This window comes from Carassius auratus, linkage group LG44F (assembly GCF_003368295.1).
Source record: "Carassius auratus strain Wakin linkage group LG44F, ASM336829v1, whole genome shotgun sequence".
In the NCBI taxonomy this organism is placed as follows: domain Eukaryota; kingdom Metazoa; phylum Chordata; class Actinopteri; order Cypriniformes; family Cyprinidae; genus Carassius; species Carassius auratus.
The window spans coordinates 6,104,262-6,248,440 of record NC_039298.1 but is presented as its reverse complement, the minus strand read 5'-3'; the positions used below and the strand labels follow the sequence as shown (position 1 = coordinate 6,248,440).

The window sequence follows — 144,179 nt, the reverse complement described above, 5'->3', positions numbered from 1 at the left end:
GTGTTTGTCCAGAGGTGCCACCGCACCTGGACCAGAGCCCGTGAGACTCTGCTCCGGGTGAGGGAGCGCACTAAGGCCAAGGCCGATCGACACCGGTCAAAGCCTCCCGTCTACGTCATGGGTCAAAAAGTGTGGCTTTCTACCAGTAACATTCCATTGCAATCCGTTTCTAATAAACTAGCTCCCAAATTTATCGGCCCGTTCACTATCACCAAGATCATTAGTCCGGTGACATAGGGAAAAACACAGTGAATGCGTTAGATAAACCTCTTTGTCTGGTCGTGGGAAAGGAGAAAGAGACTTGTGAGCGCTGCCGCTCTTGAACCTGGAATGCCGCTCTTTCCAGGTAAAAAAAAAAACAAATACTACTCACTTCCCACTTGGATGAAGACACATCCCGTGACAACAGGGCGCAAGTTGAATATCATTATACTAGAGTTCTGGATCAATCACAGCAATACCAAGGGGAGAAAACAATACACAGGGAGACAGCAGTAAACATATAACTGGTATGTTGGTAGCTTGTAACGGCAGCTATGCATAAACTTTTTTATGTGGCAGCGCTACAATTGCACCGTATCCCTTAAATGTTTTGTGACTATTTATTTAATTATTTTAAATAAGTGTCCATGTAATAAATGGGATCATTATCCCTTACTTAGGTGGTGCTGTTGTGCTCCTCATTATGCCCTGAGACAAGATCACAGACTTCTCTCAAAGATGCGCTCTGTCCTTGCATCCCTCAGAGTAAGGTAGCCTAGCAAGACTGGCCCTATACAAGAATACAAGTCTGTACTTTGCATTCTCATAACTGAGAAACTGCATTCTCATAACTGAGTGTTTTTGTGCACTGGATAAGGTGATCTGAATGTTTGCTAGGAGTTCAGAATGACATTGCTATATCTCAGCAACATAAAATGCTTGCATTTTCACTGCTGCATGCAGGGGCATGGGAAGATGTTTTAGGTGGAGGGTGCTGTGCGCGTGGGGGAGCGGGGACGGGTGTTGGGACGGTGTTCTTTTTTTTTACACTGCAAATAGCTCAATTTTATTTATACACATAGACGTAGCTTGAAGTTGGGTCAATCGATTTGGTCAGTCAAACTTTTAAATACATTTTAGCATTTCAAGTCAAAATCCATGTACCATTAAAAGGTTTTACCATGATCACAGCAGCGTGAGGTTGCCATGGCAACCAGATAATTTGCAAGCAAAGTACTTGTAAAGGTTGCACTGTCTATTTCTGCTGCACTAGCAATAAACATGATTGCCAACAGAATCGCAAAGTACATTTTAAGCAAATCAACGAGTGAATTGCCCACTGCTTAAAACACATACATTTAGTAATGTTAAATTTGACTGAAAATGGCAGATTAAGCATCTTATATTCTGAAACATATTTCTAGGTTGTGTTCTGTGTGCATTTAATTGCATTTGGATGTAAATGGTCCTTTTCCTGACATAAATGTAAAACATTAGCTGTTAGGGAGTGTCTAATGGATCATCTTTATGAGGCTGTCGGGGTTGTAGCTTCATCTGTCTTTATTTTAGTTAGGTACAGATTCCTCTGCAGTTGTTGTATGTTGTAAAAAAAATGGTACAATATCCACTAAATATCCATTAATGTCATGCAACAGGCAAGCATAGGCTATTATCTGCCAAAATGCTAATTTTGTCACAGTTCATGGGTTCATGGGATCACTGTTTGTGTTGTTGGTTCGTTAATTCTCGTTTGTCTCTCCTGTCTAGTTGTTGTTCCTGTTCTCGTTAGTATTTTTCACGGTTATTCCTCACAAGGAAGGCAGATATTACATTCACTAACTTTTGACTGTGAAGCTTTAGTGGATTCGGGAGCAGAGGGAAATTCTTTAGACATTAATGTTGCTAAAAGACATAAAATACCTTTGGTGGTGCTCTCTCAGCCCATCTCCATGGTTGCACTTAATGGTCAGCCTTTACCCTCCGTCACGCATACCACTGTCTCATTCAAACTCATCATCTCTGGACAACACTCTGAGAACATTGACTTTCTCTTGACTGACACTCCTGCTGCCCCTGTGGTTTTGGGGCAACCCTGGCTGGTGCTCCATAATCCCCACTTAAACTCGGGAAAGAATACTTTCTTGTCCTGGAGCGAATATTGTCATGCTTCATGTCTGTTATCTGCATTTTCTCCTGTGTCTTGTTCTGTGTTTCAGGATGATCAAACTGACCTGTCCAACATACCACGTGAGTACCTCGACCTGAAGAGAGTGTTCAGTGAGCATTGGGCTGCTTCTGTATCTCCGCATCGTCCCTATGATGTTGCTATAGACTTATTGTCAGGTATGTCTCCGCCTAAAGGCAAATTATATTCGCTTACCAATCTGGAGAGGGAGGTCATGGAGATATATATTTTTGATTCTCTTGCAGCCTAGATCATCCACCCCTCTTCCTTTCCAGCGGGTGCGGGGTTCTTTTTCTTGAAAAAGAAAGAAGGTTCCTTTGTCCCTGTATTGACTATCAAGGGTTGAATGACATAATGGATGAAGAAATGCTTTTGAGCGTCTGCATGGGGCGTAATTTTTCACAAAATTGGATCTCAGTAACGCTTATCATTTGTTTTGCATAAGTCAAGTCAAGTTAAGTCACCTTTATTTATATAGCGCTTTAAACAAAACACATTTTGTCAAAGCAACTGAACAACATTCATTAGGAAAACAGTGTGTCAATATGCAAAATGACAGTTAAAGGCAGTTAATCATTGAATTCAGTGATGTCATCTCTGTTCAGTTTAAATAGTGTCTGTACATTTATTTGCAATCAAGTCAACGATATCGCTGTAGATGAAGTGTCCCCAACTAAACAAGCCAGAGGCGACAGCGGCAAGGAACTGAAACTCCATCAGTGACAGAATGGAGAAAAAAACCTTGGGAGAAACCAGGCTCAGTTGGGGTCAGTTCTCCTCTGACCAGATGAAACCAGTAGTTCAATTCCAGACTGCAGCAAAGTCAGATTGTGCAGAAGAATCATCTGTTTCCTGTGGTCTTGTCCTGGTGGTCATCTGAGACAAGGCCTTTACAGGGGATCAGTATCTGGGGTTCTAGTTGTCCTGGTCTCCGCTGTCTTTCAGGGATGTAGCGGCCCATTCTAGATGCTGATCCACCATCTGGTCTGGATACATACTGGATCCGGGTGATTGCAGTGACCCTCTGATCTGGATTCAGACTGGATCTGGTGGCTACAGTGACCTCGGAATAAGAGAGAAACAGACTAATATTAGTATAGATGCCATTCTTCTAATGATGTAGCAAGTACATCTGGTGGTATGGGAAGTATTCCCGGTTCTGGTTTACCTAATTAATGCAGCCTAAAAAAACAATGTTATGTAGGTTATTCCAGAGTTTAGGCGGCAAATAGGAAAAGGATCTGCTGCCTGCAGTTGATTTTGATATTCTAGGTATTATGAGAGAGGGGGATGAATGGAAGACCGCTTTTAATACCCCAGGGGTTACTTTGAATATCTTGTTCTTCCTTTTGGCCTTTGTAACACCCCCAAGGTATTCCAAGCACTCGTCAACAATGTGTTGAGAGATATGGTAGATCAGTTCATTTATGTCTACCTGGATGACAGTAATATTTTCTCATTCTCTCCAGTAACATGTTCAACATGTCAGGAGAGTGCTTCAGAGGCTGTCAATGCGGAGAAATGTGTTTTCCATGCAAAGTCTGTTCCTTTTTTGGGATACATCATCTCAGCTGAGAGGGTGCGCATGGATTCTGACAAGATCCAGGCTGTGGTGAATTGGCCAACCCCAGAGTCTCATAAGGCTCTACAGAGGTTTCTGGGCGTTGCCAATTCCTACCGGCGGTTTATTCACAATTTCAGCCAGCTAGCCGCTCCTTTGACTTCCTTAACCTCCAAGACTGCTTTCAGGTGGTCTAGTGCAGCAGAAGTTGCATTTTCCAAACTAAAAAGCTGTTTCGTTTCAGCTCCCAACCTTATTGCTCCTGATCCTTCCCGGCAGTTCGTAGGGGAGGTTGAAACGTCAGAGGTGGGGGTTGGCGCGATGCTATCCCAGCGTTCCGTCACGGACGGTAGGGTGCATCCTTGCGTGTATTTTTCTCACCGTTTGTCCCCCACCGAGCATAATTATGACATTGGTAACAGAGCTGTTGGCAGTCAAGCTTGCTTTGGAAGAATGGCTTCATTGGTTGGAAGGTTTGGAGGGTCATTGGTTGGATTGATTGAAGGCTTACATGGCCTCCCGATGGATGTGGTCTCTGACAGGGGGCCTTAGTTTGTTTCCAAATTTTGGAGAGAATTTTGTAAATTGCTAGGGGCAACAGTTAGTCTTTCTTCTGGATTTCATCCTCAGAGTAATGGTCAGATGGGGAGGGCCAATCAAGATCTAGAATGAGTGTTGTGATGTTTGGATTCTAGGAACCCCTCCTCTTGGAGCCAGCAGCTCTTATAGGTTAAGTACCACATAACTCATTACCAGTCTCAGCAATGGGCCTATCGCCTTTTCAGTGTAGTTTAGGGTACCTGCCACCACTATTTCAGAGTATGGTATCCGATGTCGCGGTTCCCTCTGCCCATGCACTTGTCCAGAGGTGCCGACGCACCTGGACCAAGGCCAGATTGACCCTGCTCCAGGTGGGGGTGTGCACCAAGGTTCAGGCCAATCGCCACCGGTCGAAACCTCCCGTCTACGTAGTAGGTCAACGTAGGGTACTGTCATGGTTCATGGGTCTGTGCGTTCATCTTGCGTCTTTGTCTGATTGTGTGCATCTGTTAACTAGCACCGCAGCTGCGGTCTATGAGCGCCAGCTGCAACTCATTTGCGCTGCCTTTATGTTTTGCTGTCAATCCTGTTCATGTTGTTGCTTCATTAATTCTCATCTGTCTCTCCTGTCTAGTTGTTGTTCCTGTTCTCATCCAGTTGGTATTTTTCAAGGTTATTCCTTGCCCACCTGGGATTTGTTCGTTGGGTTAGAGTTACTACAGTTTGAGCGGTCTGGACTTTATTCCTCGGCCACCTGGGATTGCTGCACTGGTTTAGAGTTACTGCAGCTTGAGCAGTCTGGACGTTATTCATCTGGAGTTTATGCCATCGTCTTCCTACGTTTCTCATTGCTTGCTATAATATATATGCAAATAAACCATTTTCCCCCTCGCACTTGGATCTCGAGACTTGATTATTGTGACAGATTCATCATGCGCCAACTTCTTACGCAAGTAAGATTGGGAAAGCCTATTAGTAAGTTTACGTTTATTTATTAATTTACTTACAATAAATAACAGTAAAATATATTAAAATAACGGCGTTATGTGCATATTTACTTTTGAGTTGAAAACATTATTAATTATAGTAAAATCTTTCAATCGTTGGTGGTTGGGGGGGGGGTCAAGGCTGTAGTTTATACTATGTTAAAATAACAGGATATTTTGACAATTACTTATTGCAAATAGTGGGAATTATATGCACCTCAGCATTGTAATACATTATAAACCATTATGCAATAACTCATTGAGTGCCCTCCCTTAACTTACCCTAATTTTGCCCGACTTTTTTTTTTTCAACTTTTTGATGATTTTCTTCAATTTTATTATAAATAAATGCTTTTCTGAAGTGATTTGAAATTTGAAAAGGGAGAAAAAAATTATCCAAAAGGCATATTCAAACCCAGGTTGATCACTTCAAAGGAGTAGAATGACACACACTTTACCATCAACACCACTGGATTTGACACTTGGCAGTCGTCTTTTGTAAGTTTGACTAGCACAATCACAATCCACCCACAATACCATGTACCTGCACTTTTTTAGTGTAAAATAGATGCCAATTTTCTTTTTCTTTTTTTTTCCAAACAGTTAAACAGTTGCCCACAGAAAAAAATCTTCCCACGCCTATGAGTGTATGTTGTCCATTTGCTTTGATACATATTGGTTCATCCTGCTGGTCTGGTTGTTAAAAAAAGAAAATAAAAAAGTTATTTCTGGTAAAGTTAACCAAATCAAACCTGCGCAACCATCAGATGTAGTTTACTGCTGAAGTAAGGGGTTTTCACTGTTATGCCAGTGTTGTGTAGGTAAGCATCAGTGTAACGATGGGCTGGTTATGTATCACAAACAGCCAAATGTTACGCTCTCATCCTCTGATGGTCATTAATGTGGACTGCAGAACACATTATGGGTTAGGCCCTGGCTTGCTCTCAAATACTGATTTGTGAGCGTCTTTTTAACCCAAGCATTGATCTCTGCTGCACCAAAGGAATGGAAAACTGATCCCAGAACTGACGTACTTTCTAGGCAGATGAAAACCGAACCTGAGTGGTTTGTCCAGATCATGTCTGCTCCATCTCTCTCTTTGACGTCAACGTGAGCTTTAATTCTTCCACAACTCGGAGTCCCAGAAAGAGAGCTGATCTTTCTGTCAGGGATCTAGGAAGGAGGACCCAATTGCAGTGCGATATAACAAGGTTTTTTTGACAAGACAGACTGATACAAGAGAGTAGTGACGTGCACAATAGATACCACAACAGGAACACAGTAAACAGAAACAGTTAGGGAAGGCCACTGGGACAGCTTCAGACAGCTACGGGCAGAACGCCATGGCAACAGAGGGGGCGACAAAACCAGGCTGATGGAGAAGACCACACAAGGCACCATAGAGCAGAGCTCAGACACTTGTTGGCCGCAGACTCTGAAGCAGACCAAGTGCCAGGCAGGTAGAACCAGGGCAGGACACACAGGGACAGGTCAGGAACTAAAACACAAGACTAGACAGGACAAAGCCCCCACAAAAACACAAATTAAACCCAAGACAAAGAATATAAACCAATGAACTAATAAAAAGTAAAACAACCAAATAAGAAGAAGTTACCAATTTAACCTACTTAGAGAATCAAACAAAACCAAGAATCAGGACTAGAAAAACTAAATAAATATTACAAATGAAAAAACAAACATATTACTAAAACAAGGAGCAAGACAAAAACATTGAACTACAAAGACTAGACTAAACTCAAGACCAACCAGGCAGGGAGACATGGACACATATACAGCCTCATCCACAGACAGAGACCAAGTCCAAGACCAAGACCAAGACAGTGACAGGAGGGGTGAAAATGACCATGAACCAGCAAACACAAAAGGGTACGGTGCACTATAAATAGGGAGGAAAATACATGAGGGACAGGTGAGTACAATTAGACCAGCTAGGCTAACAAGAGGGTATGGTAACGAGGAAACAACGAGGAGGGGCTAATGAAGCACATGGACAAGGAAAACAAGGCCATGTCCTGAAACAAGACAAACACAAGACAAACAGTGTCAGTGCAAAACCCTGACACTTTCCTTACCTCTTATCACCAGCAGAGGTGAACTTCAGTCAGATGAACTGCTAACTGTTAACGGCACCTCACAACCTCAGCTTCATGTCTCAACCTGTGTCTTCTGAGACAGAGGTTGGGGACGTGCTTGTCCTGTTGTATACCATTAAAATAATGCAGCCCAGTCCCTGCACTGGCCAATTACTGTGCTCAGATGGCCTGAGTATCTTCTAAATCTCAACTGATAACCATTCGTACAAGCTGGTCCTTTAGCTAAATCCTTAGATATGGCCTTGACCAGCTGACCAGTCAAGGCAATCTCAGATCAATACAAACTGGCTTTCATATGGTCATTGCATTACTAGTTTTGTGCAAACTTCATATAGCCAAAATTATAAATTCTACTTCTTGTTACAAGTATGGAAGAATCATCACTTCTACCACAAAAGACTGCTTTTTAAGTTATCTTCCTGATGTATCCAAATTCCTTATCCAAAACCTCAGAACAACTTGATGATGTAACAGAAACTATGGACTCTCTCTTTTCTAGCACTTTAAATACAGTTGCTCCTTTACACTTAAGGAAGGTTAAGGAAAACAGTTTGATACCATGGTATAATGAGCATACTCGCACTCTAAAGAGAGCAGCCCCAAAAATAGAGCACAGCTGGAGGAAAGCAAAACTAGAGGTATTTCGTATTGCTTGACGGGAAAGTAACCTATCCTACAGAAAAGCATTAAAAACTGCTAGATCTGATTACTTTTCTTCTCTTTTAGAAGAAAACAAACATAAACCCAGGTATTTATTCAATACAGTGGCTAAATTAAAGGGGGGGTGAAATGCTATTTCATGCATACTGAGATTTTTACACTGTTAAAGAGTTGGATTCCCATGCTATGCATGGACAAAGTTTCAAAAATTAAGTTGTACGTTTGAAGGAGTATTTTTGTTCCAAAAAAAACTCTTCCGGTTTGTCACAAGTTTCGGAAAGTTTTTTCCGAGTATGGCTATGTGTGACGTTAGATGGAGCGGAATTTCCTTATATGGGTCCTGAGGCACTTCTGCCGGAAGAGCGCGCTCCCGTATAGCAGAGCACTGAGGGGCTGAGCACAGCCTGATCAGAGCGAGAGCGTCGAGAAAAGTCACAAAAGAAGTGTGTTTTTGGTTGCCAGGGCAAGACAACCCTGCACAGATTACCAAAAGAGAAACAGCATTAAGGGACCAGTGGATGGAGTTTATTTTTACAGAGCATCAACGGAGTTGTGCAAGTGTTTTTGTTTGTTCCCTGCATTTCGGATTGTACATCGTTTATTTCTTAAGGATAATGCAGTCCCAACGAAAAAGGGTCACGATCGTGTGTTGGAACCACATGCGGTGAGTAAAACTGCTTCAAATATCTCAGTGTTGTTAACTTAGCTATCAGCGCGTAAGCACATCAAGTAAACAACATGCGATGTTGTCATCAAACTGCACTTTCCACATGTACAGCTTAAAAAAAAAAAAGACGACATAAAGTGGAACTTACTCATTTTCCAAAACCGCTAAGCAAATATATACAGTTTCAGTACATACCACATAGAGATGCCTTTGCTGATGCTGCTCTTGTTAAATTTCATCCTCTGGATCTGTGTCACAGCTTCCAAACGCTCTCAACGCAAAAGCCTACTGGCGCTCGTGATTCTTTAGCTCCGCCCACACGTCACGCCTCTAGGCGCTCGTGTTGTTCCGGGGAAAATCGGTACAGACTATCTTTCTCTTATAAATATAATAAAAATAATGACTTTTTGGAGTTATGAAGGATGCAGTACTACTCTATAGGTACTCAAGATTAACAGGATATTGAGTGAAAACCAGCATTTCACCCCCCCTTTAATGAAAAATAAAGCCTCAACAAGTGTTGACATTTCCCAACATCACAGCAGTAATGACTTTATGAACTACTTTACTTCTAAAATCGATACTATTAGAGATTAAATAGCAACCATTCAACCCGCAGCTACAGTATCGCATCAGACAGTGCACTATAGACCCCTATAGAGGATATAGACCACTATAGAGGAACAGTTCCAATCATTCTCTACTATAGGAGAGGAAGAATTGTATAAACTTGTTAAATCATCTAAACAAACAAAACATTGATTGTTAGACCCTATACCATCTAAGCTCCTAAAAGAGGTGCTTCCAGAAGTCATAGATCCTCTTCTGACTATTATTAATTCCTCATTGTCATTAGGATATGTCCCCAAAACCTTCAAACTGGCAGTTATTAAGCCTCTCATCAAAAAACCAAAACTTGACCCCAAAGAACTAGTTAATTATAGACTGACCTCGAATCTCCCTTTTCTGTCCAAGATACTAGAAAAGGTGGTATCCTTACAATTATATTCCTTCGTAGAGAAAAATGGTATATATATATGAGGATTTTCAGTCAGTATTTGGACCGTATCCATCTCAAAAATATATCTAAATTACGGCCTATGCTCTCAATGTCAATTGCAGAAATGTTAATCCATGCATTTATGACCTCAAGATTAGATTATTGTAATACTTTATTGGGTGGTTTTCTGCACGCTTAGTAAACAAATAGCTAGTCCAAAATGCAGCAGCAAGAGTTCTTACTAGAACCAGGAAGTATGACCACATTGAGGTGTCAAGTAACAAAGTAGAAATTTTACTTGAGTGATTATTTTTCAGCCGACTTTTTACTTCTACTCCTTACATTTTCACGCAAGTATCTGTACTTTCTACTCCTTACATTTTAAAAATAGCTTCGTTACTGCTATTTCATTTCGGCTTGTTTTCATTCTGGCTTGTCATCAATCCAAAAAAAAAACCTATCAAGATAAATCGCGTCATCCGGATGCAGTGAATTTGATTGTAGTTGGATGAGAAGTATAAACATATACCATTCCCGACACCCTATTGGTTTATATGCGATCCATCGCACCTGCACATGACACAAATCCATCCACATGACATCACACTCCAGCAAGGACATAGCCAGTTTTGGGTTCGTTTATCAAAAAATATGTTTATTAAAAGTAGGGTTGGGTATGGAACCGGTATCTGATCACCTCAGAGTCAATCCCCTTAAATTTAATATGAAACCGGCGCCAGACCGGTCTCCTCTCCGTCTTTCAGCGCGCTCTTCAATCCGCAGACCGCGGCGGAGCAGCGAGAGCTCAAACAGAGACAGAGGACACAAGGTGTGTGTTTATCGATAGATTGTTAGAATATACGTATCTGTGCAGTTCTTTGACATAAATACAGTTTACAAAAGGTCACGAAGAAGCAGTCACTTTCTCATCTACTGTAAAGTTTTCGATTGTCACCGCTCATCACAGCCGTTTCCTCCAGCGAAAATCTAGCCCTTAACACATATGAACGAACACATACTTTAATTACACTTATTTAAATATACTTAATTTAATCATACGTACTTTATACATACACTAGCTACTGTGAAAAAGTCTTAGTATTTTCACTTAAAAGAATGGTGTTCGGCTATTTATATATTTTGCTGTAGTGTGTCAGTACAAAATGTCAGTTTACATTTCCAAACATTCATTTTGCCGTTGTCAGCCTGTTTGTGGATTCAAAATCGCACTAGATTATTATTAAAATTAATGGCAAACTGATATTTCCTACTGACACACTACAGCAAAAGATATAAATAACTGGCTTAAAACCCTTTTTTGGGGTGAAAATACTATTTTTTCTTTTCCATGAGACTTTTGCACAGCACTGTATTTAAAAACTACATTGTTGCTATTTTATAAAGGATGAGCATACAGTAATTCACGGGACTGATTAAAGACAGTGACAGACAGCACTCATCTTAACTAAATATCAGAGTGAGTGACAGAGATACAGTAGAAATATTATGTGTGCTTTTGTATTAAATAATGACCCAGATTGTGAAATACATTTATTAGCCTTAGATTAAGGGAAGCACAACTTGGGAAATGAGAGCATCCAAGGTGAAAGCTATGGATTTATTTCAAATATTTGTAATGTTCTTTTAAGTTATCCATAGTTTTTTTTTTTTGAGGTTCTTTTTTTTAAAGTATCGTTTCAGGCACCGTTTAGGCCCCGGTACCTTTTAAAAGTATCGAAAAGGCACTGGACCCTACATAAGTTATTATTTCTCACTGGCTCATTTACCAAACGGGTGCTTTCTCTTCCTCCTCCACAAATTAAGCTACTGTAGGTATTTCGGTAGCGAGACATTTTAATAAATTATCGTTTGCGATTGATGATGCGATTGACAATGTTGTGATAACTAGGCTTTACCAACTTTGTAACTCGTTCCCCCCCAAACACTGGACATAGCAGACGTATGTACCGAATACAATAAGCTATCAATCAAGAAGGATTATGAGTTATTTTTCATTTTTAGTTTTTGATTAATCACTTGGATTAATCATTAATTTTGACAGCACTATAATGTTTATTGTATATAGACAACCATACAAGTGTAATTTTTACTAAGCCTGCACCAATGTTCTTGTCCATTGCCCTCACAGAGTCCTGCAGCTAAGCTTGGATGTACATTTACATTCCATTAAAGGTTATTGATGACATGCCTCTGAAATTTGACTTTTTGCACCATAACAATACTTATTGGCAACTAGTCATCATATCTATAGCTATTTAATGTATTTGCATTGTACTAAAATGTGTTCATTTTCAATGGGATAAATGTGGCTGAAACAGGAAGCCTAGTGCATCCCAAATTTTTCAACATAAACATTTTAATATAACATTATAGTCATTATGGCCTTTAGAAAAATGTTTTTTTGAGGAGGTGGGGTAGTGCACACTAGGACCCTGTGGCGCGGCCCAAGCTTTTGTTCTTAATGGCATTTTTTTCCTTACATTACTTTTACTTTTATACTTTAAGTAGTTTTTTAAACCAGTACTTTTACACTTTTACTTGGTCCCTATCAAACATTGTATAGATCTTAAAATATTGCTTATTACTTATAAAGCCCTAAATGGTTTAGCACCTCAGTATTTGAATGAGCTCCTTTTACATTATACTCCTCTACGTCCGATACGTTCTCAAAACTCAGGCAATTTGATAATACCTAGAATATCAAAATCAACTGCGGGCGGCAGATCCTTTTCCTATTTGGCTCCTAAACTCTGGAATAACCTACCTAACATTGTTCGGGAGGCAGACACACTCTTGCAGTTTAAATCTAGATTAAAGACCCATCTCTTTAACCTGGCTTACACATAACATACTAATATGCTTTTAATATCCAAATCCGTTAAAGGATTTTTAGGCTGCATTAATTAGGTAAAGCGGAAACACTTCCCATAACACCCTATGTACCTTCTACATCAATAGAAGAATGGCATCTACGCTAATATTAGTCTGTTTCTCTCTTATTCCGAGGTCACCGTAGCCACCAGATCCAGTCTGTGTCCAGATCAGAGGGTCACTGCAATCACCCGGATCCAGTACGTATCCAGACCAGATGGTGGATCGGCACCTAGAAAGGACCTCTACATCCCTGAAAGACAGCGAAGACCAGGAAAACTAGAGTCCCAAAACTGGCCCCCCAACTGAGCCTGGTTTCTCCCAAGGTTTTTTTCTCCATTCTGTCACCGATGGAGTTTCGGTTCCTTGCCGCTGTCGCCTCTGGCTTGCTTAGTTGGGGTCACTTCATCTACAGCGATATTGTTGACTTGATTGCAAATAAATGCACAGACACTATTTAACTGAACAGGGATGACATCACTGAATTCAATGATGAACTGCCTTTAACTATCATTTTGCATTATTGACACACTGTTTTCCTAATGAATGTTGTTCAGTTGCTTTGACGCAATGTATTTTGTTTAAATTGCTATATAAATAAAGGTGACTTGACTTGACTTGACTACTACAAATAGTGAAGTCAAGGTCAAAGGGATAACAGGTAATAGAGGCCCTCTGAGAAATTCTAGTTCATCCTGTAGGTTGAAAAAGCAAACAGGAACATTTCCCACCCTCTCCTCTAAATAAACCAATACAGTGTGCAAGATGAGAATGTATGTTGCGATGGATCAGTTGATCTAGTGAACTCTTTGAGCAGTACTTACAGTAGTTAAGATTTCATTTATGACCATTTAATAAAACAGACATCTGCGCCTAAAACAGAACTGCATGCCTATTCACTCTAATACATGCAGACAGTGTCTAAAACAACATTTTGTCAAACCGGTGTGTGGCTGGTGACTTTATTTTTATTTATACAGTGCTATTTACAATACAGATTGTGTCAAAGCAACTTTATGTTAAACAGGGAAAACATAAGGAAAAATTTACCAGCCATGAGAATGGATTAATTCATTAAATTAAATAAAAGAATAAATAATACAAATATATAAAACAGGCAGAACAAGTCGGGGAAACACACATCTACTTGCAACATTTATTTTTATTATAACAACAACATCAAGTGTACAATAATCAAACGCAGCGTTAGTTCAGTCAGGCCATGGAGGCAATGCTGTGAACAGCTGATGCGGTCAGCTGTCAAATCGCTCCAATCACCACCTTTCTACTATTAGACACAGGACATATATATATACGTGGCACTACTGCTCGGTAAGTTTGTTCAACGACTCGCAAGGCTCGAACTGCTTACTAGAGCCATTGCTCGCTCAGGAACTATCAGACGGCAAATCTATCTCCATAGGAAGCGTTAAATCAGGTTTTGGCAGGATTCCCACAGAGTATCTCATCAGATTTCAGTCATGAATTTAAGCGAATTCGCCATGTTGTTGTCAAGTAACAGACTGAATTGATATGAGCAAGCTCCTGATATAGATACTTCGCACACGATTCATCGTCAGAGTGTACTAATACGACCGAATCACAACTTTACACGAGATCTGCTCCCTGCTGGAAGAAGCTATATTCAACAAATCAAAGCATCCACGAACAACTGGCAATTTCAACTCTAATTCTCTGGACGTCTTCACGAAGCTAAGAAAAGTTATAAGAAAAGTTATTTCATTTTTATTGCCTAGTGCTATTTGGCAAACATGCTTCAGACATTGCTTATTGTAAAAGCTATTGTTCAGTTACGTCTCGAGGCATGCTATCCTATTACCACACCGGTAACACATTTAAATACCCACGAGCCTCGTTACACTGTGGTCAAGGCTGTTGATATATGGCTGTGGAGTGCTCTATTAATGTGAGCCCACCTATAAGAAAAAAAATAAGAAATTCCCTGCTCAGTTAAATTACATTCTAAGACTGCAATGCATACAATCATATGCAGGGTTCCCCAGCATCAGGGTAGGTATTATTGGCATTTTATAATCACACATGGTGTTGAATTCTACAGTCCGTGTCAGATCATGTGTCACTGGACTTGACTCTCTCAAACATCATCATCACAAGAGCGGAACGATGTAAACAAGGATTCATTTGTGGCTAGTCCGCCAAATGCAGTGGAATAGTCAGACATCAATCAGGGATATGTTGCACATTCTGTAAATTAAATCCCAAATGGATTAACCATCTATTATGCAACAAAAGTCACATATCGAAGGATGTATGAACATGATGTGTCTGTCATTCCCCCAAAAACATTCATCATTATTGTGACAAATCTAAGGACATCATTATTGTAAGGACATTCATACAAACCGTTGTACCGGTCCAAATGCGCCGCCTGTTGGCAATTTGATGATTTGTCTAAAACAATGAATTGCTAATGCGCCTCAAAATCCAAACGTTTTACAAGTGTAAAAAAAAAAAAAGGTAATTTACCCAGTCTAAAGTGCTGGAAAATTAAATGTTTGGAAGTGCTTGGATTTACTCGAGTGTATAAGAATATTGTCCGAGTAAAACTGCGCCGACGCACATGACCGTCACGTGTGGCATCAAGTATCGCGAGAGTGTTTCGAGAGCAGCCGGCTGATTCAGCCTGCAGTTTCTCCAGAGTGACAGCTGGAGCGCTGATGACGACACAGCTGTTCACGATTGGCCATATTCACCACATGACTATAATCACATGTGTTTCAGGGTTTATTCAACATTTCAGTTCCAATAATGGCCACAAATCTGCGATTCGAACTGTAAAAGCTTAAATGTAGTCAGCTGTCGTATTGAGTCATGTCATCATCCTACACCGATCAAAGCGTACTGTATATACCCCTCTGTATTAGCATAATCAATTTTATCATGTGAACTTTATCCTTGAAATATATGGCACCGTATTAAGCAGTGTAGAGTATCTGTGTATTTGACAATTCTGCATTTTATTTACTTCATAGTGATATGTATGTGATATAGACATGTCGGTTTCTCCTCATGAACCGATTTTGGACAGGCTTCTGAAGCAGAGTAATGGTCTATAGCTGATCTACAGCTAAATATAGATGCGTTGGTTATAACCAGTTAATATTTTGTACTACGTACATTTAATAATAATTAAATACAACACTGACCGCAAGGGAAAGAGGAGAATGAGGAGAGGATGAGAAGAATGAGGAGGAGGATGAGAAGGAGGAAATGGAGAATGAGGAGGAGGATAATAAGAATGAGGAAGAGGCTGAGAAGGAGATGGAGAACGAGGAGGAGGAGAAGGAAGAGGAGGAGGATGAGAAGAATGAGTAGGGACAAACTCCCTCAGAAGAAAGGGACCTGCTGTTCTCTCCAGCGGGAGAGAACACCCTTTGTTGCTTTGGCTGCAGGGGACTGCTGTTCATTTCTTTTATTTTCAGTTATTCTGGGAGCAAGAACCCCCATAAGGAACCATACCGCCAAAGATAAATTGTGTTCAATATACTCAAGTAAATTTGGCAAAGTGGTTGCTGTCTGAACTCTACTTATATTCATGCTTGTTTTTATTTTGTTAAACGTTAAACCATAGAGCTTTTCTTCTGGTGGAATGCCACGGGGGACTTTGCTTTTAAAAATGATTCTCTTTGGTTGCCAATAAGTTTATAAACAATTCTCTTTACAAAATTTGAAACGTCTATGTATATATACAATTACCTACCTTTGCATGTCGGCAATGTGCTAATCATGAATTTGTGCCAAATATACTGCAACTAGAAGTCCTTATACTGTACATTTGTGTAATAAAGTTATTTAAGACACAAACGTGATCTGTATGCTGACATGCCTTATGAATGTGTAGTCTGCACACTTTTGGCAAAGTCAATAAGCAGCTTTCTTCACAGCATTCTGTCGTTGCTATCCGGTAATGAAGACCCTTCAATAATTTTATTACTTACTGTCGCCTCTTCAGTAAGCTGAATCAGCATGAATCATTAGCATTCATTTACCCTTGTACCGTTGTTTGGCAGCAGAGCTGAGGTAAAAGGTCACATAAAGTGTAAATGAAGGATGTGTGGGGCGGTTGATGCCACTGGACTGAGGAGCACACTCACCTGGAATCAGTTAACTTGACAGCGTTTCAGTGGGATGGGTCAGGGCTCTGTGTGTAGTCATGTGTCCCCTATAAAAGGGTTTCCCTCCTGGGCCAGATGTTGTGCAGTGATGGATTTTACAGCTGCTGTGAAATATGCATGTCTAATCTAAGACAGGCAGACACCCACATCAGAGAGAGGTTAAACACACAACACAGAGCAGAACACACTCAAAGAATCACTTTGCCATTCATTTATTGTCTGAAAGCTCTCAGAGTGGTATGGCATCCGTGCTGCAAGAGATGCTCAGTAGAAGAATCAGAGATTTTCTGAAAATTAAATGTGCCCTTTCTTTCTTTCTTTTTTTTTTTTTTGATTCTCTCTCAAAAAGTATTTTTTTTTTATTGCCCCATATATATATTTTCTGGATGTTGTGAACATAAAAAAAATCATTATTATTAAAAACTGATTCTGACATTTTCAGTTCTGAACTAGACCACATATTAAATTAGTGTGCATTGATGTGTGTGTGTGTGTGTGTGTGTGTGTACCATCAGAATTTTTTTTTTTCTGTTTTAATTTCAATTAACTATTTTTAATTTTTAAATTGGATTTACTCTTTTGACATGTGCACACTTCCTGAATATACAGAGCTATTCACTGTGTCACTGCGCATGCGCAGTATTTTCTAGTTTCGGTTTTCAATCCGATCAAATGTTTACATGTCCTCTCGCTCGAATTACAAAAGCAATAAACCACCCCTTACAATCTGATAACAATTTTGGTCTGATCTGGCCAATTCAATCTGATTGACATGTTTACATCTGAGTTTTTTATTCTTATTGTGCTTCTAGTCCTATTACGATCGGATTAGTAGTGTCCATGTACACGCAGCTAGTGTCATGTTGCTCAGAGATGCAAAACTGTGCTTTGGTGGCTGTGTTTGGAATTATTTTTTGTTGTAGAAATAGCGCAAAAACAGTGAATAATAATAATCTATATGTTATCATGCTGATTTTTGGATGAAAAAACTTTTTGCTGTGGTATTTTTTGTGTGATACTGCTTTACTGAAATGAAAGACTGAATGACACAGTGAAAGAACGCACTCTAAATGCGTGCACATCATTAAAACAACAATTATGATATTATCGCAGATGATATATATTGCCCACTCCGCACCACTGTCTTTTTGGCTAATTTGTGCAAAACCTCTTGCTAAAATGTAAAGCTTCATTTTAACCACCAATGCCACAATGCAATTATTCATCTTACCTCTACATGCTTGCGAAGGGTTGATGTCTTGTCGAGATTTTATACTGCTAGTTTGGTCTCCCTAGTCAAGCAAAGAGCATAAATATGGCCAGGGTTCACTTCATTTCCTTCGAGCTCAACTTCAGAATATGACGGGGTTTCGTTTTCAGCGGTGTCTGCACCACTAACGCCTGTTTTGTTTGTCTGCATCTTTCTTGTGATTTTAGCACCAGTTTGCCCTCCTGTCCATTATTTACTACAGTAGTTTCCAGCTACCGTTTTTTCTTTTTTTTTTTTTACTTAGTAATTAATGCATTTTAAAATGTTGCACAATACTTCACACTAAATATACTTAAGTAAAAGTAAAATCACAGATTAAAAAAAATATTTAAAAAGTAGAAGTACACAAAAAAGTTGCTCAATTACAGCTATGCAAGTAAATGTAATCTGTTACTTTCCACCTCTTGAAGAGAGTCCTGGTCATAGACTCCTCTGAGACTCGAACATGCACCCTTCAAGTTACAAGGGCGACCTTCCAACGGTTAGGCCACGACTGCCCCCATGTTCTACTACATGGGTAGTTTAATAAATAATGATTTAAAATAATGATGATAAACAGTGTTTGTTGTCCCTAAATGGTAAAATCATCACATTCAAATGGATGTTGTCCATGTATTTTTGGCAGTTGCTCATGTTTTAAGCCTGATAGCATACAGCCAGCTTCTGTGTTCCTGATCACCACTTTATTTTGAAATAAAATCACTTTTATCCATTTACATAATTAACTTCACTTCCATACAAATAGTTCAAATTATCATAAGCTTCACACTTTTCCCTCACTATGTCACTCTTTCTCTCACACAAGAGTTTCTGCCTCTGAGGTTTCTGTGTCTGTAGAGGTTCATTCTCTTACTCCCTCTGTCAGCGTTGCTGGGATTTTATTTTCCTGAATGGTCAGCTTTGACGCATTTCTCACACACAATGGTGGCCTTTTATGTTCTGAATATTTCTCTGTGTTAATATCTGACCGTACAGCCCAACAGAAGCATTTCCAGACAAACTGAAGAGAGAGACAAAGTGTATGAGTGCATACTGTATACTGTGTAATTTGGGACGCAGCTTTAGTATATAATTACACTTTACCAACGGGACATATGGTGACCCATATTCAGAATTTGTGCACTGCATTTAACCCATCCAAAGTGCACACACACAGCAGTGAACACACACACGTTTGTTTTTGTGTAAAGTGTGTTCATCCCATAGGCATAAACTCTCTAACTACTAGGTCACAACTTCCCCTATTGTTATCAAGACATTGAGTAAAATGAGAACATCCGCTCTCCTCTCTGTTCAGAGGTCATGCTTTTCTTTTCAATCCAGGCCCCTATGTTTCACTAGTTTCTTAAACGAGCACCACCATATGGTGCGCAAAAGAAACCCTAAAGAAGAAATCTTGTAAATTCATACTGTCTGCCTTTGTACACTTCATCTCTGTTAAGTCAAGTCAAGTCACCTTTATTTATATAGCGCTTTAAACAAAATACATTGCGTCAAAGCAACTGAACAACATTCATTAGGAAAACAGTGTGTCAATAATGCAGAATGATAGTTAAAGGCAGTTCATCATTGAATTCAGTGATGTCATCTCTGTTCAGTTAAATAGTGTCTGTTCTGTCTGTTCTCCCTCGCATGCTGTCTTTCTCTCTGTGTCCTTTCTGCTGATCTCTCTTTAGCTGTCTCTCTGTCTCCCTGAGGAGTGATAGCCAGCAGTCTAAATTGTTTCTTGATGTTCTTCCAGTCTGTGCTTTTGACTTCTGAAAATGGACAAAGCAGAATCTTCCCTACACACTTTCATTTAATGTAATGTGCTGCTTTATAGCAACCTGTGTTTGTTGGATAAAAAGAACAGGTTTTCCGAACTTCCGAAAAAATTGTTTTTAGTTGTGCAGGATTCAGAACTGAATTGAGAAAGCCTTTTATATTTCAATTAAGTATATTCTGAATTTTAACTGAATTTAAATCAAGGTAGCGAGCATGAAACAGAATTGTTGTGAAGAACTCAGTCTCAAGGTTGGTTTAGAATCCATTTTGAAGAAGACTTTAATCAACAAATCTAAACTTCTGGCACAATCATGGTCATTAAAATGGGCAGTAAGTCAAATTGCAGACAAACAGTTTAGTGGGAAATCAACATAGAAACATTGTGGCTTACGCTGGTTACGCTGCTCTACGTGGACCTTCCACATTGTCACTAAAATCGGGCTGCACGCAGATGTTTGTGTGGACGTCTGTGGACACTTCTGATGAAGAAAATGGCCAAAGTATACTTTGGGATTTAGGATACTAAATGGACCTACATACTTCAACCAGGGGTTGGTGGCCCAGAACACTTTGGAAGAGAGTGAGTCCAGTGGAGAAATGATTGTGGGAATTCAAGGCATATTCAGCCTGGTTTCAATACGATCTGAGGTATCGACTGATCTTATGAATGAACCTCTCCATCCGTCCACTAGTCTTTGGTTGACAGCCTGAGATGAGACTGACATTCATATTTAGCAGTTTGCAGAATGCCTACTATCATACTCATGAAGTAAAACCTGACACAATGTCCTCTGTTAACCCATAAACTGTGAAAACATGATGAAACAAGCCGTTAGCAGTTTTATTGGCTGGAGGGAGATCTTCAAGGGGAGCAAGTCAACATGACTTGATAAATCTGTCTGTAATAACCAGAATAGTTGTGAAACCATTAGTTAAATCAGTGAAACAAATCTACAGATCGATGGAACCAGGGCCTCTGAGGAATAGAGAGTGGTTCAAGAAGTTCAGTAGGGAGTTCTTGGTGGATTCTGACTGAGTGGTTGTCGTGCAAGACTTGACAAAGTTATTAAAAACGGACAATTTTTAATGTATTAAGAACATTATTTGTGGGGTTTCTGCGAATGTTACATGAACATTATATCCTACCATTCTGAAAACGTTATGAAAACTTAATTACTGAATGTTTTTTAAATGTTTAAAAAACGTTTTTTTTAATGGAATAACAAAGTTTTTTCTTGGTATATGTGAATGTTACAGGAACATTCCATTCTATCATCTTGCAAACATTAGGTAAATTTTATAAATTAATGTTTGATAAATGTAAAAAAAAAATATATATATATACCTCTCCTTGAACTGTCGCCTTATCGTGGTGGAGAGGTTTGAGGACCCGAATGATCCTGGGAGCTATGTTGTCTGGGGCTATATGCTCCTGGTAGGGTCTCCCAAGGCAAACAGGTCCTGGGTGACGGGCCAGACTAAGAACAGTTCACAAAACCCCTTATGGCAAAATTAAAATCAAGGACCGTGACGTCGCCCGGCATGGCGCAGCCGGGGCCCCACCCTGGAGCCAGGCCCGGGGTTGGGGCTCGTATGCGAGCGCCTGGTGGCCGGGCCTTCCCCCATGGGGTCCGGCCGGGCTTAGCCCGAAGGAGTGACGTGGGGCCGCCCTCCTGTGGGCTCACCACCTGCAGGAGGGAGCGTAAGGGGCCGGTGCATAGTGGATCGGGCGACAGTCGTAGGCGAGACCCCCGACTACCCGATCTCTGGACACGGAATCTAGCTTTAGGGACGTGGAATGTCACCTCGTTGGCGGGGAAGGAGCCTGAGCTTGTGCGGGAGGTCGAGAGGTACCGACTAGAGATAGTCGGGCTCACCTCAACGCACAGCTTGGGCTCTGGAACCACACTTCTTGAGAGAGGCTGGACTCTCTACCACTCTGGAGTTGCCCATGGTGAGAGGCGGAGGGCTGGAGTGGGTTTGCTAATAGCCCCCCAGCTCAGCCGCCATGTGTTGGAGTTTACCCCGGTGAACGAGAGGGTCGCTTCCCTGCGCCTTCGAGTCGGGGATAGGTCTCTCACTGTCGTTTGTGCCTACGGGCCGAACGGCAGTGCGGACTACCCGGCCTTCTTGGAGTCTCTGGGAGGGGTGCTGGAAAGTGCTCCGACTGGAGACTCCGTCGTTCTACTGGGGGACTTCAACGCTCACGTGGGCAGTGACACCTGGAGGGGCGTGATTGGGAGGAACGGCCCCCCTGACCTGAACCCGAGCGGTGTTCTGTTATTGGATTTCTGTGCTAACCACGGTTTGTCCATAACGAACACCATGTTCAAGCATAAGGGTGTCCATCAGTGCACGTGGCACCAGGACACCCTTGGCCGGAGGTCGATGATCGACTTTGTGGTCGTGTCATCAGACCTTCGGCCATATGTCTTGGACACTCGGGTGAAGAGAGGGGCGGAGCTGTCAACTGATCACCACCTGGTGGTGAGTTGGATCCGATGGCGGGGGAGGAAGCTGGACAGACTCGGCAGACCCAAACGTACTGTGAGGGTCTGTTGGGAATGTTTGGCCGAGCCCCCTGTCAGAGAGATCTTCAACTCCCACCTCCGGCAGAGCTTCGACCGGATCCCGAGGGAGTCTGGAGATATTGAGTCCGAGTGGACCATGTTCTCCACCTCCATTGTCGCTGCGGCTGCTCAGAGCTGTGGCCGTAAGGTCTCCGGTGCCTGTCGAGGCGGCAATCCCCGAACCCGGTGGTGGACACCGGAAATAAGGGATGCTGTCAAGCTGAAGAAGGAGTCCTATCGGGCCTGGATGGCTTGTGGGACTCCGGAGGCAGCTGACAGGTACTGGCAGGCCAAGCGGACTGCAGCCCGGGTAGTCGTGGAGGCAAAAACTCAGGCCTGGGAGGAGTTCGGTGAGGCCATGGAGAAAGACTATCGGTTGGCCTCGAAGAGATTCTGGCAAACTGTTCGACGCCTCAGGAGGGGGAAGCAGTGCCCTACCAACACTGTTTACAGTAGAGATGGGCACCTGTTGACCTCAACTGGGGATATCGTCGGGCGGTGGAAGGAATACTTCGAGGATCTTCTCAATCCCACCGACTTGTGTTCCGTTGAGGAAGCAGTGGCTGGGGACTCGGAGGGGCACTCGTCCATCACCCGGGCTGAAGTCATCGAGGTAGTTAAAAAGCTCCTCGGTGGCAAGGCACCGGGGGTGGACGAGATCCGCCCCAAGTACCTCAAGTCTCTGGATGTTGTGGGGCTGTCTTGGCTGACACGTCTCTGCAACATCGCATGGTGGTTGGGGACAGTACCTCTGGACTGGCAGACCGGGGTGGTGGTCCCTCTTTTCAAGAAGGGGGACCGGAGAGTGTGTTCCAACTATAGGGGGATCACACTTCTCAGCCTCCCTGGGAAAGTCTATGCCAGGGTACTGGAGAGGAGAATTCGGCCGATAGTGGAACCTCGGATCCAGGAGGAACAGTGTGGTTTTCGTCCCGGTCGTGGAACACTGGACCAGCTCTTTACCCTTTCCAGGGTGCTGGAGGGTTCATGGGAGTTTGCCCAACCAGTCCACATGTGTTTTGTGGACTTGGAGAAGGCATTCGACCGTGTTCCTCGCGACATCCTGTGGAGGGTGCTCCGGGAGTATGGGGTCGGCGGCTCCCTACTTAGGGCTGTTCGGTCCCTGTACGACCGGAGCAAGAGCTTGGTTCGCATTGCCGGCAGTAAGTCAGACCTGTTCCCGGTGCATGTTGGACTCCGGCAGGGCTGCCCTTTGTCACCGGTTCTGTTCATAATTTTTATGGACAGAATTTCTAGGCGCAGCCAAGGGCCGGAGAGTGTCCGGTTTGGGGACCATACGATTTCGTCGCTGCTTTTTGCGGATGATGTTGTCGTGTTGGCATCCTCAGACCAGGACCTTCAGCATGCACTGGGACGGTTTGCAGCCGAGTGTGAATCGGCTGGGATGAGAATCAGCACCTCCAAGTCCGAGGCCATGGTTCTCAGTCGGAAAAGGGTGGATTGCCCACTTCAGGTTGGTGGAGAGTTCCTGCCTCAAGTGGAGGAGTTCAGGTATCTTGGAGTCTTGTTCACGAGTGAGGGAAGGATGGAACGTGAGATTGACAGACGGATTAGTGCTGCTTCTGCAGTAATGCGGTCGCTGTACCGGTCTGTCGTGGTGAAGAAGGAGCTGAGCTGTAAGGCAAAGCTCTCGATTTACCGGTCAATCTACGTTCCTACTCTCACCTATGGTCATGAGCTGTGGGTCATGACCGAAAGGACAAGATCCCGGATACAGGCGGCCGAAATGAGCTTTCTCCGTCGGGTGGCTGGGCGCTCCCTTAGAGATAGGGTGAGAAGCTCGGTCACTCGGGAGGAGCTCAGAGTAGAGCCGTTGCTCCTCCACATCGAGAGGAGCCAGCTGAGGTGGCTCGGGCATCTATTTCGGATGCCTCCTGGACTCCTTCCCAGGGAGGTGTTCCAGGCACGTCTCACCGGGAGGAGGCCCCAGGGAAGACCTAGGACACGCTGGAGGGACTATGTCTCCCGGCTGGCCTGGGAACGCCTCGGGGTCCCCCCGGAAGAGCTGGAAGAAGTGGCTAGGGAGAGGGAAGTCTGGGCGTCTCTGCTTAGACTGTTGCCCCCGCGACCCGGCCCCGGATAAGCGGAAGATGATGGATGGATGGATGGATATATATATATATATATATATATATATATATAGTGCTTGCCAGGACCAGTCGCGTTTCCACTGTCACTTTCGGGGCTTGATCGTGCCTCACCGGGGCTTCCTCGGGGCCAACGGCCAGGGTTTTCTGGCCCGACGAAAACCTTGGGCCAAAGCAGGCCAGCTGGGGCTAGAGGAGGGGTTATGAACAAAGGCTGAGTTTCTCCGTGTCTAGAGAGCGTCAGCGCGGATCATTTCAGAAAGATAACAGCTTTAACACCAGCATTAAAGACGTTTTAAAATAAGTTGAGCTCAAAACTCACTCTTAGTCAGCAGCAAGTGTTTGAAATACATTGATCCGATGTGGATTATAATCACTAAACAAGGCAGAAATATTTATAAGCGATGTAAAAGACTATGCACGCTAACCGTACCATAGTAAACATGGTAAATATGACCGCTTGGATAAATCAGACGTCAGCTTCTTATTCTCTATCACAATCGTGTATTTATTAAGTAACATTTTATCTGTCGTCTCGTTTCGTGAGTTTAGCTCCACGTTGCATATCATCAAAATATAATAATGATTTTTGTTTGGGAGCTTTTATAAAAAGAGCGAGTCTGCACTGAGGATCATTTAAGAAAGATGACAGCTTTAACACCAGCATTAAACACTTTTTTAAATAAGTCGAGCTCAAAACTCTCTTTCAGTCAGCAGCGAGTGTTTGAAATAACTTGATCCAATGTGGATTAGAATCACCATACAAGGCAGAAATATTTATAAGCGATGAAAAAGATATGATAGAGAGCCCCGGCTGCGCGCACACTCACAGTCTTCAAACAACATGATCGCTTCTTGCTCTCTCTCTCCCTTGTGCATATTAATCAAAATCATTAAACACGATAGAAAAAGGGGGAAAAACACCAAAAGTTTCACACGCGCTCGCGCACTCACAGTCTTCAAACTACATGAGCGCTGTCTTGCTCTCTCTCTCTCTCTCCCCCCCTCGTGCATATTAACCAAAACCATTAGACACGATAGAAAAAGGGGCAGAATGCCAAAGTTTCACGTGGAGCATGACAGACGGCTCCCACTGTAAATTTTTTATTTTTTTTATTTTTTGGAAAAGCACTCTCTGTATTAGCTTAAAGCTCTCAAGTTTACACTGGTTACTGTATTCTTTCAATTGCTCTAAACAAGTATTTTGGGTGACCTTTTTTATTGAATGCTAGACATCAAGTTGTTATTTTCATCTGAAAGAAGAGCTAAATCAACATGTATAAATTGTTAGTAGTCAATTAATGGGGGGATAATCGAAATCAAATCAGTCTGAAAAAAAAAATCAATCGCTAGATTAATCGTTTAAAAAATAGTTTATCCCAGCCCTACTGGATAAACCATTCAAGTCAGATGGTATCCTCGCATGCAGTGAGGTTCCAATCCCTGACGGTATGTAGTCAGTAAGGCCTGTTCGTTCCATCCACTGGAGACAGCAAGAGTCCTAAGCTGAAGAGCATATTCATTGACATATATTTTTTCCTGTTTGAGGTTATACAGCTTCTCACCAATTGACGGGTCCCAAGCTGGTCTGCCAAAAACTTCTTGGAAATGCTTGATGAAGCTGGAATAAGACTGGATAACTGGGTTATTTTGAGTCCATATTGAATCTGCCCACAGAAGTGCTTTACATTGAAGTTCAGAAATTATGAATGCTACCTTGGATCTCTCAGTGGGGTATAAGTAGGGATGGGTACCGAAACCCGGTATTAAACTGGCCCCGGGGCTAAATTATGAAAGACCGTAGTATCAGTAAGATCTGACGGTATTGGTTCTGCTTTCGGTACTGGAGGAAAAAAAAAATGTACTATGTATTTTTGCTTAATAATGTTGTCGTGCACATTTAATCTCACCAAACATTTCTAATGTGTGATCATATTAAGACGTTTGTCCGTGAGATCTGCGTGAACTCTCATGCACGCCGCGGAGGCTGTCTGTCAGTCACACACACACACACACACACACCACAACGAGCGCACTGTACGAATACTCCCGCTTAATACAAAGAGTGACGATGGCGGAGAGAGCAAAACGTTCCAAAGTGTGGGGAAGTCGTGGCCTAATGGTTAGAGGGTTGGACTACCAATCGAAGGGTTGTGAGTTCTAGTCTCGGGCCGGCAGGAATTGTGGGTGGGGGTAGTGCATGAACAGCTCTCTCTCCACCTTCAATACCATGACTTAGGTGCCCTTGAGCAAGGCATCAAACCCCCAACTGCTCCCCGGGCGCCGCAGCATAAATGGCTGCCCACTGCTCTGTGTGTGTATTTCAGATGGGTTAAATGCAGAGCACGAATTCTGAGTATGGGTCACCATACTTGGCTGAATGTCACTTCACTTTCACTTTTTCACTTTCACTTTATACTTCGCTAGAGTTAATGCTGACAACCCTCGTTGTCATAAGTGCAAAACAATATTTGCATGTAAGGGCAGAAACACAAGCAATCTGTCAAAGCATCTTTCAAAAGTGCATTATGTGTATCGACTGCCTAGCTAGCTCGTCTCTGGTTGTTGCCTCATCTACGTCAGGTATGTATGCTAAAATCATGCTGAATCAACGTTGTTCACGTCATTTAAAATAAATGTAAAATCTCCCTGGTTTGCCAACCTTACGTAGAAATTCTGTTGATTTCTTTTGGGAAAAATGAGAATGAAATCAACAGTTTCTACTGGTTTTTAAAATTCCAAATAAGGAAAAATCAGTATGAAATGTAAACATTTATTTGGCTAACTTAAATGCACAGCATCTCAAGTTATTTTACAAAATAGCCAATTGCCACATTTTGGGATAATTTCAGAAGGTCCTTAGTCTTGAACAGACAGATGAAAGTACCGTTTGCTCACCAGAGCTTAACACTGTTGCAAATATCTGTATGACTTCTGTCAGTCTTTTAGTGTCCCTTCCCTTACAGGACTAAGACCCAGAACATTGTTGTTTCTGTCTCTCTGGACAGGATACTCAGAATGAAGAGTGTCTGTTGAAAGGGTACCTTTATTCCTGTCCAATGAGGAGGAGATTGCAGTTTGGCGCTTCCCCATTTTGGTGCTGTGTTTGCCCGGTGGCATCAGAGGGGGCACACACAGTATGGCCCACCCTTCTTTATTGTGTGGAGCTCATTTACATAAAGCACAGTTAGAAGTCTTTAAAGTTTACCAAAGCATTTCACAGTTTCCAAACCATAAACAGAATACCTTTGGCAATGTTATGTCTAAACATTAAGTCTAAACATGATGGAAAAAAATCATATCAAATCAAGTCAATCGTGCATTACTTGGTCCATTAACAGCTGAGTTTGTGTAAGATGTTGCACTACATATAGTTGTTACCGAGAATACTTCTTTTTCTGAATACTTATAAAATGAATGTGTTGCAGTCTGCATCATTTTAAGGTTTGAAAAAATAGTTATGAATGGATTTGAATGAATCTCTGTGATCTCGCTGTGTTTTACCCACTGCTGCTGCATCCTGGAGATCCTAGGATATTTCTATGGAGGTCACAGGCCAAACCTTAGGAATCAATCTCTAGGTGTGTGAAGAGCAGAAACTGCATTTTGACCAATGAGAATTTCTGTCCTTCCTGGGGTCGGTACCAGAGGTCGTCTTCTTGGCCTCTGAGAGGTGTCTTTATCTGATGGCACTGGACAGTTTACTTATTCAAGATTCAAGATATTCAAGATTTTTATTCATCACATACATGATTATATAGAGCATATAAAACCAGCAGTGAAATGTGAGTCAGGTCCACTCCATTAACAGTGCAATTATTAAAGAATACATCACAGAAGAAAATATAGATAAATATAAGTGCAATAATCAGGGTATCTTCCGTCCATTCCAAATCCGTTTTAAATTAAAAAACAGAAAACGAAAGACTCAAGAGGATTCAAGTCAGAGAACATGAATTAAATAACGATAAATGGAAAAATGGCTCGTTTATTCGTTATTCCATCTAGGTTAACAAACGGAAAATGAGTTTTTGACTTGATTTCTCATTTTGCCGTTTGGGGTTTAAAAAACGGCTTCAATATTTCATTCGCACTTGTGGGCGGAGCTGAAACGCTCCTTTCATCTGATTGGTCGGATCGCTCCGCCTTCAACTCTGTCTCCTCAGTCTTTCAGAATAAGAGTCTTACAAGAGCAATATCTGAAACCAGATGTAGACACATAATTCGCGTTGCTGTGGCTTGCAAGTCACCCCTTTACATTATTTCTAGGTTATAGTATTGTATGAATATTGTCCCACTGCAAATACAGTGCAAATTGTTCTGTCTCCTGGGATAAAAGTGAAGTGGAAATAAAAATCAATAATAGTCTGAACATTTCCATGATAATATGTCTGTAACATTTACCACTCTCATCTTTTAAGTCTAATGGCACTAGGTAGGTGTGTGTGACATTAATAATTAATTGGGAAAATTAATATAGTTAAATTTATTAAATAAATTAGAATTATTAGTTTTATTACAGACAAAATTGAATGATGTTTCTCGTTTAGTCTTCTTTGTTGGCCTTGAGAAACCCAGCATATATTTGAACATTATTATCATTTATTATGAGAGTAATTGACAACGACTAAAATGTTATTGTTTCACCAAATTCAGCTCAGATCTTCAGACTCACCTGACTCGTTGCTGTAACTGGTCAGACTTTGTCCTTCTCAAAAAATCCTAGTGACTTTCATTATCTGAGCAATGAAGGTCTTACACTTAATGTCCACTAGAGGGGGAGACAGGAATTCTATTTACGTAAGTTTAAATGATAAATAAAAACATTACCATGAATATGCCATATCTGTGTAACACAGGTTCTTCAATGATAGATGGTGTGGTAGGGGGGTATACCTTAGCCAAATGATAACTGTATAATAGAAAACAACATTAACTACTGCAGCTGGTGCCAAATAAAAATGATTATGTTTTGGAAAACTGCAAATCAAATGTACCTGCACAAATGACTTGCTGTTACATAATACCCCTTATGCGTTGTTGGGGACGTTTTCGTCCACTAGAAGTTGAGCCTTATTTTGGCCACAACTTTCTCTGTGTTTCAGCTAATGGAATGATTTTTGGTGACAAATCTAATTTGACATATAATTTTGGGAAAATGCTTGAAAAGTTTCAAAAATCAACAGTACACTGTGGGCAAATTCACTACCCTTTTGTTATGTTCGGGATGAGGCTTCATATACAAGTCAGAAACTAAGCTTTTTTTTTGCACAGGCCTATCTAAAGGGTTGATGGTCCCACCTAGTGATCAACTGTAAAAATAACAAATTTCACCTCTTCCCAAAAGGGAAAACCACAAACAATCAAGAATGCATGATTATGTGTCATGGCTTTGAAATCAAATGTGTCATTATAATGGCAGTCAATGGAGCAAAAAACTGCCACCAACAATAAATTAGGGTAAAAAAATAATAAATCTAATGCTGCACAAAAACTAAAAATGCATCAAAGCCAATCTTGTTACTAATCTTTGACATGCCCAAGACTGTGATAAAAAAAAATCCAGCCACAATTACTTTTATTTTGAAAATAAGTCATTTTGTTAGTTTTTTCCCCCTAAATCAGTGACATCATTTATGAACTTGGCAATTAAAGAGTTAAAATCTTGGATTAAAAAAAAAAAAACATTTGGTAGTTTTGATCAGGACTGAGGTTGATTAATAGATTTATGCAAAAAAAATATTGAAAAAAAAAATATTTATCTGATACATTTTTATAGCAGTTTAATTGAGTGGATGTTTTCATCCCGAACATAACGAAAGGGTAGTGAATTTGAACAATGCACAAGGGATACATAACAATTACTGAAGTACACCTCTGCATGACACCCAACTGTACAAATGCATTTATGTGGTTTTATTAACAAAGTTCGGGAGAAGCACGATCAGATAATCATCCAATTTGGCACAGGTGCATCTCGTTTAGCTAATCATCTTAAATAGCACGCAAGCGTATATATATCCAGTCTTCCTACCTCCTGTCCCACGACAGTTTTTCGGCAACCCTCCTCCACCCCAACTCCTCACTTCTAATCTATTTATCCCAAATTAGGGATAGGGGGAGTTATTTGGGTTCGGGCTATGCTCCGGGCCCGGACCCCTCCCCCAGGACAGCACGCCAAAATATGCCTACTATTTGCCTTCAGATTAGATGTAAGGGTGAACTCGTGAAATAGATTTAAAACTCAGTCCTGAACCGGGAGAACCATGTTCTGCAGAGTTCAGTTCCAACACACTTGCTTGGACATTGCTACTGATCCTGAAGACCTTGCTTAGCTTAGGTGTGTTTATTTGGGGTAGCTAAACTTTGCAGGACATTGGCCATCTAGGAGGAGGACTGAGAGTCCTGACATTAGCACTTTACATTCAGTGCATGTGATTTATCAACACCGAGTACATCTTAAAATGTACAGCTCATGAAAAATAAAAGTGCCAGATGGACAAACGTTAAATGCATAAACCAGTGTGAATAAAAAATATATTAAAATAAATTTGGAGGTAGGTTGAAAAAGCCAGAATGGAAAGTTTTAAAGTACAGCTTGAAGTGTGAAGTTTATTCTTGTACACAGATATGGCATATTCATGGTAGTACACATGAAATTAATGTATTTATTTGTCATTTAAACTTACGTAAATGTAATCTAGTGGACATTAAGTGTAAGACCTTCATTGCTCATATAATGAAAGTCACTAGGATTTTTTGAGAAGGAAAAAGTCTGACCAGTTACAGCAACGAGTCAGGCGAGTCTGAAGATCTGAGCTGAATTTGGTGAAACATTAAAATTTTAGTCGTTGTCAATTACTCTCATAATAAATGATAATAATGTTCAAATATATGTCGGCTTTCTCAAGGCCATCAAAGAAGACTAAAAGAGAAACATCATTCAATTTAGAATGTAATAAAACTAATATTACTAATTTATTTCATAAATTTAACTATATTAATTTTCCCAATTAATTATTAATGTCACACACACCTACCTAGTGCCTTTAGACTTAAAAGACAAGAGTGGTAAATGTTACAGACATATTATCATGGAACTGTTCAGTCTATTATTGATTTTTATTTCCACTTCACTTTTATCCATGGAGACAGAACTAATTGCACTGTATTTACAGTGGGACAATATTCATACAATACTATAACCTAGAAATAATTTAAAGGGGTGACTTGCAAGCCACAGCAGCACGAATTATGTGTCCAGCTACATCTGCCCCTTGGTTATCTGATGTTCTACATGAACACCGTTCTAAGCTTAGAGCTTCTGAAAGGGTGTGGCGCAAGTCCAAAAATACTACTGACCTTATTGTGTATCAGTCACTCCTATCTTCTTTCTCTGCTAATGTCTCCTCTGCTAAAATGACATACTACCATAACAAAATTAACAATTAATCTAACTCTCGCATGCTTTTTAAAACATTTTCCTCACTTCTTTGTCCTCCTCCTCCCCCCCCCCCTGCTTCATCTCTAATTACTGACGACTTTGCAACGTTTTTCATTAATAAAATTAAACACATTAGTGCACAATTTTCCACACCACAATCAGTCAAGCTCATATCACCAGCAAACCTACACTCATTTACATCCATCTCTTCACCCTCTGAGGCAGAAGTCTCAAAACTCATCCTTTCTAATCACTCTACTACTTGCCAGCTTGATCCTATTCCATCTCATCTCCTTCAAGCCATTTCTCCTGCAGTTGTACCTGCACTCACTCACATCATCAACACTTCCCTCCACACTGGTGTTTTTCCCTCATCATTTAGACAGGCACGTATAACTCCACTACTTAAGAAACCCAACCTCAACACATCTCTTTTAGAGAACTACAGACCAGTTTCCCTTCTTCCTTTTATTTCAAAAACACTTGAACGAGCTGTGTTCAAACAAGTCTCTACATTTCTCACACACAACAATCTCCTTGACAGCAACCAATCTGGCTTCAGAAGTGGACATTCAACTGAGACGGCCTTGCTCTCGGTTGTTGAAGCTCTAAGACTGGCAAGAGCAGAATCCAGATCTTCAGTACTTATCCTGCTTGATCTGTCCGCTGCTTTTGACACGTTTAACCACCAGATCCTCCTATCAACCCTACTGGCAAATGGCATCTCTGGAACCACAGTTCAATGGTTTGAGTCTTACCTATCAGATAGGTCCTTCATAGTATCTTGGAGAGGTGAGGTGTCCAAGTCTCAACATCTAACTACTGGGGTGCCTCAGGGCTCAGTTCTTGGACCACTTCTCTTCTCTGTCTACATAGCATCATTAGGTTCTGTCATCCAGAAACATGGCTTTTCATACCACTGCTATGCTGATGACACTCAACTCTACCTCTCCTTCCATCCTGATGATCCGACGGTAGCTATTCACATCTCAGCTTGTCTAACTGACATTTCTTCCTGGATGATGGACAATCACCTTCAACTCAACCTTGCCAAGACAGAACTGCTTGTGATTCCAGCAAACCCATCGTTCCATCACAATTTCACCATCAAGTTAGGCACATCAACCATAACTCCTTCAAAAACAGCTAGAAGCCTTGGAGTTATGATAGATGATCAGCTGACTTTCTCAGACCACATTGCTAAAACTGTCCGATCCTGCAGATTTGCTTTATTCAACATCAAGAAGATCAAGCCCTTTCTTTCGGAACATGCTGCACAACTCCTTGTTCAAGCTCTTGTTCTGTCCAGGCTGGACTATTGCAATGCCCTCTTGGCAGGTCTTCAAGCCAACTCTATCAAACCTTTACAATTATTTCAGAACGCGGCAGCAAGATTAATTTTTAATGAGCCAAAAAGAATACACGTCACACCTCTGTTTATCAATTTGCACTGGCACTGGCTTCTGGTGGAATGAACTCCCCAGCTCAATCCGAGCAGCTGAGTCCTTAGCCATCTTCAAGAATCGGGTTAAAACACATCTCTTCCATCTTTATTTGACCCTCTAACTTTAACACTCACTATTCTAATTCTATTCTTAAATAAATCTAACTACCTTTCTAATCTTTTTGTATTCTATTTTCTTTTCATTTATTATGCAATTGTATATGTATGTGTGTGTGTGTGTGTATGTGCAAAGACCTCTAACTAGCTTGCTCTATTCTTTTTTATTTTTATTTTTTATTCTATCTGTTTTCTTTTTATTTATTATATTATTTAAAATCCCATGCTACGTGTACTGTGTTACCCTAACTGAGACTTGTTATAGCACTTACATATCATGGCTCTTTTTGTTGTTTTTGATTGCTTCCACTGTCTTCATCTGTAAGTCACTTTGGATAAAAGCGTCTGCTAAATGAATAAATGTAATGTAATGTAATGTAATATAAGTATGATTTTTTTTTGTAAATAAAATTAACAATAAAAATATAAGAATAAAATATAGTCTGTAGTCTTAAACATTAAGATGCACAGGAATGTGCAAGAGAAGAATGTGCAAACAGGTTGTGACACTGTAAGTATGTGAATGTGAGGTAGGGAATGATGAATATCTCTTAGTGTTTAAGTGAATATTAAGTGGAGACAAGTGGACTTTAAGAGGCTGGTTTTGAGTTTAGGAGCCTGATGGCCTGGAGGAAGAAACTCCTCCTGAGTCTCTCAGTTTTGCCATCAGGCTACGGAAGCGCTTGCCACATGGCAGCAAATTGAAAAGATGGTTACTGGGGTGGATGGAGTCCTTGATGACTTTAACAGCTCTGCTTTCACAGTGTTTGAGGTAGATGTCCCACAGAGAAGGTAGAGAAGAACCTGAGATGTGCTCAGATTAGCACACAACTCTTTGCAGCCTTGACTGGAGCTGTTCCAATACCACACTGATATACATTGAGTCAAATACAATTTCTATGGTCCCTGAATAGAAAGGTTTCAGGATTGCAGGTGAGACCCTGAATTTCCTCAGCCATTGCAGATGGTAACTTTGCCTGGCTTTATTAACCCATGTTTGAATGTGGGTAGTCCAAGTCAGTTCCTCAGAAATGTTTACACCAAGGTACTTGAAGCTGTTCACCCTCTCCACAGGGGTCCCACTGATCATAAGAGGAGTATAGGGCTGCTGCTGTCTCTTCCTGAAGTCTACAATCAGCTCTTTAGTTTTGCTCCCATTCAGAGAGAGAAAATTGTCCTGGCACCATGATGTTAGTTTCTCTTCCTCATCCAAGTATGCGGTCTCATTGTTGTTGTGAATGAAGCCCAGAACCACAGTATCATTAGGAAATTTGATTATAGATGTGGAACTGTGGGAAGACACATAGTCATGTGTGTGCTTTATTGGGTGGTTTTTCTGTACGCTTAGTAAACAAACTACAGCTAGTCCAAAATGCAGCAGCAAGAGTTCTTACTAGAACCAGGAAGTATGACCATATTAGCCCGGTCCTGTCAACACTGCACTGGCTCCCTATCAAACATCGTATAGATTTTAAAATATTGCTTATTACTTATAAAGCCCTGAATGGTTTAGCACCTCAGTATTTGAATGAGCTCCTTTTACATTATAATCCTCCACGTCTGCTGCATTCTCAAAACTCATCCTTTTCCTATTTGGTGCCTAAACTCTGGAATAACCTACCTAACATTGTTCTGGAGGCAGACACGCTATTGCCATTTAAATCTAGATTAAAGACCCATCTCTTTAACCTGGCTTATACATAACACACTAATAGGCTTCTAATATCCAAATCTGTTAAAGGATTTTTAGGCTGCATTAATTAGGTAAACCGGAACGGGGAACACTTCCCATAACACCTGATGTACTTGCTACAGTACATCACATTAGAAGAATGGCATCTATGCTAATATTTGTCGGTTTCTCTCTTATTTTGAGGTCACCGTAGCCACCAGATCCAATCTGTATCCAGATCAGAGGGTCACTGCAGTCGCCCGGATCCAGTACGTATCCAGACCAGATGGTGGATCGGCACCTAGAAAGGACCTCTACAGCCCTGAAAGACAGGGGAGACCAGGACAACTAGAGCCCCAGATACAGATCCCCTGTAAAGACCTTGTCTCAGAGGACCACCAGGACAAGACCACAGGAAACAGATGATTCTTCTGCACAATCTGACTTTGCTGCAGCCTGGAGTTGAACTTCTGCTTTCGTCTGGTCAGAGGAGAACTGGCCCCCCAACTGAGCCTGGTTTATTTTTCTTAGGCACAGGGATAATGACAGATTTTTTAAAAGAGGTGGGAACCACCGAGGAAGCAAGGGACTAAATATGGATGTAAACAAACCAATGAGTTGATCAGCGCAGGAACATGGGCAGAAATCCCATCAGGTCCAGCTGCTTTCCTGACATTTACTCATTTTAGGGCCCTCCGAACCTCGTCCTCTGACACAGTGATTACATGATTATCTCTGCTCAGACTGCTGCTTCCTGTCACGCTGCTTAGATTGTTTTCAAAGCGGCCGTAGAAAGAGTTTAGCTCGTCAGCCATCGATGGATCTGCTTTTACCTCTGCAAAGGGCTAGCATGTTTACAAAGCTTAATGCTACATCTGTGAACTCGTTGACATCAGATGAACTTCCCCGAAACATGTCCCAGTCTACGCCTGTACCATAGCTTCTGAGTGGGTGGACCAGCCCATCACCACCCTCTGCACCAGTGTTTTTTGAGAGAAAGATAAAAGAGAAAACAAAAGTAAGTAAAAAAGTAAATAAAAACACAATCTAAGCGGAGCGACCTGGACGGCGTCCAAACTTGCCGGTGCCATCTTGGAATCTTTTATGTAAGTACATCGAGATTTAATCTAAATGTAACAAATTTTTGTCTACTTTTATGGTGGAGATTAGCTATAAAACTGGCCCCTGAAATGTGCTGTTCACCACACATTGTGCCTGGTGTGCTATGCCTCTGTGATTTAACCGCTCCTATTCCACAGCCAAAAGTGCCCAGGAACCTTTGTAATTATTTGTTAAAAAAGTGAAAGTCTTGACATTTGCCAAGTACAGTAACCCATACTCGGAATTGGTGTTCTGCATTTAACCCATCAAAGTGCACACACACAGCAGTGAGAAGTGAACACACACCTGGAGCAGTGGGCAGCTATAAATCCAGCAAGCAGGGAGCAATTGGGGGTTCAGTGCCTTGCTCAAGGGCTCTACAGGCATGGGTATTGAGGGTGGAAGAGAGCGCTGTTCATTCACTCCCTCCCACCTACAACTCCTGCCAGCAATGAGACTCGAAACGGCAACCATCGGGTAACTAGTCCAAGTATCTAACCATTAGGCCACAGCTGCCCCTATTAGTTGTGGGATGTGGCCATTTTGTTACTGCCTTATTTTTTGACAGATCCATCTATACCACTTGGTAACTGATTTTGTGTCATAGGAAAGTTGTCATGGTGGTATGGTTCTTGAAGACTTTATATACTGTACTGGTATAGACTTGTTGATGTTGAGGTGTGGCACACAATATTCACTGAATACACCTGGCTCATTGAAATAGCAGGCTGTGTGGTCCCTCAATCTTTTTATGTAGCATCAAAAAGTTGTCACATTCAATATAGTGTCTGAATAAGGACCATCAGAAAGAGAAGGAAAATTTAACTGAATTTTGATAAGAGACACAAATTCCACTTTTCATGATTCATGCAGTTTTGTTGATTGTGTTTTTGTAGTGACATATTTTGGACTCATAGCATTATGTCATAGCATTATGATCAACTTGACCATACTTTAGACTTTAAAGCTAAAGTTCATTCAAAGGGTTCCATAGTTGCAAAATGGCCACCTTGCAGAGACGGGGGTGAGGATTCTTTGATCCCAGGCTACTCTTCATAACCTTTCACTACTCTTTGTGAGCCAATCCAAGACCTTATTAATTCTCTAAGAAGCTTGTATCTAGAAAATGTACCTGAAAATGCAGAACAAGAATGTTTATTTTGATGGCTCTTTGCTACCTCATCCTCCTTCTCCAAATGAGGAAGATGAAAGCTTATTTATGATGATTATGGCTTGAAGAATGCATAAAGTTAAATGTAAATTGGACAGGCTCTAAAATTCATCTGATGTTTGTTTTAAGGATTTTCAACATCAGTTGAAGGAGCGAAGTAATATGAGGACACTAATGGGGGATTTATGTTTCTCAGCAATCTCTGCATACTCCTCTGTTTGAGCTTGATAATTGGGACTTTCTCTACTTGTGGAGAGACATGGCAGAGTGATTTCAGAGTTCAAGCAGTGTTGCTGACAATAACTTTATCACTAGATAGGTTCACCTTGTGCCCAGTACATGTTGGGGTCATGAATCATTAACCATGCGTGACCTGGGATGATTTGGTTCTTTGGGGAGGATATTACATATAATCTTTTCTGTGTTGAATAAAACAATTAAAAGAGTCAGAGGTATGGTTTATTGCATGATATCTGTTCCCATTATTGATGGCAGTGATATCGCTGTATGGCATGCATGGTATGGTTGTTATACTGAGATCTGTGATGAGTTCAGGATGGATTAGATTAACAACACCCCCGGAGTCCACTAACACTGTAACATAATTCAATCTTTCCTTACAATCAATTTTTACTGACAGTGTGAAGCTCAGATGAAATTCTAATAAAGAAATTCCCTGAGCATTTTTTGCACAGTGGTTTAACAGACTGTACAAGACCAACTTTTAAATGCTAAAAACTGGTACACTAGTAGTCCCGGATCCACAATCAAATCACTGAGGATGCTTCTTAAATTAGCATCTTAAGCCTCTCTCTCTCTCTCTCTCTCTGTGTGTGTATATATATATATATATATATATATATATATATATATGTGTGTGTGTGTGTGTGTGTATAAGCCGTCTATTGCTATGGCGCAAAGAGCGCTCCCTTATAACCTTTTATCTTAGCTCATCATGACCAAACAAAATTGCATTATAATTAATAAAGTTCTAAATGCTGCACAATGAATCTCTTATTTACATCGTGTCTACACTTTGCTGTAATGTGATATTTCAAGCTGAACACAACACCACATGAGTGGATTCTAACTTAAACACCTCTGACTGTCTGTTGTGTTCAAGAGATCAACAGATATGATCGGCTACATTGCTCAACGCTGCACAAACACATTGAATAGAAACTATTCTCCAGAGTGCAAATCGTAGAAGATTATCATAGAAGTCATAGAAATATATCATAGAAGATAGAAGACACCACCCACATGTTCATGCCACCGACATGTTGTGGAGTCACTGTGTGTTTCACTGTGAGAGCGAAACTACTTTGATTGGCCTTCCAAAAGAGGACTCAACTAGAAATTAGTGGTTGTGTTTACAACATTGTTCCAGAACAGTTCAACCCAAATATTCAGATGTGTGCAGCGCATTTTACGGAGGACAAGGACTGTTTCCTGAACAAGTAGCCTACAATGCCAATGTCTATTTATATAAAGTGGGGCTGTTCCAACTTTGCAAGGACAGACTGGTGCTTTTGACTCACAGTCTGTAAGTACGTTTTCATAATTAAAGAATTTGCCACTGATTATTCAAAAACGAGTTTTAAGCAGTGTAGAGTAGCACTTGTTGTTTGTCATGTCTCAGATCACAAATGCAGACATGATTTTATGATTATGCAGCGTATAAAAAGAAAGTACAAGTCATAATCATCAGTAATTATTTCCCCACTGGATGCAAAAATGCCTCGTTTGAAATGGGTTTTATTGGTTTTGTCTTTGTCACGCCGGGACACAGCACAAGTACAGGTCTCTGCAGGAAAGTAATGGGAGTACCAGATCAGGGTGTTTTTACACCATGATACCTGCTTGGTTGACGTCATAGTGACATTAGGTTTAGGGGTGGGGTTGGGTAAGGGGGATCATTTAGATTGCATGATTCAGAAACACCCAGCAGTTTGAAAACACCCACATGGTGATAAACGCCCACTTTTGCTCTGCAGAGACCTAAGTCTCGGACACAGAACATCACAGTGTGGTGAGGGGTGTAACATTTCTGTCACATGCTTGAGGCATTCAGCCTATCACTGGATAGCTGGCCAAACAGCTTACACCTCACTTTTCAGAATGATGAGCTCTGTAAAAATTGACATGTTTCAGAAAGGGAGAGGATTGAGAAGAAACAATAATGTACATTATATGGAAAATAATGTTGTTGTTTTTATAACTTTAAACCACATAAACACATTGCATACCAAATAGACAATAATATTCTTTTTAGCAACGTCATATGTATATAAAGTACTGTGCAAAAGTCTTAGGCCACTAGTATTTTCACCAACAAAAAGTCAGTTTTAAGTCAGTTATTTCTATCTTTTGCTGTAGTGTTTCAGTAGTAAATATTTGTCACGGTTCATGAATGCACCGTCTCCTGCTCGTCTCATGTAACGTCATGTTGATTGTTTCATGTGGGTGGCAGCTGCAGCTCATTCCACCAGCCTACTTAACGTCCTGTCTTTCGTCTCTTGTTTGTCAGATCGTTGTTTGAGGTCCTCCGTGCTTCATGTCTGTTCTTCCTCCTGTACTACTGCATCATGTCTTGTTCCAGTTCGGTCAACCTTGGATTAGCAGTCATCATCACAGATTAACCACCTCCACCAGCGCACTCAAACACCTCCTTACCTGTCTTTGCTGCCGTTGATTTCCCTGCATCACCCACCATCATCTCCTCATCATTACTCATCTTAAATAAATCTTCAGTACTCGCATTTGCCTCTTGTCCTTTATCGCTATCGTGACAATATTAGTTTACATTTCCAAACATTTGCAAAGCTATCTGAAAAACAATGAGCAAGTGCACCTAGAACAAAAGTATGGCTTTATTTTACTGACAAATGTCAAGAGCATATTTTTGTAGTGCAAAAGCACATTAATACAATGCAGAATTCCTTTGCTCTTTTACAAAACCGGACGCTCGTGCTCGGATATAAGCTGTTCTTGCCTGGAGATAATGCGCGACTTTAAACATGTCTCTCCTCTTGCTCAAACTGTGTCCTGTGCATTCACAAATCTCTCTGTGCTCATGTGCTATAGATATTAAATATTTTCGCATCTGAATTTAACAGTTACAAAAGTTATCAAACAATCAGATTTCAAAGAAAAATCTGTCATTTTATTTTACAATTGAATACTACTTAGTCACAATATTAGAAATAAACTGAGTATTTGGATGCTTTGTAAATAACCCAGTTAACAGTTTGGTCAAACCCTTCTGAACAATTTATCTAAACAAACAAAAAAGCAATTGATTCTTAAAATTCATCTGGTCAAATAGGCCTGTATGTGGTGCACTTGGATTGATACATGTATAGATATATATTCTGATTTAAAACAGAACTATTTAGATACAAGTCAAATGCACTATTCCTTAAACCTATACTTAAGATTTGGAGACCAACTATAACAATATAATGAAATTTTTATATTTGCCATAACATTATATGGGTTTAATGCATTTGCAGACAATGTCAAGTCAAGTCAAGTCACCTTTATTTATATGGTGCTTCAAGCAAAACAGATTGTGTCAAAGCAACTTAACAATATTCATTAGGAAAACAGTGTGTCAGTAATGCAAAATGACAGTTAAAGGCAGTTCATCATTGAATTCAGTGATGTCATCATTCAGCTCAGTTCAGTTTAAATAGTATTTGATCATTTGCAATCAAGTCAACAATATTGCTGTAGATGAAGTGACCCCAACTAAGCAAGCCAGAGGCAACAGCAGCAAGGAACCGAAACTCCATCGGTGACAGAATAGACAAAAAACCTCGGGTTTGGAACGACATGAGGGTGAGTTATTAATGACATCATTTTCATTTTTTGGTGAACTAACCCTTTAATAGTTATTATTGTGTGAATAGGGCTTTAGTCTGACAGTTTCTGTTAGTTATTGTTATATTTTCACATTTTATTATCTGTAACCTGAAGCTTAAATTAATTGTGCACATTTATATAGCAGTTTTCCAGGGATCCCCGACACAAACATGATAAAGCTATTCAGTAAAAAGCAAACAAGATCAGAAATGCTTAAGAGATAGGGAAAACCTTTGAAATATTACTGATCTCTTTAGAGTCTATTGGCATGTTTGTTACATTATGTAAAATAATAATAATTATTCATAATGTGTTAATGTGAGACTCTTATCGGCGGATAAAAAAATATTGCCGTTAATCTATTCTCAAAGTTGGGAGCTGGGTCTATACTACGGGAGCTATGATGACTTTCACCTTGATATTTTATCACGGATGTATACCTAGCCGAATCTGTAGGGGGTGAAAACAAGTCTTTAAACCTGTGTGTATGACTACTGTGAAATTACCGCATCAAACGTGACATGCTTCTTTAAATCTGTAAACAAAATGTTAACCTCTTTCATCTGGAAAAATTCCTCACCAAGAATAGCTTTTAAAACTCTAACAAAATCCAGAGAGAAATGGGGACTGGCAATACCAGACTTACAGATGTACTATTTGGCCTCCCAGACAAAGAACATTATTAGCTGGGTGCAAAGACGTAATAGTGCAGTCTGGATAGACACAGAAGAAGAACTCTGTACTCCTATTTCTACAACCTTGCTACCATTCATTAACAACATAAAGGTACTACATCAAACAACAAAAACGTATGTAGTTTACAACACTCTTCGGGCTTGGGAAGACACCATCAAGTTCTGTGGGAATTTTGGTAAAATCTCCAGGCTTTCCTCCTTATCCTTAAATCCAGATCTGCCATCATCTATTGGTGGTTCTTTGTTTGCAGAGTGGAGAAGTAATGGTATATACCAATTCCAACAATTGTTTGATGTTGATACGCTCAAGTCCGTTGCTGTTTTAATGTCAGAATATGAAATTCTGAAACGGAACTTTTATAAATACTTACAAATTCGCCATCTAATAAACACCCTAAAAGGGGAAAAACGCCTATCTTTGGGGCTAACAAATCTTGAGGAGATTTTGGTAAAATCGACATCATTAAAAGGAAAAATCTCAGAAATGTATAGCGGTAGCACTTTATTTTACAGTCCTGTTCCCGATGTACATACTATGTACTTATTATAGTAATTACAATAACTATGTAATAACTAGGTACTAACCCTGAACCTACCCCTAAACCTAACCTTACCCCATGTAGTTACCTTGTATTACCAGAACTTTCTTAGATAAATACAGTGTAAGAACACGATAAGTACATGTCAGTAAACGTACTGTAAAATAAAGTGCAACCTGTATAGCACTTTGTTGGATCATTACAGCTCTTCCTTAACCCCACTTAGGAACATATGGCAGAAGGATATGGGATGTGCTTTTGATGACGATCAGTGGGATACGATATGTCAGAATGTTTTATCCTCACTGTCCTGTAATAAAATAATCAAACAAAATTATAAATTCATGCACAGAATGTACCTTACTCCGCTCCGCTTAAGTAAAATGTTTCCTAATTCATCCCCCAGATGTCATCGTTGTAAAACATGTAAAAGGTCAATTATGCATGTTTTTTGGGAATGCAGGAAGTTAAAACATTTCTGGAAAGCAGTACATGATCTAACTGTTAAGATTGTGAAAACCCCGCTGGACATTACACCAACACTGTACCTCTTTGGTACTGAATTGGACAAGACACTGAACACCACATGCAGGAAGAGGATTATCTTAATGTCGTATATAGCAAAGAAATGCATCTTGCTTAATTGGAAACAACAAAGACCCCCATCATTCAATCTGTTTAAACATAATAATAATAATAATAATAATACCTTACATTTATATAGCGCTTTTCTAGACACTCAAAGCGCTTACATGGTCATGGTCTCCTCATCCACCACCAGTGTGCAGCTTCCACCTGGATGATGCGACGGCAGCCATAGTGCGCCAGAACGCCCACCACACACCAGCTTACTGGTGGAGAGGAGACAGAGTGATGAAGCCAATCAGCAGATATGGGGATTGTTAGGAGGCCATGATGGTCAGAGGCTAATGGGTGAATTGAGCCAGGATGCCGAGGTCACACCTCTACTCTTTTCGAAAGACATCCTGGGATTTTTAATGACCACAGAGAGTCAGGACCTCGGTTTAACGTCTCATCCGAAGGACGGTGCTTGTTGACAGTATAGTGTCCCCTTCACTACACTGGGGCGCTAGGACCCAACAAATCCTAAACAAATCCTAAATGAAACTTTAAAGCTGGAACAATGCACATACGTCCTAAAAAATAAGTGGGATGCCTTCAGGAAGATACGGGAACCGCTTATGGACGTCTGACACTACAATGTTTGGCATGTTAACATAACATTTACAAAGGTTGAACTGTGATCTGTGACCATGGACTGACTTGATTTAACTTGCTGTTTTTTCTTGTTTTTTTATTTATTTATTTATTTTAATTACTATATTTTTTTCTCTTCTGTGCGTTATGTTATTAAAATGTTAAAAATCAATAAAAAGATAATTGGAAAAAAAAATAAAAAAATGTGACGTGCTAACATGGATTCAACTATGATGCCGCCGGGTTTGCTTTAGGGATTTTTTTTTTTTTTTTTTTTTTAAAGAAGCTTCCCAATGGAAACCTCGACAAGAAACACAGCTGTTTCACACATTCCCCACCTGCAGTGCGTATGAAGTCCTTGTGCGTTATGTATGTGGTGCTGAAGCAGCACGGACTCATACTCTGTGCTTTCACACAGGACGCATTTGCAGTTTGCATTTTGGAAACAGGAGAGCCCCTGGTCTAATGCACGACCTGTCTTGATAAACCCGTTCTCAAAGACTTAACGTTACTTTTAGTCATTATTTTATTTGGGTAGCACACATATTCTGAATGCCTTTGGCAGAATTCAAATGAGCCATTTTAATCTAGATTAGTTCCAAGATTACAGTGAGATTAATCTAGATTAAAAAAAAATAATCTATGCCCACCACTAGTAATTATCTTCACAGTGTCAGGATAGTACACAGAGGCTGAGGTAGTGAATTCAACACAGTCTTTAGACAAAGTTCATGTGAGTAAGTGAAATCTTAGTGCGGAGTCTGTGGAGTTTGTATCCGTGGGAGCCAGGGAATTCCGTTTCTGTGAAAGCCAGGTGAGTTCGTTACATGTCGAGACGTCCAAGCCACACAATACATGAATATCAATACTTGTCTCTTCTCTTTGCAGTGGGAGAACAATGTTCGAAGAATGACATGGGCACTCAAGAGATATCGAGGTAAGTAGGAGAATTCAGATCATGTAGAGCACCATGAGCGTTCTGGAGACAGGAGAACAAAGACACACAGGTTAACTTCCAAATGTGATTACACGTTACGGTTGGTGTTTGCTGAGAAGACGAGGTGAGTTGGAGACAAGATCGTGAGGTCAATTCCTGTTGGAGGCTTGACGGTGAACTGGTGTTTCTGTGAGTGTTTTTTAGTTCCGGGGTAATGAAGATCAGGTGCTGGTGATTAGTACTCAGGGGTGTGTGAGCGTTGATGATTGGCTTAGACACTAACCCCTAACCTGCATTTGACACTGAGAGCATAGGCCGTAATTTAGATATATTTTTGAGATGGAAAAATGTTTTACAAATGCTAGAAATGTGGCTTTCTAAGGAAAGATTGCAATCAAATAGCACACCTAGGTTCCTAACTGATGACGAAGAATTGACAGAGCAGCCATCAAGTCTTAGACAGTGTTCTAGGTTATTACAAGCAGAGTTTTTAGGTCCTATAATTAACACCTCTGTTTTTTTCTGAATTTAGCAGTAAGAAATTACTTGTCATCCAGTTTTTTATATCGACTATGCATTACATTAGTTTTTCAAATTGGTGTGTTTCACCAGGCCGGGAAGAAATATAGAGATGAGTATCATCAGCATTACAGTGAAAGCTAACACCATGTTTCCTGATGATATCTCCCAAGGGTAACATATAAAGCATGAAGAGTAGCGGCCCTAGTACTGAGCCTTGATGTACTCCATACTGCACTTGTGATCGATATGATACCTCTTCATTCACTGCTACGAACTGATGGCGGTCATATAAGTACGATTTAAACCATGCTAATGCACTTCCACTGATGCCAACAAAGTGTTCAAGTCTATGCAAAAGAATGTTGTGGCCAACTGTGTCAAACGCAGCACTAAGATCCAATAAAACTAATAGAGAGATAAACCCACGATCAGATGATAAGAGCCGATCATTTGTAACTCTAAGGAGAGCAGTCTCAGTACTATGATACGGTCTAAATCCTGACTGGAAATCCTCACATATACCATTTTTCTCTAAGAAGGAATATAATTGTGAGGATACCACCTTTTCTAGTATCTTGGACAGAAAAGGGAGATTCGAGATTGGTCTATAATTAACTGGTTCTTTGGGGTCAAGTTGTGGTTTTTTGATGAGAGGCTTAATAACAGCCATTTTAAGGTTTTCGGGACATATCCTAATGACAATAATGAATTAATAATAGTCAGAAGAGGAAGCACCTCTTTTAGGAGCTTAGATGGTATAGGGTCTAACATACATGTTGTAAGTTTAGATGATTTAACAAGTTTATACAATTCTTCCTCTCCTATAGTAGAGAATGAGTGGAACTGTTCCTCAGGGGGTCTATAGTGCACTGTCTGATGTGATACTGTAGCTGACGGCTGAATGGTTGCAATTTTATCTCTAATAGTATCGATTTTAGAAGTAAAGTAGTTCATAAAGTCATTACTGCTGTGGTGTTGGGAAATGTCAACACTTGTTGAGGCTTTATTTTTCATTAATTTAGCCACTGTATTGAATAAATACCTGGGGTTATTTCTGTTTTCTTCTAAAAGAGAAGAAAAGTAATCGGATCTAGCAGTTTTTAATGCTTTTCTATAGAATATGCTACTTTCCCGCCAAGCAATACGAAACACCTCTAGTTTTGTTTTCCTCCAGCGGCGCTCCATTTTTCGAGCTGCTCTCTTTAGGGTGCTAGTATGCTCATTATACCATGGTGTCAAACTGTTTTCCTTAACCTTCCTTAAGCGTAAAGGAGCAACTGTATTTAAAGTGCTAGAAAAGAGAGAGTCTATAGTTTCTGTTACATCATCAAGTTGTTCTGAGGTTTTGGATACATCAGGAAGATAACTTAAAAAGCAGTCTTTTGTGGTAGAAGTGATGGTTCTTCGATACTTGTAACAAGAAGTAGAATTTACAATTTTGGCTATATGAAGTTTGCACAAAACTTAATAATGATCTGAGATATATTCACTTTGCTGCATAATTTCAGTACTATCAACATCAATTCCATGTGACAGTATTAAATCTAGAGTATGATTTCGACAATGAGTAGGTCCTGAAACGTGTTGTCTAACACCAATAGAGTTCAGAATGTCTATAAATGCTGATCCCAATGCATCTTTTTCATTATAAACATGGATATTAAAATCACCACCTATTAAAACTTTATCTGCAGCCAGAACTAACTCAGATGTAAAATCACCAAACTCTTTAATAAAGTGTGTATGGTGCCCTGGTGGCCTGTATACAGTAGCCAGTACAAACATAACAGGGGATTTATCATTAACATTTGTTTCTCTGGATAATGTTATATGAAGCACCATAACTTCAAACGAGTTATACTTGAAGCCTGCCCTCTGGGAAATCCTGAAAACGTTGTTATAAATTGAAGCAACACCTCCTCCTTTGCCTTTTAGATGCGGGTCAAGTTTATAACAGTAATCTTGGGGGGTGGACTCATTTAAAATAATGTAATCATCAGGTTTTAGACAGTTTTCTGTCAAACAGAGCACATCTAGATCATTTGTTTATCCATATTGCATCTGTTTTTTGTTTGTTGAACCACAATTAAATTGTTAATCTTAACTTGTTTTGGACGTTTTTTGTATTTTCTAGTTCGGGGAACAGACACAGTCTCTATAGTGTGATATCTAGGTGAAAGAGTCTCTATGTGCTGAGAATTAACTGACCTCTGTGACGGGAGGCAGCTAGCAGACGGTCGGTTTAGGCAGTCTGTCTGCTTCCTGACCTGGGCCCCAGTTAGTCAAGTATAAACACTAAGACTATGTGCCATATTTCTAGAGAGAAGAATGGCGCCACCCCAGGAGGGATGAAGACCATCTCTTTTAAACAGGTCAGGTCTGCCCCAAAAGCTCGTCCAATTGTCTATGAAACCTATGTTATTCTGTGGGCACCACTTAGACATCCAGCCGTTGAGTGATGACAATCTGCTATGCATCTCATCACCACGGTAAGTAGGGAGGGGACCAGAGCATATTACACTGTCTGACATCATGCTTGCAAGTTCACACACCTCTTTAATGTTATTTTAAGTGATCTCCGACTGGCGAAGTCGAACATCATTAGCACTGGCATGAATAACAATCTTACTGTATTTACGTTTAGCATTAGCCAGCATTAGCCTAACTATTTCCCTGCATTTATCACATGTGAATCCCTCATCAGCGACAGAGATAGATAAACTGTACATGTGGCAAGAGGTGCAAATAACAATAGCAGGAGAAGCCATTACTCACCGTGCTTGATGAAATATTCTTACTGCGGTTGTTTGATGAACTTGTGAAAAACTGGAGCGAAAGAGAAAAGAAACAGCGAGAGTGAGGTGAGGAGAAAACAGCGATATCCCTTACCAAAAAGTAGTATACTTCAAGTTTATTTTACTAAGTATACTTTAGTAAAGTTCAAGTATATTTTTAAGTATACTTTATGTAGCAAGCATACAAATATCGGTGTTCTAGTAGTATACCTGTAAGTGTACTGTTTCAATACTCATTGGGACTAAATTGGCCCACTTTCTAGTATATAAAAGTATACTTTTAAATATAACATTAGTAAACTTTGAGTACACTACTAGTTTACCTCTATGTTTGTAGTTTGTACTGCATTTATCCTAAAAGTGAACTTATAGGTATACTGGTAGTTTACAAATTAAATACTTTGTACACTTTGAAGTATAGTTTCAGTAAACTACTAGTTTAGTAGTTTTATACTGCAAGTATACTATTAAGTTTTTTTAAAGTGAACTTTGCATCATACGTTAAGTAAAATCCAGTCCTAACCTTCAGAAGCAAGCGTACCCTTTCAAGTGGGGGAAACTGCAGGATTGAACTTCACTAGTGTGACAGCACTTGACATGTCCTTATTTATGTTTTAATTTGTAAATATTTTGTTATATGAATATCTGAACATACAAAACATCCAAAGTTTAACAGATATCTGCTTGTAAACAAAAACATTTTATTGTAGCTTCATGCATTCTTCTGTTAAAGAAATAATATTTTGAACAAAAAGCTGAAAAAAAAAACAACTATGAATTGGATTCAGAATGATAATAAAAACATAGATGGAGGGGTTCAACAGCCCAAAGCTTGACTGTCATTATTACCTCTTCATCGGTCGATATTTTATTCCATAAAGTTACAGTTTTGATGCTGTTTCATGTCAGATGATCGTGTTATATTGCATGTGTTAGTATCTGTTGCTTCTTTTTCTTCTTCACTTGTGTTTTTTTGCTAATTCTGTACAGAAGATGTGTACTAGCGCCCTCTACAGTATAACAATGAAAACACGGATTCTAGAAATACAATAGCTAAAATATAGTTAAACTTTTTGTAAGTATAAGTAAAATACACTTAAATGTCATTTAGTATATTTCCGAGGACCTATGCCCTGTCCAATGCAGGTCATAGCTTTCAGTGACTAATCAGTGTGACTAAAGCAAATAGTCTTCATTACATGTGTTGAAATATTTTCTATGCACTTTACTCTCCATTGCAATAGTGTAAATGATGTTCATATGTTCATAGTTTCTGCCTATAGTGTACATAAACTTTTATATAATCCATCTGTACAGTATGTTCATAGTACACCTATCTGTATATCATGCTGATAGTATTTACAACTGTAAATTATGTCCATAATGCTGCCTTATCTGTGTAGTTATTGTACATACTGTAGAACTTGTATATTCTGTACTTATTGCTTATTGCACTTCTGGTTAGATGCTAACTGCATTTCGTTGATTGTACCTTACATCTGCAGTGACAATAAAGTTGAATCTAATCTAATCTGTTTAGCAATTTAGTCATTGTTTGAGTCGACTGTCATAAGGGTAGATTAACACTGTATGCACTGTTTACAGTCTCTGTGAAACAAATTTAAATCTGTTCTTCAGTTCCTTGTAGCAGGTCCCACAAAATTCACTGCAAACTCACATTCAGCTCAGTTCTGACAGATAATCTCAAGCCAGGACCCTCCCAGCATTTATTCTAGCTGAAAACCTAGTTTCACTCATAGAAAACTTCAAATAGTAAAAGTTGCTAATGCCTTAGTTAAACATTTGTGTCTTTCACATTTTTTTATTTTTATTATTTTCAGTTTGTGGCATCCTCTCTGTTGGTCAGTGACTGTGAAGCGGTTTGCTACAGTACATTCACGATAGATTTACTTCAACACTGAAAACTCCCACATAAGGTACAGTCATCAGAGCATTGGCTATCTCTATGAAATATCCCCACCTCCTCACCTAGGCCCTTACATTTCTCCAGATCTGTGACCAAACACGGATCGGTGGTTGCTCTCAACAACACCTGCATGAAATGTGAGAAATAGGGCATTGACTGCTAGTTAAAGGTAAGCTAATGAGGCAAGTTGACAAAATGTTCAGCGGACAACATCTGCCTGATGATGATGATGTATTCATTGAAAAACTTGTCTTCTCTGGAGACCTTGCAAACAACTGGAAAACATCAGCAACACTTAGCTCTGTTTCCACATCAACTATTCCAGGATTTATTTAAAGCTTCACGAAGTCTACAGAGAGGTTAACACTCAAAAAAAAAAAAAAAAAAAAAAGATCTTAAGCACACATGCCTGCAGTTAATTGTAATCATAAAAAGTGTGTCTATTTAGGACAAATAAAATCCAACATGCAGAATTACTGAAGATTGACTTCCAGGTCTTCAACAAATTAAAAGTGTCAAGTATAGACTGTTTGTGGACATTCCTGTCCTGCGTGTAAAATATAGTATGTACGTTCTGAAGCACGTTAAACATGAAAGCATGACCAGTTACAATTATGGCCTGTGTACAAGTACTGTGCAAAAGATAAACAGAGAGTTATTTCCTTTAGTAAGACCACTCAAACAGACAGATGTGTGTTTTGAGGACATTGTTTCCACTCATTACCTACCGATGGCTGTATTACACAGGGATTCAGGAAAGTACTGTAAGCACTCGTGTCTGAATGCTGAGCATCTCAAGGGCACCATTGAACACTGACCTTTTCTTTCTGTCTGTAGGTGGAAACGAGTCTCATCGCACTGGCTGACGTCACACATAAATAAAAATGCTATGCTGTCAATTGTGTTGTACGTGTGAGTTTCTGTGGGAGTGTGTCTGGGTCTTAGGAAGAAAGAAACTGAATGAAGAATAGAAAGCTTGATGGAAAGCCCAAGAAACAGAGGACAATGAAGATGTGACTGTGTGACACATGCCTATGATACAATTAGGTAAAAACACAGATGGGAAAGGAATAAAACAGAAAGAGCAGACATTGCTAAAGCAGTGACTGTAGCTTCATCTACTGCTTTGATAAAATCATCATAGCAATAGTCACACCAAGACATGTTTCCCAGAGAATACATGGACTGCTAAATGTGTAGTTTGAATTTGCTTTCAGTCACTTTCTTATGCCATCTGTGTATATATGTATGTTTTTGATGTTAGCACAACATAACACGTGACTGAAAACCCCTCATGTGTTATGCTTTCCAGTGAATTATTTGTAATGATTCACTGAAGTCGTTATTAAAATGAATTGTTCATTTGCATGTTCTGCAGCATTGCCGTTCTGACGTGGTGTGGAATGATATTTATTTTTCGAGGCAGGTCATCATTTATTTATTTACCGTTTGTTATTTTGTTTGAACAGCTGCGATTTCAGAGGAACATCTAAATACTGAAAGATGTTTCTTTCCTTAGGCAAGTTTAGATGTAATCAGGAACGTGTGTTCAATGAAGATGCCTAAAATTAAATGTGCAAATCAGTTTCAAAAAGTCCAAGCAATGAAGAAATATCCAGAGATCAAAGACATAAAACATTCAAGCTGCTCATTCGAAATATCTAAAAAATCAGATGTTTTCGAAATGATCCACCCAGCAGAGACCTGTAAAGCACATAGAATTACATCAGAGAGAAGCTGAGGAGGAAGTGAGGAGAGAGAGAGAGAGGAAAAATTCTTCAAGTATGAGGAAATTTTACTGCTCTCCTCCCTCCTTCCCTCTCTCTTCTGCCCCCTCGCTCTTTCTTTCCCAGTCAATCAGGAGTTTTCAGAGCAGTGTTAGAGCAGCGACTGACAGACAGACAGACAGACAGACAGACAGGAGCGGAGTGAAGCAGCATCCAGCATCAGCAGCTCTGCAGGTAAGACTGACGAATCTCCCTCGGATCGCTTCATGATCGTTTGATATTAACCCTCTTAAATCACAAGCTTCAGAATCTTCAGCATCTTTTACTTTTCAATATGCTTTATTAGAAAGTTCCACATCTGTCCACTGCAAAAAAAAAATTATAATAATAAATAAATAAATATGTAGCATATATTCAGAGTTAGGCTACTTAGAGTATAACCCTTTCACCAAATAATGTGAATTTATTGTCTGATAAAAATAATAATAAAAATTATTTAAAAAAATTATAAAGTCCTTTCGACTGTTGCAGTAATCTTGTGAGCTGTGATGTGTCCTCTTCTGAAGACTTGACTAAAGAAGTTCTGCTTACAATCACAATAAAATCATCAGTTTTCATCCTGTCAAGGAAGAGTGCTCACATGATCTCTGACTATAATATATATATATATATATATACTAGTAGCACTATGACGAGTAGTCAACATCTGAAGTCTATCTATCTATCTATCTATCTATCTATCTGTCTGTCTATCTGTCTATCTCATATCAGAATGTGCGGCCTATTACACTAGTGTCTGTCTGTCTGTCTGTCTGTCCAGCCTGCCTATTATTATATTATGAATTCTAGAAAAAGTCTGACACAGACCAGATTCTGCATGTTTAGACAGGGCTCGTTTGTGAGAGGGTAAAATGATGATGATATTAGTTCATGAAGACAAATGATGATATGGGGAAGAAAAATGATTATATTTCTATATTTCTATCATATATATTACTCTTTAGCTTTAATTTATTTTTTATTTCAGTTTTATTTGTCAGTATTTTAACTCAAACCTCTTTTAGTTTATGTTTTTCGTTGTTGTTGTTTTATTGAATTGTGACTATGCAGCTCAAACACTATGACCTTTAGCAACACCAAGGTCATGGGTTTGACTCCCTGGCAATGTATGAACTTGAATAAAACGTATTCCTTAAATGCAATATTGCCTTGGATAAAAGTGTTTCAATTAGCAGAAACCAGTAGTTTTACTATTTTAAATAATAATCAACAACACTGTCACACAAAATAAGTAATGACAGATTTTTCAGATGTATGTTTATGAAAAACTCTAGATAAGAGCTGGTTTGGAAACAGTGTGTAGATTGGGAACAAGTGAACTAGCACTGCACTACAGCTTGAACCAGCACATTTATATATCTCTCCCAGAGGAACTTTTCATTGTTCAGAAATCCCTCTTGGTTAAATCAGATTAAAGATTATGTTATTTTAGCTATAGCATTTTCACCTATCCCAAATTTAAACCCTGTTGAACAGTTTGTTTGAGCATTCAGACATTTCCTAAAATCTCTGTATGTTAAACTGTGGTTAGAAGTAGAGTTTCTTGTTAGTACTGCATGACATGTGCACTTGAACAGACCATGCTCTTCTAATGACATCAGTTGATGTTATATTATTAAACCAACATGGCTCAAAGGATGAATAAGTAACTGTGGTTTCAGGAAACTGCCTAGTTATTTCATGCATCGAATTCTGGCATCTAAGCACTAGAACTATTGTTCTGCTGATTTATATGGGGAAGTAGCACTGAAACCAACCAATGAGATGAAATCAGGTCCATGGTATCTGAAGAGGGAGTTGTTTTGGTAATAGATATACAGTTACTGATATTTCCGTATAAGTACTTATCAGTCTCTGTACTTATTCATTTATTTTGATCGACCACATACTTCTAGAGAAAAGTACAGTGGTGCTTCCATGCTACGCTTATGTTACACACAGCTAGTGCTAGTACCATAATGCATGCCCAAAACGCCATAATATGAAATAATGTGCAAAAAAACATGTAATCAAAAACTTAGTTCTGTAAAGTACCTCTGTTCCCACTTGGCAGTGACAGTTCAGTGGTATTTTCAGATATTTAAATGAAATGATTAAATCTTAGCATTAAAGGATGTTTGCTTAGGTTGTGACATTTCCTTTCTCTGGTTTGATCTGGCAGACAGATATAGGAGCATCTGTGTCACAGCTTGTGAACACCACTGACTCTGTCATGTAGAGTCACCAGCAAATCAAAGCTGACCCTGTTTACTCTCATAACACTCCAGCTCTCATTAAACTGGCACTGAAACTACTGCCCTTCTCATCAGTTTTCACACCATCACTTCAAATCGTCCATTTCACCCCAAAACTTGAAAAATGTGGTGTGGTGAATGTCTAATATGAATTTTGCATAACACAACTGACTGAAACTCATATTTGTTTGAAACAGGAGGGGACCGAGGCTTAAAGAGAAGAGGACACTGCAATGTTTTACATCACTCCATGAGCCAAAAACTGAATTGAAATGTTTCAAGTGCTGAACTGAGTAGAATAAAATACGTTGCCATTTACAAAACAAAGCATCATCCATTAATTTGACTGTGTTCCTCTCTTGAAACATGGCGTTAGTGTTGCCTTTCCTGCTACTGCTTCTGCCAAGTCCTGCCCTCTCCAGTCAACATCTGCAGGCAGGAGCTCAGCGTGTCTCCAGAGACATCCAACCCCAGCCTTTTAAACTTGTTATTTCGGACACATGTGCACAAGATGGGGCCAAAGAGAGAGAGATAGACTGGAATCCTGATTCTCCTCTGGTCTTGACCCATCAGATCCGTCTGGTGCCAGGGTCAGGATCAGCTTGTGGTCAGTGTAAGCAGGACTTTGCAGCCTTGCATGAGCGTATTGAAAGACTGGAGAAGGAGGTGTCGGATCTGAGGGAGAAATGTGGAGGTCCAGAAGGATGCTGTAGCTCCCAGCAGAGCAAAGGTAAAGCCCTTCCTGATGGTGCCCATGTCCAGCCACACTCCAACCAGACCAGCCCTCACAAGCTTGTCAAAACTAGATCTGTAGATTTTAATATCCTAAAGGATCTGTGTACAGGATGTCTGGAATTACAATCCTGAAGGATTTCCTTCAGGAATATTCAGTTCTAATCCAATCGGATCCAACAGATAAACTAAAAGTGTTAGTTTTAGTTTCTGTTTCCGTTTCAGAATATGATTCCAAATGTACTGCATCTAGTAATAATTGAATTCTCAGAGGATTCATAGAGCATTATTATTTATCCCACTTAAATCCTTTAGCATTTATTCTGGATTTTCTAAATTCCATAAGCAGTGCAGTGCATTCAGTTCCTCTTCAGGAACTCTAGTGTCCGAGAACGCTTTTTGGGAACGCCCTTCAGCATGACCAGCTCTGAATAATATGTGTAATCAGTTTTATGAATAGGCGTGACATCATAGGCTTGTAACGTAGCGACCAGGAAGCTATAAAAGCAAGTGAGGTGGAACAAGCGTCAGCTTTCTGTCATTCAGCGAAGCTCTGTGTGTGTGTCAGTTACAAAGCAAATTACATGTCTGTTGGTCTTATTTACTGTTGTCTATCTTGAAAAGTTGCACAAGCATATCATGGCAAGGAAGGCTGACAGTAAGACGAAGCATTTGGGCAAAAGTGGATCGTGTTTCAAGCTGTGTGTTCCTCCCTGCTCTCGCTACATCACGAGCGGGGTATACACACAGTTTGTGCGCGTACTGCTTGGGAGCGGCATCTGCACTCGTGGGGATCGCAATTGGATCTGGTAGAGGGAATGCAGACGGGCAAGTCCCTATATTCGTCCTCACCTGCCAGATCCAGTGTTCGCTCTCTGGGATCAGAAGCACGCTCTGGCGCTACTTCCCCCCTAGCTGCCTCCGAGGAGGTGGATGAGGAGAGCGTTGATGAATCGCCCTGTCAGTCACCACAGTATAAGGAGTTGTTGGAGGTGATAACTCGCGCGGTAGCCAAGTTAAACATTGATTGGCCCGCGCAGAAAAAACAATCTCGGCCACCACCTCCACGCCGGAGCCTGCCTTTTTCCCCCATCTCCACACCGAGGTTTCGAGATCGTGGACGAAACCATTGTCGTCCCATTTATTTCTCCCCGCCTCTAATTATTATGGAAATGTGGCACATTTAGATGTTGGGCGGGAGCAGCCCCGGCCGTGTAGCAGTTCCTCATACAGAGAGGTGCAAAATGTGAGCATCGCCTCTCGCGCTCCCCCGCAATGGGAACGAGGTCGGTGGCGCTCTAAGCAGGAGGCTTCTAAGACAAGGCCCGATCTGAGGGTCGTGCTTCAGTCCAGGAAGCCCTCGACAAAACGGTCCTTACAACCAACATCAAAAAGCAGGGCCGCTGAGGGTGACCCCTAATGAGGATAAGTGGGGTGCACCGCATTATACGGTATCCGTCTCTCCTCAGAGCCCTCAACAGCAGCTAATTCAGTTGTTTCCTGCTGGTCCTCTGCTTCAGGGCACCGAGCTAGCAGCTCATAGTACATCAGAGACCAGCCTTGAGAGACTGGTTCCCTTAGTAGACTATTTAGCAGCATGGAAGCTACTGACAAATGTGTCTCATTGGGTCCTGCAGATTGTAGAAAAAGGTTATCGAATTCAATTCAGCGCTCTGCCGCCACCTTTCAACAGGGTGTTTCCCACACTAGTGGGCCCCAAGCAGGCTCTGATATTGGAACAGGAAGTAAATATCCTCTTGAGGAAGGAGGCCATCGAGGTGGTCCCTCCTCATGACAGAGAGTCTGGGTTCTACAGCCGATACTTTATAGTTCCAAAGAAGGATGGGGGGTTGCATCCGATTTTAGATCTGCGTCAGTTAAACCATTCAGTCGTGCGACTGAAGTTCAAGATGCTTAATATCAGGCAGGTCATGTCTCAAATCAGGTCCGAGGACTGGTTTGTCACAATAGATCTAAAATATGCTTATTTACATATCTCCATCCTTCCCAATCACAGGAAGTTCCTAAGGTTTGCTTTAAGGGGTGAAGCTTACCAGTATCAAGTTCTTCCTTTTGGCCTAGCACTCTCACCCCGAAGTGTGTGGATGCTGCGCTGGCTCCACTGCGACTCCAGGGCATTCGCATACTAAATTATATAGACGATTGGTTGATTTTGGCTCAATCAGAGCAGATGGTTGTTCGGCATCGAAATGTCATTCTCGCCCATATAAAAAAGTTGGGGTTAAGATTAAACGTCAAGAAAAGTGTGCTTTATCTATTACAGAGGAAACCTTATCTGGGTGTGGTGTGGGATTCAACCGCGATGTAGGCATGTCTGTCCCCTACTCGTATCGAGTCAATCCTCACGTCAGTCAAGAGAGTCAGAGAAAGCCACTCACTCACTGTCAAGCAGTTTCAGAAACTATTGGGGTTAATGGCAGCTTCGTCCAACGTTTTACGTCTTGGCCTGCTGTACATGAGACCCCTACAGTGGTGGCTCAAGACCAAGGGATTCTCCTCAAGGGGAAACCCCCTTCGCATGATCAAGGTCATGAGGCACTGCCTACGTGCCTTAGACATGTAGAGGAAGCCTTGGTCTCAGCGCCCGGTGCTGGGAGCTCATTGCTTGTGATATCAAGATGCTAGAGATGCTAGCAGTACTTCGAGCATTGAATCATTTTCTCCCAGACCTAAGAGGTCACCATGTGCTGGTGCATACTGACAACACAGCGGTGATCTCTTACTTCAACCACCAAGGAGGACTTTGTTCGTGACCCCTGAACAAGCTGGCACGCCAGATTCTTGTGTGGTCCCAGGGCAAACTCCTTTCGCTAAGAGCAGTACATATTCCTGGGCATATAAATGTGGGAGCAGACATCGAGCATCACGTTAGTTCAGTCAGGTCACGTGAGTCTCTCTTGCATAAGCTGACAGTCAGCTGTTTCTGACGTGTACCAATCCAGTCTTGACACCTATCTCCTGCGGTCTATTTAAATTCCCATTATTCAGTGTTTCTCCATCGCATTGCTGCTTGCAATTAACTCCCTTCTCCAACCCCAACTCCACCAACTGAACCTGTAATCTGATCTAATTTGTTCTTTCTTTACAGTGTCTTCATTCAGTCCCTTCAGAAAAACGTGATTATGCGATCGCCTGATTTAATGCATAATCAGCCAAAGGCCGCATATTTATGCGGGGTTGCATTTTTTCAAATACGCCGCTCTTTTGCCGCATAAATTGTCGATTTTAGAAAGCAAAATATGTGGGGCTAGCATAATTTCATAATCCCTGTATTTTCGTTGCAAAAAACTCACATATATATTAGCAGAAAGTTGAAAAATGTTGCGTTTCTTTCACACAAGAAAAGCGCCATTTCCCCCTATTGCCATGGGAACCTTATGAAGTGACGTAATTACGTGACGTGAACATCAACTGCAAACCCCGCGTTGAAACCAGGGTGAAACTTGAAGCGTGCAAATCATTCTTATTTGCCAACAAAAATAATCGCAAAAGAACGCGCGAAGCAGTTTCCCGATTTGTTACATGACAGTGTAGCCAAATTATATTGAGAGAACTTGCGAAAACTGCGGTTTGATGAAATAGAGGAAAAAAGGTGATTCCCCCAACACCCCCTTCTCACTAGGCTACTAACACTGTTGTAGTTTCAAGTTGATGCAACTTTACAGTTGTAAGATTGGACTTTTTTGTTACAGAACAGTACCAAAAACTTAGTAGTATGTAAAATAATTTACGTTGCAGTAAGAGATTGCAACTTAAATATTCTGTGATTTAGTATGCTTTCAGCTTGCTTATCATAGGAAGTAATAAGAAATTACTCTTAACATTAAGGTAGTAGCCTAGTGAGAAAAAAAAGAGTTGGGGAATCACCTTTTTTTCTTTTTCATCAAACCGCAGTTTTTGCAAGTTCACGCAATTTCATCGCATAAAATTGAAAAAATATCCCGCATATTCCATCGCATTTTTTAAGAAAATTAACTGCAGTGTGGAAAAAAGGATTTTTGCCCGCAACAATCACCAAAAAAATCTGCGTTTTTCTGGAGGGACTGTTCATTGGAAGCAGTCTCCATGACATTTTGTTTACAACTCATGTAATTGAGAATTGTAATTATGTAAGCTTATGGTTCTGTTCTGTACCCCAGGGGGGTTTGTCTTGCTGTTTTCCCCGCTCTGTCCAAGCATGGCTGCATGGACAGGCGTGTGGAGTGTTGCCCAGAACATAACCATACCGCCAACACTAACTGTATGCAATTATAATTGTCATTAAATATACTTGACGGAAGTGGTCCTTATTGAAATCCTGTCGAGGCAGGGGCCAAGGCCCGGGGAATGGAGGCTTCACCCCGAGGTGGTGAAGCAGATATGGACTATATTTGGTCAGGCTCAGGTGGATCTGTTTGCGACTCAGATGACATCGCACTGTCCCCTTTGGTTTTCTCCAGTTCATTCAGCTCCTCTGGGACTTTCAGGCCCTCTCAGTGGCCCCTTCCTATTTAGACTGTGCGCCCGGCATGGCCAAAGTGGTTCTCTACCCTCAAGCGGGGTATGTCCCGAAGGTTCCTTCAGTTACCCCACAGCCTATCTTACTGCAGGCTTTCAGTCCCCCTCCCTTCAGGGAGCCAGACCAGCAGAAGCTAAATTGTATGTGTCCAGTGCGAGCACTAGATGCATACATCCACAGAGCTGCCATGTGGAGAAAGGTGGACCAACTCCTAGTATGCTATGGTCCCCCTAAGAGGGGTCTTTCAGCCACAAAACAGACCCTCAGTCAGTGGATCGTGGATGCAATTACTCTTGCCTATGAGTCCTCTGATCTCCCCTCACCGTTGGGAGTCAAGTCTCACTCAACCCGCAATATGGCTGCTTCCAAGGCCTTCTTGTCAGGTGTGTCCACGCAGGACACCTGCAACGCAGCTGGATGGTCCACGCCCCTCACAGTTGTCAGATTTTGTGGTCTAGATCTGCGAGCCATTCCCAGCTCTTCTATTCTCTTGCCTTAGCTGTGCTTCTGTATACACACTAGGCAGGGACTTGCAAGTCTGGCGGCGTGGGCATTCTCAATCCCAAAAGGCGTTCTCGGACGCAGCTCGAGTTCCTGAAGGGGAACGTCCCAGGTTACGTATGTAACCATGGTTCCCCGAAGGGAACAAGACACTGCCTCTCAAGGCCATACTTCCGGCATCCCTGCCAGACTTCGCTTTATTCCTAGAAGCTGGCGCTTGTTCCACCTAATGTGCTTTTATAGCTTCCTGGTTGCTACATCACCTGCCTATGACATCACGCCCATTCATATGTAACCTGGGACATTTCTCATGCACTATCCTGTTTATATTCAGGATGTATCTTTGATACTACTACTATTACTACTAGTACTACTACTAATAATAGAACAGAATAGAAAAAAAAAAACATTTGCTGAATCTCATCTAACATTTCACACTGCAGTCCTGTTTTCAATAAATATATTAATCTTGTTTTCTAATAAAAATGTTTCAGTATCCTTTTAATAAATAATTAATAGTAATACAGTATACTGTATGAAGAATAAGCACATCCTGTGTGAACAGTCCCTAAGTGTGTAAGGCTGCAGCTGCTATAGTGAACACAGCTGTTTCAGATACAGTATGACCAATGCTTCTAATTCTGAATAAAATGAACAGAAAAATATGAACAGGCAAAAAGTGTACAACATACTGTCAAAGGATGAATGTAGATGTATAAGTAGTGCATATGACTCGACAACTATATTCCAGTTAAACAGCACTGACTCAGAAACAAATTGAAAGCTCAGAAACCTAGAAACAGCTGATATTTCAGAATAATGATTTATGAAGTGACACACTCATCCATAGAATGCACAGTTTTCCCCATCCAGTCATTACCCAGTGGATACAAACTCCCATCTTGTTTTTGTTTTACTTTATTTACTCTGACACACAGTTAATGCACTGGTGGCAGTGTAATGTCTTCTTATTTCTCCACAGGTGCGGTCTGTACCACCATTCGTCCCACTATCGATGAGTGTCCGGATGACTGCAGTGACCAGGGTCGCTGTGTAGATGGCAAATGTGTGTGTTTCACAGGATTCAGTGGGCCTGACTGCAGCGTGGCTGACTGCCCTGATGACTGCAGCAGCCGGGGCAGATGTGTGAACGGCCAGTGTGTGTGTGACCCAGGCTTTACCGGCCCAGACTGCTCCTCCAGCACATGTCCTGATAACTGCAACGACAGGGGCCGCTGCGTGAACGGCAGATGTGTGTGTGACAGAGGCTTCACCGGGTCTGACTGCAGGACACAGAGCTGCCCAGACAACTGTAACAACCGAGGCCGCTGTGTGAACGGACAGTGTGTGTGTGACTCAGGATTCACTGGTCAGGACTGCTCTGAGATATCCTGCCCGGGAAACTGTAATGGCAGAGGCCGCTGTGTGAACGGACAGTGTGTGTGTGACTCAGGATTCACTGGTCAGGACTGCTCTGAGATATCCTGCCCGGGAAACTGTAATGGCAGGGGCCGCTGTGTGAACGGACAGTGTGTGTGCGATCCTGGCTTCTCTGGGCCAGACTGCTCTGAAGAAACATGTCCAGAGGACTGTAATGATCGTGGACAGTGTGTAAACGGGAAGTGTGTGTGTAAGAGCGGCTTTACGGGTCCCAACTGCTCGTCCAGATCTTGTCCTGAAGACTGCAGTGACCACGGCAGATGTGTTGACGGCCGGTGCGTGTGTGATGGCGGGTTTACAGGACCAGACTGTTCGTCCAAGGCTTGTCCCAATGACTGCAATAACAAAGGCAGATGTGTTGATGGAAAATGTGTCTGTGATGTGGGCTTCTACGGTCAGGACTGCTCCATCAAAACCTGCCCCAACAAATGCAGTAACAAGGGCCGCTGCGTGAGGGGCCGCTGTGTGTGTCGCCGGGGTTTCTCGGGGCCTGACTGCAGCAAATGTCAGTCTGGGTTCACAGGGGAAAACTGTGACACTGGTGAGTGATGTAGTTGATATATTACTGTATTCAATCACAAGTCATCCTGCAGCCCCTTTGAAAGTTTGCCGAGGCCCGCATTTGAGAACCATTGCACAATACAACATGAAAGAGTCACATACTGTGATGTTGGCGGACAGAAAATGTATTATTATTTTTAATAAATCAACAAATCAATTTGATATGATGCTTCATATCGCAAATTATATTTTCTATCATATTTTTTTATTTATTAATTTTATTGTATGTGTTAATGATTTATTATCATAAGCATATGCAGACTGGTTTGCATTGCATATAGTTTTACAGTTTACTGCTAATTTTTTCAATTTGGTGCTGCTTACTGAGTTATGCTTTAATATTTTACCATTTTGGGTGTCTGTTGTTTTGAATTTTGGTGTAAAATGATCAATACTGGCATATCATTGCAGTTATTTGGTATGAGGCAATATGCCTTGAAGGTACTTGAAGGTGGCTGAACTTGCTGTCCGCCATTTTGACATTTTTTGAAAACATACTTTTCCGAGCTTATCTCAGCTGTTGATACGATTTTCACCAAATTCCATTCGAATCATCTTCAGACCATCCTTGCAAAAAGTTATTGATTTCATGCTGATGACATGATGCAAAACTGCGTCTGAGGCTGTATCTCTGGAATGGTGTGGTATATTAACACAACTGCCCACACCACATCAGCTTGATAACAGCGCCACACATTGGTCAAAAATGATTGTTAAATCACATTACAATTGGCTGATTTTGCTTGGCACAGATAATAGCTGCTTGCAGGTACTGTATATTTATTATTATTTTGTGTATTATTACACATCTTCCTTTATATGCAACACATCTATAATAACATCTCCAAATATGTTTTAGTCATTCATGACCCTTTAAGAGTTTCAAGCCATATTTTGGAACCTATTCATGGAAAGTGACAGATCCATATCAGATTTTTACCGATTTTCTGACTATGTCCCATTTTTCCACTGGGTAGGATCAGATAGTGTAACAGTTCTACAGATTTAGACACTTTAAATCGCTTCTTTATATTCCATTTGGAGGTGTTTAAATAGTCTAAACATATGGTAACACTCCACTCCATTATATTTTGTATTGCCCTAAGTGTTCACTGTGTCCTGGTGAGTGAATACAGCAGAGGGTCAGCAGTACTCAGACATACAGCACAGCAGTTATTGTTCAAGTAGAAACAGCTGGGATTGAACAGGCTAGTGCACATGAATCTGTTTCATCTTGTGTCCAGCACTGGCGGGCGTCTCGGGTCTCAGTACCAGGGACATCACGGAGTCATCTGTAACTCTGTCCTGGACTCCACCTGCCGTGGAGTACGACACCTACCACATCTCCTTCTCCAGCAGGGCAAGTACAGTCATCCACATGCATTACCACACATATGGGACAACATTACACAGACTAATGCTTTATGATACATCGCATGATAAGCATTACAAGAACTCATTTCATTGTCGGCTCTTCAAAAGGACAGATGGGTGAATAATAGCAGTGGATGTTCAACTCAGGAAAACATGAGGTCACTTCCATGCCGCCCTGCCAGGACAATGATTATTTTACAATAATTATAGTTTGTATAAAGAAAAAGAATCAGAGTTAAGATAATCATTAATGCATTATTGGATTACTGGATCGATCATTTTAAGAACTTATACATCTTATTAACATCTGTTGAACAGCCTTTAGTTTATGCTGATTTAAAAATACATAAATCATTTTAACTGTAAATGAGAATCACCCACTTTTTCCACTCTTCTGATATCAGATACAGGAGAGCATTTGAGAGCTCCCACAGCAGCCCAAACTTAAATCTGGCTCAGTGTTTTCCAGAGGAAAAACAAGTGAATTTTTACACAGGCATAAAATGAGCCCAATCTGGCAGTGGAAAAACATGCTATTTGCTTTGGACGGAAGCCTTGTTTTGATTTACATCCCTCTGAATGTTTAGTGCCCATCTCTACCTCAGAAACCATATCAATCGCCATCACTACAACTGATTACATGAAGTGAAGTGTTGTTAGGGAGCCACAGAAGACACATTCACTGTGACTGTGGAGTCAGGGCTTCTGGCTATTACTGGAAGTTTAATTTCTGGACCAGGAAGAGGAAAGGTTTTGTAGAAGAGCTAAGGGGCTAGACTGAGATTAGACTAATTATTATAGCGTTCATGCTGCAGCACAGGTTTGATTCATGAGTGCAGGCAGTGAGTTCCAACCATTAAGAGAATTGAAAGACTGGTTATTACAGATTTGAATTTTTAAACTTAAAATGTACTTTCAGTTTAGTTTCTTATTTCAAAGACGTTTGTATTTGGATAGCTTGTAAACTTGCTGCGTGATTCACCCGTGTCTTGTGATGTTCAGTGCTCAGGTATGAGTCCTGTGAGTCATGATAAAACAGCTCAAAGACTTGTAGAAGCAAGAGAAAATGGCATGGTTGCTTCAGCACATACAGTATGCTTTTACAGCACATTTGCTTTTGTTTACATTATCTCGTTTACACTAAGCTCGTCATGAATTGAATTCACTTTGAAAATGCTGTAAAATATGCAAGAAGTAAGGTAGAAATATTGCAACAGGCTAATCCGTAAATGTTGCCACAGGCACATTTATTGACCATTTTAGTGACCACTCGTACACTGCCGACAGAGCAGACTTGACCACTTTCTTTCACCTCACAACTTTATAGACTTTCTTTCACCAAGATTCTTTTATTAATGTTTTACTAAAAAAGAAAGTTCAACCCCGCCCTTGAAAACATGCATGCCTAAATTGAACATACATACAAAATTGTGCTGTAAAAATCCCTTCATATTAAACTAGTACCAGCTCTGAATTGCAGCAGTCTCTTTGATATGGAAACCCCTACTTGCTTGTAATGGAATTAGCATACAGGTTTTCCTAACTGAGGGGCTTGTTGCCACCAGCTGCTGGACTACAGGGATGTTTCAGCTCAGTTTGATGGCCTGTTTCTGTAAGCAGTTTTTCATTAAGAAACATATGATATCAATCTGCTGTTGGGTGGATGATGTAAGCTCTATCAATGAGGGACTGCAGAAGGCTCATCAGATGCTTCAGGAATTAAATGTGATGATGCTGTAATCTCAAAAATATCCCAACATGCTGAAACTCTTATTTTCTCATGCAACAGTATTTGAAGCACTTCAGTCTAATCCGCAGCTCTCGGACAGCTTCCTACAAGGATTAAAAGCCCAAAAAAAAGAAGTCTAATAATCATGTAAAGTCAAGTCATCTTATTCCTGTACCAGTTCAAAGTTCAGTTTAATCAAACATTCAGCAAATTCTGCCTTTATTGGGACAGACTAATGTGGATAATGGAGAGATAGAGAGAGAGAGAGAGAGAGAGAGAGAGAGAGAGAGAGATGAGTGACAGGACTGGGAAAGGATGATGAGTGGCACTATAACATAAAAGTAACTGAGCTACAAAAAGGGTTATGATGACATCACTGAATCATCAATTAACTGACTTTAGCAGGAAAAATGACTCTATTCAAGAGTTCGCCTGCCCATTCAGTCCTGCCAGATAATGGTAAAATGAACTTGGCTTGCTGTCCATGAAGGAGGCTCGAAAGCCAAGGCTCGGCTTGAGTTCAGAGTAAGAAACCACCCTATGATGGTTAATAAGGGAAGAGAAGGGGTGGTGTAAGGATGAAGAACAGTCGCTTTGAACTGAATAATGACTGCTGCTTATATACAGTCCAAACAATGATTGGCAGGACTGGTTGATTAGGCTCCTCGCGAACCTGCGTTGTGAACTTCATTCGATCCCCCCCCCCCCCCCCCAAAAAAGAAAAGACTTATTTAACAAATTAAGGAGAAAAAAATGCTTCTGCGAGGGCAATGGGGAAAAAACTCTGCTATGGTGAAGAGGAAAGTTTAACAAAAGAAAGAAATAGTTCCTGATGAGTAAAGTCTAATGGGGATTGGTCGATACTGCGGTAGTGATGAAGGAATGTTGTGGGGTTTAAAGGACGACTGCTGTGGAGATGAGCTGTTTTACACAACACAGCTGAATGATCAGGCAAGAAGAGTTGTGACATAGAGATGGGAGAATTAGACAAAATTAGAGATAGACTGAGAAATATGTAATCTATCCTAGAGAAAGTCTTATGCCTTTTAGAAAAAAAGTAGAGTCCTTAGAGGTGGTTTTCTGAATTCTCCAAAGATCAATTATATTGAGTTCAGTGATACATTTATTAAGGGGGGGGGGGGTGAAATGCTATTTCATTCATACTGAGTTTGGACAAAGTTTCACAAATTAAGTTGTACGTTTGAAGGAGTATTTCTGTTCCAAAAATACTCCTTCCGGTTTGTCACAAGTTTGGGAAAGTTTTTTTCGAGTATGGCTCTGTGTGACGTTAGATGGAGCGGAATTTCCTTATATGGGTCCTGAGGCACTTCTGCCGGAAGAGCGCGCTCCCGTATAGCAGAGCACTGAGAGCACAACAGACTTCACTGATCAGAGCGAGAGCGTTGCGAGAAGTCACAAAAGAAGTGTGTTTTTGGTTGCCAGGGCAAGAAAACGCTGCACAGATTACCAAAAGAGAAACAGCATTAAGGGACCAGTGGATGGAGTTTATTTTTACAGAGCATCAACGGAGTTGTGCAAGTGTTTGTGTTTGTTCCCTGCATTTCGAAGATGCTTGTTTTACAAACAAGGCCCAGTTTGACGACGGATTTGCACATCGTTTATTTCTTAATGATAATGCAGTCCCAATGAAAAAGGGTCAGGATCGTGTGTTGGAACCACAGGGGGTGAGTAAAACTGCTTCAAATATCTCTGTGTTGTTAACTTAGCTATCGGCGCGTAAGCACATCAAGTAAACAACATGCGATGTTGTCATCAAACTGCACTTTCCACATGTACAGCTTAAAAAAAAAAAAAAGACGACAAAGTGGAACTTAGTCATTTTCCAAAACCGCTGCTCTTGTTAAATTTCAGCCTCTGGATCTGATTCTGGATCATAAATATACGCTGAATCTGACTGTTAGCCATGGTTTGTTTTGGATGATGGTTTTTTCCTCACGGTAATGTCACAGACGCTCTCAACGCAAAAGCTTACTTGCGCTCGTGATTCTTTAGCTCCGCCCACACGTCACGCCTCCAGACACTCATGTTTTTCCTAAATCATCACCCACCACTAATGGTCTGCTCAAGCAATGTATTGGAAATATTTGTAAAAAATGAACTGTCTGCCTCGTTCAGGCCATAAATAGAAACTAATGCTATCCTATCATTATTTATTTTGCAATGGATATTAACAAATCTACCTTCAACATCACTTCTGGTATGTTCAACTTTTAGCTATAACTTCCTGTTAACTAAAATAAGCAGGAGAAGCATGCCAATTTATAATATTTGTTCTGGAAACAAGCCACGTCAGATTGTTTTAGATGCATCTCTTGTATCAGTGCACAGGAAATTGATTTATGGTGTAAATATTCTAATATATGGGTACACTTAATAGCAGAATTTAGGCCATTTATATTCAATGATAAAATATTTAGAACATGCATTGTATATTTGTAATCCCAAAATTGTATCCAGTAAAATGAAGAAAAGCAAAAAAAAATTGAATATAAGGTATTGATGTCTGTTGTAGAAAATAAAAGTAACCCAGAAAAAGGAAAAACAAACAGCTTTGAACAAAAAACAAAACACATTCAGCACATTCAGAGAATATAAGTCTGACTTAAGAACAGAAAATGTTTTGATACATGACCAGTACACTCCAATGCAAAAAAAATACCCCCAAAAAGCTCACAGTGTCAAGTATTAGTAATCAGACCTTTCTGTCCGTTAGCCCCAAGAAAAGATTTGAAAGCTTAGTACAAGATCACAGCAGAACATTAGTGTCTATGTCCACCTTGTCATTCTCCTCTCCTGGGCAGTTAAGATCACCACCACCACCACGTTTGTTAAGTTCTCCTTGCTGGGCAGAGGAGAGGGATACCTTCACCTTCCCGTTGCTCTGCAGAGCTGCAGCATATGTCTTCTTCTGTGGCAGTTGATAGGAGAGTCGAACATCATCTGCTCACTGTTGTGCCGTTATTTAATTGCCGCCGGGTACATGAGAAAAGGCTGCAGATGCAGAGCTGTCATCTTCTTCAGGACTGGGCTGAAGCTCTATCTTGACCATTGTGATTCGACTAAAATCAGGAAAAAATAGTAGCGTGACATTGTTCTGCATGAATTTCACTGGGTATGCCTACCGTGCATCTTCCAGGATCACTGACCTGTCTTGTCATCTTAGTGTATGAAAGATGAGAGTACACGGCCGATCGGACTTAATGTTACTTTTTGTTCCATCATAAATGCGATGAGCATGGTAAATCTCGATGTCGCGGCCTTTCAGTGCAGGAATCCACTTGGAAATATTAGCTCTGAGAAAGCCGGCTGCGTCTGAGCTCTCCTCTCCCTCTAGTAATCCCACCAGTCGCTCGTTGTTTCTCCTGCTTCTGTCCTCAGTATGGTCATTTTATCGGTAAGTTATAGCTGTTTTCTCAAAGTCACGACTGTCATTTCCTCACGTGCAGCTGCCTCAATGGAATCTACCTGGTCACTTGTCTGTTTCGTCGCTCTAGCTAACTTTTTTAAGCTCTGCTCTTAGGTCTTTAACAGAATTGTTGGTTGCTTATATGTCTTTATGTAGGTCACGCAATATCGGGATCGCATCTCTTACTGTTGAGACCACAACCAAATTCAAAGTACTCTGTTGTTCTTTAAGTACAAGCTTGATACAGTTAGAAATGGCACCGTCGAGGTCCTTGGGAGATCTTTTTTCTTTATTGGTGATCTCTCTTTTTTTCCGATTGTCATTGACTGTTAAAGTACTCATGATGGGTCACACTGAGAGTGGCTTGAAATTCAGTTTCAGGATTATAGAATATTAAATTAAACTCAATTTTACGATACAAATCGTTGCAAAATTTAATTTCTGTAATATGTATTAGTAGCTTATCAGTGGTGACTCAACTTTTTTTGTACATATGGATGAAATGTACGGAAAAATAAATTAAAGATGTAATCAAACAGATGTCAAACACTATTAACAGCAATTATAATGTGATTGCATAGTAAGTATCAATATTTGTTAGTTCTGTTTGTTGATTCAGGGTTAGCATCATCTGAGGTCCTCTGAGGGGTCAGCATCATCTCTTCTCAGGTGTTCTGGATCCAGACTCGAGTTTATGTACCACCAACCAACCACACCCCAGACAATGTAAATTAATAGGCCAGAAACTGAACACAGGAAGATAACACAGATTGGTGTTAACAAAAGGAACAAAAACATTACAAAACAAAAGTCCTTAAGCACAAAACAGGAGACCACAAGACAGGATTGAAATACATACATCACTATTGCTGTGGCTATATTGTCAATATAGCATACCTCTCATACCTCGTTGATTTCATGAAATGGAGGTTACTTCATATTAAAAATAAATAATAAAATAACAAATGTCTATGAAACATTATTTCAACGATTTCCTTAAACAATATTTAAGGAAATGAATGAATTACATTGTTCTTCTAATCTCTAATTAATGCTAATTAATGTAAATTAACTATATTCACTTAATAGCATAGCTTTTAATGACTTTTTATGCAAGAAAGGTAAGGTCAGACACCAGAAACATTCCAGGGTTACATATTTTTATTTAAATACCTGTTTTAACAATAGTGATTGTGTCAAAGCAACTTTCCAGTATCAAATAGGAAAACTGTGTGTCAATGAAAAAAGGCCAATAGAAAACATTAGATTTTAAGTTAAAGGGAGTTCATCATTGAATTCAGTGATGTCATTGTCCTGCTTAGTTTAGTTTAAATAGTATCTGTGCAATCTAGTCAACGATATCACGGTAAATGAAGTGACCCCAACTAAGCAAGCCAGAGGCGACAGCAGCAAGGAACCGAACCTCCATCGGTGACAGACTGGAGAAAAAACCTTGGGAGAAACCAGGCTCAGTTGGGGGACCAGTTCTCTTCGGACCAGATGAAAACAGCAGGTTGATCCCTGTTGCAGCAAAATTAGATTGTTCAGAGGGCTCATCTGGTTCCATGGTCTTATCCCGATAACCATCAAGGAGACAAGGTCTCGACTGAGGATCCGTCTCTGGAGTGCATCTAGTTGTCCTGTTCTCCACTGAAATTCAGGGCTGTAGAGGATGCATCCAGGTGCTGATCCACCATCTGGTCTGGATACGTACTGGATCCGGGTGACTGCAGTGACCCTCTGATCTGGACACAGACTGGATCTGGTGGCTAGGGTGACCTCGGAATAAGAGAGAAACAGATTAATATTAGCGTAGATGCCATTCTTCTAATGATGTAGCAAGTACATATGGTGTTATGGGAAGTGTTCCCGGTTCCGGTTTACCTAATTAATGCAGCCTAAAAATCCTTTAACGGATTTGGATATTAAAAGCATATTAGTATGTTATGTGTATGCCAGGTTAAAGAGATGGGTCTTTAATCTAGATTTAAACTGCAAGAGTGTGTCTGCCTCCCGAACAATGTTAGGTAGGTTATTCCAGAGTTTAGGCGCCAAATAGTAAAAGGATCTGCCGCCCGCAGTTGATTTTGATATTTAAAATGCATTGCGTCATAGCAACTGAACAACATTCATTAGGAAAACAGTGTGTCAATAATGCAAAATGACAGTTAAAGGCAGTTCATCATTTAATTCAGTAATGTCATCTCAGTTCAGTTTAAATAGTATCTGTGAAATCATTTGCAATCATGTCAACGATATCACTGTGACTGCAGTAACCCTCTGATCTGGATACAGACTGGATCTGGTGGCTACGGTGACCTCGTACTTATATGACCGCCATCAGTTCGTAGCAGTGAATGAAGATGTATCATATCGATCACAAGTGCAGTATGGTACCTCAAGGCTAAGGACTAAGGCCACTTCTCTTCACGCTTTATATGTTACCCTTGGGAGATATCATCAGGAAACATGGTGTTAGCTTTCACTGTTATGCTGATGGTATTCAGCTCTATATTTCTTCGCGGCCCGGTGAAACACACCAATTTGAAAAACTAATGGAATGCATAGTCGATATAAAAAAACTGGATGATGAGTCATTTCTTACTGCTAAATTCTGAAAAAACAGAAGTGTAAATTATAGGACCTAAAAACTCTGCTTGTAATAACCTAGAACACTGTCTAAGACTTGATGGTTGCTCTGTCAATTCTTCGTCATCAGTTAGGAACCTAGGTGTGCTATTTGATCGCAATCTTTCCTTAGAAAGCCACGTTTCTAGTATTTGTAAAACTGCATTTTTCCATCTCAAAAATATATCTAAACTACGGCCTATGCTCTCAATGTCAAATGCAGAAATGTTAATCCATGCATTTATGACCTCAAGTTTAGACTATTGTAATGCTTTATTGGGTGGTTGTTCTGCACGCTTAGTAAACAAACTACAGCTAGTCCAAAATGCAGCAGCAAGAGTTCTTACTAGAACCAGGAAGTATGACCATATTAGCCCGGTCCTGTCCACACTGCACTGGCTCCCTATCAAACATCGTATAGATTTTAAAATATTGCTTATTACTTATAAAGCCCTGAATGGTTTAGCACCTCAGTATTTGAATGAGCTCCTTTTACATTATACTCCTCTACGTCCGCTACGTTCTCAAAACTCAGGCAATTTGATAATACCTAGAATATCAAAATCAACTGCGGGCGGCAGATCCTTTTCCTAATTGGCGCCTAAACTCTGGAATAACCTACCTAACATTGTTCGGGAGGCAGACACACTCTTGCAGTTTAAATCTAGATTAAAGACCCATCTCTTTAACCTGGCTTACACATAACATACTAATATGATTTTAATATCCAAATCCATTAAAGTATTTTTAGGCTGCATTAATTAGGTAAACCGGAACCGGGAACACTTCACATAACACCGTACTTTCTACATCATTAGAAGAATGGCATCTACGCTAATATTTGTCTGTTTCTCTCTTGTTCCGAGGTCATCGTAGCCACCAGATCCAGTCTATATCCAGATCAGAGAGTCACTGCAGTCACCCGGATCCAGTACGTATCCAGACCAGATGGTGGATCAGCACCTAGAAAGGACCTCTACTGCCCTGAAAGACAGCGGAGACCAGGACAACTAGAGCCCAGATACAGATCCCCTGTAAAGACCTTGTCTCAGAGGAGCACCAGGACAAGACCACAGGAAACAGATGATTCTTCTGCACAATCTGACTTTGCTGCAGCCTGGAATTAAACTACTGGTTTCGTCTGGTCAGAGGAGAACTGACCCCAACTGAGCCTGGTTTCTCCCAAGGTTTTTTTCTCCATTCTGTCACCGATGGAGTTTCGGTTCCTTGCTGCTGTCGCCTCTGGCTTGCTTAGTTGGGGTCACTTCATCTACAGCGATATCATTGACTTGATTGCAAATAAATGCACAGACACTATTTAACTGAACAGAGATGACATCACTGAATTCAATGATGAACTGCCTTTAACTGCCTTTAACTATCATTCTGCATTATTGACACACTGTTTTCCTAATGAATGTTGTTCAGAAGCTTTGACGCAATGTATTTTGTTTAAAGCGCTATATAAATAAAGGTGACTTTGACTTTGACTTTGATAGTACGCAAGCATTCATGTTCCCTATTAAGGTGGGGATCCCATCACAGAAATGTGGGGGTCCTCGAGTGAACTGAAGTAGATAACGTCATTTTATAATCCCCATAACCCCTTTTTGCATGCTAGGGATTGCATGCCAGGCCTTGGCCTTTGTGGCAATAGGCTGAATTGGTCCAGGTGGCTTGCAATTTTTGGAAAAAAAAATTTGCTCTCTTTTTGAGTTTTTTTTTTGTGTTTTATTTTGTCTGCCATTACAGCAGTTATACTTGGTTCTAGAATGGGCCCTTTGCTTCGGGAAATGATGGCATTTTGCAGAGCATTAGCACTACAGTCTGAGCAGCAGGAGACATGGTCTTGGCTGGCTGTTGAGTCGATGTTGGCAGCAGGTGTATAAGTGGAAAGCTTTGGCAGGAAGTGTCACATGGCTTGGGACGACTTCTGTGCAGCTGTGTTTGAAAAGGCAAGCGGGGGAGACCGAGGAGTCAAGGAAGATGCTCTTATCTGCTTCTTTGATCTCAGTCAAATTCAGCCACAAGTGGTGCTCCAGCAAAACCAGACTGGCCATCGACCTCCCAATGGCATGTGCAGATTTCTTTGTGGCACACAGTTCCAAATCAGTGGTGCTGCACAGCTCTCTGAATGCTGTGGAGTGTTTGGGCCCAGGCTCATCCATGGTGAGAAAAGAGCTTCACCTGGTACACTTGGAGCACTGCCATAGAGTATAACACAGACACAGCCTGGCCCACCGAGGTGTAAGCTCAACCAGCGAGGGCTGAGATCATTCGGCAGGGCCTAGAAGTATGAGCAGCTTTTGTCTTCCATCCAATGGCAGTGTGTGTATGGGGGGGCTGATGTATGCAGGGGAAGTCGTTGAAGGGGAAGTCATGGCCTAATGGTTAGAGAGTCGGACTCCCAATCGAAAGGTTGTGAGTTCGAGTCTTGGGCCGGCAGGAATTGTGGATGGGGGTAGTGCAAGTACAGTTCTCTCTCCACCTTCAATACCACGACTTAGGTGCCCTTGAGCAAGGCATCGAACCCCCAACTGCTCCCCGGGCGCCGCAACATAAATGATGAACACTGCTCCGGGTGTGTGTTCACAGTGTGTGTGTGTGTTCACTGCTCTGTGTGTGTGCATTTTGGATGGGTTAAATGCAGAGCACAAATTCTGAGTATGGGTCACCATACTTGGCTGAATTTCACGTCACTCACTCACTTACTGCTTTGTCCAGAGGAGGCAGCTTATCGTAGCCCTTCTGCACAGTGCCGTTGACCATAGTGAAGACGGGAGAGTCAGTGGAACGTAAATCAGCTGAGTAGGGGGCACTTCCATGACTTTGTCAGCTCATCATGCACCTCTAGGAAGAAGGGTGCAGCTCGCTGGGGAGGGGTTTGGTGGTGTCTCGAGAGAAACCACTCATCCAGGGGGCTGCGAGAGGGCTCTTCAGGTGAAGACCACTCCAATCTATGCTCCTCGAAAGCTTTTGATAGGACACGGATGAGCTCTTTGTCCATACCAACCCTGGCATTGGTTGGCTCCCAAGGCGGTAAGGAGGCTGGGTCAGCAACAGAGCCCAACCAATCCTCAGCATCTGAGGCCACTAGGAAAATGCTGTCATCAAGCGGCTCATCATCCGATCCCATGAACTAGACCAAGTCGCTCGTGTTGGCAGAGCAGGAAAGCGCCAACACAGGCACCTTGCAGGCAGCTCGTGAGCGAAGTGCTGATTGAGGATTCTTTTAAAGCAACAGGAGAAGCTGCTTGAAAGTGTTGATCTGATCCTGTGCTGTTAAGCGAATTGGTGTGATGATCACAGCTGCTTAAGGGCAGTGAGAAGAGAGCATAAGATAAGGCAACAAGCTGATCTTCCTGCTGTAGAGTGGCTGCTGAAATAGATTGCAGGTTAATGTGGCTTCGAGTCTCGTGGAATCAGTGAAGAGCAGTGTTGTCACTGCTGAAGGAGAATGAATCAGTGATCCTATGCTGAGTGCCTGCTAATATAGCCAGATGCCCCACCCAATTTGGTCATCATAGGCTCCCGCAGCTACGCTGTGCCGTCATTGGTTAATTTATGTTCATATTTTTTTTTACCAATGGCAGTGTAGATGAACTGTTATGATTGAAAAAGGCGGTGTTTGGTAATTGGAGAAAATTTGTTTTCCCCACCATGTCTTTGCGATGCATTATAAGTAAAGTATTGAAAGGGAACATTTTTATTTATTTATTTTTTTTGCTGGAGTTTGGTCACTGGTCTCATGTTCAAATGTAACAACATACCAGACAGAAAGCAAAAGGAAATGCTATAAAGAACAGTCATTTCAGCAGTGTACAGATATTTGAAAGTGATATTAATGGGTGTTACACTGAAAATATACAGAGAAGCCACTGAGACAATAAAAAGGGCACATTTTTTCACACAAAACACAAATGAGTGGGTGTAGAACGATAGAGAGAACAAGAAGGAAAGTAGGCAGAAACAACATACAAGAGAGTAACAGATTAAATAAAGGATAAAAGAGGACAAATATGACAATGGGCAGAGAAAGTTCAGAGAGATTATTGGAGACAGGGCTGAGGAAATATAGTGAAAGACAGAAATCCATCAGCAGCTAAAGAGAAGGGGAGCAGTAGAGGAAAGAGAGACAGATATGGGATGCCTGTTGCTATGAAAGGCATAAACATGGTCAAAAACACATGGCAGCCAGAGAGATGACCTCACAGAACAGCTGCTGAGACACACTGGAGACGGCAGGAGGATAACAACAATTAAACAAGATATACAATCGGTCCTCTTCATTGATAAAGAACTAAAACAGGCAGAAAGACACCATTAAAGTGCACAGTTGTGATGATTCCTTTAGATAAACTGTAAAAAGACTGGCTCTCAGCTGGGCCCAATTCAATTTATTATGGGAAACAAAAATTCTAGAAGACTCGAGAACACCACCCAACTGGCATAGTGAATTTAGGGCTAATAAAGTGCTGGAGAGTGGCTTTTCCAATATATGAGACAAATCGCCCTCTAGTTTTCACTCTGTTATGTGTAAAATACTGGTTGTCAAATAATGAATGTCTTACTGAAACAGAAGTCAGGAATTACCACCAGGAAATTCATAACTGTCTTTAAGTCATGATGTTCAGACATTGTGTCAATTACAGGTTTAAGTGGAAGAATATGTCATTGTTTGTAAGAAGGTGTGATTGTGTACAGTATGCTAGCTGTACAATTTAGTTCAGAGATATTTTGGATAGTGTTGATAAAGAACAGCAGTAAAGCCAGAAACACTGTTCATTTAGCTGATTTTAGAGACTTGCGCAACCTAACAACCACCTAGCTATTCCCTAGCAACCATTCACAACACCATAACAGCTATAAAGCAATGTCTGGCAACCACTCATAACAGCCTAACAGCAAATCAGTTTTGAACTGGTAAGATCCAAAAACATTTATTTCAGAAAATGGATTTGCAGTCAGTCTAGTCATGTTCATGTGACAGTATATGGAAGGGTTGATATTGGTGATATTGAGATTTTATTGACAGATCATCAAAGTGTAAATAATGTTTAGATTATATAAACTTTAACTACAACACTTTATTTCAATAATCCACTTCAGATATTCTACTGACTTTAAGTAATTTTGCAACTACTTGTCAACTAGCAGACATTAAAGATTAAAATCTGATAACACTTTATTTTGATGGTCCTGCAACACACATACTATATATTTATTCCCAATTCTTGTATACTATAACCCTAAACCTAACCTAACAGTCTACTAATACTCAAATGAGAGTACGTTAATATATAGTTGCAAAGTTAGTATAATGTCTAAAGTGGACTATCAAAATAAAGTGTGACTTTATTTTACCATTTGGCTAATCCACATGAATTCAGACAATCTCTTTCATATTCTTTTAGGGTTACATTTATGGGTGGAGCTTCATTGTTCGTTGATTTACCTACAGATTGTTTTCATACAAGTCAGACTGTACAAATACACATTTAATATCATATGGGTCCACTGATTTTTACAGTATTCTCTCCACAGAAAGAAACAGATCAGAAAATAAGCTCCAAAATCAGTGGCAGACTGAGCAGCTACACTCAGACTGGATTGGCTGCTGGGCAGGAGTACACAGTGAGCATCACTGGAGAGAAAGATGGCATTTTTGGAACAGAGAGCACAGCCGAATTTACCACATGTGAGTCTATGCCAACAGGATCATAAGGACCAGTAACCTTGTGTTTTGTACATTTCTAGTATGTTTTTAACAAGTGATTCATTCCTGGATTCATTTTTGGACAGTGATTTCTGGACCAAAAGACTTCCAAGTTGTGAAGACAACCACTACATCAGTCACTGTCCAATGGGAAAAGGCACAGGGGGAGATTGACAGGTATGTCCTCTCCGTTGCACCCAATCAGACAGATGGATCAAGCAGACTTCCAGAGATGCACCTGCTGCCAGAGACAGATTCAGCCCAGATCAACAGTTTGGAGCCAGGCCGCTTGTATGACATCTCATTAGTGACGGAGAAAGATAGCCTCCGGAGCCTACCAGCAACCGTACAGGCAACTCCCGGTGAGGATGATTTACAGCATGCAACTGAACAGAAATTCTTATTAGCTCTTAAATTTCATAAAATCATGTGGCACGCTGCTGTAAATTTGTTACAGTTAAGATGAAAATGCCTTTAACATGAGCAGGTATAGTCAGCTGTGGAGTGTCTGCTGTCACACACACTATGACTAAGTCACCATTTCTAAGCCTTGTTATGTTAAAGAAAAGCAACACTGAAATACTTTAAGGAGTAGTAGAAATGCAAGGGGAAAGCAGTTCTAGTTCCTTGTCACTGTCACACTTGGGTTTTTGGGGGACCCTTGACTGATTGCACAGACACTATTGGAAGAGAGCTGAACTGGATGATGACATCACTGAATCATTAAGGAACTGACTTTAACTGAAATAATAAATTACTCTGTTATTGTCTTTTTGCATTATTGACAAACTATTTTCCTGTTTGACACTGTAAAGCTGCTTTGACAACCCGTATTGTTTAAAGGGTTAAACAAATAACGGTAAAAGTTTGTACAGTAACCAGTGCTTCATAAATGAATAATTCAGATCAATATGGTAATAAATGGTGATGTAAGGTGATGTGACTGATACTGATCATACAAATTCAGTTTTCCTGCAACATAAAATGGTGTCGCTAAACAGTGATAGACAGAGCCTATAAGATCACAGCCCAAACTAAAGCTTAAGCTAAAGTATACTACAGGCATATATGTATCTAAAAACATTATTTTAATGAAATAAAAAATAAATATCCGTATCTCAAATAAAATATCTACACTCTCCCTTAAAGGAAAACTAACTAAATAAATAAAAACATTTGCACATGTGCAATTGTTAATATCACATGTGAAATGTGTTTTTTCTGTAAGAGAGGGAGAATATTTATTTGAGAGTTCATACTACATTAGATATCATATTTATCACTTTACATTAGCAATGATATTTGCCACTTTCAACTCATCAGTCATGATGTTCCACATTCACCTATACACAATAAACATTCGTTTAGATTTCTTGCAATAGCCTTAAAAAAATCTCCTGATTGATCTTTCTATTACTTGATTTTCCCGCATTTACAGTAATACGTTGGATGGAGTTCTTTTGTGCTGACCAGGGATGTTTCCTCTGGAGGCAAAATGTCATATTTCTAAAAATTTCATCTGCATTAATTTAAAACCATAAACATCTGGGGCAAGAAAAGATGAGAGCTTTTTTCATTTTTGGTTGGAGTATCCCTTAAAGAATGCTGATTGATCACAAATACATGTATTGACAGCAAAAAGTCGAAGTTGAAGTTGTAACCTTCAAAAATATCTACAATTATGAACACATTGTCTAATGTATGCCTGCTTTAAGTCAAGTCACATTCATATATTACAATACAGAATGTTTCAAAGCAGCTTTCTTGTGTTAAACAGGAAAAATATTTTTTAGTTGAAGTCAGTTCATCATTGATCATCCAGCTCAGTTCAGTTCAGTTCATTTTGTAGAATCAGGAATCGTGTGACTAACTAAGCAAGCCAAAGGTGACAGCGGCAAGGAATCAAAACTCCATTAGTGACAGAAATGGAAAAAAAAAACCTTGGGAGAAACCATGCTCAGTCTGTGGGCCAGTTCTCCTCTAGCCAGATGAATCCAGCATGATGTGGTTAAATTACAGGCTGCAACACTAGTCATTATTGTGCAGAGGTCGTATCTGGTTCCTGCGGTCTTGTGCCAAGTGGAGACAAAGTCTCCACTGACATACAGGGCTGTACAGGTTGTCTCTAGGTGTTGATCCACCATCTGCTCTAGACCAATTGATTTTGAAATTCTAGGTATTATGAAATGGCCAGAGTTTCAAGATCGCAGTGGATATGAAGGATTATAATGTGATATTAGCTTGCTCAAATATTGAGGAACTGAACCATTCAGAAATGTATAAATAATTAGCAATATTTTAAAATCTATACGATGTTTGATAGGGAGCCAGTGCAGTGTTGACAGGGCCGGGCTAATATGGTCATACTTCCTGGTTCTAGTAAAAACTCTTGTTGCTGCATTTTGGACTAGCTGTAGTTTGTTTACTAAGCATGCAGAACAACCACCTAATAAAGCATTACAATAATCTAACCTTGAGGTCAGATTAATGTTTTTCATCAGAATTAATGTTTGAGAGCATAGCTACATTTTTAAGATGTAAAATGTGGTTCTACAAATGCTAGAAATATGGTTTGTTTTCAAAGAAAAGATTGCAATCACACCTAGGTTCCTAACTGATTATGAATAATTAACAGAGCAGTCATCAAGTGTTAGACAATGTTATAGATTATTATTACATGCAAAGGTTTTGGTTCGATAGTTAACACCTTTTTTTCAGAATTTAGCAGTAAGAAATTATTAGTCATCCAGTTTTATATATCAGCTATGCATTCCGTTAGTTTTGTAAATTGGTATGTTTCGTGAGACTGCTAAGAAAAATAGAGTTGAGTGTCTTCAGCATAACATTGAAAGTTTACAGCATGTTTCTTGATGATATCTCCCAAGGCTAACATGTAAATTATGAAAAGCAAAGGTCCTAGAGTTGAGCCATGTGGTACTCCATACTGCACTTGTGATCGATATGATACCTTTAAAAATTTATTTTATTTGATTGCTATATGTTAATATTTTCACCAGACACTGTGTCTTTCTTTTCTTTTCAAATTTTTCAGACACTGGACATTTTTCACAATCAAAAACTAGTATTTACTGTTCAATAAAAATGCTGATATTAGGTAGGATTTGAATCCAAGCCCCATTGCATGCTATGCATAAGTGTGCACAGCATAAAGCAAGACTGACACATATGGATGAACCAGGTAATGAGAGTACAAGGAAAAGTCATCATAGTTGGTCAGTTAACAAATTTAAATCCCACCAGATGATGTGAATTTAGGGGATGCTGATTTTGAAGAGCCCAGACAATCTGACATATTTACAATCCAGTGATCTCACTGTTGACATGTACAGTCTATTGTGATGGAGTTGTATAAGTAGGCCAAGACAGAGTTTTGTTTTAAAGGAAGAGTCTCAATTAAATGTGCATGACTGGATAATTTTCTCTTCTGTTTTTTTTTTTTTTTTTTTTTTTTTTTTTTTTGTGAAGAATAAATATTGTGTCAACCCTGAACACACAGGCAAATGGACAAATGGAACAAATTTTCCATTTATTCAGGAATATTTGACCTTTTTTCTTTCTTGCAGAAAATGTAAACCTCTGCAGTTTTCTATAGGACTAAAAGGGGACCAAAACGTACTAAGGTCACAAGGATAGTGGACATCACAATGCCATAGTTGTTTGGATAACTTACTTAACCTGTTGCATTAACATCACCTTTTTATTAACAGGATTTCCCTTTACAGGTGAGCTGTTAGAGAGAAGTTCATTTTAAAATCCATATTTTAAACTTTCATGCCTTTAGGAAATGCCCCAATGCCTACAACTAGGATGACCATGGAGATGGCAAATGTACAAGTAGATGTGGAGGCTGGCAACAACAAAGAAAAGACACCAACACTTTTCCTGCATAAGCAAGGACTGAGCAAAGGAGACCAAGTGACAAGAGGAAAGGTTGAAAATTCAGAAAGAACTGGGAATATGAGCCAACTTGAAACACGCCTACTTGTTAGACCTGGGCAAAAAAGACCCATGCTTCAGAATAGGATAGGAGTGAAAAGAGGAATTGTTGTGCCCTCTTCAAATAAGTCAAAAACACGGTATACTCTGAAAGCAAGAAACCCTAATGTAGACTCAGGTAATCCTGTCTCCAGGGGTAAACTATTTGCACTGACAATGAAAGAGACAAGATCTCAGGAGGGAAATGCTGATATCGACTTTAGAAGAGAATCTGTCGAGACACCCAGACATGCCAGCCAGAGCTCCACCTTTCACATAGCTACCCCACTGCCTTTTACAAACATCACTGAATCATCGGAAGAGCCAACAATTACAATAGAAAAAAACTTAACAGCCTATATAAATGGGACAAAATGTGTTCGGAAGGTTTTGGTTGGGTACAGAAAGATACATGGAAACACGTCAGATGGCAATGTACTGACAAAAAACCTGACAGTTATAGTTGGCCATTTAAATGGAAATGATCTCTTACACAAACTTCTATCAGACAGATCTACAGTCAATGAAATGGGAGTTACAAGGCTGGATGAGGCTCAGCTTGAAGCTGAAACTTCGGAAGCCAAAAGAAGTATGAAAGAGCAAGAAGGAGAGGGGGAAATTGATGAAAAGACATTGAAAAATACTTTAAATGTAATAAATGCCTCTCCCTTCTCAACAAGACAACCTGAGACAACACTTTACCAGCCCCTCACCACCACATCTGCTCCTCCATACCTACACAATCCTCACCACCCTACATCTTTGGCACAGCCTGATAGAGTAAATCAACATACAGCAAGAAATCAGTCAACAGCAGAAAGACTACCTAGAAAAAAAAATATCCAAGCCATCCCCATATTATCCATCCCCAGACAACAAACTAGACCAAAACCCCCAAGTTTAGCTTCTCCACCAATAGTAGGTAGACCACATTTTAAGTCAACTTCCTCTTCCTCATCTTTAGAGACAATAAAACACAAGCATCCATCTCGGTCTAGTCCCATCACCTCTCGTTCTGCAAAAGAATTGCTTGTTGAGAAGGAAGTGCTAAATTCAAATCCAGCCAGAAGACAATCCCAAAATCCAACTCCTGAACTTGATCTTAAGCCCATGACTGAGACAACTCCATTGGCAGTCAAATCCCCCCTGATAAAAAACACTGCAATAAAGAACAAAGGCATTGAAGCACCCGATCTCATGCCATATCAGAGTTCACTGTATAGGGGTTCCTATCCTCGTCGTCCTAAAATCAGTTCTTTTCAGAACCGTACGAGGCCAATTCTAGAGTCACCTCAGCACCGCTACCAGGGACCCAAAAGACGACCTTTATCTTCAAAACCCATTATCAGAAACAACAGGACTATCAACCAAGTCAGTCCTATCCAACCAGTAAAAGCTGCTTTAACCCATGCAAAAGAAAATGGGACTAGTGTTAATATTAGACAGAATGTAATTCTCAACAAAGCCCAGGGATCAGCCAGAATACAGACAGCCAACAGACAATCTCACATAAAACACAGCAGTACCACTCAAGTGGGCTTAAACATCAGTCAGCATGGAAAAGCAAACTCTGACAGTTATTTTTCCACAGACCATCCCATGGAAATTGATAATAGTACTCAGGAATATATGTTAAGCAAAACAGATGGCTCCATTGAGCATGTTCGGGTCAACAATGTGACATCGACAGGGTTTGTACTAATATGGGGTGCACCGAAAGGAAAGTTTAAACACTTCATAATCACTCAATCTGAGCTTGGACCAGAAAACAAAGACAAGAATGAGATGGATGAGAAGAGTAAGGAAAAAGAAAAAGATGAAGAGCCTGAGGAAAGAAAAAATGAGGAAGAAGTAGATGATGAGAGACTTAAGACAACAGCAGCAAAGAAAAGTAGTATGAGCAAGGGTAAAAGTGTAGTGTATCAACTTGTCTCTTATGTACAGAGTACAAAGATGAACAAGAGTGGAGAAAACATTACAAGCTTTACTACAGTTCTCCCTGGAACAGACCGCTCACACCAGATGGCGAATCTCACACCACAGACCAGGTACTCTGTGTCCATCTTTGGGGAGGGACCAACATTTCGCTCCAAAACTCACAACCTCATCGTACATACAGGTACACAATACCAAAAGTCAGTATTGCTAAACCTAAATCTATTAATACAGATCTGTAAATGGTCTAAGTAGTTGTTTTCAGGACATATATTTTGAATATTTTCACTTACTCTACTGCTTAGCTTGTCAGCACTGTTGCTTTCCATGCTGTTCAGTATACAGTGAACCCTTGACTAGCAAGGGCTTTTTAATCAAAGCAATGTCAACTTCTTTGAAGCTTTGATTAATATCCATGCAATTTGCACTGTGTAAATGTCAATAAATATGTGAGTGTAACACCTTTGTTCTCAGTGCTAACCGTGTGCATTGATTTGTGGAAAATGTGTGGCCTACATACTGAGCAGTAAATTAAGAAACAAGTAAGCTCAAAACAAATTGACACAAAAAATATTCCCCATCTGTGTTATAAGTTGGGGTTCAACAATTAATTTGTTTTCTCAATACATTGGTTTAAAATCCTGTTGAATGAATTGCAATGAATTGAATAATTTTCATTAAATCAGTGGTTCTCAAACTCCTCAAATCTGGCAAATGATTTGCAGACATATCTTTGTAACATTTCACATAGATGGCAATTCGGTTGTATATGCCGGACATGGCAATGGTTGCATCTGGTGTAGACACAGTGTTTGTGTTTCTGTTGAAGAGAAACAAGAGTTAATGATAGGAGCTTGAGATATTCAGTGGTGGATGAAGTACCAGAAAACCACACTTAAGTAAAAGTACAGATATCTTACCAGAAAAAGACTTTGGTAGAATTTAAAGTGACCATTTAGAATATTACTGAAGTAAAAGTTTTAACTTTACTTAAATATGAATATATATATACATATATATATATATATATATATATATATATATATATATATATAGTTTGAGCAGCAAGATTGTCTTCAGTTTCAACTCTTTCTTCTATTTTTTATCTTTGTATCTGGACCAACATTTCGCTCCAAAGCTCACAACCTTTCAAAGGTATATATATATATATTTGTAATATACAGTGTGTTTGTATGTATGTATGTATATATATATATATATATATATATATATATATATATATACAGGTGCTGGTCATATAATTAGAATATCATCAAAGTTGATTTATTTCACTAATTCCTTGTATGTTATATGTATTCATTTCACACAGACTGATATATTTCAAATGTTTATTTCTTTTAATTTTGATGATTATAACTCACAACTAAGGAAAATCCCAAATTCAGTATCTCAGAAAATTAGAATATAACTTAAGACCAATACAAAGAAATTATTTTTAGAAATCTTGGCCAACTAAAAAGTATGAATATGAAAAGTATGAGCATGTACAGCACTCAATATTTAGTTGTGTCTCTTGTGTCTGAATGACTGCAGCAATGCGGCGTGGTCGATCAGTCTGTGTCACTGCTCAGGTGTTATGAGAGACCAGGTGACTCTGATAGTGGCCTTCAGCTCTTCTGCAATTTTGGGTCTGGCATATCACATCTTCCTTTTCACAATACCCCATAGATTGTCTCTGGGGTTAAGGTCAGGCGAATTTGCTGGACAATTAAGAACAGGGATACCATGGTCCTTAAACCAGGTACTGGTAGCTTTCATAATACCCTACCTTAAGTCCTTTCGAAAAATGAGATCTGCATCTCCATAAAGTTGGTCAGCAGCAGGAAGCTGAAAAGAGAAAGTGCTCTAAAACTTCCTGGTATACGGCTGTGTTGACCTTTGACCTCAGAAAACACAGTGGACCAACACCAGCAGAAGACATGACACCCCAAACCATCACTGACTGTGGAAACTTTACACTGGACTCAAGCAACGTGGATTGTGTGCCTCTCCCCTCTTCCTCCAGACTCTGGGACCCTGATATCCAAAGGAAATGCTAAATTGACTTTTATCAGAGAACATAAGTGTGGACCACTCAGCAGCAGTCCAGTCCTTTCTGATGCGAGACACTTCTGACGCTGTCTGTTGTTCAAGAGTGGCTTGACACAAGGAATGTGAAGCTGAAACCCATGTCTTGCATACGTCTGTGTGTAGTGGTTCTTGAAGCACTGACTCCAGCTGCAGTCCACTCTTTGTGAATCTCCCCCACATTTCTGAATGGGTTTTGTTTCACAATCCTCTCCAGGGTGCAGTTATCCCTATTGCTTGTACAATTTTTTTCTACCACATCTTTTCCTTCCCTTCGCCTCTCTATTAATGTGCTTGGACACAGAGCTCTGTGAACAGCCAGCCTCTTTTGCAATGACCTTTTGTGTCTTGCCCTCCTTGTGCAAGGTGTCAGTGGTCATCTTTTGGGCAACTGTCAGGTCAGCAGTCTTCCCCGTGATTGTGTATCCTACAGAACTAGACTGAGAGACCATTTAAAGGCTTTGCATGTGTTTTGAGTTAATTAGCTGATTAGAGTGTAGCACCAGGTGTCTTCAATATTGAACCTTTCCACAATACTCTAATTTACTGAGATACTGAATTTGAGATTTTCCTTAGTCATCAGTTATAAACATCAAAATTAAAAGAAATAAACATTTTAAATATATCAGTCTGTGTGTAATGAATGAATATAATACACAAGATTTAATTTTGAATGGAATTAGTGAAATAAAGCAACTTTTTGATGATATTCTAATTATATGACCAGCACATGTACATATACACACACACACACACACACACACACACACACACACACACACACACATATATATATATATATATATATATATATATATATATATATATATATATATATATATATATATATATATATATATATATATATATATATAGAAGAAAAAGAAAAACAAGTAGATAGAAAATAAAAAATAGAAAGCTAGTGTTTTTTAAATGACAAAAAAAGAAGATAAATAGATAAAATAGAATTAAAATAGAATAGAACATGCTAGACTTAGAGGGTCAAATAAAGATGGAACAGATGCGTTTTTTAGTCATTTCTTTTAGTTTATTCAGGACCACTTCCGTCAAGTATATTTAATGACAATTATAATTGCACACAGTTAGTGTTGGCGGTATGGTTATGTTCTGGGCAACACTCCACACGCCTGTCCATGCAGCCATGCTTGGACAGAGCAGGGAAAGCAGCAAGACAAACCCCCCTGGGGTACAGAACAGAACCATTATAAGCATATATAATTACAATTCACAATGAAATGAGTTGTAAACAAAATGTGACAGAGACTGCCTCCAATGAAGAGACTGTAAAGAAAGAACAAAGTTCGATCGGATTACAGGTTCAGTTGGTGGAGTTGGGGTTGGAGGAGGGAGTTAATTGCAAGCAGCGATGCGATGGAAGAGACACTTAAGAATGGGAATTTAAATAAACCGCAGGTGATAGGTGTCACGACTGGATTGGTACACGTCAGGAACCGCTGACTGTCAGCTGATGCAAGCGTGACTCATGTGGCCTGACTGAACTAACGCGATGCTCGACATGGCTAAGCACTCAGCTGCTTGAGTTGAGCAGGTCATTCCACAAGGAGGGAACAGTTAATTAAAAAGTCAGTGAAAGTGATTTTGTGCCTTTTGAGATGGCTAAATAAAATACCATTTACTTGGAGAATGCAAGCTTCAAGAGGGCACATTACTCTGAAGTAACACATTTAGGTAAATGGGTGCAGAGCCAGTGGTGGTTTTGTAGGCACACATTGATGCCTTGAATTTAATGCAACCAGCTACTAGTAGCTAGTGCAAATTGATTAACAGAGGTGTGACCTACATTCTTTTCAGCTCATTAAAGATTAATTAGAGGTTTGATAGAACTAGCTGGAAGACCTGCCAAGAGGGCATCGCAATAGTTCAGTCTGGATAGAACAAGAGCTTGAACAAGGAGTTGTGCAGCATGTTCCTAAAGAAAGGGCCTGATCTTCCTAATGTTAAAGCAAATCTACAGAACTTGGCAGTTTTAGCAATGTGGTCTGAGAAAGTCAGCTGATCATCAATCACAACTCCAAGGTTTCAAGCTGTTTTTGAAGGAGTTCTGTCTTATCCATTTTGATTTGAAGGTGATGGTACATCATCCAACAAGAAATATCTGTTAGACATGCTGAGATGCGAGCAGCAATCGTCCGGTCATCAGGTTGAAAGGAGAGGTAGAGTTGAGTGTCATCAGCATAGCAGTGATTTGAAAAGTCATGTTTCTGTATGACAGATCCTAGTGATGCCATGTAGACAGAGAAGAGAAGTGGTCCTTATGGCATCCCTGTAGCTAGATGTTGCAACTTTGACACTTCACCTTTCCAGAGAGAGATAAAAAGCACCAGACAAAGGCGACAAAGCATGGCAGTCTCGGTTGAATGTCAACTTCTGAAGCCAGGTTGGTTCCTGTCAAGGAGGTTGTTCTGTGTGAGAAAGACAGAGACTTAGTTCAAGTGCTTTTGCAATGAAAGGTAGAAGGGAATCCGGTCATTAGTTCTCTAAAAGAGATGGGTTAAGAGTGGGTTTCTTAAGATTTGGGGTTACACAAGCCTTTTTAAATGTTGAGGAAAAACACCAGTGTGAAGGGATATGTTAACGATGTGAGTGAGTGCAGGTACAACTGCAGGAGAAATGGCTTGAAGGAGATGAGATGGAATAGGATCAAGTGGGCAACTAGTAGGATGATTGAAAAGGATAAGATTAGAGACTTCAGCCACAGAGAGAGATGAAGGAGAGAAGGATGAAAACGAGTGTATGTTTGATGGTAAGATGTGTTTGACATTTTGTGGTTTACCCTCCATAGTGAGATCATCAAAGGGATGAAGGGTTTGGGGTCAAAATTAAAACTTTTTTTGGAACAAACTTCTGCGTCACCTTTATGAGACGATCAGCACCTTAATGCATTCAGATAAATGTATCTGATTTAGAATGAGCAGGAAACTGTGAGAAATATAACTACCCAAAGACAAAAGAACTGATAAATGAGGCGTTATAGGAGCAGTAGCAATGTGGGCAGTGCTGTGTCATATGACATAGCTGTGCACAAGGTTTTGTTCATTAATGACAAAACCATGTCGTTCCAAACCCGTGAGACCTCATTTCAGATTCAGATCATGCTGTGATATTTGCATCATAATGGCACTTTTACTCCGTAATTGATATTTTGTTCTGAAACACATTTTTAAATTAAACCTCCCAACACATTTTTTGTTTTATATTGCATAAGACACATTAGACTAAATATTTTAAGAAACATATTAAGCATTTTAAGCATTTTAAAATGTTGTTCATTGTATTGAGTTGAACTGATTCAATCTGAAATTAAAAAAATATTTTTAATAAACAACAATAAATTGCTAGTGGAATCAATATGAATGCAAAATGTCACATCCCTACCTATTATAAATTAGTGATCTGTGGAAGAACTGGATGTAATTTGCATCTTTTAGTGTTGCCAGTATGTTTGTCCACACATTCCCATCATGCAAATGTGTCTTGAATATCAGCAGAAAAACTGTTTGTTTAATAGTTTCACCTTAACATTGTCTCCATTCATATGGTAATAACTAACTGTTCACAACTAATATTACAACTGGATTACACAAAAAAAAAAAAAAATTGCTATTACAGCCACTAATTAATACATGATCAGTTTAGCTGAATTCATTTAAAATAACTTTTCTTTAATTTAATATTTAATCTTTTCTTAATTTAATAACTTTATTATTTTGAGAGTTAGCACTGATAAATGCTACAATTTATTAGTTGGTTCAATTTTGTAGTTTGTTTATTCTTGTTCAAAAGCAGCATCTGTGCCATGCTATTGATTATGCAAGCAAATAATTTAAGCTTGTCCTTCTGTGTGTCACAATTAAGAAAAATTTAATTAATTACATTTTGTAATCATTAAATCAATATAAACATAACCTGATGCCATGATGATTCTGTCTGATTGGAACTAAAGGAATAACACTCAGGCTGCTAACTCACGTTTTATATATATATATATATATATATATATATAACATAAATACAAACGTCGTCACATTTCTGAAAACTGAGGGATCACTTAAAATTATTATTATTATTTATTTTTTATTTTTTTATTAATTGACTTTTTTGGTAACTAATGCTTAAAGTTCTAAGGAGCTTACTTCTCCCATTCTGGGAATATTAACCTGTAATATTCCTTTTGATGACTATTCAGGAGATACGAATGAAGAACAAAATAGAGTTCTGGTACAAACAGTAAGATATATTCATGAGACAGTCCTGCTCATCACCATTTATCGCTGCTTTGATCTTCTCTCATTCAGGGTAAGATTACAGTCAGCCATCTTCATGTCTCCCCTCATCACTCACCCTCAGTCCAGGGTAAGACCATGGTCGCCCCCCTTGATTTCAAACAAACAGCAGTGGTTGAATCCTATGTAAAATAACTTGTCCAGTGTTGGCCAACAAGACACAAATTGTGTTGTTTTTAATGAAATAACTCAACAGCTATTCACGTTTCCTCCTCAGTGTCTTCACTTCCTTACTCATTTCTTCTTTGCATTTTTCTTCTCTCCAGGTTCAAAAGAGCAGCATCAGCATCATAATGTCACGCTTGTGTTTTCTTGCTCCTGTGCAGGATTTCATGTCAGTCATTAACAGTGATGTTTCTGTGGGGCTCTGTATAGGCGGTGGCCTATATACTGTATATATGTTTCGACTGCACATATATACACTTGTGTTTTCACTCAAATAACCGATAGCCAACCTTATTTTTGATACATGTATGTAAGGGTTGTCACAGAGAACAGAGAATTGTGAATGCAAGTAAACAAGTACTGCATAACAATGTTTTTTTCTGGTTTTGAATTCATTCTAGTTTATCTGTAAGCTTATTTTTTCTTCTCTGTTTCTCTTTTCTGTCTCATTCTGATGTTGAACTGTATTTAATGTTCTGTACCCAGGCCCTGAGCCTCCATCCAATCTTGCTTTCAGCGATGTGACTGACAGCTCTTTCATGGTGTCCTGGACCAAACCGAAGAGCAAGGTGTCTGGATTCAAGATTACATACACTCATGTGCAAGAAGGTAACTCGAACCTCAGAAGAAAAAAAAAAGAAAAGAAAAGAAAATTCTGAAAACAGTACATACTTCATAAAACTAGCTCAAAGTAATATGAAATGGTCCTTTCAACAAAAAAGGGATGCACAATTACTTCTCTAAGCCTCTTATTGTTGCATGCTTAATTACAGGAACAGTCTGATGATTAGTTAAAATAATATGTTTGTTACAGTAATGAGATTGGGGGTTACTTTAAAGTCTGTATAAAAAAAAAAAAAAAATCTTGGTAGTCTTTAATCCCCAAGTAAGCAAGCCAAAGGTGACAGCGGCAAGGAACCAAAACTCCATCAGTGACATAAATGGAGAAAAACCCTTGGGAGAAACCAAGCTCAGTCAGGGGTCCAGTTCTCCTTTGGCCAGACGAAACCATCATGGTGAGATTTAATGCCTGGCTGCAACACAGGTCAGATTGAGCAGGGGTCTTTTCTGGGTCCCATGGTCTTGTGCAGATGGTCATCGAGGTGATGAGGTCTTCACAGGACCTGTTTCTGGGGTGCATCTAGTCGACATGGTCTCCGTTGACATTCAGGGCATTTGAATGTTTTCACACAGTTCAGTGATGTGAAAGAAGTTGATGAGAAAATTTAAAAGTATAGTAAGCTCAAGTATGATTCTTCTTTACAGACAGAACAATTGGCAACAAAGATGGCAGATTATTTTCCTATTTTCCATTTGATCTCTTTCTCACAAACCTAACAAATGACTTTTTTCTTCCTTTCTTCAAAAGGGCTTTCTTCTGCTGCACATTAAATATTAAAGCCCATGTTGCAGGTTAACCACCACTGTCGATTAATGGGTACATAAATCACTTGTATCATTTTTAAAATGTCTAAAAAAATGGTCTTAAAGACCAGTTTTTAAAGTTTTTGGTATTAACTTTTTTTTTTTTTTACGCAATTCGGTGATGACGTCACGTTGGGGAGTAGTAGAGGAAAGGTAGCCTCAGTCTAGTATTAGAACTATGGCGACTGACTGGGATGAGGAAGAGGTGGCAAGAGCCAACATGTAAGATGGCCTGCAGCCGTATAATTTTGAATGTGCCAGACGTGAGAGGGTAAGAACTGATGGCCGTCAAAGCCAATTAAATGCATGGTCCGAATAGAATGAGTGGAGAGTTGGTGAAGTGTCCTGGTCAGTTGCTATCATTTAGCATCGCAGCAATGAGCACTGGAGCTAGTCTACGAGCAGCAGTACACAATAACCACACACATAAATATATATATATATATATTTTTTTTTTTTTTTTTTTTTCTTTTTTTTTTTCTGTCATTGGATAGCACCGAGTGAAAAATCAATGTTTTCTTTCTTATATCTAGTGGCAGTGATCATGTCGTTAGTTCAGATAAGTATCGATAACCTTTGTCATAGTGTCGTAGTACTGGTAAATTTTGTCTTTGTCTTCTAGAAATAGAAGGCATCATGCTAGCTATATGGGCGTTTCTAAGCATTTATCTCTTCTTCCGGTGAAAATGTTGCAAACATAGCCGCGTGTCTGTCGCTGTGTTTGGCAGGTGCTTGTGTGAGTGCTGTCTCATGGAAATTGCGTTGGAAAGCTTGTGCTGTAGGGAAGAGAGTGTTTTGGTTGCTGTTGGTCGATATCCATCTATTTATCTGTCTGTCTATCTATATATCTAGTCTACCTATCTATCTATATCTATGTATTTATCAATTTATTATCTGAATACCCTTGTCTACTACTCATCTCTCTAGTCACTCTCAATGCTCTCAAGGCCGGCTTTGGTAAATTCTCTCCCCAACGTGATGTAAAGCAGTGCATTGTGGGGGAAAGGACAGTTGGCAGATCCCATGAAGGAGCGAGGCGGGTTAAGCCTCCTGGTCCCCTTCAAAAAGGAGACTGCTAAGTTATTCCTGCCCACCAACTTGCCAGATATAGGAGCATGAGAATCTGCTATAGCTGCTACATAGACCTTAAGAGTGGATGGGGAATGACCCTTAACCAACAGCTCTTGGAGAAAGGACAATACCAATGATATGTCACAGAAGGTTGGGTCTTTACAGTGGGTTGTGTACCAGACGGAGACGACAGACCGTTTAACAGCATAGAGACATCTCTTAGATGGGTCCATAGACTGAGAATTTGTATTTAAAACGCTCTTGGGGATGTCTGCAGGCTACCATCGAGTGGCCAGAGGTGAGGAGCCCACAGCTTGGGCTGGGGGTGCCATAACATTCTGTTCGCCTCAGTGAGAAGGTCCCATCTCAGGGGAATGGGCCACAGGGCTGCAGTAAGCAGCTCAGACAGCCCAGAGATCAAATGTTGGTTCCTCCACAGCGGGGCCACTAGGAGAACCTTGTGTTTTTGCTTCCTGATTCAACTTATTACCTGAGGGATAAGGGCAATTGGGGGAAAAGGGTAAAAGAGGAGGTTGAGCCAGTCATGGGCTAACACATCCTTGCCCTTTGAATAAAAAAATTTGGACAATAAGAGTTGCTTTTGAGGCAAAGAGGTCAAACTCTGCCTTCCCAAAGATCTCCCAGATTCTCTGAACCATTTGCGGATGGAGCATCTACTCCTCTGAGGAGTTGTTTTTCCGGGACAGCTCCTTGATTCAACCTACCCAGCACATGCTTTCAGCAAACGCAAGTTGAGCTGTGCCCATTCCAAGAGGCGCTCCACCAGAATAAAGAGGGTGCTTCGAGGAGAGCCCTCCCTGACGATTTATATAGGACACCACACTCATGCTGTCCAAGTGGACTAGAACGCGATGAACCCTTTAGGTAAAAAAAAAAAAACAATGGCCGAAACCCAGTTTGCCATTGCATAGAGCTCCCCAACCCCCGTTGGACACATCTGTTGGGACAAACTTCCTTCTGCAGATCATTTCCAGAGCCATGCCCTGATCCATCCACTGAGTGTCTTTCCAAGTGACCAGAGCTGCTACACACCTTGATGTACTGTATATCCACCTTAACATACAGCCATCCATGATGCCAAAGCTGGGACAGAACTTGTGGTTTCAGCCAGTACGAAGCAGGCCCAGCTGTAGCAACAGAAATGCAGAAGCCATGAGGCCCAACATCTTTTGAAACTTCCTGAGAGGGTGAGAGGCTCCAATTTTGAAGAAGGCTAAGATGAGCCAGTCAGTGAAGGTAATGTAAAATGAGAATTCCTATCTGCCTCAGAGGGAAAAGAGCCACATCAATGCACTTCCTAAAAGTGTGACGAGTGAGGGACAGTCATAAGGGAAGGGCCTTGTATTGATAAGCCACTCCTTCAAAGGCAAATCTTAAGAATCGTCTGTGATGGGGGAATGTTCTGGATGTTAAAGTAGGTGTGTTTCAGAGAGAAGAATCTGTCCCCTGGGCAAACTTGCTAGATGTGTTTCAAAGTAGTCAAGTCACCTTTATTTATATAGTGCTTTAAACAAAAAAGATTGTGGTCAAAGCAACTGAACATCATTAATTAGGAAAACAGTGTGTCAATAATACAAATTGACAATTAAAGGCAGTCCATCATTGAATTTAGTGATGTCATCACTCATGTCAGTTCAGATTAAATAGTATCTGTGCAATCATTTGCAATTAAATCAAAGATATCACTGTAAATTAAGTGTCCCCAACTAAGCAAACCAGAGGCGACAGCAGCAAGGAACCACAACTCCATCGGTGACTTAATGGAGAAAAAAAAAGTTGGGGTGCCAGTTCTCCTCTGGCTAAACGAAACCAGCAGCTCAATTGCAGGTTGCAGCATAGTCAGATTGTGCAGAAGAATCATCTTCCTGTGGTCTTGTCCCTGTGGTCATCTCAGACAAGGTCTTTACAGGGGATCTGTATCTGATTAGTGTAAATTCCATTCTTCTAATGATGTAGCAAGTACATTGGGTGTTATGGGAAGTGTTCCTGGTTCCGGTTTACCTAATTAATGAAGCCTAAAAATCCTTTAATGGATTTAGATATTAGAAGTGTATTAGTGTGTTATGTATAAGCCAGGTTAAAGGGATAGGTCTTTAATCTAGATTTCAACTGCAAGAGTGTGTCTGCCCCCCGAACAATGTTAGGTAGGTTATTCCAGAGTTTAGGCGCCAAATAGGAAAAGGATCTGCCGCCTGCAGTTGATTTTGATATTCTAGGTATTATCAAATTGCCTGAGTTTTGAGAACGTAGCAGACGTAGAGGAGTATAATGTAAAAGGAGCTCATTCAAATACTGAGGTGCTAAACTATTCAGGGCTTAGTAATAAGCAATATTTTAAAATCTATACGATGTTTGATAGGGAGCCAGTGCAGTGTGGACAGGACCGGGCTAATATGGTCATACTTCCTGGTTCTAGTAAGAACTCTTGCTGCTGCATTTTGGACTAGCTGTAGTTTGTTTACTAAGCGTGCAGAACAACCACCCAATAAAGCATTACAATAGTCTAACCTTGAAGTCATAAATGCATGGATTAACATTTCTGCATTTGACATTGAGAACATAGGCCGTAATTTAGATATATTTTTGAGATGGAAAAATGCAGTTTTACAAATGCTAGGAATGTGGCTTTCTAATGAAAGATTGCTATCAAATAGCACACCTAGGTTCTTAACTGATGACGAAGAATTGACAGAGCAGCCATCAAGTCTTAGACAGTGTTCTAGATTATTACATGCAGAGTTTTTAGGCCCTATAATTAACACCTCTGTTTAAGAAGTTACTCTTCATCCAGTTTTTTATACCGACTATGAATTCCATTAGTTTATCAAATTGGTATATTTCGCCGGGCTGCAAAGAAATATAGAGCTGAGTATCATCAGCATAACAGTGAAAGCTAACACCATGTTTCCTGATGATATCTCCTAAGGGTAACATGTAGAGCATGAAGAGCAATGGCCCTAGTACTGAGCCTTGAGGTACTCCATACTGCACTTGTGATCGATATGATACATCTTCATTCACTGTAACGAACTGATGGCGGTCATATAAGTACGATTTAAACCATGCAAATGCACTTCCACTGATGCCAACAAAGTGTTTTTAGTCTATGCAAAAGAATGTTGTGGTCAATAGTGTTTAACGCAGTGCTAAGATCCAATAGCACTAATAGAGAGATACACACACAATCAGATGATAAGAGCAGGTCATTTGTAACTCTAAAGAGATATTTGTAACTCTATCCTCACAGATACCATTTTTCTCCAAGAAGGAATTTTCTAGTATCTTGGACAGTAATTAACTGTAATTGGACTGTAATTAACTAGTTATGTGGGGTCAAGTTGTGTGTTTTTGATTAGAGGCTTAATATCAGCCAGTTAGTCATCCTGAACGGCCATTTCATGAGGGTGTGGTTCAGGTGTCTGAGATCGAGGATGGGCCATAAGCCGCCATCCTTTTTGGGGATGAGGAAGTAATGGCTGTAGAAACCTGACTCGCACTGAACAGGAGTAATTGTCTCTATGGCTCCTTTAGCCATTAAATAAATCACCTCGTAGCACAGGACATGTGCATCTTTGCTCTGTACCAAGGTGGGAACAATGCCGCTGAATCGCAAGGGTCTTTGAGCGAATTGAAGTGGGTAAGCTCATTTTATTATCCCCACACCCCAGTCTGACACTCTGGGGATGGCCCTTTTCTTCATCACTTTTGACCAATGTGAGGGCAGAGGAAGCAGAAGTACATCTCTAGTGGAGACAACTCTAAACTCCTCTAAACTCCTCAACAGTCTTAGAAAGGATGAGGAGAAGCTTGGTGTCAAAGTCTACCTTGGCTTCGCTGGGTTCGGCAGACTGTAAGGGGGCAGGGTCGATTGTCAAGCCCGACATCTCCTCAGCTCCTCAGCATCTATAGCCACAGGTACACACCCATATTGCCGGGCTTCGTGGCAATAGGCTTTATATTTGGTGAGAACATTATGTTTGGGTTGAGCGGCCCAAATAGTGGCTGTTGAGTTTGCCAAGTGATCAAACACATACAAATAGCTTACAATCACCCACAGTCAAATGGGGGCATGGAGAGATTTAATCGGTCACTGAAAAATGGTCTGAGAGGCCACTTGGCTCAAAGGCGCTCTTTCAGTGAGGCCTTGTGTCACGTTACGTGATGGTTGAAACACGGCGAGAGAACCAATTGCAGGTAAGCATGATTTATTTAAGGGATAATCCAGAGAGGTAACAGTCCATGCAGGGTCAAAACCAGAGAATCCAAATCGGAACATAAACAGGACACGAACACGGGGAAAGGCAAAGCAAGGCAAGGATGACGGACATGAATAATACACTGATATTAAACAAGGACTCCGTAAAACACAGACTAAGGCAGACTGGGTATTTTTACACAGAAGGATAATGAGGAAACAGGAGACAGGTGGGGAAACAATCAATTACACAACAAGGAGGAAGGTGACCAAATAAGGGAACAGGAAGTGATCTGGTGACAAACACCGTGAGAAAGGAGGACATCTAGTGGAACCCCAGGGAACACAACCCAAACACTGTGACAGTACCCCCCCCCCCTCTACGGAGTGGCTCCCAGACGCTCCAAGACAAGACACAACACAGAGACCAGGAGGGAGGCAGACAGGTGGAGGCTCAGGGGGAGGGACGGAGGGCCGGAAAAGAAAAACATGGGGAATAAACACCAGAAATGTAACATAAAACAGGGAGAACCAGGAGGGAGGAGGAACGGAGGAGGTTCAGGGGGAGGGATGGAGGGCAAGACTAACTGGGGGGAACAGACAGCAACAAAACAGAAACCAAGAACACCAGACAGAAGTCCAAGAAGGGCATGTTGAAGCGGCCACCAGGGCAGAGCAGAGGACCACCACAGCCGTGTGGTCAAAGCCAGCGACCTCCAGGGTGGAGCGGAAGACCACCACGGCCATGTGGTCAAAGCCAGAGTCCTCCAGGGCGGAGCGGAAGACCGCCACGGCCTTGTGGTCACCGCCAGAGTCCCCCAGGGCGGAGCGGATGACCACCACGTCCTTGTGGTCGCCGCCAGAGTCCCCCACCGGGGCGGAGCAGATGACCACCATATCCGTGTGGTCAGAGCCAGATCCCTCCAGGGCGGAGCGGAAGACCACCACGTCCTCGTGGTCACCGCCAGAGTCCCCCAGGGCGGAGCCCGCTCGGGAACGTTCTCCAGGCTTTGAGGAACGTTAGAATCCTGTCCCCTCTTCCTCCGCCCTCTACGATGGCGAGTCGGGACGTTGGGTCGGCCATCTTGTGCTGTGGCTCTAAGCTGGTGGCCATCTTGTGCTGTGGCGCTGGGCTGGCGGCCATCTTGTGCTGTGGCGCTGGGCTGGCGGCCATCTTGTGTTGTGGCGCTGGGCTGGCGGCCATCTTGTGTTGTGGCGCTGGGCTGGCGGCCATCTTGTGCAGTGGTGCTGGGCTGACGACCACCCCGCTGGAAGAGACAGGAGTGGCTGGGGCATCCCACCGACCCCGATGCTGCAGGTAGCGCACGAATTCCCAGAATTCCAGTGTCTCTACCTGCGCCATCTCCTCCAGAGACACTGGATCATCCAGACCGCCATTAAAATAATCTTTAAGGGCCGTGTCGTTGTACCCCATGCCCTCTGCCAGGGACCAGAACACCTGAGCCAGGGCACCCACTTCATTGTCCTCTTGGCGGAGGGCGATTAACCTCAGATATCTGGCTCGCCTCTCCGCCATCTTGGCTGGGGAACGGAAAAATGACATACCGCTGGTTCTCTTTGTGACGGAGTCCTACTGTCACGTTACGTGATGGTTGAAACACGGCGAGAGAACCAATTGCAGGTAAGCATGATTTATTTAAGGGATAATCCAGAGAGGTAACAGTCCATGCAGGGTCAAAACCAGAGAATCCAAATCGGAACATAAACAGGACACGAACACGGGGCAAGGCAAAGCAAGGCAAGACAAGACAAGACAAGACAAGACAAGACAAGACAAGACAAGACAAGACAAGACAAGACAAGGGTGACGGACATGAATAATACACTGACATTAAACAAGGACTCCGTAAAACACAGACTAAGACAGACTGGGTATTTATACACAGAAGGATAATGAGGAAACAGGAGACAGGTGGGAAACAATCAATTACACAACAAGGAGGAAGGTGACCAAATAAGGGAACAGGAAGTGATCTGGTGACAGACACCGTGAGAAAGGAGGACATCTAGTGGAACCCCAGGGAACACAACCCAGACACTGTGACACCTTGTCTCAAACTCCTCTACACGACAGAGAAGCGAAACTGATGCAGGGATGAGAGCTGAAGTTACTCCTACACAGACTGTGGAAACCCTGTGGTGAAAGCCAGGGTAAACAGGGTCCCTGGACTGGGTGCGACTTCAGTGGCCATCAAAGAAAAACAATCTCTTTTGGTTCAGTAGGCACAAAAGCCATTAGGTTCTGTTGGATTACAGCTATCTCAGTAGTTGCTGTTGGCTTGGGAAAGTATTTTGCCCTTCTAGTGTTATCTGGGATGCTATGCTCCCCTGCTTTGTATAAAAATTTGCAAATGTATACAAAATTTCTGACAAAACAACAAATATTTATCTGGAATGTGTTATATATATTAATATTTATTTTACTTAAATAGACTTTCAAATTCAGATAATATATGTATATATATATATATCAACAGCCTGAATCTGCAATTAATCAATAGGTACTGTATCAGCAGAGTAAAATTTGGACTTCTCTTTCAAACTCTCTTTTCCTTGTTCAAATTTACTCTTCGGTCTTTGAGCTGTTTCTCTGCACCATTATGGGCTGTTGTTCATTAGACAAAATCAGAGGTGTAAAAAGTTTAAAAAGTATCTGGGCAAAAACATAATTGAGTAAAAGTAAAAAAGTGCGACTTTAAATTGTTCTCAAGTTTGACTACGGGGAGGGAGAAAACAAAACAAAATGCACAGGTCAAACACACATCTAGAGCAACAACAAAAACCATTAAAATACTGCACAGTGAAAAACACAAAACAAAATGATTAAAAGGAAACTCCATTCTTTTCACCCTCATGCCATCTCATATATATGTATATATATATCAGATGAACATAGACAAAGAGTTTTAGAAAAAAAAGCATCTCTCTTCGTATAATGCAAGTGTATGGGATATCCAAAAATGACACTTCAAAAACTACACAAAGTGAATATGACAGTAACTATAACAGTGAATATAACCCTGTTGATGAATCAGTGTCTTTTTAAATGAGTAAGAAACAAAAATCCTATCCCAAACAAAATCGCTTTGAAGAGCAAAATGTGATGCAGAGACTATATATATATTCCAGACAGAATACAATAATGAGTTGAATTAATGAGGACAGTTATGGAATTTAAACATACAGCATTAATGTTTTGAAAAGCCACTTTTTGTGTTGTCTAGTCAATGTCTAATTGTTAATTGTTCAAAATTAAACATTTAATTGTTTATTTGGGACATTTAGAGTTTTTCTAAACATGAACATCACTAAATATGAATTACAATTAATTTAATATACAATGTTCATTTAAACACTTTTTTGGAGGTTTTTAATATTTAATTTTAAAAACAAAAGTCATTCCCACAAAAATATTACTTTTATTTAAATTCTCATCACTGATTTATTTGCACTCAATCTTGTCCATTCGCTATTACACAGCTTATAGCTCTATCAAAACAGGAAGAATAATGAATAAACTTTCATAGAAAAACACAACTTTGTTACTTCAATATGCTTCCTATATGTTTTGATGGTGAACTTTTGAAGCCATCTGATGAAAGTCACAACTGAAGCAGAAATGTGTGTGCTTGATGCCTGAAAACAATGATCATTGGTTATCATTTCTCATTGTCAAGCGTGCAATTTGAGCTTCCGTTTACCATATTAAATGTGCTTTAGATAAAATAAAATTGTAATGTGCTTTTTCAAGATGAAAATAAAATGCAAGGAGTAAAAAGTACTGTTTTTTCTTCAGAAATTTAATCAAGTAAAACTACAAGTAGTCATTTTAAATTGTACTTGAATAAATTACAAATCCCCCAAAATAATACTCAAGTACAGTAATCAATTAAAATTAATAACATATTTTACTCCTCTGGAAAAAAATGTGTTTATGTCAGTTACATCTTTGTCTGTTTATACTGTCTTTGTCTTCCCAAAAGTTTATGTCCCACAGTCTTATCATTGCATGATTTGGGGCTGAATAAATTATACATTTCATTAAAAAAATATACAAAAATAAAAGGTTAAGCACCACATTTTACTGAGCCTGCTGACTGAAAGTGTCAAATATGCATCTTCTGATTCTTGTATAATATTTATGTTTCTTGTTGGTGTAATGTCAGGTGAGCCGATCTCTGTTAGTGTGGACTCAGAAACTCTCCAGCTTTCTCTCTCACGGATGTCTCCGGGCTCCACCTATGAGGTCCATGTGATGTCTGTACTTGGACAAGACGAAAGTGACTCCATCCAGGATACTGTAACCACTTGTAAGTTACCCATCATTCTAGAAAGAGTAATATAGGGAACCAGTGGTTAAAATCCAAGGCTGATTACTAACGTTTGTGAGGACTGATTCATGAACTGTCACCGTTCTGTCTTATTTAGGCATTTAACCTCAGGATACTCTTGGAGGACTGAATTAATTTCAGCTTGATTTTCATCATCAATAAGTAAAATCAAAGTAGTTGTTTCCACTTTGGCACAATTTAAGAGTTTACTTAAAGGGGTCATGAAATGGAGAATCAGAATGGTATTGATATTTACACATATGAGATGTTACTCTACAATTAAGATACACTGCAGTTTACATAGCTCAAAACTGACTCCACAGTTTCAAATATTAATCATTATTTTCTACCCATCTGGATTTGAAATCAGAAGAATCATGAGTTGAGTTGCCTTATCCTGAACCGTGCGTCATCATCGTATGTAATCAAAAATGGACTGTCACAATTGACTGTTATGTAAATTGTTCTCAACACGTAGCCAGTTACATCTTTTGCAATACTACAAAATACTATACTGAAAACTAGGCAAGCAAAAGCAATTCCCCAGCTAAAACAGTTTGCAGTGTTTCAGTTTCTTCTGCCTTAAACTCAAACATATACAGCTCTATCACAGAGCTACACATCTCAAGCATCAAAATATATGGCATGCCGTAAAGGAGGGCGTGGCTATGGTGTGATGATGTTAGCCAATCAGAGCTGTCGGCGTTTACTGCCGTTTCTGTAGGAGGAAATGGCCCTTTAAATTGAGTGGTTTTTTACAGGGAGTGAAAATGGGAATAAAAAACAAAACTTTGCAAACAGAATTTCAGTTAGTTTATTTGAAAGGCATGTCATAACAACACTGTCCTTCTGTACCTGTTTGCTAGTGTCAGACAATCAATGGCAGAGAGTTTAAAAAGAATGTTTGCTATTCCATTTAAGGCAGTAACTCTGCAGTAATTTTGATCGATCATGTATCTCTCAGTGCCCGACCCACCAACAGACCTGAGAGCCATAAACGTCACAGACAGTAAAGTGCTGTTGCTGTGGAGACCCGCCTTGGCAGCTGTCGACCACTATGTCATTGTGTATAGTTCTGAGGAAGGTGAGCGAAGTCTGCAAGTGTTGCTACGTAATAGAGTTTAAATTTCCCATCTTGAATACTCTGAGTATTGTTGATGTACAGGATATTTAAGATGGGACATTTGCTCACTGATACTATAGAATCAGAATGGTCAAACCAAAAAAGTAAGAACTGACACACTTTTTATATTCCTGAAAAATGTCTCTCCTGTGTCTTTCCTCTTGTAAGCTCCTGGGTCTGGAAGAACCGTCAGAGTGTCTGGCAACGCTGCAGAAGAGCAGCTGCAGGCGCTGCAGTCCTCCACACGCTACAGAGTGAGCGTTCACAGCCAGCTGGCAGACCTGAGCAGCTCCAGAGCAACCACAGCCTTCACAACATCCAGCGGTTAGCATAGCATAGCCATCATTAGGTCCTGTGCCTTCAATATAAGCCAAAGGTTGTTTTGTTTGTTTGTTTGTTGTTTAAACTAAAGTGACTTTTCTGAGCGCTTTTTACTCAATGACTGTTAATTAAGTGATTTTTAGCAGATGTATAAAGTAAATTGTCTCAATTTCCTGTAGGTCACAATAACTATTAACATTTTTATTGAAAATTACAAACTCCTTTATGAAATGCCACTTAAAAAAGCATGCGTGTGCAGTCTTTTTTTTTTTTTTAATAGCACCTGTTTAAGGCAGATGTTTTCCTAACTATGTTTTAGGTAAAAAAATGGATGGTCCTCGTGATCTCAAAGCCAGTCAGGTTACTCCTCGTACTGCGCTGCTGTCTTGGAAACCACCTGTATCAACCATCAGCAGTTACAAGCTCAGCTATCACACGGATGGCCAGGACATTCAGGTCAGACTTTCACACCAGCTGGACAAAGCTGAGCATCTGTCTACAGTATATCAGCAGCACTGTGTGTGTTAGGACAGCAATGCCAGATGTCCCCATTAAACCCACCAGTCTCATTACATTGAACAGTAACTGTGTGAACCGATGGTCTGTAGTACTTATAAATATATTTGTTTCTTCTGCACAGGAAGAGAATCTTGGCCCCATGGTCAAGGAGTTCAAGTTAACCAGACTGTACCCATCGTCAACATACACAGCTCACCTGCAGGCAGAGCGGGACGGCCTGTACACAAGCAGCGTTTCCACAGACTTCACCACCGGTACTGATGACGCTCTGATGCCTTCAACCACAATCATCACTTTTTCCTAGTGCATTTGTCAGTTTATCTCACTATTAACATAACATTTTACCATAAAACCATCTGTCATCTGATAAATGACTAATTCTAAATGTAAAATCAAAAACCCAATGAGAACTATATTAAACGTGTAGTATGGAATTTTTGGCCATCAGGGGTCACTCAATCAAAATAATAACATAAGACGTACTTTGATGACGTCAGGAAAGAGCGTAAGGCTCATGGGAGTTGTTGTTCATTGGAACACGCGCTCTGTCGCTCCCTATCATTCCTCACTCATTCTAACTTAGTATTTTGACAATCACGTCTTTTCGAACGGAGAGATATAGACAGTTTCAACGGCAACAACATAAACAAACGTTACTGCGCATGAGCGCTTTTGTGGACATAACTTAACTTCCGGTAGACTTCCAAATAGAATCAATAACAACAGCAAAGTCCCTCTAGAGTAGATATTTTTTGATAACAAACAAAATGTTTGCTGCGTGGATCAGGCAGACTTAATGAAAATGCAAATTCATTATTTCCCAACAGGAGATGTTTTAAAGCATAGACATAAAGCGCGAGAAATAGAGGTTTCCCCAGTAACAGCTGTAAAGGAAGCAGAGCTGGTATGCTCACACGCGGCTTTATCAGGCATATAACATGCAAGTCCTCCTTCAGAAATACAGCGATATAAAAACACCTGTGCCTCGCTTTGATACATAAACATAAATGTAAGGAATCATTATTATTATTATTAAACGTGCGGTATGCAACGTTACTCAATGAAGTCTTTTTGAAAAAAGATCAGTTTTAAAAGTGTGGCGAGTCTCAAAAAATAAATAAATGTATGGGAAGCACATCCTACAGCACATCCACCAGAGCCCAACTTCAGTCAACTCATCACCTTGACTTTAACTGCGTTTGTAGAAGGCACCGCAGCCAGACCGATATACACGACCGTGCGCCCGATGAAACCGTCTATATGAATTATGAGACCCCTATCAAATAAATATTCCATCTAGCTAGTAGTAATATATGTTAAAAAACACGGTCGCCTTTCGTTAATAATTATGATTACGTTATACTATGATATCGAACAAGTTAGAGAACTGCATTTGAAGCTACTTTATTCAGCTAGATATTGAACAAATGTAGATTTACATGAGAGCTAGTCCGTCTGCGTTTTACACAAGACATCATCGTTTCACAAAATATACGGATATATACAGTTAGCTGAATGGATGCATACCTGTTTATCAGAATGCAAGCGAGTTCGGCATCTCTCTATAGTTTCAGCTTGTCACGAAGCTCTCTCTATCTTGGAAATGCAACTCCAATATTTAACCGTGTCTTATGCTTCTCTTGTTCCAAAACCATCTCGGGTCATTTATTTCACCCGTGCGTTTGCGCTTCACAGAACGTGCAGGCAAAGCATAATGATGATCCATAACTAAGTTATTGATTGAGGTTTAAATACGAATATAAACAATATAAATATATAATATAATAGTCTCGATAAAGGCTACTACTTTTTCTTCTTCGTCTTGTATTTGTTTCTGTTCACCTTTGTATTTGGCGGTTCCGCAGGAAGTTAGACAAACTAGAGGGGTCAAAGTTTATATGACGTCATAGACGGGCGACAAAATGGAAATAAAGAAACGTGCCGTGTCTTCGAATTAAACTATAATTTTCTCCGGATTTGAAAGTTCGTGGAAACTGTTGGGATGATGTAAGTACACAACTAAAAAATATATATAACATACATTTAGTGATTTCTGCTATTTTTAAAGTAGAAAAATTACATATTGCGCCTTTAAGCAAATAAAACAAGGCCTATTTTAGAACCATTTCACTAGCTAGGACCAAGCCACAAAAAAGCTATGAAACTGGGAGTAGAAAAAGAGTAGAAAGAGGATGAAGGGGTCGAGGGAATAGGATGATGGTCAGGGCATCTTGAATTGAAGGCTCAGGGAGACCCAGGGTGGGGGTACCGTCTCTAGCATATATTTAGGCCAGACAATGAGGACCCCCAAAGTTTGGAAGAGCTGAGTTAAGCATGTGCTCAGAATGCCTGATCATACGGAGAGGATGCAGAGGCTGATTGGTTCAGACTTTAGATGGTTAACTCAGGTTCTTGTTTTCGTAAGCCTTTAGAAGTACACATGTGTGAGAATGAGAGAAGTTGGGCAATCGCAGCCAGTGGTTATTCATAGGAATTTACATTACATTACATTTATTCATTTAGCTGACGCTTTTATCCAAAGCGACTTACAATTTCTATATATGGCAGAGGTCGCACGCCTCTGGAGCAACTAGGGGTTAAGTGTCTTGCTCAGGGACACATTGGTGTCTCACAGTGGATTCGAACCCGGGTCTCTCACACCAAAGGCATGTGTCTTATCCACTGCGCTAACACCACACCAGGAATAGTTGATCCTTCAAGCAGGTTAAAGAACCTTTACCTTCAAGTCCAAATTGGCGGCACGAACACATTGCGAGGCTCAGCGTCTCTCCAGTTTTTGCAATTTTGCAGTATTATTCCTGCTCATCTCGGGTCTGTTCGTACTGAACAGATTTGCTTTAACATCATACACCCGACAGGAGCTTTTGGATATCGGTGAGGACTTTTTCAACAGTTTTATCACCAATCTTCGACTCATCCCTGAGATCGCTAGAACACCCAAGGCTACACACTCTACCCAGCCGGGCGGAGGAGGTCTAAGAGTCAAGCTAAAGCTAACACCGCTCCGGCTCTCTTTACCCAGCATTTTCCTCGCTAATGTGCGGTCACTGGTGAACAAAATGGATGAGTTACGACTCCGCATCACCCACAGTAAGAGACTTCTGGACTGCACTGTCATGGTTTTCACAGAAACATGGCTACACAGCGACGTACCCAACAATGCTATTGAGCTAGCAGGACGCTACACGCTTCGGGCAGATAGAACGGCAGATGACTCCGGCAAGACAAGAGGTGGTGGATTGTGCATTTATGTCAACAAAGCTTGGTGTACGAACACTGTCATTGTTGAGAGACACTGCTCAGCTTACCTAGAGTTTCTCATGGTTAAATGTAGACCTTTTTATCTGCCGCAGGAGTTCACTTCCACCATAATAACCGCAGTCTATATTCCACCGGATGCTAATGCCAAGCTTGCTTTGAACGAACTTCATGCAGCCATTAGTAAACAACAGACTGCTCACCTGGATGCTGCTCTTAGTGTCGCGGGTGATTTTAATCACTGCAAATTAAAGACAGTGCTCCCCAAATTTCACCAGCATGTTTCCTGCCACACCAGAGGAGACAAAACTTTGGATCATGTTTATACAAACATTAATGGAGCTTACATCGCGAGCCCCCTCCCCCACCTCGGACAGTCTGATCACCTTTCTTTGTTTTTCACCCCTAAGTATTCACCTCTCATCAACCGTGTGAAACCATCAGTAAAGACCATCAAAGTGTGGCCAACGGGAGCATACTCTTTACTTCAGGACAGGTTTCAACACACTGACTGGAGTATGTTTGCTTCTCATGCTGCCTGTGTCTTTCCCACAGACATTGATATCTACACCTCCTCTGTACTGGATCACATCAACACCACCACTGACAGTGTTACAACATAAAAACAGATAACAACATACCCTAATCAGAAGCCATGGATGAAAAAGGAGGTGCGACTTCTGCTGAAAGCCCGCAACACTGCCTTCAGGTCAGATGACGCTCAGGCCTACAGTAAATCCAGGGCTAATCTCAAAAGGAGCATCAAAAAGGCCAAGTACTGCTACAATCTGAAGGTAGAGGAACACTTTTCCAACCTCTGACGCATGTGGCAGGCCATCCAGGTCATCAGTGACTACAAGTCAAGCAACTCCACTCCCAGCGGTCACGGACGTCTCCTTCCTTAACGAGCTAAATTACTTTTATGCACGCTTCAACAGCAAGCGAGGAGCAAGGAGCAAGCAAGGAGACGGCCACCAAAATTACACCCTCAGCAGACCACCAAATCTTCAAACTCACCTACACAGATGTCCACAATGCATCGAGCCGGATCAACGCACGCAAGGCTGCTGGCCCTGATGACATTCCTGGACGTGTGCTTGGGGCATGTGCAGAGCAGCTTGCAGGCGTCTTCACAGACATTTTCAACATGTCCCTCACAGAAAGCAACTGTGCCAACATGTTTTAAGTCCACATCCATTGTGCCAGTACCGAAACACTCCTCCCCAATGTGCCTGAATGACTATCACCCCGTAGCACTCACACCCATCATTATGAAGTGCTTCGAGCGACTGGTCCCAGCACACCTCATAGACTGCCTCCCACCCACACTGGACCCACACCAATTTGCCTACCGTAGGAATAGGAGCACAGAGGATGCACTATGCACAGTGCTGCACTCTGCACTCACACAACTGGACCATAACAACACGTATGTTAGGATGTTGTTTGTTGGCTTCAGTTCAGCATTTAACACCATAATTTCCTCCAAGCTGACCACAAAACTTGGAGACATGGACATTAACACCTCCCTCTGCAACTGGATTATGGATTTTCTGACCAACAAACCTCAGCATGTTCGTCAGGCCACACCCACTCCACCACCATCACACTTAACAATGGCGTACCACAGGGCTGTGTGCGGAGCCCATTCCTTTACTCCCTTTACACCCATGACTGCAAGCCTTTGCATGGATCCAACTCCATCATTAAGTTTGCAGATGACACCACAGTGATTGGCCACATCACACACAACGATGCGACTGCCTACAGGGAAGAGGTACAGCACCTGGCCACATGGTGCACTGACAATAACCTGCTCCTAAAGACTAAGGAGCTCATTGTGGACTTCAGGAAGAAGAAAGGAAGCACACATGACCCCATCCACATTAACGGGATGGTTGTTGAACGTGTCTCCAGCTTCAAGTTCCTGGGAACCTCCATCTCGGAGGAACTGTCCTGGGCCACAAACTCCTGCAGCCTGGTCAAGAAGGCTCATCAGCGCCTTTTCTACCTCAGGACACTGAAGAAGAACCAGCTGTCTTCATCCATCCTGGTGAACTTCTACTGGTGTGCGATTGAGAGCATTCTGACCAGTTGCATCACAGTCTGGTATGGGAACTGCTTAGTGGCTGACCGCAAGGCACTGCAGAGGGTGGTGTTAAGGAGGTCTAACCAATCAGAGTCCACTTTATGGATGACGTTGGAAAAGGACGATAGGTGGCGAGCTAGAAACTTCCCGACCTCTCTTGTCAGCGAGCGGAGTGAAGAGAATGAACGCATGTTCCTGAGTTCCTGATATTAATCTTTGGAGTTTGCCTACTTTGTGTGCGTTTATGCAAAGATGTAAGTCTATATACTTTTATGTGATACTTAATATAGTTATCCCGCCCTGTTATGGCTTTATTTGAAAGAAATTAGCAAGATGTCTGTCTCCTCAGACTTCTGAACTCACGCTGAAGTAGTTAAATATAACAGATAATGCATATTATGCAAGTTATTTATTTACTTCATTCCTTATGTATCATTGTTTGGTGCATCATAATTTAGTCAATAAGTGTTTAGATGTTGATTTTATCATATTCTCCGTAATCCCGTTCGTATACGATGATTACTCATCACTTTATAACAGACACGGAGAATTTGCAAATTACTGTTATACATGCTGAATGCGCCATCTAGAGGGAAATTTAAGTATTGCAGATAACTAGGAATTGTATTAGATGTGAATACCATGTATATATGTTGTCATTATATTATTGTAATATGTTATTTATTTGTTTATTTCAGACCACACACACACACACACACGTTTACTACAGTAAAGTCAGAATGTTCTGAATCCTGTGCCGTGTTTTTACTGACACCCTGGGGCGAGCACAATCTCCTGATCAGCAATAGTTCAAACTTCCCTACATTGTGGTCCTTCGAGCCGGATCGTGTGCTTACCACAGAGACAGGATGTCAGAGCAACCTTCCTTTAATAGTGTGCGCCCAAGACGCATAACTCAGCCTCCAGCCTATCTCAGGGACTATGAAGTACAATATCATATGCAACCAACTGAACCAGTTATAACCAGCCCCATGCAGCATCCATATGAAGCAGTAGCTGGAGCCATGAGTACTCCAGTTTCTTGTGTTGACCGACAACCTGATAGACAGTGGTCCACCACACTGCACTATGAAAGTGATGGAGAGGAGGAGCATTCGCTACAAGAGGATGAGACTTCATTCATATCTGTTAGACACAGGTTGGAGGTTCAAGATCTAAAAAGGGAGAATATGCAGTTACGTGAAGCTCAGATGATCCTTAAGGAGGAAATTCGCCAGTTACAGACACTTCAAAAAGATATGCAGACTTTAAGGCTGCAGCAGCCGTCAGCCTTACCAGCATCTCAACCACAGCCAATTTGTACAATTCCAGTGCCACTCCCTAGAACCATTTATAGACAACCTGAGGTAACGGCACCAAGTCCAGTGCCCTACATTCCAGTACCTACTCCACGCAGACCTCAAGCACCACCTAGGGAGAGTTTATTTAAGTCAGGTGCAGACACATATGCCTACAAGTCCAGACCACAGCTTTCTACTGCTCATAAGCTGCCATACTCTTCTCCCACGGGGCGGCCTCAGAGCACAGTATGTCCAGAGACTTCCTACAGGGGCCCACAACCAACGATTCCATACTTCACCCGTCATGACCCCAGCGAGTTCGCTCGTCTAAAGTTGGCTCTTGACAATCTGCTTCCTGATGATGCAACTGAGCTTTTCAAGTATCAGGTTCTTTTAGATCATCTGAAGTTTGAAGAGGCCCGTCTAATTGCAGACTCATTCCTCAATTCCCTTTGGCCGTACACAGACACTATGACTGCACTTACTGACAGATTTGGAAGACCTCATCAGTTAGCCTTAACTAAAATAGCAGCGGTCATGGATGCCCCTGATGTTCAGCCTGGAGATTTGGCCAGTTTTGATAGGTTTGCCCTTCAAATCCAAGCTCTTGTGGGTCTTCTGAAGACATTAGGTCCTGAAGGTAACGTGGAATTACAATGTGGTTCACATGTAGCCCATCTGCTCACTAAACTTCCTCCAGATTTACGTGCCTCTTTCAGACGACACATGCCTTATCAGTCTGGTGCAGTTTATACTCTACTGGATTTAGCAGAGTGGCTCAAATTTGAATCATGGTGCCAAGACTGTGATGACTTATATCAAAGAAAGGAGCAGAGATGTAGAATAGTGCAACCAAGATCAAGCTCATTAGTAAAGCCTAGACTTGCCAATGTTTTTCATGGAGCTGATCAAACCCATGACACTACTACACAAGCATTGTTACCCTCAAAGCAGTCCAACTTAGTTCAGAGACTCGAACAGAGTAGGGTGTTGTGCCCATACTGTGACAGTACCGAACACTTCCTGAGCCAGTGTACCACCTTCCAGAAATTCAGTAAAGAGGAGATGATTAAATGGATCAAAGACAACAACCGTTGTTGGAAATGTGGCCGGTCTCACTTAGCAAAAAATTGCACCCTGAAAAAGCCCTGTCACTTATGTAATGGTAAACACCTTCAAATCCTTCATGAGGTGAACGACCGATCACAGACAGAGGGCACCTGTTTGGTGAGCTCCACAAATAATACCCTGTACCTGGACAGGCCTGAAGGATCCAAGCATGTTCTACTGAAAGTGATTCCTGTCGTGCTACAACACAAGAATCAAAGCCTAAACACCTACGCAGTGCTCGATGATGGATCCGAAAGAACCATGCTACTTCCAGCAGCAGTTCAGAAGCTAGGGCTTAAGGGACAGACAGAGGAGCTAGCATTAAGAACAATTCGACAAGATGTCAAGAAACTCACTGGGGCCTCCGTTTCCTTTAAGGTGCGCTCAATATCACAGCCTCAATGGAGCTACCAAATCCAGAATGCTTTTACCTCTGAGCACTTAAGTCTGGCTGAGCACTCCTACCCCATCTCTATGCTTCAGCAAAAATATCAACACCTGAAGAGGATTCCCTTGCAGCCCATCCACAGAGCGTGTCCCCTTCTTCTAATAGGAGCAGATCACCCTCACCTAATTACACCCATTGAGCCTGTACTTCTCGGCCCCCCTGGAGGTCCAGCAGCTATCAGAACCCGATTAGGTTGGACATTACAAGGCCCAGCATGCTTTCTAGAGCAACAGCTTCCACCTCAGCAATGTTTACATATCTCTGTCAACCCTCAAATGGAAGAGCTTTTCCAGAATGTGGAGAGACTTTGGCAAGGTGATACTATCCCACACAAGAACGAGAGATTGGTTGTACGATCAAGACAAGATCAGATTGCATTGGACTTGTTACAAGCCAGAACCACCAGAGTCATGGTAGATGGAGTGAACCGCTATGCAACACCACTCCTAAGGAAAGCTGATATGCCTCACCTCCATGCCACGAAGGATTCTTTCATGCCCAATTTGAGAAGCACAGAGCGACGACTGGCAAAGGATCCTGTGAAGGCAGCTACATACAATGAAGAGATCAAGAAACTGGAGAATTCTGGCTATGTTGTTAAGCTCACTATGGACTGTGAGACCACTGGAGGAGAATCATGGTTTATTCCCCACCACATGGTTCAACATAATGGAAAAAACCGTGTTGTGTTCAACTGCTCCTTTGAACACAAAGGTCAAAACCTGAACCACTACCTCCTTGCCGGACCTGCTCTCAGCCCTTCCCTTTTGGGAGTTCTGTTGCGCTTCAGGGAGTATACTGTTGCAGTAAGTGGAGATATAAAGGCTATGTTTCATCAGGTCCGCCTACTGCCTGATGACAAACATCTCCTCCGCTTTGTTTGGCGTGATCTTGAACCCAGTAAGCCTCCCAGCATTTATGAGTGGCAAGTGTTGCCTTTTGGCACAACCTGCAGCCCCTGCTGTGCCATTTATGCTGTACAGCGCCATGCTTTGGAGAACACGCAACCAGATAACACTCTCAGATCAACAGTTGAACGTAACTTTTATGTAGACAACTGCCTCAAGAGTGTAAGGTTCCCAGATGATGTCAAACAGTTGGTGGATGGTTTGCGTAGCCTTCTTAGTAGTGGTGGGTTTGAAATTCGTCAATGGGCCTGCAACATGCCAAATGTCATTGATCACCTTCCCAAAGAGGCTCGTTCAGACAGCATTGAGCTTTGGCTATCACATGACAAGGTCGAACCACAGGAATCCACTCTTGGCTTGAGATGGAATTATGATGCAGACATCCTCGGTTACAAACATCGCCAAGTACCAAAAACCACACCCACTCTGCGGCACATTTATAGGGTCACAGCAAGCCAATATGACCCTCTGGGATTCATTTTGCCTTTCACCTCCCGTGCTAAAATTCTGATCCAACAGTTGTGGAACAAACAAAGGGATTGGGATGACCCCCTGTTGCCAACAGACCTATTGAAAGCCTGGAACGATTGGGAGAATGAGCTCCCCATCCTTTCTGAAGTTACACTTCCACGGTGCTATGTTTCAGCAGATATGGACAAACCCAATGTCACAAGACAAATTCATATCTTCTGTGATGCTTCAGAACAAGCATATGGTTCTGTGGCATACCTCAGAACTGAAGATGAACAGGGCAAAATTCAGCTTGCATTCCTGATGGCCAGATCTAAAGTTGCCCCCAAACGCAAACAAACTGTTCCAAGACTTGAGCTATGTGCAGCCCTTATTGGTGCCCAACTTTCAAAGCTACTAGAAAACGAACTCACAATTGAAATCAACCGAGTGGTCCTGTGGTCCGATTCAACCACAGTTCTTTCATGGATAAAATCTGAGTCCTGCACCTTTAAAGTCTTTGTAGGGACTAGGATAGCAGAAATCCAAGACCTAACTGACCAACATGAATGGCGATATGTGGATTCTCCTAGAAACCCTTCAGATGATCTCACAAGGGGGCGCAACTTAATAGAGCTTACAACACCAAACAGATGGAGTCAAGGTCCACCATTCTTACTACAAGCTGAATGTGAGTGGCCAGCTAGGCCAACCTTTAAAACCCCTGATGATGAGGGGGAAAAGAGGAAAAGTGTATTCTGTGGTGTCTCAAGAATGTCCAATCCCGTAGAACCTAGTGAGTACAGTTTCTGGAAAGACCTAGTTGAAGCCACAGTCCAGCACACTCAAAGTGACTCAAACCAATCCAGCTCACCTACAGCTAAAGATTATGTGATGGCAGAAAATCTCATCTTTCAAAATATCCAACGAAACAGCTTCCCTGAGGAATATGAACAACTGAGAGCTGGTAAGCCTGTCTCCACCACAAGCCGCTTACTTACTTTGGCCCCAGAGTTTGATGAATCCAGTCAGCTTATACGTGTTGGAGGACGTCTACGTAGGGCTGAAGGTCTAGAACTCCAGACAATTCACCCAATAGTTCTGGATCCTCACCACCCGGCAACCAAACTACTCAAACAAGACTATGACAGTAAGTTGTGTCACCCAGGACCGGAACGGGTATTTGCTGAATTGAGGAGAAATGTGTGGATACTCCGGGGTCGTGAGGCAGTTTGAAAATCCCAACACAACTGTATAGAATGTTGTAAGTGGAAGGCAAAACCTGAGGTCCCTAAAATGGCTGATTTACCTCCAGCACGTCTGAGACTCCACAAACCTCCCTTTTACAGCACGGGTATGGATTGTTTGGGCCCTTCCAAATCAAGATAGGCAGACGCTGTGAAAAAAGATGGGGCATAATCTTCAAGTGTCTCACGACTCGCTGTGTACACATTGAGCTGCTCACATCTATAGACACAGATTCCTTTCTTATGGCTCTCAGAAGGTTTATTGCACGCCGAGGCACCCCTTCTGAACTGCTATCTGACCAGGGCACTAATTTCCAGGGTGGAGAGAGAGAGCTAAGAGAGGCCTTAAAAAATTGTAGTCAAGAGCTTCAACAACATCTTGCCAAACAGAAAATCACATTCCTCTTTAACCCTCCTAGTGCTCCCCACTTTGGTGGCATCTGGGAAAGAGAGATTCGATCCCTCAAAAATGCCCTCTGTACAGTAGTAGGTGCACAAACAGTGACAGAAGAAGTGCTTCAAACTGTGCTTATTGAGATAGAGGGAATTCTCAATAGTAAGCCCCTAGGATATGTCTCCTCCAACGTAGCTGATTTGGACCCAGTTACCCCAAATCTCCTGCTCATGGGGCGGCCAGATAGCTCTCTACCTCAAGTGACATACCCTGCTAACGAACTCATTGGACGACGCCGATGGAGACAAAGCCAAGTCCTAACTGATCATTTCTGGTCAAGCTTTGTGAGACACTACTTGCCTAACCTCCAGCTGCGACACAAATGGCATGCAGAGACAAAAAACCTTGCAGTTGGAGCCGTTGTAATGTTGGTTGACCCTCAACTACCAAGGGCCCTCTGGTTAATCGGGAGAGTGGTCAGGACATTCCCTGGAGCAGATGGACAAGTAAGGTCTGTAGAGGTCCAAGTTAAGGGTCGACTATATACACGGCCTGTCACCCGTTTTATTAACCTACCAGAGATTACTGAGGAAAATGACACCAACGTCAAACTCAAAGACTCTTAACTTAGATTGAGAAACAAATATGCCCTGCATATTTGGGGGCGGCAGTGTTAAGGAGGTCTAACCAATCAGAGTCCACTTTATGGATGACGTTGGAAAAGGACGATAGGTGGCGAGCTAGAAACTTCCCGACCTCTCTTGTCAGCGAGCGGAGTGAAGAGAATGAACGCATGTTCCTGAGTTCCTGATATTAATCTTTGGAGTTTGCTTACTTTGTGTGCGTTTATGCAAAGATGTAAGTCTATATACTTTTATGTGATACTTAATATAGTTATCCCGCCCTGTTATGGCTTTATTTGAAAGAAATTAGCAAGATGTCTGTCTCCTCAGAGTTCTGAACTCACGCTGAAGTAGTTAAATATAACAGATTATGCATATTATGCAAGTTATTTATTTACTTCATTCCTTATGTATCATTGTTTGGTGCATCATAATTTAGTTAATAAGTGTTTAGATGTTGATTTTATCATATTCTCCGTAATCCCGTTCGTATACGATGATTACTCATCACTTTATAACAGACACGGAGAATTTGCAAATTACTGTTATACATGCTGAATGCGCCATCTAGAGGGAAATTTAAGTATTGCAGTTAACTAGGAATTGTATTAGATGTGAATATCATGTATATATGTTGTCATTATATTATTGTAATATGTTATTTATTTGTTTATTTCAGACCACACACACACACACACACACACACGTTTACTACAGTAAAGTCAGAATGTTCTGAATCCTGTGCCGTGTTTTTACTGACACCCTGGGGCGAGCACAATTTCCTGATCAGCAATAGTTCAAACTTCCCTACAGGTGGTGAAAACTGCAACACATCACAGGGACACCACTTCCTGCTCTTGAGGACATGCAGAGGAAACGCTGTCTACGACGAGCTCACAGCATTCTCAAGGACTCCTCTCACACTGACCATGGACTGTTTAACCTCCTGCCCTCCGGGAGGCGCTTCAGGAGCCTCAGGACAAGGACCACAAGACTCAAAGACACAATTACTTCAGCAAAAGAATGAGGCTCACAATGACACCATCCCAGAAGCCTCACCGGATTCATGATGGATAGGCAAGACTTGGCATTTAGTGGCATCGGCTTTGGCCGGCCAACTCCGTGGCTTGTTAAGTGAACAAGTATTCAATGGTTGTGATGATATGGTTAATGGTTGGAATGAGAGTGTCATGGAGAGAAGGTATGTTAATTTAATTCAGCCTCTTCTGGTAGTGGCCTGTCGACTATGTCAGGTTCTTGATAGGACTGCAGAGGTGCTTTGCAAGTCAGTCTGCTGGTGTCATAGGGTTATGAGAGCAGGAGTTTCTCGCATGGCTCCATCACAGAATGCTCAGGTGTGAAGGGGCCCGTAGATGAGAGGCAGCCCTGACAGTGGCTGAAGGAAGGGTGGAAGAAAGGATGTTGGCATGAAAGGATGTCTTTGAGTAGGGGGAGGGGGTTAAGGATGAGAGGATATAGAAGGGGGGAGGAGGTAGGGGAAGGTAGGGAGAAAGTGCGATTAAGAGGTAAAGATAGGGTAGAGCAGGCTGAAGGAAGGGTGGAAGAAGGGATGTTGGGATGAAAGGATGTCTTTGAATGAGGGGAGGGGGTTGAGGATGAGAGGATATAGGAGGGGGAGGAGGTAGGGGAAGGTAGGGAGAAACTGCGATTGAGAGGTAAAGAGAGGGTAAAGCAGGCTGAAGGAAGGGTGGAAGAAGGGATGTTGGGATGAAAGGTCTTTGAGTGGGGGGAGGGGGTTGAGGATGAGAGGATATAGGAGGGGAAGGAGGTAGGGGAAGGTATGGAGAAACTGCGATTGATAGGTAAAGAGAGGGTAAAGCAGGCTGAAGGAAGGGTGGAAGAAGGGATGTTGGGATGAAAGGTCTTTGAGTGGGGGGAGTTGAGGATGAGAGGATATAGGAGGGGGAGGAGGTAGGAGAAGGTAGGGAGAGAGTGCGATTGAGAGGTAAAGAGAGGGAAGAATAGGCTGAAGGAAGGGTGGAAGAAGGGATGTTGGGATGAATAATGTCTTTGAGTGGGGTGTGTTGGAAGAAGCAGGGAGGGAGGGAAGGAGAGAACTGAAAGAGTTTTGGAAATAGAATTGGAGGTTGAAGGAGACCAGCTGGTCTGTGTGAGCAAACACTATAATATATTCAATGCTCAATAGGTCGCTTAATCGCAGGAAGCCCCACCTTCTGAATGAAAGAGCCAAACAGTAAGTCAGCACGTCACTGCAGCTGCCATTAGAAGCTTCCCGTTTGCTATAGAAACAGTCAGCAGTCTGAGACATGAACTTAGGACTGTGCGTTTACACTGACTGATCTATCCTGAATAGGATAATGGTGCTGTAGTTAGCTGTGGGATCGTCTGCCTGAGGTGCTGCTGCTGGTGCTGTTGTAGCTGTGTGATTGTTCACCTGAGGCACTGCTGTGGTGGTGCTGTTGTAGCTGTAGCATCGTTCACCTGAGGCGCTGCCATGGAGGTGTTGTTGTTAGCTGCAGACTCGTCCAGCTGAGGCGCTACCTTGGTGATGCTGTTGTAGCTGTATGATCGTTCACCTGAGCCGCTGTGGTGGTGCTGTTGTAGCTGTATGATCGTTCACCTGAGGCGCTACTTTGGTAATGCTCTTGTAGCTGCATGATCGTTCACCTGAGCCGCTGTGGTGGTGCTGTTGTAGCTGTATGATCGTTCACCTGAGCCGCTGTGGTGGTGCTGTTGTAGCTGTATGATTGTTCACCTGAGCCGCTGTGGTGGTGCTGTTGTAGCTGTATGATCGTTCACCTGAGGCGCTGCTGTGGTGGTGCTGTTGTAGCTGTATGATCATACACCTGAAGCGCTGCTGTGGTGGAGCAATTGTAGCTGTATGATCGTTCACCTGAGGCGCTGCTGTGGTGGTGCTGTTGTTAGCTGCTGTTTTAATAATGCTACCTGAGCAGAAGTAACAACATTTACATTTGTTAGAGATAATTAGAGACACAAGGCCATATTCCTGTAAACAGCTGAAGTTAGAGTGGAAAAAGGATGTTGGGATGAAAGGATGTCTGTGAGTGGGGTGTGTAGCAAGATGTAGGGAGGCAGGGAGAGAAGTTGGGAGGGAGAGAATGAAAAGAAGATTCTGTGGTTCTGGATTGTAAAAAATGTGCAAAGAGAGAGCTGAGGAAGCATGAGCAAAGCGGCTCATGAGGGGAGCGAGAATTCCGTTTCTGCGTCCATCATGCAAACGATGATGGCGATCTCGGCCCGCGGATCTCACTGACAGAGAGCGAGGAGACCGGCAACAGCTCAGAATCCTCCAGAGATGAGCCTGTGAGTAGACGCTCGTGGCCCAGAATGTGCGCGACCGAACGCGACCGCTCGGAAAGAGACTGTGATCAGGATGAAGAGAGGTGATCCTCAAGTGTCGCCAGTGATATTAAATAGAACAGAATGACGTCCAGACCAGGCGAATCCATCTGTCCTTCAAGAGAACGAGAGCACAGTGGTATGAGGTGGCTCGGTATATATGGAGGTTTTATTATTCAGGTGATTGTTTGAGGCATGGCCCTGCTTCCGAACTATAGTAAATATCAATTAACTCCATTTTGTTTTGCTTTGACATTATATTAATTTACAGTTAAACATATTTCCCAAGTTCTCAGCACAACACACATTTTAACCATAATATTTTTATTTTTAATTTTTAGTAGCATTTGCTCTCAGTTTATTGTGCTTGAAAAATTTGTAGAAAATTAGATCCATGTGATTAGTCATAATAAAGAAACAAACAAACCAAAGATCAATGGCAAAAGTGTCTGAATTGATCAGAATAGACACTATTTTACTAATTTCTGTGGCTCTGCTTTTAGATTTATGCTGATTTAAATTGAACAACATTGCTTTTTGATCATGTTGTTGAGAATTTCCTGTCAGTTATTATTGGGCACAGTGACAAAATCTTGAGGTGAAGTGTGAGCTGGAGATGTTTTCATGAGGTTCACCCTATTGTTCTGCTCTCTTTCTCTCAGGGACCCTGCGGTTCCCCTTTCCCACTGACTGTTCCCAGGAGAGGCAGAACGGAGCCCTGCAGTCGGGTGTCGTGGAGGTGTTTCCACAGGGCCGGGGAGGGAAGCCACTGATGGTTTACTGTGACATGGAGACTGATGGAGGAGGCTGGACGGTATGAATCAATCTTTACTAGTGGTTCAATCACCAGCACAGGAGGAGTACTTATTATGATGATTAAACTACTTATTATATAAAGATTTCTATTTACACACACAGTCACTAATGTCAAAAATAACCACATACATTTGATCACACGTGTGTAAAATTATGGTGTAAAGCAGTTTGTTCAGATCTCTAAACATCAGAATGAGCAACAGTAATAATAATATTTGCTTAAACATAAGTAACATCTAATAATATTTCACTATATTCCATAAAGAGATGTTAGTTAGGCATTCCCTGCTGAAGTGGTGTCATCTCTGTGTTTGTGTGTCCAGGTTTTTCAGCGAAGAAAGGATGGGAAGACGAACTTCTTCAGGAGCTGGCGTGAATATAGCAGTGGATTTGGAGCGCTGGATGGGGAATTCTGGCTTGGTGAGAAACACAGTTCTCACACTCAGGTAGTTTCCTATGTGAAGTCCCTATGTCATCGTGCAGGACCAAACTTCTGCTGACACAAAGAGAGTGCGTCATTTCTCTGAAACTGCACAAACATGGGTAAAGCTGTGGACACTGTATTATTACAGTCTTCCACCGTTTACAGTGAATACATTTATGTAACAGGCACCCGTTACACAGTCAAGTGTGAAACAACAGTCAAGAAGGTTTGTGGATGATGTGATGTGTCTTCTCCCTGCTTTAGGAAATGAGCAGCTTCATAACTTCACTAAGATGAGTCCAATGACCCTGAGAGTAGACCTCAGAGCAGGAGACGAGACCGTTTACGCACACTATTCCTCGTTCTCTGTCGAAAGTGTGAAAAAACACTACACCATCAGAGTGTCTGGATATTCTGGCACAGCCGGTGAGTCCATCATGAACAGCTTCTACACATGCATGTAGACAGGATGAGGCTGTAGACTGGAAAAACTCTGCACATCTTCATGTACAGGTGACTCACTGACGTACCATGACAGACGACCGTTCTCCACGCGGGACAGAGACTCTCAGCCGTTCATAACGCGCTGTGCCATGTCCTACAGAGGTGGCTGGTGGTATAAGAACTGCCACGAGGCCAATCTCAATGGCCTCTATAACACAAACACCAACCACCAGGTAAAGCAGCTGACTTCACCTAATACATACAGCCACACATATATACTGTACATCTTCATGTCTCAAGTCCATTGGTGTGCACCAGTTGTAAGGACTGTGTTTGGTTTCTCTCAGGGAGTGATCTGGACAGAGTGGAAAGGCAAAGATTTCTCCATTCCTTTCACTGAGATGAAATTCCGCCCAGTCTCGTTCAGGCCCTGAACTCAAGGAGAAACACATTAGTGCAGGAGAGCTGGGATGCCCTAAACCTAAACACACCATCATTGAAAAGCAAGTATCATTACACCGTGTATAACCACACAATCAGTCTACATAATTACATCTATCTACTTACTCCAACTGAATTATATCAAGGCCAAAAAGGCTGTTTATCTGTAGTCTATATGTAGGATTGTACAGTGTTTGGATTCTTTGTGCCCTGTGCATTGTGACACCCCACAGCATTACCAATTTTATGCACTGCCTTCTTCTCTACAATGAAGCTGTGGACTAGGTGTCACATATATAAGCTACTACTATTAAGAGTGTGATCTTTGTATTCATATTGCTTTGTATGTACCATATTTCAGTGTCTTGCAGAAAGATTTCATAAAATTAAAGAACTTTAAGTTGGTATATATTGGTGTTTTTTTACATTCTATATATATATATATATATATATATATATATATATATATATATATATATATATATATATATATATATATTAATGCATACTAAACTATCTAGCTTTGTAGGCAATAAAAGAAAATACCGTTGCAAAGCAAAAAGCGTTGCAAAAGTGTTTAGAAACACAGTCAGTATAATGTTGTACTCCATTGTTACATATTAATGGGGTAGATACAGACAAGTGCCATTTTCAGACGAGACTCAACTCAACTCAACTCAACTTTATTAATAAAGCACTTTCAACACCACAAGTGGAACCAAAGTGCTGTACAGAAAGTATAAAGAGAAACATAAAAACAAAAACAGACATATGACATACACACAAAGCATTGTCAAAAGCTAAAGAAAACAAATGTGTTTTAAGCGCACTCTGAATGAAGGACAGGGTTCAACAGAGGAAGGTCATTCCAAAGCCCAGGAGCTGCAACAGAAAACGCCCGATCACCTTTACATTTTAAACACATTCGTGGAACTACAAGAAGCAACTGATCATTTGAACACAGAGATCTGCTGGATTGGTAACACCTGCTACAATTACTTAAATAAGGCAACTATATACAGAAACCCAGAGGTACCAAATACAGTGTGTATGTTCATCAAATACAATCATTTAATGGTCTGTTTTGAGCACATCAGCACAGCTCTCAAGTACCACAGGCTCGTCCATTTGTATATCAGCTGGCATCAGATGTTGATCACTAGTCTAAACAAATGGCAAATACCTGATTTGATACCAGCACTGTCTGTTGAATTACCACAACTGGCATCCATTTTGGATCTCTTTTTCCTGCCCTACACAGGGACAGTGGTTCATACACTTTGAATGATCTCCCTGTTGCTCTGTGATCATGCTGGTCTTATTGCAAATACTGCTTCTGGTGCACAGTTTATTGAATGTTAGGATTAAGGAAGTCCAGTCTGGTACAAATATGCTTATTAAAGAATAAATCAGCTGGTGAGTGGCCTGTGGTGCTGAAATTCCTCTGATGTAAAAGTGGTTGCCTGATCTGTCACAATTTTTCAGGTAGTCCATGTGCAGAAAACAATGTCTTCAACCTGGTAATTGATGTTTGAGTAGTAATTTGTGACATACAAAAGGCTTGCTATTTTGAATGGGCATCCACCAGTATCATAAACATATTTTTAAGAAATCTTTACGCATCCTCTTCAAACACTCACATCCAAGTCAGTCTTTGGCCACCACACATATTTGCAAGCTAAGGATTTCATTTTAACAAGACCAAGATTACCAACTTTATACAGACACGCACACACACACACACACACACAATTCAGATTGTGTCAAAGGATCTTTACAGTGTCAAACAATAGTTTGTCAATACTGCAAGAGGACAATAAGAAAGTCAATTTTTCAGTTCATTGATAATTCAGTGACGTTATCATCTAGCTCAGCTGCATTTGGATAATCTCGCCTTTGTCCCTGATTTTTCCACCAAGTGTAACACCAGTAGTGTAATTATACAGCTCAAATCCGGTCGATTCAGTTGAATCAGTTTTTTTTATAATTCAAATCCATTAAAGGATTGTTATGCTGCATTGATTGGGTCAACCAGACCTGGGAACACTTAATATAATATACAATGTACACGCTACATCATTAGAAGAATGGCATCTACGCTAATATTAGTCTGTTTCTTTCTTATTCCAAGATCACTATAGCCACCAGATCCAGTCTGTATAACGATCAGATGGTCACTGCAGTCACCCGAATCCAGTACGTATCCAGACCAGATGGTGTGAGAGAGCAGTGAGAGAGTGCATACAAATCACTGACCCATTTGGCTGAAGCCAAGACCAGATGCAACGCTGTCTTGAAAGACATAAGCTTGAAGGATATATTTTCCAGTGGCTCAAAAGTTTGTTGAAACAGCGCCTCCAGCACCACGGAGAGCTCCCATTCTAGAACTGCTCTTCTAGTGCCTGGAAGGGAGTGATCTTCATAAATCTCCCAATAACGGGGTGTTGCCCAACTGTAGTGCTGCCAAACAAAACATTACAAATATGTATAGCAGCTAAGTGGACTTTAACAGTAGATGGGCCTTAAGAGTAGATCAGCCCATCATCTATATGTCAGGATCTTGACCCCCACTAATTTCAACAGGGCCAAGCCTGTCTCTGCACACAGAAAAAAACAGTGAAAGCCCAAAAGGTAGAACTGTGAAAGGTAAATATGTTTTTAACAGAAGCCTTGGTACGCAAAACGAAGGAATTTCCTGTGCGGAGGATAAATACTTGTGTGGAATAAAAACCCAACCCTAATCTTTCAGATCTTTCATCTTTTGAAGTAAACCAGTCGTAGAAAAGAGCTAAGTGTTAACATTCTGAAATTATATTTCTTCAGTTGTTTTGTTAAACTCGCTGAAATCCATGATATGATAAAGAGAACAGGGCTTCTTTAGAACTAGGAAAGAACAAGCTCAAAACCACTGACCATTTAATTGCAGGGGTTCTACTCGAACTGGCCCCCTTTAGGAGGGCAGGATATTTCATTTTTCAGAATGTGACCAGAGCTCTCTTCTGTGTGAATCACCCATTCGGCTTCTAAGAGCTGCTTATTCATCATTTGTGATGGTACCATGTGGTGAAAATATTAGGGCTGATGCATGGGGTTGTAAGATGTTATCTCTTATTAACAAATCCATATGATTCTTTTGATGTTTATATATATATATATATATATATAATTTTGTGGGTTAGGAAACAATAAGGCTGAAGCCTTTTTCAATCAGAACCACTTCCGTCAAGTATATTTATTCAATTCAATTCAAGTTTATTTGTATAGCGCTTTTTACAAAACAAATCGTTACAAAGCAACTTTACAGAAAATTATGTTTCTACAATATTTAGTAGTAGCTAGTAGTTTGTGCACATTTGACAGGATTTAAGAAAAATTAAAAATAATAATAATAAAAGACGTAGTCAGCTAGACGATGAACTATCAATATTAATAATTAAGTTATTATATGATTCAGTCACACATTTAGCAATATTAGTTAGTTCTGTTTGTTGATTCAGGGTTAGCATCATCTGAGGTCCTCTGAGGGTCAGCATCATCTCTTCTCAGGTGTTCTGGATCCAGACTGGAGCTTGTGTAAATCCTAGTTACCACGGGAAGAAGATCCCAGCAGAAACATAGAAACAAAATACAGACATCATTAGCATAGCTGCTTATCCAACAAAGTAAAATTAGTTTAACCCAAGCTAATGAATAAAAATGCACCTTTGATCAGATGCAACTACACTCACAATTTAAAAGATACAATATTCGAACGCTTGGCGAAAGAGATGTGTTTTTAATCTAGATTTAAACAGAGAGAGTGTGTCTGAACCCCGAACATTATCAGGAAGGCTATTCAAGAGTTTGGGAGCCAAATGTGAAAAAGCTCTACCTCCTTTAGTGGACTTTGCTATCCTAGGAACGACCAAAAGTCCAGCGTTTTGTGAACTTAGGGTGCGTGATGGGTTGTAGCGTGGTAGAAGGCTAGTTAGTTACGCTGGAGCTAAACCATTTAGGGCCTTATAGGTAAGTAATGATAATTTGTACCTGATGCGGAACTTAATAGGTAGCCAGTGCAGAGACTGTAAAATTGGGGTAATATGATCATATTTTCTTGACCTGGTAAGGACTCTAGCTGCTGCATTTTGGACGACCTGTAGCTTGTTTATTGACGAAGCAGGACAACCACCTAGAAGTGCATTACAATAGTCCAGTCTAGAGGTCATGAATGCATGAACTAGCTTTTCTGCATCAGAAACAGATAACATGTTTCGTAGCTTGGCAATGTTTCTAAGATGGAATTATGCAGTTTTTGTAACATTGGAAATATGATTTTCAAAAGACAAATTGCTGTCTAATATAACACCCAGATTTCTGACTGTAGAGGAAGTAACAGTACATCCGTCTAGTTGCAGATTGTGATCTACAAGATTCTGTGTAGTGTTTTTTGGTCCAATAATTAGTATCTCTGTCTTATCCGAATTTAATTGGAGAAAATTATTTGTCATCCAATCTTTTACATTTTTAACACACTCTGTTAGCTTAGATAATTAGGAAGTTTCATCTGGTCTCGTTGAGATATATAGCTGAGTATCATCAGCATAACAGTGGAAGCTAATTCCGTATTTTCTAATAATATTACCAAGGGGCAACATATATATTGAAAATAAAAGGGGACCTAGGACGGATCCTTGTGGCACTCCATATTTTACTGATGATAAATGAGATGACTCCCCATTTAAGTAAACAAAATGGTAGCGATCGGACAGGTAGGATCTAAACCATCTTAGAGCTTGCCCTTGAATACCTGTATAGTTTTGTAATCGATCTATGAGTATGTCATGATCTATGGTGTCGAACGCAGCACTAAGATCAAGTAAGACTAGAAATGATATGCAGCCTTGGTCTGACGCAAGGAGCATGTCATTTGTAATTTTAACAAGTGCAGTTTCTGTGCTATGGTGGGGCCTAAAACCTGACTGAAATTCTTCATACAGATCATTTTTATGCAGGAAGGTGTTCAATTGAGCAGACACAACTTTTTCTAAAATTTTAGACATAAATGGAAGATTTGAAATCGGCCTATAATTTGCCAGTACACTAGGATCTAGTTTTGGTTTCTTAATAAGAGGCTTGATAACCACCAGCTTGAATGGTTTTGGGACGTGTCCTAAAGATAACGACGAGTTTATGATATTGAGAAGCGGTTCTTCGGCTACAGGTAACAGCTCTTTCAGTAATTTAGTGGGTACAGGATCTAATAAACATGTTGTTGGTTTAGATACAGTGATAAGTTTATTTAGTTCTTCCTGTCCTATGGTTGTAAAGCATTGCAATTTATCTTTGGGTGCGATGGATGAAACTGAAGTGTTAGATGCTGTAGAATCTACATTCGCTATTGTATTTCTAATGTTATCTATTTTATCAGTGAAGAAATTCATAAAGTCATTACTATTTAACGTTGGTGGAATATTTGAATCAGGTGGCGTCTGGTAATTTGTTAACTTAGCCACTGTGCTAAATAAAAACCTTGGATTGTTTTGGTTATTTTCAATGAGTTTGTGTATATGCTCTGCCCTAGCAGTTTTTAGAGCCTGTCTATAGCTGGACATACTGTTTTTCCATGCAATTCTAAAAACTTCTAAGTTAGTTTTTCTCCATTTGCGTTCCAGACTACGTGTTTCTTTCTTGAGAGAGTGAGTATTATTGTTATAACATGGTACAGTACGTTTTTCTCTAACTTTTTTCAATTTGATTGGGGCAACAGCTTCTAATGTATTAGAGAAAATAGTACCCATGTTGTCAGTAATTTCGTCTAATTCGTGTGTATTTTTGGGTACAATTAGCAGTTGAGATAGATCAGGCAGGTTATTTGCGAATCTTTCTTTGGTGGCTGGAACAATAGTTCTGCCCAGACGGTATCGCTGCAACATATAGTTAATATCAGTTATACGCAGCATGCACGATACAAGGAAATGGTCTGTAATATCATCACTTTGAGGTACAATATCTATAGCAGTAAGATCGATTCCATGCGATATAATTAAATCTAGTGTATGATTAAAACGATGAGTGGGCCCGGTGACATTTTGCTTGACTCCAAAGGAGTTTATTAGGTCAGTAAATGCAAGTCCTAATGTATCATTTGCATTATCAACGTGAATATTAAAATCTCCCATGATTAGCGCCTTATCAACTGTAACTAGAAGGTCTGAGAGGAAATCTGCAAATTCTTTTAGGAATTCTGTATACGGCCCTTGTGGTCTATACACAGTAGCCAGAGCAAGAGATACATTAGATTTCTTTTGCATGTCTGACAGAGTAACATTTAGCAGAAGTATTTCAAAAGAGTTAAACCTGTATCCTGTTTTCTGGGTAACATTGAGAATATCACTAAATATTGTTGACCAGTCTGACGGGGCTCATGCTTATAGCAGTAGTTTGGTGGAGTCGACTCATTTAGACCAAAATAATCATTTGGTTTTAGCCAGGTTTCAGTCAAGCAGAGTAAATCAAAACTATTATCTGTGATCATTTCATTTACAATAACTGCTTTTGGTGTGAGTGATCTAATATTTATGAGAATATTTAGGATCGCGGGTATCTGCGCAGAAACAATCGAGAACACGAGCACCAGGCAAACAATGAGTGTGCACTTTACCTTCAGCTAACGTAGCACTTACGTGTCGGACGATGGAGTCTCCGATGATCACAGCGTCGCGTCCTGTCTCGCGGAGGGGAGCGAAGCGGTTCTGGATGGAGATCTTGAAGGCAGGAGGGGGAGAAGTTGTCGCCCGGGACCCGGCTCGCGTCCTCCTTTGTGGATGCACCCAGGGTCCGTGGTGTCCCGGCGTCGCAGTGAAGGACATCTGGGAAGATCGCGTCCTGGGTGCACCGGGCCTGCGCAGAGAAACACACAGAGTAGACGTGGTGGGACTGTTAACAGCACGCTGTATACTTACCCCGGACTTGTGAGCGTCAGCCCAGGATGATTCCAGCGCGGCTCTCCGCTCTCTCAGCTGGGCCTGCCTCTGTTCCAGGTCGCGAATCTGCTTCCCCACGGCCTCAAGCTCGAGCTGCACAGAGTGGAGACATTCATCCGCCATTAAAGCAAGTAACAGTGAGTACAGCAGTGGTAATGTGTGTGAATAGAGTATTAGCAATGTAAGCGCAGTTAGCAGCAACCACGCTTGCTGATGCTAACTGGCTAAAAGCTAATAGCGGACCCGGGAGATCAAAATAAAACTAGTGATAGCGAGGCGCTCTGATTGTTTTTGTTGTAGAATACAATAGAGGATATATTCACACGTTATATAAACGGAAACGATGATGTATAAAATTGATTTTTAAGTTAAAAATAGTCAATGAAAAGAGTATAGTGACGGAGCTCAAACGCAGTACAGCCGTCAACAACAAACCACAGCGCACTAGCGACAAAATGTATAAAAAGTATATTTATGATAATTATATTGCATACAGTTAGTGTTGATGGTATGGTTATGTCACACCCAGGGGAGGGCTATGCTTTGACTAAGCCACACCCCTTCTCAACTTCCACCTCGAGGAGGTCCCCAAAGCCAACCCAATGGCCAAACAACACGAGAACAAGTAAGTGATAAAACAAATGTTTATTTAAATATTAAAAAATAGCTTGGGGAATAGGGAAAGGGCAATTAAAACTAAACTCTGACTCGGCCCTCCAGATGGGCTATGGCCGGGAAGAGGTCAGGGAGCAAGGGGGCCACGGGGATCCGGGGCGTGGGACTCGGGGCCCGGCCAGAGTCTTAGGTATCCGTAGCGCCCTCCTTCTTCCTCCTCTTCGCTGAATACAACTCACGGTAAGTACTGGTTCACACAGTTCGTTCTCGGGGTGCTCACTCTCTTTCTCTTCCTCCACAGGCAACAGCTGGGACGCAAAGGCACAGTTAATTCGGCTTGGTTTTGCTCTCACCTCTTCGCTGATTGCAGCTCACAGTAAGTACTGGTTCACACAGTTCGTTCCTTGGGTGCTCACTCGCTTTTCTCTTTCTCCACAGGCAGCGGCGTAAGTACAGGTTTCCTCGGTCTCTCCTCGTGTTACCCACTCTCTCTCCTTTTCTCCCCACCGGTATCAACTTGGGCACAATAGCACAGTTAGTTTGCTTTGAATGGCTCTCACCTCTGGGCTGGACACAACGTACTGTAAGTACAGGGTTCGCTCTATTCCTCCTCGTGTTATTCACTCTCTCTCCTTTTCTCTCCACAGGTATCAACTTGGGCACAATAGCACAGTTAGTTTGCTTTGAATGACTCTCACCTCTGGGCTGAACACAGCGTACTGTAAGTACAGGTTTCCTCTGTTTCTCCTTGTGTTACTCACTCTCTCTTTCCTTCACTCTCCACAGGTATCAACTTGGGCACAATAGCACAGTTAGTTTGCTTTGAATGGCTCTCACCTCTGGGCTGGACACAGCGTACTGTACGTACAGGTTTCCTCTGTTTCTCCTTGCGTTACTCACTCTCTCTTTCCTTTTTTTTCTCCACAGGTATCAGATTGGACACAAAGCACAGTTAGTTTGCTTTGAATAGCTCTCACCTCTGGGCTGAACACAGCGTACCGTGCTATCTCCGGAGATCTGAAGCACGCTCACAACATATACTGTACTGAACTAGGCTAGAACCAGCAGTCTCCTTGTCCTCCCGCGACGAAGTGCGTGAAGGCGGGGGTTTATCTGACAGGACACACGGCAATACACAGCAACATACAGCACCACGTCAAAATTATAGGTTTTCACAGCAAGAAGACTCACCCACCACACTCAGTGTACGAAAAGGACACCCGTCTTCCTTCACTTCGCTTGGTTCGGATCTGGCGATGGAATATGCGGCCTAGCTAGTGATGTCGTCGTTGTGACTACTTCAATAAGTATTCCTTCGGCTCTCCCACCACGCTATATTAGGGGTAGGGCCGCCCTCCTCCTCCTGGGGAGATCTACACAACGCCAGGTCAATATACAGGGCACTTTCGGCTTGCTCTTAGTACTCACATCAATGCCGCTTCCAATCCCCCTTTTCACGTCGTCTCAATTCGCCGAATAATCGGTTCACTTCTCAACCTTTAAGGTTCGCGATGTCTTCACAATCATACAATTCCAGCCTGAGGGAGAGAGAGAGTTAGACAGCCACCAGCAGCGCACCAAGACGGGCATGACACAGTGCTTCACACACACCAGAAAGAGCTCCCAGACTGTGAAATAACTTGGCCTTAAGTACTGCCTTGTCCAGCGTATCCTCCAATCACCAACCGCTGTCCCTAACTAGGCACAGGTGCATCGAATTCCCTGATTTTCCCTCTTACGGCGCTACCGGAAGTTCTGTTTTTCCGGTCCGGGCGGAAACACTTCCGGGCGGAACCAAACTTCCCGAATTTTGGTTCCGCCCCTAAAGATCGTCACCTTGTGACATCCTCCCCCGCCAATCCGTTCTAGTCCCTAGAACGTCCTCGGGCTGTCCACTCACCATAGCGGGCAGGGGGTCGGCCTCGGTTCTGTCGCTGGGATCGTCTCACTGGTGAATCGGGCTCAGCTTGTTCAGGGGCTGCTTCTGGTTCTCTCGGGGCGATCGGGGGTGGTGCCACCACGGGTCTCCCTGGTACCACAGCCCAACCTTCAATCCAGGGGGCCGCTGGTACAGGTTCCGTGGGGACTTCTTCCACGGCTTCAGGGTAGTTAGGGCATGGGCGAATCATGTTCCGGTGCACCACACGGTCGGGGCCTGACTTCCCTTCTGGCCGGATGGTATAGACCGGCTGTCCCGGCCTCTGCTGCCGGCAGACTACATAAGGGGTGGCCTCCCAACGGTCACTCAGTTTCCCCTTCCCCTGCCGCCGATTATCTCTCACCAACACCCTCTCTCCTGGCAGTAGAGGGGCTTCTCTAGCAGTCCGATCATACAACCGCTTACTTTTCTCTCCTGCCGTCTGTATCCTTTTCGACACCTGCTCGTAGGCGAAATGCAAGCGCTGGTGATGGCGCCCCACCCACTCCGTTACACTTGCTTCCTCTTGGTCGGCTGTCACTCCTAGGACCAGGTCAGTAGGCATTCGTATGTGTCTGCCAAACATCAGGTACGTGGGGGCGTAACCCGTAGTACTATGTATACTGTTGTTATAGGCCTGTAGGAGGCTTGGCAATGCACTCACCCAATCGTCCTGCCGTTGTTGGTCCAAGGTCCCCAGCAGCCCCAATAGGGTCTGATTGAATCTCTCACAGCCGCCGTTCCCCTGAGGATGATACGAAGTGGTGTGAGTTTTCGTGCAACCGTACAACTGGCATAGTTCTCTAATTACCCTGGACTCAAAGTTGGCTCCTTGATCGGAGTGCAGAAACTCCGGGCATCCGAACGTCTGGAAGACGGCCCGCCATAAAACTGTAGCGGTGGTGGTTGCAGTCTGGTCGAGGGTGGGGATAGCCCAAGCGTACTTTGTGAACAAATCCGTTATTACCAAGATGTTCTGGTAGCGATCTCGTGGTCGGCCCAGTGTCAAGAAGTCCATAGCCATGATATGAAGGGGAACCTTCGCATGGATGGGTACCATTGGCGCTCGGACCTCCCGTCTGGACTTAAACAATATGCATCTCGGGCAAGCTTGAATTAGGGCGTGCACCGATGCCTCTAGCCCGGGCCAAAAGAAGAATCTCCTAAGCAGGGACACGGTCCTCTCCTGTCCCTGGTGCCCCAACTGGTTGTGGTACGCCGAAACTAACGCCGTTACCTCATCTGCGGGTACCACGATCTGGCGTACTTCTTCGCCCAACTTCGGGTCACTGACCCTTCTGCACAGAACGCCATCTCTCAGCTCCAGCCTGTCCCATTGCCCCAGCAGCCTCCTCCCAGTATCCGTCTGGGCTAACCTCTCCGCTGGCGTCAGCCGTCGGCCCTGTTCCAGCCATTCTCTTACCAGCCGCACATCTTGATCCCTGGCCTGTCTCTCCCTCCACCGACGGGGATCCCATCCCCAGTTCTCAGGCACGGCCTCTTGTCTGCTGCCTGGTGCCTCTACTGCTCCTACCATATAGCCCTCCTCCGGGCTGGCCCCTCCGGGGCTTTCCGCTTCGGGCAGCCTTGAGAGGACGTCCGCGTTCGTGTGTTCACGCCCTGGTCGGTACTGTAGTTGATAGTCAAAGTTGGCCAGTTGGGCCACCCACCGCTGCTCCACGGCTCCCAGCTTCGCCGTCTGTAAGTGTACTAATGGGTTATTGTCTGTAATGATCGTCACCTTGGCACCCCAGAGGTAGTCTTTAAATTTCTCACTTAGGGCCCACTTCAATGCCAGCAGCTCCAATTTGAAAGAACTATAGTTCGCATCGTTCCTCTCGGCTGGGTGGAGGCTCCGGCTGGCGTACGCGATGACCCTCTCGACTTCGTCCTGCCGTTGAGCCAACACCGCTCCCAGCCAGAGATTGCTGGCATCTGTATACAAAAGGAATGGTTTTGTGAAATCTGCGTATGCCAAGATAGGGGCCTGTAGCAGCTCCTGCTTCAATGTCTGGAACGCCGACTCACAATTTGCATCCCAGTCTACGTTGGGCGACCCCCGGCCCCGGTTACGACCTGTGCCAACCAGCAACTGATTAAGGGGTTTAGCAATTTTTGAAAAGTCCTTTATGAAACGCCTATAGTATCCCACAAATCCTAAAAAGGATCGCACTTGCCTCACTGTCCTCGGGGCCTTCCAGTCTTTCACGGCCGATACCTTTCCAGGATCTACGGACACTCCAGCCGCACTGACCACGTGGCCCAGAAAGTTGACTTCTCTCCGTAGTAAGTGACACTTATTGGGCTGTAGTTTCAATCCGTACTTCTCCATGGCCCAAAAGACTTCCTCGAGGTGCCTCAGGTGTGAATCAAAATCTGGGGAGTAGACAATCACATCATCCAGGTAAACTAGTACTGACTCCATTAACTGACCTCCCAAGCACCGCTGCATCAGCCGCTGGAAGGTGGCCGGAGCGTTACAGAGCCCGAAAGGCATCCGGTCCCATTCAAATAGTCCAAACGGGGTTGTAAAGGCAGTCTTCTCCCGGTCTGCTTCGGCCACCTGCACCTGCCAGTAGCCACTGGCCAAATCTAGGGTAGAGTACCATGCCGACTGCGTGAGGCTGGCAAGCGAATCTTCGATCCGCGGCAAAGGGAAAGCATCTTTCTTAGTCACGAGGTTCAGCTTACGGTAGTCCACGCAGAATCTACAAGCCCCCGTCTTCTTTTGCACCAGCACTATGGGGGCCGCCCACGGGCTGCTGCTTTCCCTGACAACTCCTTGCTTCAGCATGCCTTGCAGGAGTGTACGTACCTCGGTATACAAAGTGGGCGGAATTGGGCGATACCTCTCCCAGCTGGGCCCTGCATCCCCGGTAGGTATATGATGTTGTACCACCTGGGTGCATCCGTAGTCTTCATCGTGGGTGGCGAACACATGCTGCCATCTCCGAAGGAGGGCCTGTAACTTCTGTGTCTGTGCTTGTTCTAAATCCTCCCCTTGTAAGGACTCACCCGCCAGGTGGCTCGGCACACTCCTCTCCATACCACCCCATGGGGTGTCTACTTGTGTCAGGGCCACCTCGATGACAGTGGGGCACACCTGACGAAAACTAATATCCCTCTCTTCCCTTACTTGGTGGGGTGTAACCGTTGTCAGACGGGCTAATCGTTGGTGCCGATGTAGTTGCACCGCGTATGGGTGTACATTCCGTATCCTCACGGGGACTCTCCCCCGCCGGACCGTCGCTAGTCCTTGTGCCACTTCCACTTGTGGACAATCCACATGGGGCTCCACCAGCACCCACTCTTCTGGGCCCGCTCTTCGGGGCGGTACTCGCGCCCATACAACAGCCTCACTTTTTGCGGGGACAGACAAAGCAAAACGACACATCACTCTTCCTACCTCTTCCTGTTCTCTACGGACTTGGCTCATTTGCACCCTTCGACAGTCAGCTACCACACACTCCCACTTGGGCCTCTCTGCAGGTGGTATCTTCGATACGGGCCTAGCCCGAAATAGCTCTTCCCAGCAATCAGCGAGGACATTCATGCCCAACAGGGCTCGATGTGCACCCAGACAATGGTCTTGCACGATAATCACACCTTTCTGGGGGACCATCACTCCGTGAACCTCTAGGTCCGTCAATCGGTAGCCAATATATGGGATGTCGAGGCCGTTTGCGCCCTTCAGAGTAAGCCAGGGGGCCTCCGCCCCTGGTGCCCCTTGTTTCCCAAACACTTCTTCGGATAAACTCTCAGCAAATAACGTCACTTGGGAGCCTGTGGCTACCAGGCATTGAATCTCCTTGCCGCACACTCTCACCTTCGCCACGGGGCTACGCCCAATCATCTGGCTCCTAGAGCCATATCCTCTTCCAGGGTCTTCTCGAGGGGTCCCGGCCACACGACCCACAGTGGCCGGCCGACCTAAAAACCCCCTTCTGACGCCCTGCGGGGCCCACACTGGCGGCTATAGTGACCTGGTTTGCCACAGCGGTTGCAGATGGGTCGCCCTTGCTCGTCCCATTCAAAACGGGGCCGATTAAAGTGGTTCGGGCGCCTGAACGGCTCTCGGCCTCCCTCTGAGTACACTCGGTCTCGGGGCGCCGGCCGTGGTTCCTCCCGCGCCCGTCCTTGGCGCAATTCTCCTACGAGGGCTTTAGACAGTTCAGACATCTGATCGCGGACATCTTTCAAAAGTTCAGCCTTCAGTGCTTGCTTCCAGTCAGGGCCTCCGGGTTGTGCTGGTGCAACTTCACTGACGGCCGCACACACTGGGGGACCACTCACCTCAGTCTCATCACCTTCCAGGGCCAGTGCCTCTTTCTTCAGATCTTCGAACGTAAGACCCGGGTCCCTTCGAAACTGGATACGTAGGCTCTGTCTCACCGGACCCTCCTTCAGCCCCAGAAGAAACTGGTCCCGCAATAGAGTCTCTCCATCTCCCAACCCGTGGTCCTGACGGGTCTGTAGTCGGGCGAATTGCTCTCGCAACCTCAGGGCGAAAGCTCTAATCGGTTGACGGGGGCCCTGCTTACAATTGAAGAACTGGGAGCGAAGGACAGCTACGGGGGTGTGGTCACCATACTGTTCAGTGAGGAACTGGAACACGGTTTGGGCGTTGGCTCTAACGGCTTCGGGGGCGGCATGCACCTCTCGCCGCGCTTCTCCATCCAGGGAGTTTAACACAAATTGAAGCCACTGGGCTGCACTAAGGCCCTGTAGGTCGGCCAGGTACTCTAGTTGGGCCTTCCATTCAGACAATCGTACCTCGGATTCTGTCCCCCCATACTTTTGGATCCAGGGGCTCCCCATAAAAACGGGCATAGCACGGGGTTGGGCTGAAGGCCCCGCGTCGTCGGTCATTGGACGACCTTGGTTACTCAACTCGAGGTGGAAACCCTGCCGACTACGCCAAATCTGTCACACCCAGGGGCGGGCTATGCTTTGACTAAGCCACACCCCTTCTCAACTTCCACCTCGAGGAGGTCCCCAAAGCCAACCCGATGGCCAAACAACACGAGAACAAGTAAGTGATAAAACAAATCTTTATTTAAATATTTAAAAATAGCTTGGGGAATAGGGAAAGGGCAATTAAAACTAAACTCTGACTCGGCCCTCCAGATGGGCTATGGCCGGGAAGAGGTCAGGGAGCAAGGGGGCCACGGGGATCCGGGGCGTGGGACTCGGGGCCCAGCCAGAGTCTTAGGTATCCGTAGCGCCCTCCTTCTTCCTCCTCTTCGCTGAATACAACTCACGGTAAGTACTGGTTCACACAGTTCGTTCTCGGGGTGCTCACTCTCTTTCTCTTCCTCCACAGGCAACGGCTGGGACGCAAAGGCACAGTTAATTTGGCTTGGTTTTGCTCTCACCTCTTCGCTGATTGCAGCTCACAGTAAGTACTGGTTCACACAGTTCGTTCCTTGGGTGCTCACTCGCTTTTCTCTTTCTCCACAGGCAGCGGCGTAAGTACAGGTTTCCTCGGTCTCTCCTCGTGTTACCCACTCTCTCTCCTTTTCTCTCCACCGGTATCAACTTGGGCACAATAGCACAGTTAGTTTGCTTTGAATGACTCTCACCTCTGGGCTGGACACAACGTACTGTAAGTACAGGGTTCGCTCTATTCCTCCTCGTGTTATTCACTCTCTCTCCTTTTCTCTCCACAGGTATCAACTTGGGCACAATAGCACAGTTAGTTTGCTTTGAATGACTCTCACCTCTGGGCTGAACACAGCGTACTGTACGTACAGGTTTCCTCTGTTTCTCCTTGCGTTACTCACTCTCTCTTTCCTTTTTTTTCTCCACAGGTATCAGATTGGACACAAAGCACAGTTAGTTTGCTTTGAATAGCTCTCACCTCTGGGCTGAACACAGCGTACCGTGCTATCTCCGGAGATCTGAAGCACGCTCACAACATATACTGTACTGAACTAGGCTAGAACCAGCAGTCTCCTTGTCCTCCCGCGACGAAGTGAGTGAAGGCGGGGGTTTATCTGACAGGACACACGGCAATACACAGCAACCCACAGCAATATACAGCACCACGTCAAAATTATAGGTTTTCACAGCACGAAAACTCACCTACCACACTCAGTGTACGAAAAGGACACCCGTCTTCCTTCACTTCGCTTGGTTCGGATCTGGCGATGGAATATGCGGCCTAGCTAGTGATGTCGTCGTTGTGACTACTTCAATAAGTATTCCTTCGGCTCTCCCACCACGCTATATTAGGGGTAGGGCCGCCCTCCTCCTCCTGGGGAGATCTACACAACGCCAGGTCAATATACAGGGCACTTTCGGCTTGCTCTTAGTACTCACATCAATGCCGCTTCCAATCCCCCTTTTCACGTCGTCTCAATTCGCCGAATAATCGGTTCACTTCTCAACCTTTAAGGTTCGCGATGTCTTCACAATCATACAATTCCAGCCTGAGGGAGAGAGAGAGTTAGACAGCCACCAGCAGCGCACCAAGACGGGCACGACACAGTGCTTCACACACACCAGAAAGAGCTCCCAGACTGTGAAATAACTTGGCCTTAAGTACTGCCTTGTCCAGCGTATCCTCCAATCACCAACCGCTGTCCCTAACTAGGCACAGGTGCATCGAATTCCCTGATTTTCCCTCTTACGGCGCTACCGGAAGTTCCGGTGTTCTGTTTTTCCGGTCCGGGCGGAAACACTTCCGGGCGGAACCAAACTTCCCGAATTTTGGTTCCGCCCCTAAAGATCGTCACCTTGTGACAGTTATGTTCTGGGCAACACTCCACACGCCTGTCCATGCAGCCATGCTTGGACAGAGCGGGAAGAAAATCAAGACAAACCCGCCTGGGGTACAGAACATAACCATTATAAGCATACATAATTACAATTCACAATGAAATGATGTGATTGAGACTGCTTCCAATGAAGAGACTGTAAAGAAAGAACAAAGTTCGATCGGATTACAGGTTCAGTTGGTGGAGTTGGGGTTGGAGGAGGGAGTTAATTGCAAGCAGCAATGCGATGGAAGAGACACTTAAGAATGGGAATTTAAATAGACCGCAGGAGATAGGTGTCAAGACTGGATTGGTACACGTCAGGAACAGCTGACTGTCAGCTGATGCAAGCGTGACTAACGTGGTCTAACTGAACTAACGCGATGCTCAATATTAAATTGTGAGATGTGTGAATGTAGCTGTGTGGTGACACTGCTTGTACACTTATTCTCACTATTATCCCCTCTGAAATGGGGAAACGCACCGTGGACAACACAGGGAAAGGGGACATCTTTGCAAACCGAGTATGGGAACCCTAATGGAACAGGCATGGGAGGAGCAAGCAGCCCGCTTTGAGAGGGATTGAGGTGTCTTTAGCGCAAGCAGAGAGGACAAGAAGAGGCCGCTTTCTAGGACCGGCCAGGGGTCCCAGATGTGAAGTCAAGTCCATAACAACAATATATATCCAGAGGTCATAAGAAAATGAATGTCAACTGAGGAAGGGTAGCACCAGACTTGGTGCAGTTGAATGCTTCTGCAGAGGTCAGGTACAGATTCCAATAGGTGGTTTTTAAGCACTGTTGAAATTAAAAACAGTTTTCAATTACCAAAGGTTCCAATTCGAAGTAAGCCTTGAGAATGTTTACAATCTGTTTCAACTTTTTATCTTAAGGCTTACCAAATTCTGCAACAATCCATATGTTGCTGCTCCCAATGCACTAAGCAAAGTTGTCGCTTGCTTTATATCATCCACATCATTGGCCATGATGTACATTTTCACTCGTTCAGTATACAGGCGCATCTCAAAAAAAACGTATATCATGAAAAAGGTCTTTAGGTTTTTGTAATTTAATTTAAAAAGAACTGGAAAATTGCTCAGTGGTCCACAGTCCTCTTTTCAGATTAAAGTAAATTTAGCATTTAATTTGGAAATCAAGGTCTGGAGAAACTTCAAAAAGTCCAGTGTGAAGTTTCTGAAGTCAGTGATTATTTGGGGTGCCGTTACATCTGCTGTTGTTGGTTCATTGTGTTTTATTGAGTCCAAAATCAATGCAGCCATCTACCAGGAGATTTTGGAGCACTTTATGCTTCCATCTGCTTTGCTGACAAGCTTTATGGAGATGCTGACTGCATTTTGCAGCAGGCCATTAACACTTGGGTAGAGTGCCAAAACCACTTTCAAGTGGTTTGCTGACAATGATATTACTGTGCTTGGACATAACTTTTTTCTTTGTTTAACTGAAGAAAGTTCTGGCACATCCAACTATTAATTTCATCAATGCATTGGCAGAGGGAGTCAATGGGGCTGTAGTCATTTGGAGATAAGGCTAGGTAAATCTGATTATCATCAGCATAGCTGTGGTAGGCAATTTGGTTCTTTCTCTTTATTTGACTTAGTGGGAGCATATACAGGCTAAACAAGAGCGGTGCAAGAATTGAGCCTTGTGGGACTCCGCATGTCATGGACGTCCACTTAGACTTATGCTCTCCTATACTCACATAATAGCCTCTCCCTTCTAAGTATGACCTGAAACATTTGAGTACCATCCCAGAAAGCCCGACCCAGTTTTCCAGTCTCTCTAGTAGTATGTTATGATCAACAGTGTCAAACGCAGCACTGAGATCTAGCAATACCAGCACCCATATTTTGCCAGAGTCACAATTTAAGCGAATATCATTTATTATCTTAATGAGTGCTGTCTCTGTGCTGTGATGCGGTCGAAAACCAGATTGAAAATTGTCCAGGTATCCATTTGAGTTTAAGTATTTGTTCAACTGATTGAAAACTACCTTTTTATAATTTTGCTTATAAAAGGAAGATTAGATATTGGTCTAAAACTGCTCAAAATTGTGTTATCAATGTTATTCGAAATAAAACACTTTTGAATCCATCAATGTTCTCCATTTATTCCTCTTCACTACACTCCATCACAACGCACGTTCAACAACAACCCCCCACAGCCCGGAACTTCATAATAAGAGTCCCCTTTTAGTTTCGATAAACTCGCATGTGAAATACTAAACAGTTTTCAGCATAGAGGTATAATGTGTGTTAACACATTTTATAATGTCTTAAACTTAACAAACAAGATTGCTCTTTTTCAGGAGGGGCTTTACAACTGCAGTTTTTAAGGGGTTTGGAAATGTCCCAGAAAGAAGTGAGGCATTCACCACTTCTAAGAGATCTGCTTTTAAGCAGTCAAGCACACTTTTGAAAAAAGATGTGGGAAGTGTGTAAAGACAACAGGTTGATGATTTTAGGTGCTGCACTATGTCTTCCAGAATTTTGCTATCAATTGTTTCAAAAATAGACATAATATCTTTTTGATATTTTGAATCTGTCTGACCTCTGCATTACTTGAGGATGTGCTAATCGCCTTCCTGATATTTATGATCTTCTCAGAAAAGAAAGAAGCAAACTCATTGCATTTGCTGTCTGAAAGCATATCACTGGGAATCTGACTTGGGGGGTTTGTCAGTCTCTCAACAGTGCCAAAAAGAGTACAAGTGTTATTAAAGTTACTGTTTATAAGGTTTGAGAAGAAGTTCTGTCTATCTGTGGCTAGTTTCACATTAAAAGCATGAAGGATGTCTTTATAGATGCTATAGTGAATTTCAAGTTTCGTCTTCCTCCACATCCGCTCTGCTTTTCTGCATTGTCTTTTCATAGTCTGAACTGCTGTTGATCTTCTCCAAACTGATTTCTGTCTGTTTGTTTTCTTACTGACTATTATTGGAGCAATATCATCAATAACTTTCTTAAAGGGGGGGTGAAATGCTCGTTTTCACTCAATATCCTGTTAATCTTGAGTACCTATAGAGTAGTACTGCATCCTTCATAAATCCAAAAAGTATTTAGTTTTATTATATTCATAAGAGAAATATAGTCTGTACCGATTTTTCCCTGAAAAACACCACCGGCTGGAGGCGTGACGTGTGGGCGGAGCTAAAGAATCACGGGCGCGAATAGGCTTTTGTGTTGAGAGCGTGTGGAAGCTGTGACATTACCATGAGGGAAAACCCATCATCCAAAACAAACCATGGCTTACAGTCAGATTCAGTCGTTTATTTATGATCCAGAATCAGATCCAGAGGCTGAAACTGAAACTGAACGAAAGCAGCAGCAGCAACGACTCGCTCCGAGCGGGGCTCGAACCCGGGTCTCTGGCATAGGAGGGACGCACTAACAAGGAGGCAGAGATATTTGAAGCAGTTTTACTCACCGCCTGCGGTTCCAACACACGATCGTGACCCTTTTTCCTTGGGATTGCATCATCCTTAAGAAATAAACGATACGCAAATCCGGCGTCAAACTGGGCCTTGTTTGTAAAACAAGCATCTTAGAAATGCAGGGAACAAACACAAACACTTGCACAACTCCGTTGATGCTCTGTAAAAATAAACTCCATCCACTGGTCCCTTAATGCTGTTCCTCTTTTGGTAATCTGTGCAGGGTTGTCTTGCCCTGGCAACCAAAAACACACTTCTTTTGTGACATTTGGCGCCGCTCTCGCTCTGATCAGTGAAGTCTGTTGTGCTCTCAGTGCTCTGCTATACGGGAGCGCGCTCTTCCGGCAGAAGTGCGTCAGGACCCATATAAGGAAATTCCGCTCCATCTAACGTCACACAGAGCCATACTCGAAAAAAACTTTCCGAAACTTGTGACAAACCGGAAGAGGTATTTTTGGAACAGAAATACTACTTCAAACGTACAACTTAATTTTTGAAACTTTGTCCATGTTTAGCATGGGAATCCAACTCTTTAACAGTGTAAAAAACTCAGTATGCATGAAATAGCAATTTACCCCCCCCCCTTTAACTTTTGAGTTGAAGGAATCAAGGAGAATATCAACAGAGTCTGCAGAAATGCTTGGTATTAAAGATATAGCCTCCATAAATAGTACACTTGTGTTCTCGTTTATGCATCTCCTTCTGACAGAGACCGATCTAGATTCAGTGGTAGCAGAGATCAATATATCAAAGAAAATACAGAAGTGATCAGATAATGCTACGTCCTTAATAACAATGGATGAAATGTTTAGACCCCTACTGATGATCAGATCCAGAGTGTGTCCACCTTTGTGTGTGGGTCCCTGCACATGCTGAATCAGGTCAAAGGTGTTTAGAACCGTTATCATTTCTTCTTTAGTTTTGTTTTCTGCATTATCTATGTGAATATTAAAATCCTATGCAATTGCAAAACAGTCAAACTCTGAGGAAATCATTGATAACATTTCTGTGACCTCTTCAACAAAGGCTGGAGAGTATTTTGGAGGCCTGTAAATAATAATAAACAGAATGCGTGGGGCACCTTTCAGCACAATCCCTAGATATTCGAAAGACAAGTACTGACCAAATGACACTTGCTTGCATTGATAGACATCTTTAAATAGAGCAGCTACACCCCCACCTCTCCTAACAGTCCTGCAGACACTCATGTAAGTGAAGGGGCTGCTTCATTGAGGACTGTTGCACTGCAGTTTGTCTTCTAGCCATGTCTCGAAGAACCAGACTGAAATTCTGCACCTTTTAACCTCTGGTCTCCACAGAACATCTTTATGTCAGAGAATTGCACAGGAACTGTCTTTTATAGATGTAGATGCACCAAATGAACTCAAAAAGACTTATAAATGAATATCAGTCCATTGCTTAACTCCATATTAATTTATGTGTTGCCCACACATTTGACTATCATGTTTCTAATCACACTTATTGTGTAGGATTCATATTCATGTTTAGTATGTATGTGTTTCAGTCTGGTTGCTTGAAACGTTTCTCACCATCAGTTATTTGTCACATGTATCATATTCTTGTTATAGGAATCATGTCCAAAATTATACCCTTCTAGAGCGGGAAAATTCGGACCACGTGCTTGACAAGATAACATATGATTTATGATACCCGAGCAAAGACAATATCTAATTGGTCAAGACAACATTTGAGTTGTGGCCAAAAGGCCAGTTTAAATACTCAGGACACAATTAAATTTTGCTTTTAGCGTTTGCTTCTTAGCTTTTGCTTTTAGTCATGCTTTTAGTCATCACTTTAAGTGTTCTTTGAGTGCTGTTCCAGCATGCTTCTGCCTGCACGCCTGCCCAATAGTATGTTCCTGCACAACCGGAGGCTGCAGATTCAGGACCGCAGATCTGGGCCGCAGTTCTAGGACCCTAGTTTTTCCTGACAGCGCCACCTACCGTACTGGACGATATAGCGATGGCTGCAGTTTCAGGACCGCGGTTCTAGTACCCTGTTGGTTTAGTTTGCAGTCACGTTACTTTGTATATAGCATCAATATATTAATCTCAGTAGCATGTTTTTAAATGTGATTTTTGATTCAAAATGCAGCAGAGTTAAATTACTAAATGTGTTTTGAGTCACAAGTTTAAATTTAAACATGAATTTACACAAAATATAAATGAAATATCAATTTTGTAAAATTGATGTATATCAATGTTAAAACAATTGTAAAAAATTAAGAACCTTAAAAGTCTTGAATTGTCTCTTGAAAAGTCTCTTGAATTATACAGTATATTGATTCACTTCCTTAAGGTGAATTAGCTCATTATCAGGTAAGTTAAAGTTGGAATCAGCATATGGAGTCACTAAATTACTGCCAATATTTTAAAAGTCCACACAAGAATGATTCAAGAATGTTTATTTATATACATATATACATACATACACACACATATATATATATATATATATATATATATATATATATATATATATATATATATTATAGTTCAGACCAAAAGTTTGGACACACTTTCTCATTTAAAGAGTTTTCTTTATTTTCATGACTATGAAGATTGTAGAGTCACACTGAAGGCATCAAGGGCTATTTGACCAAGAAGGAGAGTGATGATGACCTGGCCTCCACAGTCACCGGACCTGAACCCAATCCAGATGGTTTAGGGGTGAGCTGGACCGCAGACAAAAGGCAAAAGGGCCAACAAGTGCTAAGCATCTCTCGGGGAACTCCTTCAAGACTGTTGAAGACCATTTCAGGTGACTACCTCTTGAAGCTCATCAAGAGAAAGCCAAGAGTGTGCAAAGCAGTCATCAAAGCAAAAGAAGAACCTACAATATGACATATTTTCACTTGTTTCACACTTTTTTGTTATGTATATAATTCCACATGTGTTAATTCATAGTTTTGATGCCTTCAGTGTGAATCTACAATTTTCATAGTCATGAAAATAAAGAAAACTCTTTGAATGAGAAGGTGTGTCCAAACTTTTGGTCTGTACTGTATATATATGTCATTTTTGTGACAACATCACAACAGCACCAAAGTGAACCCCTTTTCCATCAGTTGCTGCATGGATAGAATGGCTGAAAGAGAGAGCGAGAGACAGATAAATAAGAAACAACTGGAATATATTCAACTGGAATATATATATATATATTTATCTTTGCACCGTTTAAACGTTATAAAATAAAACTTAATTAAATATTGATACTCACCTTCTGGTTGCTGACCACGTCGTTCATCTTTAATTAGTGTTGATTCAGTACAGTAGGTGGCGCTGTCACAAAAATACTAGGGTCCTAAAGCTGCGGTCCCAGAATTGCGGTTCTGTAACTGCAGCCTCCGGTTGTGCAGGAATACCCTTCTCTCACCTGCTGCTACTTAGCCACGATGAGAAGAAACACCACCTAGTCTCGTCAAACATTGTTTCTTTTGTTTCGGGTTCTGAGTTAAGTTTTGTGACGCTGTGTCTCCGAGTCTGACCTCAAGTGCCCGTTCAACTTCAACCAGCCCAAAACTCTGCATCATCAGCCAACACCCAACCACAGGCTTCCCAAGACATCACTTCAACTACCACTGAACTTCCAGCCAATCAGCGACCTCGGGAAACCCCCTTTCAACGACAACAACGGGAACCCCCTTTACACAGGCAATGCAAGTAACGTGTACTGTGTACTGATGTATCTAATATAATATACTGTATAATATATAACATCATTGAGGAACTCAATGCGAGGGTAAATTAAGTGATTAATGGCTGCTCTTGTATATGCAATTTCACGTATTGCTGTAAACTTGGGATTTCATGTTTTCATTCTCTTGAAGTCATTTGTTCCTAACTTTCGACCTTCCTGCAACTTGTGTGAATGTGTGAGTGTGTGTGTTTATGTGTTAGATTAGTTTATACATCTTTAGATGTTTCTAATAAAACCTTATTCATATTGAAAAGAGAAGTATCTTGTGTTTTCTTAAACTGCCGATCTTGTTACTGTGCTAATTGATAGTGTTTCACTATAGTTTGGATATTAATATCCAGCGCAGGTTTGATGTTAAACGGCTCGTTCAGTGAATCGCTGAAGCACTTTATTCAGCAGAGATCATAAACATGAGGAAGTCTCTTTTTATTTATTTATACTTGTACTAGTTTTCACATAACCTGTAAACATTTTACTAGTTAGACTTTTGTCTTCTCAGGTGTAAATCACAATGATATTCATGATAGATGACACCTACTCACATAGACCCTTTCCAAACAAAAAGTGTCTTAGAAAATGTAAATCAATATATTGTTTTCTGTGAGTGAGTAAACAAGATGATTTTCACATAATTTAGAAAGAATAACTCTAGGCTACAAGCTCCAGTTCTCAACAATCCCGGGAACCATTGTTCTGTATGTGTTTTATGGCCTTTTATGACATTTTTAGTTTTTCACTAACCATAATATATTTTTTTCTCAAAAACACAATCATGTCCATGAATGCATTTCACATATTATTATTATTATAGCCCAGTTTGTGCTGATTACAGTGAGATTAGACTTGACCCATTTAGATATTTATAAGAAACTGAAAAAAGCATGACAAAACTTCTCCAGGCCCCAAAAAAACCCTTAGACTCCAGAGATACAGATGTTATCTTCGGCATGTGAACACAAGAAACATGCCAGTGTTCACATTTATGACTACCTTTGCCATGGAAAAGCACCAGATCAGGGTCTAAGCAGACATACTGTATGTAGTTTGTCTTGAGGCAGAAAGTCGTAATGCTGCAGGTATCTGGAAATCTACACCACACTCATCATTCTCAAGTTAAGGATTCGAACGTTGACTGGTGCTCTATTATTTGTTAATTAGGAAATATTCACAGGGTGGAGATCGGAAACCATTGAGCTGCAGACTTTGCCACGGTGTGTTTGTTCATTCCCTGAATCCCATGTAAACACGTCTGAGTCCTCATAAGATCTAACACGGGACGGTTTCTATGCAATGCTCCATTAATGAGGCTCCAGGTGTCTCTCACTCTGGAAATATCAGGTTCATCAGGAGA

At 41.6% G+C, this 144,179-nt stretch overlaps 1 protein-coding gene across 1 annotated transcript; it reads left to right on the top strand.

The window, feature by feature from the left end:
• Positions 1-51,777: 51,777 nt before the first annotated feature.
• Positions 51,778-119,810, top strand: LOC113068412 (tenascin-like). The gene is made up of 17 exons (XM_026241191.1): positions 51,778-51,866; positions 54,124-54,656; positions 60,661-61,659; positions 62,924-63,039; positions 76,382-76,535; positions 76,640-76,915; positions 89,549-89,671; positions 99,962-100,105; positions 101,091-101,210; positions 101,418-101,573; positions 101,890-102,026; positions 102,211-102,343; positions 117,943-118,094; positions 118,420-118,516; positions 118,785-118,946; positions 119,034-119,197; positions 119,312-119,810. Exons 2-17 carry the CDS (start codon positions 54,293-54,295, stop codon positions 119,396-119,398), a joined length of 3,384 nt encoding a protein of 1,127 aa, XP_026096976.1. The 5' UTR covers positions 51,778-51,866; positions 54,124-54,292; the 3' UTR covers positions 119,399-119,810.
• The last annotated feature ends 24,369 nt before the right edge of the window (positions 119,811-144,179 follow it).

Bases quoted from the DNA above. Each gene is read 5' to 3' on its own strand.
- LOC113068412 (XM_026241191.1), top strand. From the start codon at position 54,293: ATGGCGTTAGTGTTGCCTTTCCTGCTACTGCTTCTGCCAAGTCCTGCC. The intron at 54,657-60,660 runs GTAAAGCCCTTC...ATTTCTCCACAG, and splicing joins TAGCTCCCAGCAGAGCAAAG to GTGCGGTCTGTACCACCATT. The intron at 63,040-76,381 runs GCAAGTACAGTC...TTCTCTCCACAG, and splicing joins ACATCTCCTTCTCCAGCAGG to AAAGAAACAGATCAGAAAAT.